At 45.5% G+C, this 134,423-nt stretch overlaps 3 protein-coding genes and 3 pseudogenes across 4 annotated transcripts in view; 5 read left to right on the top strand and 1 right to left on the bottom strand.

Annotated features, from left to right (window-relative positions):
* Positions 1–30,672: 30,672 nt before the first annotated feature.
* LOC100277650 (uncharacterized) lies at positions 30,673–59,975 on the bottom strand. 2 transcript variants are annotated; one of them, XM_008669484.3, is made up of 12 exons: positions 59,631–59,975; positions 57,305–57,409; positions 54,058–54,141; positions 53,182–53,235; positions 52,916–53,061; positions 52,680–52,806; positions 52,412–52,549; positions 33,046–33,117; positions 32,902–32,975; positions 32,596–32,737; positions 31,934–32,012; positions 30,673–31,353 (listed from the first exon to the last, which is right to left on the bottom strand). In XM_008669484.3, the coding sequence occupies exons 1-12, from the start codon at positions 59,880–59,882 to the stop codon at positions 31,238–31,240; spliced, it is 1,389 nt and encodes a 462-aa protein (XP_008667706.1). In that variant the 5' UTR covers positions 59,883–59,975; the 3' UTR covers positions 30,673–31,237.
* LOC111590955 (uncharacterized) lies at positions 56,953–57,097 on the top strand (annotated as a pseudogene).
* Positions 59,976–73,767: 13,792 nt separating the features above from the next.
* On the top strand, positions 73,768–74,519 carry LOC109944423 (uncharacterized; annotated as a pseudogene).
* A 9,271-nt stretch (positions 74,520–83,790) lies between these two features.
* LOC109944422 (uncharacterized) lies at positions 83,791–84,542 on the top strand (annotated as a pseudogene).
* A 33,409-nt stretch (positions 84,543–117,951) lies between these two features.
* Positions 117,952–120,129, top strand: LOC103647971 (probable carboxylesterase 18). The gene has a single exon (XM_008672479.2). It carries the CDS (start codon positions 118,853–118,855, stop codon positions 119,912–119,914), a length of 1,062 nt encoding a protein of 353 aa, XP_008670701.1. The 5' UTR covers positions 117,952–118,852; the 3' UTR covers positions 119,915–120,129.
* Positions 120,130–133,100: 12,971 nt separating this feature from the next.
* Positions 133,101–134,423, top strand: part of LOC100284722 (gibberellin receptor GID1L2) — a 1,380-nt gene continuing 57 nt past the window's right edge. Inside the window, exon 1 of the mRNA NM_001397421.1 lies at positions 133,101–134,423. This exon is cut by the window's right edge and continues 57 nt beyond it. Coding sequence (NP_001384350.1) covers positions 133,191–134,231 — 1,041 coding nt within the window. The 5' untranslated portion in view covers positions 133,101–133,190 and the 3' untranslated portion in view covers positions 134,232–134,423.

The following is a 134,423-nucleotide window of genomic DNA, read 5'->3' as shown; positions in this document are numbered from 1 at the left end:
TGAAGGGCACCAAGCTGCCCCAACGGCCCAAGAAACAGGCCAAGAACGTGGACAAGACCCTCCAAGTATTAAACACCTGGCCTGAGATCGATTTGATCCTTTATTTCTAACCTGATCCAAATCGATCAGTTGCTCTAGCGGAGAAGTCTCACGCTGAGGCTGTGAAGAAATCTGCTGTGCTTACGCAATTGATAGATTTGCCAGCATATACCGAATGAAGGTTGTATCCAGGGTTGAACTGTATTTTGTGTTTGGTAGATTTAGAACTGCTTTGTAGAACAGGCATATGGCTTTTGTGTTGTGAACCTGGGCATCTATGTTATGATCAGGCCTATGGCTTTTGTGTTGTCACTGATGAAACAATTCCGTCTCCTGTGTTTGCAATATGAAATGTGAAAAATATCAGCAGTTCTCTTTAGTGAACTTCACCCACCAGAAGGTGTTTTTTGTCATATTTCTGAATTGCAGCTACTATTATTCACATGCAAACTTGTGTTCTGTTCTGTGAACTACAGCTACCATTATCCACATTCTTCAACCTTTTCGTTGTTCATATGGGTTACATTATCCTGCTGCTCTGTTTGATCATCTGCGAAATTGGGTAATCAGTATACTAGCATTTTTTTATGGAATTCAGAGCTATGAATTGATCCAAAAACATGCTAACCAAAATACTGTCGACAAACAGGTGTTCAATTGAAATTACAAATCATGATTACAGCATGACAATTGAAACACCATGATATCATAATAATGTGGTTTTTAAAAACTATGTTCCCAAACAGGGCCTGAATATGCCCCTCGTTCCAAGGTGTAGTTAGACAGTACTAACAGTCTGTGTCATAAATCTATTTGGTACATGGATATCAAAAATCGCAAATCTTTCACATACCATCTCCATGCTTTCAAAGTACAAGTCGGAATAGAAGGCATGTCTGGATAACCAGACTAGAAACAAGGCATGAGCGGCGGTGCCTTCCGCAGTGCACCAGCCCACAGGAATACAGAAGTCAGAAGTCCATATTGAGAATCTGTTAGTTTACGATGCATCTTTATAGGCTCTGGTGGAAAGCAAAGGTTCTTCAACCAAGTTCGAGAACCAAACACTTCCATCCAAGTATGATCTGATGTGCAGGCAAAGGATCTGAGAGACATGGAACCAAGTTCATACAGCTCGGTACTCAATAAACAGAATCAACTTCTGAACCAACACGGCTTGTGAACTATATACAGGCTTTCTCCCTTCACTGATCCAGTTCTTCTCTAAGCTGGATGGTTTTGCATTAGCTTGCAGGTCATCAATGAATGCTGAAAGTATCTGATAAACAGAAGTCCGAAGAACATCTGTCATGATATAAGCTTTCTTGTGCAGACCACTTTTTTGTGTGCTTGCAATTGCAACTCCATTGCCTTTTCGTCGAGGTTAGTCCACCTAATGTTTTCAGGTCCCAGTGAGTGCGCAGGCTGTGGGTTTGTTTTCTTTTCTAAACATTATAACACATTTGTAACCTTTTCATATAATATTATAACATATTTGTACATGAGTTATCGTGGTATTTTATCTTCCCGTTGCAACGCACGGGCATCCACCTAGTTAAAACAAGAATTAGCACATGCAGGAGCAGGACAGACGATTGTTTGGCACGATTAAAAAAGAATCCTAAACGAATTAGCGGCCTCTAGATGATTTCACATGATTGTTCGTATTTTTCTGAAACTATTATCGAGGGATGCATATCTAACACGAGGAGGCCACATTCAACCAACCCCGAGACTTGAGGCTCGATCCAGTGTTTTTTATTTTGACTATACCACCCACTCTATCCGCTGTTATTTATCATAAAGCTTTAGTACATAGTCTTTACTATTAGTTTATAGCTACATCGCTTTATTTCATACTCTTATTTTCAATCATTCGAAAAAAATCATCAATCGCATAATTCAAAATACTAGCAAAAAAAATACTAGCAAAGTGTCAGTGCGGTTTCTATTTATGATTGAGTATAGAATATAAAATACAAAGACATATACATTTTGTTGGTTTTTCAAATGAACGACCATGTTTCAAATTCTCATTTTTGCATAATTTTAGCTTTTTTACCAACTAAATGTGGTGGAACATGACCACGATGGAAACCGTGAAAACTAGTGCTTTATATAGTATAGGTACAAAATTACATAATTCAAACAAAGTAAATAAAATACAAAAATTAAAATTACACAGTTCGTAAAAAAATAAAACGCATTCTCCTCCTCCATCTCTTCCTCATTTTCTTCATCATCTAGCTTTGCATGTTTGGTCATTTTTTAGTAAACCTATGGACCCTATTTATATCATTATTTATATCTTTGATTGACTAATTTAGTAACTTGGTGAAGTGTTCGTATAATTTTGATTGATTCATCTTATTGTTGGCCTTGTAGAGATTGTTCACCATAATCTTCTTCTCGGCTGGAGACTAAATGCTACTTGTTGCTCACCCCTTACCTTTATGTTGTGCTCTTGCTCCATCACAGCCCATAAAGCGTATGGATTCGACACTTTTCAAAATTGTGGAGCTATAATCGACCTTCATATTGAGATGAGATCATTTGCTCGCATTGCTGGAGTCATTGTCAAAGTGTCACGTGCACCATTTGGGTGATGATGAAGAGCAAACCACATGTGCTCTAGCTTGAGGTTCGTTTCACCAGGACTATTGCAGAAGCTCTCCTTTGCTGATTAAAGCATCATAGCTTCATCTGATTTGCTCATGTAGGCCACAGAAAATGGGTTATAGAAGTCGTTTAAGAGGGTCATCTTTCGATTGCTCGTGGACCACCAATCCTTGAGCTGCTTGGTGGCACGGTGGCAATGAAAGTTTAGGGGTAGAGTTGTATATAGTTGTTATTTGGCTCCCAAAAGGCCGATCCTTTTTTTTTTGCCATCGCCCTGAACGGGGTTAACAGAGTGCAATAGCCATGCACATGCACCTATAAATTTATGATTGTTCTTGACTTAAAAAGTGTGGAACTTATAAAGGTTTAAGTGTACTTACAATTCGTTCATCATTCGTCTTAGTCTAGTTCTGTCGTCGTTGGAACTACGATCAACCAAATTACACGACCTAGTTGGAGGCTACATCATTGTGGTTGTTTGGTGACACTACCGGGCCTAGGGAAAGACAAAAAGGAGCATGAGCACCATATGTGGGAGGACCACCATACTAGGGAGGGAATGCATGAGGAGCCGCATAAGAAGAAGCATATGTGTTGAGGAATTTTCGGCAGTGAATTTATATGGCAGATCACAAGATGGAGAACTGAAGGTGAATGAATAAGGAACATAAGGATTTAGACATGTTCAGGATCTCAGTTTGAGATAATACCCTATTTCTGTGTATTGTGGTGTCTAATGCTGCAGTATGATTGAATGATCTTCCCTGGATGGGTGATACCCCCCTTTTATAGTCAAAGTATGTGTGGTTGGTTACAAAAAGCCTATCCAGCTGCTAGCTAGATAAGGATAGAGATCGACCTAACTAACTCCCTTCTAAAAACAGGGAGACTTATCTCTACCTTTACATGTGGATTCCCTTATAAGTCAAAATATCCTACGTTTTACAAAGACATAACCCTTATCGTGAATCATCATTTTCCCTTATCTATACCATGTATGCAGATCTTGTTCTACCATGTGGGCCAAGTCCTTCGGTGTTCAAGTCCAAATCCCTTAGTCCAAGTCCGAGTTCATTGGTCCCATAGATCAGTGTCTTCTTTGTTGAAACGTCTTGGAATATCCATGGTGTTGGTCACCTGTTAAAGCTCCTGCAAGGAACCAAAACAAGGCAAGATAATTAAATAGTTATCACCTTCTCCCCATGCCATTAAAGATGAGAAGGCAAGAGGAGAAGGATAAAAAGGATCAAAGAACAAACATGTAACAACAACACATGAGAAAATAGACAACGAGATAAAATATTGTCAATCCTTTCATTTCATTCATTAGAATCCTCTAAGACACTGTTACGTGTATCAAAATAGTTGTAAAATGTTGAATTACAAGATACTTTCAGAACATGTGCAGAGTGTTCTAAGGTATGAACAATGTTGAAGCTTCGTAGGCAAAGCCCTTCGAAGAATGTGTGAGCACGAGAGTTCTCCAAGGAGTCGTACGCTTGAGAACTATTCACATATTTATAGGGACACAATTGTGTGAAACACCACGTCCACTCCCGGACCGGTGGTACTAACTCCTGGCGGCCCTCTAGGATCATAAATCATCCCCACAGACCAATACAAGTCTTTTGTGCGCACTTTGTTGTCACTCCATCACTCGTGCGCACCCGAGAAGACTTCTCGGTCGGTCACACATCCCAAGACTTCTCCAGGACAAGCATGCTTAACTTGGAGGTTCTTTTGATACAGGTTTCCGAAAAAGAAGATGCACCTTGTTGATATGAGTACTCTATTAATTCTATTAAGCCTTGTACCAGGATATCACACAATCCACCTAGGCTAGGATATCAAAATCCTCCCCCCTAGAAGACCGACATCCTTGTCGGTCAACCCCAAGCCAGGAACCTCCCCTCTTGGTCGCATATGTGTGTATAGTGTTGTCATATGCTATGTCATGTGACCACTCCAGACCCACATGCTCCATACACCATATACTCGAATCCCTAGCCCACATACGCCCGTGAAACCGCGAGTGCTGGCTCTAATACCATTTGTAACACCTTGTTCACTCCCGGACTAACTCCTGGCAGCTCTCTAGAATCATAGACCATCCCCACAGACCAAGGGTTTTGCCAGAAAGAGGTTATTCATTATGAGGAGACCTTTGTCCCTTTTGCCTGATTAGAGACCAATAGGATCCTTTTAGCCTTTGCTGCTTCAAAGGGTTTTAAGCTTTTTGAAATGGATGTGAAGTGTGTCTTTTTGGATGGGTATATAGAGGAAGAGGTCTATGTGAGACAGCCGCCTAATTTTGATACTCCTAAGTTTCCAAACCATGTTCTTAAACTCCAAAAAGCCTTGTTTGGTTCGAAACAAGCCCTAGAGCCTGATACGATCATTTGAAATCTTTTTTGCTTTCAAAGGGTTTTAAAATGGGCTCTGCAGACAAAACTGTTTTTCTCCTCAAGTATGGTAGCGATACCCTTTTAGTCTAGATATACGTGGATGATATAATATTTGGTGGATCTTCTCATGCTCTTGTGTCCAAGTTTTCAAATCTTATGAGCAGGCAGTTTGAGATGAGCATGATGGGCGAGCTGAACTTCTTTCTTGGTATGCAAATCAAGCAGACATAAGATAGGACCTTTATGCATCAAGGCAAGTATACAAAGGATGTCCTGAAGAAGTTCAACATGGGTGAGGCCAAGCCTCTTTCGATGCCCATGTCCACCACGATGGCGCTTCATGCCGATGAGGACGGTGAGCTCGTGGATCAGAAGGAGTACATGAGCATGATTGGCTCCCTCATGTACTTGACTGCGATGAGGCCAGATACACTTTGCAGTGTGTCTATGCGCTCGCTTCCAAGCTTCCCCATGCACTTCTCACAAATAGGATGTGAAACATATTATGAGATACATGCGCTTCAGTGCTGAGTTTGGTTTGTGGTACTCTTCTTCTTCTGTTCTGTCTTTGTGCGGTTATTGTGATTTTGCAAGATGTCAGTTGGAGTGCAAGTCTACTTCTAGGACTTGTCAGTTTTTTTTGGGTATTTCATTGGTTTCATGGTCTTCGCACAAATAATCTAGCATGGCTCAGTCTACCACAGAGGCTGAGTATGTTGCTGCCGCTAGCTGTTGCTCGCAATTGTTATGAATGATGTCTACTTTGTGGGATTTTGGCTTGGATTTTCATCATGTGCCTCTTCTTTGTGATAGCACAAGTGCCATAAGTGTTGCCAAGAATCTTGTGCTGCATTCGAGGACCAAGCACATTGATGTTCACTTTCATTTTTTTTGTGACCATTCTGAGAAAGCCAACATCGATTAGTGTCATGTTGATACCCATCGTCAGTTGGCTGACATTTTCACCAAACCCATTGATTAGTCTACTTTTACACATTTGGGAGGGGAATTGGGGGTTTCCTTCCCTTTTTGATCGAGGGCTCCCGTTTGGTTTCGATTTCTCTGTTCTGCATTTTCATGTAGATTTTAGTCTTTTCTTCATTGATTCATGTATTCTATCAGCATCTCATGTAGCCTTTTGAGCTTTAGTTGTATAATTGCTAGATTGTGATTATGCTCCTAGTAGTATGTTCTGTGTGTACATGATGATGCAATGGCAGGCTTAGACTCCTTTTGCTCATATTGATACAATTTTGTTGAGTGAAGCTTGTTTTCATAATTGTGAACTTCACTACTACTTGCTGAATTCAAAACATGTTCACCATTTGAGATTGGCACCTAGCATGTGTAGAATGTGTCTGAAATCATTGATGCTGCCACTCGTATGCTAGGTGGCTATGTCTCATGCTCTGAGTCATTCACTATCTTGAATCATAAATTATGTGCTTAAAATCAAAATCAAGGTAAGTAAAAAAATCAGAAAGATTGAGATGGGTTTGCATTTGTCCCCACGTTTCTATATCGAGACTGCTTCCATTTGCACCTTCGAATGAACTTGAGCAGGATAGTAGATGACCGAAACTGGTGTCTTTAGCTTGTGATTGCTTTTCTGCATAGGCTACACCCGGTTGAAAAGTTAGAAAATGACAATGCTTACAACCTCTCACACTCACATGCTTTTCTTTAAAACTTGTAATCCGCTGTAAAATTCGATAAATCTTGAGAATTTATCTCGTACCATTTTCATATATGTTTCTAGCATGATGAGTGACCGTTGTTTGGGCTAGTTCACTTGGTTTACCTTGACTGGCACTTAGTTGATTTCTTGCTTACTATATGCCTAGTGTTGTCTTTAGTTGTGAACTTATTTTATTGAACTGCTTAAAACTAAATCAAGTTGCTTATACTTCACATATCATGTGCATGTGATCAATTTGAGCATTTTCTAGCACACGCATTTATTGCTGCACACATAGTGCAACACCACTTAGAGCATTTTTACACTCTCATAGGTATACTCCTGAAGCTCTTGCATCTGCATTTTCTCAGGGGGGGGAGTTCTCGTGTCAGGGGGGGTTTCTGTTTCTACCCTTGTTTGTGCTTGATGAGTCCATTTATCAAAAAGGGGAGAGACTGAGATTTTTGGCCTCCTAACAATGGGGGAGATTTTTGCTTTGGGAGAGTAAGGGGAGAGATTCTCAGGGGGGAGAGACTCTAGATTATGGAGCTTTTGCTAGCTGTGTTGAGCCATTTGCCTCTGGATTATGGAGCTTTTGCTAGTTGTGTTAAGCCATTTTCCTCTTTCTAGAGGAACTAGCTTTGATTTCAGCTTTTGCGCTGATTTTGTGCTTGGGTCTGGTTTCGTCTGCTGGTTAGTGGTGTTGAGCCCTACTTTTGCCTCTTCTTGAGGACTAGCCATTTTATACTTCGTTGTGTTGAGCCATTGCCCATTTCTTTGGGACCAAGTTTTACTTGCCTTGGACGACTTGTTTGGCCTTTTTTGGTCGTTCAAGTGAGTTTCTCTTCTTCTTTCTCTTTCTGCTTATACATGTTCATGTGGTGGTGTTGATAGTACACTCATCAAGGGGAGATTGCGAACACAAGGTTGACTTGTCCCTTGTGGTTCGAGATGATGATGAGTGATTGTCAACGGGTTGCACTTTGGCGTAGTCGGTGGACTGACCAGAGTGTGAGATTATGTATGTGCAACCATGTCGGTCGGCTTGTGGTGTGCAGGTGTGGAGCACAGGGACGATGGTCGATGGCTGAGGTGAAGGTCATGCGGGCTCATGCTGATGGACCAGGAGCGGTGAAGAACGAGTGCTGTCTTGGCTGACGGACCGGAGCAGCTAGGTGACCAGCCGTGGTGGCTGACACCTGGGACACGCACTCGCACGAGGACATGGTGGAGTGGACTGTGTTGCTGGAACAGTCGAGGACTGGTGGGACACGCATCTGGTCATGGAGGACGCACATGTGGTGTGGTACTCACGACAGGTTTGGTGGTTTTGGCCTCAAAACCACCCTGTGCTATGAATGTCGGGTTTTGCTGATTTTGGGCCTCAAAACTCGGTGGTGGCAGTTCCAAAGGGAACCGGTGGTGGCACATGGCATAATTGTGAGGGTGTGTCAAGGCAAAGCAACTCCATGTGAAGGACATGGTCGTCGGATCGAAAACTTAGGAGTTGGTCCATTTCGCCCCCGCTCTATGTAAATAAGGCTAGTTTAGGAAATGTAAATAACCGTATACAAATAGAGGGGTAGCCTGCTTAGTTTAGTATCACTTGGCTGCCATTTGTTTTGGCTTAGGGTTTTAGCACTCTTATTTTCCATCTCTAGATGGCTCTAGTTTTAGCCAAGGATCCACATCAATTTTGTACTTTGACTTTGTCTGTGTTCTTCAAGTTTAATCTAAGGAAGGGTCGCCTGTATGGCCCATAGGTTTTGGTCACTTCTCAATCTCAGTTTTGCATCCTTGCTAAAATTCAGAAGTTTTGTGTTCTTGGTTTCTCCCTTCCCCTTCTCTTGTGGATTTGTGGAGAACCCTTGAGTTCTTGTAACATGGGTAGTGTTGTGGTTTGATTTGGGTGGAAATAGACTCTTTGGATCATTACATATGTCGTTACGGTGCAGTTCTTGGTCGTGATCCGAGTTGATTCTCATTTGAGTTTGTTTTGAGAAAACCCCAACAAAACCCCATCTCTCTCGGGTTTTCTGATCCGCACTTCGATTTTAGGTTTTTTTGGGTTCATACTTCACTAGTAAACATATTCTACCCCGCGCAAACTTTTTCTAAAGTTTGAGAATTCTCTAGCATTTTTCCTTGCCTGGCACTGCCGCCCGTGTGCGATGCATTTCCAGACCTCAGGTCAGCATTGCTGCTCGGACTTCCTTGCGTTTCTTGCTCTGATTTTTTACAGGAAGTTGGGTTTGCTGTTTTGAAGGATTTTTGTTCAGTCAAACTACACTGGTTTGCACTAAACTCTGATCTGCTGCTTTGAGTCCCTAGAGGAGTTCCAAGTTTAACTTTGGGTTCAAAAGTCACGTGCTCGCAAGTCAAGAATGTTTAGTGGCTCCCATTCACCCCCTCAGGTCGCCTCACCGGTCCTACACATTTGCCAGCCTTCAAGAGTCGTTTAAATTTCTCAGAAATTGCATGTTTCTATCACCCTTGGGAGAAACACGGCACTGAGGCTCAGTAAATCAACCGCCAAGACACATCATTACGCCCCATCACCTCAAGTAACTATTATGTCGACAAGACGGCATACACACCCATTGGGCTCACAGATCGAATTTTCCTGAAAACACAATATGTGAAATGTCCACGATACAATGACAGTCCTGTAAAATGACAAACTCAAGATCTAGCAGAAGATGATTGGTCAGAATTGAAGTCAATTGGATCTCTATCGGTTGAATATAGTCGGCAGCTTTAGCAAACCTTGGTCAAATGCGCCTTGACTGAATTTTAGTCGGCCAAACTTTAGTCGACCGAACCTTAGTCAGACCAAACCTCCCTTAGTCGAAACTAGTCAGCTAGACATCGTCAGGCCAGAAGCTTGGTTTACTCATAACTGGGAAAGAAAAATAAATCCTGCAAAGATAAGATCTTGGGGACCTTCGAGTCGATTGATACTCAAATTAGCTTGAAGCTCGGGGGTGCACCCAATGGATTAGAACATAAAAAAGTAGCCTTCAATGAAATTTGATCAAGTAGCATAGTTCATTCTTGGACTCTCGAGCCAATTACCCTCAGAAATTGGCTTGAGCCTGAGGGGCTTATGGGAGATATATATCCCATGGGTCATCGTTACATGGATACGTTCCATGGGTCGCCTAAACGAACCCCAATAAGTCATCCACCTGGGTGTACCATTAGGGCGACCTTCAGGAGAAACAGATACTATCGTAGGGATAACACACTCAGTGGGAAGGATTTCGAAGAGTATGGCACAAGTACGCTATCCATGTGCATATATCACAGAGGGGCCAACAGAATTCCGAATTCATACCCCGCATGTGATAGGATGGCGGATCGTTCAAAACAAAACTCAGAGGGAAGCAACCACCGGAAGAGTCTACGCGCAAGAATAGCAAAAGTAGATAGGTTTAGATAAGTTTTCACCTATAAAGGGATATCTCCCTAGCCTGCTATATAAGGCTGTGGAGGTACACCTACCACAATAATCCCTCTCTTTTGCCATCACGTCCACCAGTAGATTAATAGGAGATCTCATCCACCGCCACCCACGAACCATCTATAATCTGTGAATTCCAAGTAAGCTCAATACTCAACACCACACAGGACGCAGGGTATTACACATTCAGGTGGCATAAACATGTATGATTCTCTTATGTTGCAACGAGCTCCTGCACGTACCATCAAGTTGCAATCGATGTCGCCATCCTCCCAAAAGCACTGTGTGGGTTACCCCATAGTGCGCAGTTGGTACTAAACACCGACAACAACATTATACACATTCATATGAAATTACGTCAATGCCATAGACCTTACATAAAGAATCTATAAAACCTTCCTAAAATAGTAGCAACTTGCCTAAGATAGCAGGTTTTATTGTTTGAGTACCTTCGATAAAGCCTTCCCCCAATAGTAGCAACTCACTGGATTAGTTTGTTTTATACAATGAGCTAAAACCACAAAACTCAGACAAAAAGGGCTTCGCACCGAAGGTTCAAAATTACATTTCATTGAGTCATTTATTGAAAATGGAAAACTGCAGAATATGTTATGAGCTTTGAAAACATGAGTGGACCCACCACACAGCAAATACAAGCATCGTGACTCCTCATTTCCTATGTCACTTTAGTTATGTAAGGTGTTGCCCCCCATCTAGATACACAACATTCATTGCCAATTATCCATCCTGCTGCTTTTGTGCACTCTATCTCCAAAGGTCTCGCAAAATCTTGCCTTCATAACTCGGTGTGCTTTTCACTTTCATCCTTGGAGCTACTACAATGGCACACATCAGAATGACTGTGAAGCTCTCCACCCCTTTGTCTTCAAAAGATTTTTGAAGATATGTGGAAACTTCGAATGCTGAATTAATATATGGATCTGCAAGCAACATAACTGTTCAAGTAGTTGCAAAACACTCTCATCTAGATGAAGATCAGCCAGAGAAAACCTAGGCGGCCAAAATAGAATCAGAAGATGAAGATTCTAGGTTTGAGGAGGATGCAAAGGAGGAGGAAGGGGAGCTTCGGCCGATGAAGCCAAGCCATGTAGAAATTGGGAAATCACTTATTAAGAGCAAGCATCTTAGTCAGTGGACAAAGCTATGTTTCTTTAAAAATGCCAACATGGTGGTGAGGATACAGTATTTGAAAGTGCATTCATCCCTTTTGTGAGTTTTGGTGATTTGGATAACAACACATTTAAAGGTCTAACAAGTTTGCTAAGTGTTGAACAGGAAATTCAGTATGATGAACATACTTGAATAGTGTATAATGATCAGTGAACAAGGTTCAACACAAGGTGAAATAACCAGTGAGACAATGCAAATGGATATAATATGGTCTCTATATTGGTTTGAATATATGGACAAGTCCTGAGAAATCACTATGCATAAATATGATCATAATAGAGGTTGAAGTGATTAAGAGGATTGGTCAAGCCAAAGTGAATAAGATATGAGGAATCGTGAATTGGCTTGACCATATTACTATTAGTCCATATATGAATATATGAGAATCAAACTAAAGCTTGATTAATCTTAATAGTTATATCTAGAAGACATTCAAGCAAGGTTCACAATATTGAAGAAATGATTCTCTTAATGGATGCTCAATAGGATGTGACTCAAGAATGGCTTGATAGGGTGAAGATAGCAAGGAAAGGGCTTCGAGGAACTAAGCGAAGGTGAAGGCCAAGCGACGGCTTGTAGACCGAGGTACCATGGCTAAGGTGAAGAAGAGAGTACTTGCACTAAGTCGACGAACTAATCAGCTATGAAGAGTTACAACATGTTGATGCATCAGTAAGGTGACTTGAAGCCATGATTTGAACTCATATAAGGTGATATGGTACAAGTCACAGGGTTTGATTTGAGTTTGCTTCAAAAGGTGAGACAAAGATGTTTGTGATCCTTATGAAGCAATGCCATGGAGAAATCACACATGAGACACCAATGACTCAAGGAGTTTACTTCATTTTATTTTATTTAACTTGAGTATAGGAATCGTCGTACTATAAAGGGGGATCCAAAAAGAAGGTTGGTGTTTGCCAAAGCTCAAACCTCTCTATTCAAAAGCTATTTATGAAAAGCAAAAATCTCTTTATCATTCTATGGTTGACCATGGTTAGGTTTGAGAAACCTAGAGTGTTCTTGCTGAAAAGCAGCTGAACTTGTTCAGCTGCAGCTGAGCTTTTCAGCTGAGCTGGACTTCAGCTGAGCTGAGCTCCTTCAGCTGCAGCTGAGCTTTTCAGCTGAGCTGGACTTCAGCTGAGCTGAGCTTCTTCAGCTACAGCTGAGCTTTTCAGCTGAGCTGAACTTCAGCTGAGTTGAGCTTCTTCAGCTGCAGCTGAGCTTTTCAGCTGGGCTGAACTTCAGCTGAACTCAACTTCAGCTGTGAACCTCTTTGACCATACACCAGCTGAACTTGCCTCTGGGCAGTTGAGCTGGGGTTTTCTCTCCTAAACTCTCTGGTCAAGACCGGTTGAACTGGTCCTGAGGGGCAGTTCAGCTGGTCTCTGACCCCTCTGACCTCTGATCTGCAGTCTGCCAGTCAGACTGGCAAACAGGTCACCAGGAGCTGTCAGGGGCGGTTCAACCGCCCCCCCTGGGCGGTTCAACCGGTTTTGGTCAACTTTGACCAGTCTGCGGTCAGTCTGCGCGTCAGTCTGCCAGTCAGACTGGCAGACAGGCTGCCAGGCCTGCCAGGGGAGGCTCAACCGCCCTAGGGGGAGGTTCAACCGCCCTCAAACAGAAAAATCTGCCCAACGGCTAGTTTTGAGCTCCACCTATATATACTACCTCCTACCTCTCTCCCTAAAGTAGTGAGCACGATTTGAACTCCATTTCCAACTTAAGAAACACCTCCCACTCTCTCTCACACATCTCTTGCCTCTCCCATTTCAAATCTTTGGAGAGAAATCTTTGAGTGAGCTTGAGAGCTGCGGTTTTTGTGCTTCATCTCCAAATCTCTCTTGCTCTTCTTCATTCGAGCTTTGGTACTACATTGAGTTCTTTGTGGATTCGTTACTCTTGGAGCTTCTAGCTCCTAGACGACTAGGTGTCTCTTGTGAGTCTCCAAATCTTGTGGAAGACCACAAGAAAGTTTGTATCACCCGCTCGTTTGAGCAAAGATTAGTGTGTGAGCTTGACCTTTGTGGTCGGCAAAGGGAGGATTAGGGTTGAAAGAGACTCGGCTCTTTGTGGGCGCCTCAACGAGGAAGTAGGGCACCTTGGTGGTGTGACCGAACCTCGGGATAAATCTTGTGTCTCTTGTGTTCTTGTTTATTGTGCTTATTCATGTTCTTCGTTCTCTCACCATCCCGCGAAAGAATTGTTTATATCTTTTTAGTGTGTGGATTTTGAGAAGTGCCCTTCTCAGATCTACTACTTTGAACCCTGTGGATCATTTAGAACATCTCATTTCCAAAGTTAACTGGGTGAATTTCGAGATCAATTCAGTTTTACCCAGTTTGCTTCTAGTTTTTGTTGAAAAAGTTTTAACTTGCCTATTCACCCCCCCCCCCTCTAGGCAACTTTCAATTGGTATCGGAGCCTAATCCTCGTTCTAACGCTTAACCGCGTGAGGAAAGATCATGTCGGGGGGACTAAGAAACGAAAGTGCTTCTAAGCTTGAAAAAGTTGAGGTTGCCTCGACTTTATCTTTTGGTGCAGATGTTGATCCTAGGGCAATAGATCTTGCCATGAGAATCGCCGAAAGGATGTTCCTCAAAATGAAGGAAGATGAGGCGAAGAACATTATTGAAGAAGAAGAAAATGATCGATGGAGACCAAACGATGAATCCACCTCTTCACAAGGTTCGTCTTTCAAATCCACTTCTCATATGTGCTTTGTTGCTAATGAGAGTGACAGTGAAAGCGAAAGTGAGGATGAGGAGGAGCAAGAAAGTGATAGTGAAGATGAGGACGATCTTCAACAATTCTTCGCTCAGCTAAGCAAGAAACATCGGATGAGCTTGCTCAAACTCATGAAAAGAGCGGAAGAACAAAAAGAAATGCTTCATAAGCAAGAAGACTTCCTCATCAGAAAAATCGAAGACTTAGAGAAGTTGACCAAAGAGCATGAGAAGCTAAAGTGCTCTCATGATGATTTGGTCCAAAGGTATGAAGACATTTCAATTGAGCAAATTAAAGCTATTAATCATTCATCATATATTGCTCAATTAGAAAATAAAAATGCTATGCTCAAAAACACGGTAGAAAAGCTAAACATTGAAAATATAGCTTTACAAGAAAAACATGATATGCTTGTATGCTCTCATAATAAATTTATGGATTCACATATCATGTTAGAAATGGCTCATGAGGTTGTGTTAACTAATTTGAAATCATACCAACCTCACATATGCACATGTACTCAAGTAGAAACTATATTATCATGTGCTAACAAATGTTGCTCTCAAGAAAGCCAATCTTCCATTGAGCTAGACATTTCAGGAATTAGTGATATTTCTATCACACAAGAAAATAAAGAGCTCAAGGAAGAAGTTGGAAGGCAAAGAAGGAGCTTAACTCTTTTGAAGGGAAAGTGTCATGCTCAACCTTCTCAAGATAACCGTGATAATATGGTGAAAAAGCTTGAGAAGGGGACAACCGTAGCATGCACAAAACCCCTTCAAAAGAATACCAAGCTTTCCAAGAAAGTCATGAGCAAACATCAAGATAAGAAATCCAAAGCTCATGACAAGTGCCTCAACCACGTCTCCACATGCTCCACACAAGGTAACAAACAAGCCACTCTTCCAAATAAGAGAAGATGCACTAGAAAGTGTTATCAATGTCATGAGAAGGGACATGAGATTAAGTCATGTCCCTACATAAAAGATAGTGGCTTAATTTTAGAAAGAAAGAGGCTCACTAACCATGTAGCAAACAAGAAGCAAGGCAAGAAGGAGTCTTGCAAAATTAAAAATCAGATTTGCTACACTTGCCGAAGAAAGGGACACCTATGCAAGGATTGTCCCATGAGTAAGTATCCTAAGCCTACCATGTCAATTCATTCATATTCGCTTAGGAGACCCAAAAATGACATTTGTGCTAGAAAGGTAATTAGTTCACCTAAAACTAGCACAAAGGCCATTTGGGTGCCTAAGTACTTGCTAGCTAACCTTGGTGGACCCATCCAAAAATGGGTACCAAAATGTACTTAATAAGTTTTGCAGGTACCCACAGATGATATGAAGCTTTGGGGTGCTTGAGCGGTTTAACTCAATTCTTATCTCAAGCTATCAATCTTACATTGTATATCCTTTAAGATTGACCCAAAGATGAATTGAGTTGTTATATCACTAACTTCATATTCATCTCTAGCAAGAACTTGTGTTGTAGGGAATAAGGATTAACCTTTGTGGGAATCAAGCAAAAGGCCTACAACCAAGTGATATCCAAAGGATGGTAACAATTAATTCTTAAGTGCACATTGCTTTTAATTGGTATATTCCTTTGTGTCTTTTGTAGCCACATAGGAAAAATGAAGCACTTGAGAATGAACTTAAAAGATTTTACCTTGCTTTGGAAAGGATCTAATTATATGGTAGATTGCAAGTTCATATTTTTATATTGTGACAATCTACATGCTTTAAATTGATTGTATGTATCTTGTGGCATATTTCAAATTAATCATCGTATTATTGCCATGACCTAGACATAAAGAGGATTATCTCATGTTCTTAAATGAATAGAGTGCTAAGTAAGAAATTCAAATTCTTAAAGCACTTACCAAAAGGGAAATTCTCTATATGACTAGAGTTGTGAGACTAATGTTTTTATCTAAGTGATTTATGTAGTTTCACAACATGAGAATGTGTTTCCCAAATGGAGTGTGACATTCAACGTTCAAAGAAGATCTAACCAATACTATGTGATGTATTCATTCTCATTTAAATTGGTTTTGAGTCTTCTACATTAATCACTCACCATGCTATGAATTAAACTTGCCATGTAAACTTAATTAAATAATCATGTTTTTTTCACCTTGTTTAATTTTGGTGTTATGCATGAGGCATGTAAGGGCAATTTAGTTCATATCATGAAGTTTCCTTATTTTAGTAACCTTCTTGTCATTCATATACTAGAGGTTTCTAAATAGGAAACTATTGTTTGTGTTTCTAATGCAATCTCTTTTAAGCCATTTCATGGAAATTCATAAGTAGAGATTGTGCTCTTTCATTTGGTAAAATCACAAGCATTAAAGGTTAATCTTCAAACAAAGAAAGATTAGGAATGCTCAAGGCAAAGGTATGGAACTAATTGTTTCATTTGGTATGTGATCAATAATAGTTCCTTTCAAGTGACATTCTTTCAATTGGTAACAATTTATTCCATGGAAAGAAATGTCAATATGAAGGTTAAATTCCTTTTGGCTTAAATTTGTAAATTGGTGCATATTGTTAATTCACTCCTTCATGTGCATTAACTTACAAGGAATTTAATTTATACCTTTATGTGTCATAGATGATGATTTGTTTGCAATTCATATCTTAAGATCACCATTCATTAAATACTTCCTTGTACTACTAATATCTCTTTCCAAAGTTCTTTTTTCAACTAGTATTAAAAGGAAAAGAGATAACAAGCTAAAGAAGGAAGTCTCCACAAATGATGAAAATAAGAATACTACGATGACACCACCACAGATAGTAAGATCTGTCAAATTGGTATAACAAATGGTTCATTCTATATGGTGGTAAGTATTCTTAGGCATAAGTTAATTCATTGCAAATTTGTATGCCTTGACCATGATATGTAATATACTCCCCATGAGACTCTTAACTGAATTGAAAGTGCATGTGGCAAGTCATTCAAATACTTGATGCACATATCTAGTGGGAGAACATTATATATCTTGTGTCATAGAGAATAAGTTTCACTTGAGTAAGCTATACTAAGACAATCCAAAATGGTAAATTTGTATCTCATTCATATGGATTGTAATCTTTGTTTTCTAAATAGCTACTCTTGATGCAGTTTAAAATTGCCTTATCGTTAAATCTAAAAGTGCATAAGAATCTTTTTGTTGATATTCATCTCATACATATGCACTAACATGGATATGATTTTTAAACTATAAAAGGTACAATTGGTGATCCATACTCTCTAAATTTTGGAAACCCATATTTTGATATCTTAGAAATCTACTTCAATCGGTATCCATATGCTTCACATTGAATTGGATCACTAAGTTGTAAATTCCATGCATAACTTGTCTTCATGATATGAATGCTTGTGCGACTAACCATGATAAGCTAGGTGCACCCAAGGTCAAGCTAGGTTCATCATCAAGAAGGCAACACAATGATGTATCAAGAAAAGGAGAAAAGGCTCCTATTCTCAACTTTAGCTTTTATCTGTGTGATTAAATATTGACTTGAAACCATGTAAGATGGTTGTCAAGTATATGTGGGTACTCAAGGCTCTTACTACTAACCTCAAAGGACCCAATTCAAATTGGGTACCAAGATATGAAGCTTAAACTTGTTTTGCAGGATCACTCCTTCAATGGATCAGTTGGGTGCTCGATAATGAATGTATAAATCATCATTGGAGATAGTAGCTAGGGTGGTAACAACTGAATCTCAAGTGCATATTATTTTCAAATCTTATCTTTTTGTGACTTGTGTAGCCACTAAGGAAAAAGAAGCACTTGAGGATATACATCAGATGTTGATTATGAAATAAAGGTCTAATTGGAAGTTGAATGAATATTATCATATGGTGAACAATCCAAATTATGTGACGTATTCTCTATCTAGTTAATTTGGATTTGATTCTTCTATATTAGACACTCACCATAATATGGATTAAGTCAGCCCTTTAAACTTCATTGAACAACCATGCATATTATCCATGTCATTCAAAAATATATTGTGCATGAGGGCTCAAGGGAAATTTAGTCCATATTATGAGGTTTCTCTATTTTAGCAACTCGTTTGCCTTTCACATATAAAGGGTTGCTAAATAAGAAACTAGTGCTTGTGCTACTAATGCCATCTCTTATGCTGAGTTTATCCATAGAAAATCTATGTTGAGAGATGGTGCTTATTATTAAATTGGATAAATCACAAGCTTAAAGGATACTATTCAACTAAAGTAAGATGAAGTTGATAAGAGGCCAAGGTATGAAAACTTCCTCTCCTTCAGTTGTTTTAGTATTTTATCCTTAGTGGGATGTACTATATTATAGGTTAATTTCCTTGCAATATAAAATGTTCAATAGTGCATATAACTTTGATATCAACTATATGTGTGCACTAATTTAAAGGAATTTAATCTATCCTTTTGGGTTTCAAGAATGATGATTCATTCTCCATCCACATATAAGGATTATCATTTGTGAAACCCTCCCTTGTGTTTCTAATGCTCTCTTTTCTAAGTGTTTCAATAAGGTCTTTCCAAGTGCTTTCAAGATGGATTCAAAATCTACGAATATAAGAGTCTTGGTTGTTTCAATCATTGAGTTTCAATGGGTCTCAAATCAAGTATGATTGAACCAAGCCAAGATGAATGAAGTTCAAGATCGCCTGGTTGGATGAAATCATAAAGAGAAAAGAAATCACAGTGATTCAAGAAGGGAGTTACATTTTTTTGTCAACCAAATAATGAAGATGTAGTGACATATTTATATGATATCCTTCATTATGAGGTTTGAGGTTCATATTAGCATGCTTTACCCTTTAGGATTTCAATTGATATACTTTCAGTTCTTAAACTTTCAATTGGTTTAATTTTCATCATCTATGTAAAGCATGTTATGTTAAACCAAGATATAGTGCAAACATCTCCTTTAACCTCGTATTGTTGATGTGCATAAGTGTACTTTGTGTACTCTTGCATGCACAAATTGAGGGAGAGTTTAGCCTATATCTTGAGAGACTAATGATTTCTTTCAAGTTCATGTTGTGTAGTCTCACACCTTGGAGAACATCAAATGAGGATGAGTGGTTCCAAGGAAATGATCAAATATTTACCACATGTCACCCCATGGATTAGTTCTATTGAGGATCGATATGTGTTCTCTAGCATAAATTCAATTGTTTCAAATATATTATGCCTTGACCAAGATATATGATGAACTCCTCTAAGAATCTTAATTGAATCAAGTGCATGTTACAAGTAATTCGAGTACTTGATGCATACATTTAGGGGGAGCTCATTCTATATCTTGTGTCCTTAAAGACTAACATTTTCTTTTAGTGAACTTGTGTAGTTCTTTGAAGAGAATGAGTTTCTCTTGATCGTTTAAAGAGGATAAGTTTCTCTTTGAAATATCAAGCCTATCAAAAGCTAAGATAGAAATTCATGATTATAATGAAGACCATATGGCATGGAACAAAGGTGTGTCACTCCATGAACTATTGTATTACATTTGTGTATCTAGGCTCTTACAAGTTAGTGTATGCATGTATATGCAATATCTTAAGTCACATCATAAGGTTGCACTTGAATCTTGGCTTAAAATATTGCATATCATGTCTATTAGTATACCGTTTGATTATGAGTAATTCCTTAAATTGGTGCAATTTCATATTTTCATACTTTATTTGTACCAAGGTTCAAATTGTAGAACTTAATCCCCTGGCCTCACAAGTCCAAGTGCATAAGCTAAACAAGTATTCATCACTTGTATGCACACATTTAGGGGGAGAATGGTCTATAATTTGAATCTTTGAGACTAACTTCATTTCCAAGTCTATTATGTGTGTAGTCTCGAATTAGAAAGGAATCTTCGGGCAAAGACAATCGCTTCCACTGCAAATTTTGATGGGTATCAAAGATTCTTTGCTCCAATAAATGTATCTTCTATACATTTCATAAGAGAATGAGTTTCTCCTGTATATGCTACTCCAACGTCATCTAAAATTGGTAAATATGTATCACATCTTTTTTGATTACAAATATCTGAAGTAGCATAACTTATAGATTCTCCTGTCTAGAACTTAATTGATTAAATAGTGCGCATGTTTCTTATGTTGTATGATTATGTTCAATTGATACTCCTTTTATGCTAATGGTACTTTAAGTTGCAAATAAGTACTCTCAACAGATATCAATTGAATTCATATATATATGTGTGCACTAAAACTTGAGGAGAACTTAGTGTAATATGCTATTAGTGATCTATTTATCTATCAAATTGTATCAATTGGTGTTTTTCAATCGATATTTTTCATACATGATCACTAGTTGCATAATCCATACTTGTGCAATTATCATGTTGCCTCTTGTTGTGATAAGAAAATGCTAGGTGACATCTAGACTCCAGGTATCAAGATTTATCTTTCAGTTAGTATGACAATCTTCATTTGATATCTTGGACCTATGTCACAATTATGCCAACAAGAGCTTGCAAATGAATTCTAAATCCAACACAAGTTTGGAACACCCCCTTGAAAAGGTAAAACGCAAAGGTACATCACTTCATGTCACTTCTACATTACTTTTTGTCATCTAAGGATCTTTTTCATGATAGTGTGTTCACATCTTGCTTAAATCATAATTTCTACCCTTTATATTCTTTGTATCCTTTTTGGAGATTTATGACAAAGGGGGAGAAATTTTGCATTAAAGCTTATCTTTATTTTAGAAAAGGGGAGAAATAATTAACAAAAGGGGGAATCATAAGAAAAACATAAGATGAAGAAAGTTGATAAGTGCATTCCATGTCATGAGCATCACGTTTATTTTATGACACACTGCACCCTATGAATAGTATGATATAAGTTGTCTATACTTTGACCTAAATATGTGCTTTTGGCATTTGAGTACAAAAGTGTTATTTTCTGAAATGCACATGTTTAGGGGGAGGAAACTATATCATAGGATTCAAAATCCTATTTATCAAATCTTATGTAAGCTTTAAATGTGTTGTCATCAATCACCAAAAAGGGGGAGATTGAAAGTGCATTCATCCCTTTTGTGAGTTTTGGTGATTTGGATAACAACACATTTAAAGGTCTAACAAGTTTGCTAAGTGTTGAACAGGAAATTCAGTATGATGAACATACTTGAATAGTGTATAATGATCAGTGAACAAGGTTCAACACAAGGTGAAATAACCAGTGAGACAATGCAAATGGATATAATATGGTCTCTATATTGGTTTGGATATATGGACAAGTCCTGAGAAATCACTATGCATAAATATGATCATAATAGAGGTTGAAGTGATTAAGAGGATTGGTCAAGCCAAAGTGAATAAGATATGAGGAATCGTGAATTGGCTTGACCATATTACTATTAGTCCATATATGAATATATGAGAATCAAACTAAAGCTTGATTAATCTTAATAGTTATATCTAGAAGACATTCAAGCAAGGTTCACAATATTGAAGAAATGATTCTCTTAATGGATGCTCAATAGGATGTGACTCAAGAATGGCTTGATAGGGTGAAGATAGCAAGGAAAGGGCTTCGAGGAACTAAGCGAAGGTGAAGGCCAAGCGACGGCTTGTAGACCGAGGTACCATGGCTAAGGTGAAGAAGAGAGTACTTGCACTAAGTCGATGAACTAATCAGCTATGAAGAGTTACAACATGTTGATGCATCAGTAAGGTGACTTGAAGCCATGATTTGAACTCATATAAGGTGATATGGTACAAGTCACAGGGTTTGATTTGAGTTTGCTTCAAAAGGTGAGACAAAGATGTTTGTGATCCTTATGAAGCAATGCCATGGAGAAATCACACATGAGACACCAATGACTCAAGGAGTTTACTTCATTTTATTTTATTTAACTTGAGTATAGGAATCGTCGTACTATAAAGGGGGATCCAAAAAGAAGGTTGGTGTTTGCCAAAGCTCAAACCTCTCTATTCAAAAGCTATTTATGAAAAGCAAAAATCTCTTTATCATTCTATGGTTGACCATGGTTAGGTTTGAGAAACCTAGAGTGTTCTTGCTGAAAAGCAGCTGAACTTGTTCAGCTGCAGCTGAGCTTTTCAGCTGAGCTGGACTTCAGCTGAGCTGAGCTCCTTCAGCTGCAGCTGAGCTTTTCAGCTGAGCTGGACTTCAGCTGAGCTGAGCTTCTTCAGCTACAGCTGAGCTTTTCAGCTGAGCTGAACTTCAGCTGAGTTGAGCTTCTTCAGCTGCAGCTGAGCTTTTCAGCTGGGCTGAACTTCAGCTGAACTCAACTTCAGCTGTGAACCTCTTTGACCATACACCAGCTGAACTTGCCTCTGGGCAGTTGAGCTGGGGTTTTCTCTCCTAAACTCTCTGGTCAAGACCGGTTGAACTGGTCCTGAGGGGCAGTTCAGCTGGTCTCTGACCCCTCTGACCTCTGATCTGCAGTCTGCCAGTCAGACTGGCAAACAGGTCACCAGGAGCTGTCAGGGGCGGTTCAACCGGTTTTGGTCAACTTTGACCAGTCTGCGGTCAGTCTGCGCGTCAGTCTGCCAGTCAGACTGGCAGACAGGCTGCCAGGCCTGCCAGGGGAGGCTCAACCGCCCTAGGGGGAGGTTCAACCGCCCTCAAACAGAAAAATCTGCCCAACGGCTAGTTTTGAGCTCCACCTATATATACTACCTCCTACCTCTCTCCCTAAAGTAGTGAGCACGATTTGAACTCCATTTCCAACTTAAGAAACATCTCCCACTCTCTCTCACACATCTCTTGCCTCTCCCATTTCAAATCTTTGGAGAGAAATCTTTGAGTGAGCTTGAGAGCTGCGGTTTTTGTGCTTCATCTCCAAATCTCTCTTGCTCTTCTTCATTCGAGCTTTGGTACTACATTGAGTTCTTTGTGGATTCGTTACTCTTGGAGCTTCTAGCTCCTAGACGACTAGGTGTCTCTTGTGAGTCTCCAAATCTTGTGGAAGACCACAAGAAAGTTTGTATCACCCGCTCGTTTGAGCAAAGATTAGTGTGTGAGCTTGACCTTTGTGGTCGGCAAAGGGAGGATTAGGGTTGAAAGAGACCCGGCTCTTTGTGGGCGCCTCAACGAGGAAGTAGGGCACCTTGGTGGTGTGACCGAACCTCGGGATAAATCTTGTGTCTCTTGTGTTCTTGTTTATTGTGCTTATTCATGTTCTTCGTTCTCTCACCATCCCGCGAAAGAATTGTTTATATCTTTTTAGTGTGTGGATTTTGAGAAGTGCCCTTCTCAGATCTACTACTTTGAACCCTGTGGATCATTTAGAACATCTCATTTCCAAAGTTAACTGGGTGAATTTCGAGATCAATTCAGTTTTACCCAGTTTGCTTCTAGTTTTTGTTGAAAAAGTTTTAACTTGCCTATTCACCCCCCCTCTAGGCAACTTTCAGTTCTGAAGCCTCACAAAGATGAGGTGGTTATTTTTAAGAGCATCTTTCGCGCTAAGCTACAATTCCTAGTGTACCAAATTGTTATCAAAGTGTGGCAAAACCGCCCAGATTATTCTAGCTTAAGAGCCCAAGTCACGCCTTGAAGGCAATAACACACTTAAATCGGAATAACCCGTCAGTTCTTCGGATCTCGTCTGATAGAGCCACTTACCAAGGATCGAGTACCATTAGCTCACGCGATGGTGAGACTCAGAGAGAATACAATAAACATGAAACCACAAATTAAAGTACTTGAGTTATTACATAAATCGGAGTTTGATAAAAGATAACAATGTTCTTAATAGTGCAGCGGATAATAAACAACGTCGATACCGAGGAATAGGGCAAGCACTACAGGAAACGCCTAAATTTTCGTGGGCCAAAAACCCACGAAAATAAGCGTAAACCGACGAAAATAGCCGCCGAAAATAAGTTCGACGAAAATAGGCAACTATTTCCGTCGGTACCGACGAAAACGACCTATTTTCGTCAGCTTTCTCAAGGCCGACGAAAATAGGTGGTCGGCTGGCTATTTACGTCGACCTCGGTGAAATAATAGACTCTCCATGTCGGTACCATACAAGGTAGTTCGGCATAAACCCACTTTTGCAAAGGTGTTTCTCCATTTCTTCCTTCTTCTGAGGCCACTTGTTCTCGCAGCGATTGCAAGGACACTTCACTAGACGACCAGTTGCATCTTTGAAAGTGTGCTCAAGAAAAGCATTTGTTACAACCATCCATTCATTTGAATGTGCCCCATCCTTTCTCCACCCGTCATACATCACCCTCTGATCACCGTCCATTTCAAAGGCTAAACAAAAGACAAAGAACATCAACGATCGTCTGTGGCTTAGGTGAACTCCCTATTAGGTAAAGGCCCTAAACTCACCCAAGAGTGTAGGCCGATGCTTGTGATTTGTGACGTGTAGCCTACGATTGCCGCGAAATTTCGGCAGCATAACCCCGCTGCTCTCCAAGCACACGTCTGAACATGGTGTGTTGGAGAACAACTGGGTTACACAACCGAAATTCCGCGTCAATCGTAAGGCACATGTCAAAAATCACAAGCATCGGCCTACACTCTCAGGCTGTCCAAAATACGTGGACAATTCCGGAACGGCGAACCTCACAAGCCAATGTGACGTTCGCCGTTCCCAAACGGGTGACGCATACGGTTCGCTACGGTTAACGATTAAAACTAAACTCTAAACATTAAAAAATATCTCGGAGACAAATATGAATTTGAATTAAAGAAATCAACAGTTAAACTCGACAAGTTAACTCAAATCATAATCACAAGATGACAAGATAACAAGATAATAATTAATGAAAATAAAAAAAGACCAAGTAAGTACCTTGTTACTGGCTATGACGCCGAAGAGGCAAGTCCTCGGCGATGGGGCCGGGCGAGGAGGCGGGCACGGCGAGGGCCGGGCGCGGCGATGGGTGACAGCGAGGAGGCGGGCACGGCGAGGAGGCGGCGATGGCGATGGGTCACGACGAGGGGCGGCGCGGCGATGGGTCACGGCGATGGGGCACGGCGAGGGGCGGCGCGGCGATGGGGCACGGTGAGGAGGCGGGTACGGAGAGGGCCGGGCGCGGCGAGGGGCGGCGCGGGGATGGGGCACGACGACGAGGCGGGCACGGCGAGGGGAGTGCGGGCGGCGCGGCGCGGCGTGCGTGCGTGCGGGCAACGCGGCGTGCGGCCGTGCGTGCGGGAGGAGAGAGAAGCTGCGGGCGGCGCGGGCGCGGGCGTGCGAGCGCGCGGCGAGGGGGGTGCGGCGGCGCGGTGATTCAAAACAGCGAAACGAGCGAGAGCGAGAGAGAAGCTGCGGGCGCGCGACCGGGACGATTTAGGGCCTCTATTTTCGTCGGCCTCACTGAGGTCGACGAAAATAGTGGTCGGTCAATGACGTATTTTCGTCGGCACGGCCCCGGCCCACAAAAATAATCCACATTTTCATCGGTTACGAGGCCGACGAAAATAACTTCCGTATTTTCGTGGGCCTGCCGACGAACATATTCCCCGGCCCACGAAAATACTCCATATTTTTGTCGGTCACGAGGCCGACGAAAATAACTTCCATATTTTCGTGGGCCGGCCGACGAAAATATCCGGGCCCACGAAAATTTATGTGTTTCTTGTAGTGAAGGCCTAGCCCACTACTCCTCCTGGTCCTCTCCTGCCGAGGTGGCATCCCACTCGACCGTCCAACCCGGTGGCAGGGTAGATGGCTAAGTCACACCATCAACCATGTCTTGCAGTGAACCTGTAAAAATGATGCCACAAGCAAGACTGAGTATATCAATACTTAGCTAGGCTTACTCGGTGTGAGGAGTCTACTCCTCTACCTCTAGACCATGAAGTTGTTTGGCTGAGGGGGGGTTAGTTTGCCAAAAGCATTAGCTGAGTCTAAAACAAGTTTTAGCTTTTCAAGTTCTAGCATATCCATTTACAGTAGGTTTGCTTCTCTCTAAGCATACATTGTAACAATCATTTAGTGCAATCAACATGTTATCTCAAAAAACCTCATTTCACTTCTTACTCGATGCAATACAAGGGGTCAAGCAGTCTCATTAGCTGCGAGAAGCAGACGATTCGAATCGAGTTTTAACCTTGAAAGGTAAACTTAAACACACGACATGTAGGGGCACTCCATCCCCACACACGTCAGCCATCCCCATCGATTCCCCGGCAACAGATTAGGGCTCACGGCCTTGGCGTACAATGCTCCAATTGTCCCCGGTCGCCGCCGTGCAACGGCCGCACTTGTACCCACCATAACTAGCATGGGAGACTCTGTCTCAGGACCAATGAGGGATAAAGTCTGCAGGCGGGTTCAATCAGGTACTAGGCTTATCGGTTACCATATTTCCTGACATGTGTCTAGTACGTTCAAACGCTTGACTCGGGTATCCACACATTAATCCTTAAGTCCATTCCCGTCTCACAGACAAGGCATCCACCCTGGATCCATGTCCATAGACCATCATAACTCCCATTATCAAGATGAATACAATCAATTTTCCTGACCTCGCGCGAGTGCTAGAGAAATCACTCGACTTCTACCAAGATCCTCAATTAGCATAGCAGTTACTCGACCTAGCATACTAGTATCCATCTCACAGGAATCCTGAGTTCATGCAACTAGAGTTTCAAGCAATTACTACACTTAAATGCACGATACAAGCCTACAAACATTAAGTGCAGTAAAATAGCAGATAACGGTTATGCATATAACCGGGCTTGCCTTCAAATGCGGGTGCGGCGGGAGGTTCTTCGGCGACGAGTTCGGGAGCTGGTTCCCGGGCTCCTTCTTGTTGTGCCTCTTGCTCTTGGATTAAGACGTACTCTCCGTCCGCGAGATTGCAATCTAATGAATGCAAATGCATGAGTATGAATGCAACACATTTATATACATTTGTACATGTCCAAGGTGCATACTAGGATTCAAGGATTTCTTTCCCCTTTTATTCTTAAGGGCTTTTATGGGGTAGGTTGAACTACGCTTCTGATTTAGACATTTCCAAAAATCCTATAAAAATTACAATGGCTTTTTGTTGGCTTACATAAGCTTCTATCAATATTTGGGGTGCAAAATGGGAGGGGTTATCTCTGTAGAAAAATGACAATGTTTAGGGCAGAGAGGGTACTTTAAACTATAACCCTTGTGTAGAAGTGACTTTTGCCCTATAACTTATTTTTGCTAATGTTTATGAGTAATATCATGCTCCTATGCCAAATTGCAGCCAAGGATACCTAATGGTTATTTAATGGTGATTTTCTAAAGTTTGGGGGCTTAGTGGGTGCTTTCTACTAACACTCTATTTGAAAAATGTCAAACAACAGATTTTCTAATTTTTCTAGTTTCTTCTTTGCGCAAGAGCAATCATTCCTAAAGTTGGTTATATTTACTTATAGGGGATAGGTTGTATGATTTCTTAGAATCTATAAACTTTCTCATGGGGCAGGGGGTGGGTGTATTCCACTGTGTTACTACCTCATTTTTATATTTTTCTCCTATAGCACATAGCTCAAGTATTTAGGGAAAATTAAGTTTGCTTACTGTTTTCTACTTTTGGTTTCTCTTTTTATTTTCTAGAAGTATTGGCAAAATTCTAGTTTTATTTGCTTAACCCACTTACTTTGATATTCTGGGGTGGTTGTTATTTTTGTAGTGGTAAAACAGTGGTCAAGGGTCTGCTAAATTTTTCTTAACATTATTTCATATGTCCCATTATTTTTAATCTTTATCTCACTTAAATACTCAATACCTAAATTAAATCCTAAATTATAGAACAATATTGTACTAGGGTTCCACATATTCTTCCCTTGAACTTTATCACTAGGAAAATAATATAGCTCTCTGGTTTCTATTTTTAGTGTCATTTTCTATTTTTCAAGTTTGGGTAAAAACAAGTCCTAGGGGATAAAATTTGCTTAATCTCGGTATTGGGGTGCTTAACATTTTTAAACATTGTAACTACTGGTCAAGTACCTCCATAAATTTTCTCAACCCCAGTCTAAAGGTTTGCCTACCATTTTCCTTATTTTCAAGGTTTAAGTGGTTTTCTTATTTAAATCAAAACCTTAAAACATGTTACTGTACAAAGGTGATTTCATATTTTTGGTTGAAAGTTCTTAGTACACAAAGTTTAACAAAATTGGTTTCATGAATTTTGGGCAAGTATTCATTAAGTATTGAATTTTTTAAGCATGGTGCAGATTTAAAAGGTATTTCCAAATAACAGGAAAAGAAACGTTGTTTTGCGCTCGGTTGCCTGGGCTTCTTTTCTCTGGTGCCTTACAAACGAGTCCTTGGTTCACTGTTTCTAGGGGTCACTGACAAAGCAAAAAAAACCTTGGGTTTTCAAGGTCTTCAACCCGCGCTCCTCCCACCCTCGCCGGAACAGTACTCAAAACAATGGCAAGAAATAGCGGCTCACCTGGTGCGGTAGCGCGTCGGGGACTAGGTCACGGAGCTTCGAGTTGGTTCGACGAACTTGGGGGCGTCGGTGATTGGCCAGCGGCGAGCTGAACAAGCGGGTCCATGGGTGCAGGCGGGTAGGGATGAAAACGGTCGGTAAACACTAAAACCATTACCGTTTTCATATTTTTATCGGAAACAAAATCGAAAACGGTAACTCCGGAAACAGAAACGATATCGGTATTTCGGAAACAAAATTTCGGTGCGGAAAATACAGCGGTAACGGTAGAGATGGCAACGAGTACAAACCCGTTGGGTTTTGCTATCCCAAACCCGTACCCGTGAAAAATATTTACACCCATTAAAAAACCCGTACCCGTGACGGGTTTGAAATTTTGCCCAAACCCGTACCCATCGGGTTAGCGAGTACCCACGGGTTACCCGCGGGTTTTATCTCCAATATACTTATTCTTTTTATAATCAATAAGTATCGTAATGATTAATGAGATCATGGTCCAAAATTTATGTAATGAACAACGAGTTCATGATTTGGTATAAAAATATTAGTAGAGAGAATTAAATACAAATAATAAGTTGTATAATCAAGTTACCTTGCACTAAGTTATACATCCACCACATATATAACGCTAGTAATAACTATAATAGCAAGCAAGCAACACTCTCACCAACTACTTATACATTCACTATTTGATAAAAAAATAGGAAGTAAATAGGTAGTTAACAAGTTTGTTGTTCGTTTATAAAATAAAATGACAATATACACTAGGTTTGGTCGGGTTTAAAAAACCCACGGGTTCACGGGTTTGGGTACTATAGGAACAAACTCGTACCCATGAACCCGTCGGGTATACATTTATGCCCATTAACAAACCCATGGGTATGAAAATTGACCCAAACTCGTACCCTAATGAGATAAAAACTCATCGGGTTTCGGGTTTCGGGTACCCATTGCCATCTCTAGGTAACGGTCGAAATCTAAAATATGATCGGTAAACATATCAAACTTCACAATAAAACAAAATTGACAAAAGATCACAAAGACCACAAATTCACAATTCATGATATAACAAGTTCACAAGGATCACAAATTTATAATATAAAAAGTTTACAAAGATCACAAGTTCACAATATAACAAGTTCACGGTATAACAAGTTCATAAAGATCACAAGTTCACAATCCACAATATCCACTCAATTTAGTTGACATGGCATGTTTACTCATGAAAACCCTAAAATCTCACTTAAAGGGTTTTTTCACTTAAAGGGTTTTTTCACAGCCTCACAGGAAAACCCTAAAATCTAGTGTGTGGAAAAGACAGACTGTCGGATCTCTATCATTATATATTACTAATATATAACATGTGCATAGAAAATGGTGGATTCGTTCGAGAGACCAAATCGTTAATCTCAACTGCCATCCAACACCGTCTAAGCCCAAAAAAATCTTAAAGCGTAAAAATAAAAAAATAAGTAATCCTTATCTAGAGACGTACAAGCGATGCGAAAAAATTATATGCTGGAAAATTCCGAGACAATTCCGGAAAATTCCGAGACACAAATCCGGTAATTTCCGACAAAAACCGATAACCGAAGGAAACGGTCGGTAAAACACCACGCCGATTCCAATACCGATTTCGATAAAAAATTTCGAAAACCGATTCCGTTTTCGAAAAATACCGTTACCGGTGAATCCGATCGAAAAATTTCGAAATCGATTTCCAGTCTTCCGAAACCGTTTTCATCCCAAGCGGTTTGTGTGCTTTGGAAATTTTGAAGGGAACACGAAAGTACTTTTGTTCTGACGGATTTTGTAGCTGTCAGGGCAAAAAACAAAAGGAAGGTAGCTAAGGAGGAAGCGTTTGAAAGACCCTGAAACGTGAAGCCAGTGATGCTTTGTCTGTGCGCAGGTTCTTCTAACCCCAGATCGGCCACGTTTGAACTGAGCAATGCAGAAGGGGATCCTTGCCATTGCCGAGAAGGCGAAGCAATAGCCTACTAGTACACATCGATATGCTGCTCTTCTGTTCCATGTGCCGGACATGACTTCATGACCCCGCCTGCCCCTGCTGCCTGCTGCGCGCCTGCGCCCTCCCGTCAGTGTCTAGGTTGATGGATGACCACTTCGGACCCAGGCCAACACATGAAGCCACTGGATACAGCCCTGCTGCCTTTCATTTTTCATACGTACTACATGATACGGTATGCCAGGCAATAGCTGTCTCACATCTGCATGATGTAACAATGAACTTCGAAATACAGGTATGACAGCCTAAATAGCAAGCAACCGTTTATGAGGCTAATGAATAAATATACCATGCCGTAGAGCAAGTATGACTGACAGTCGGATACTCTATCCCGGTTATTTCTGAGTTCACCGTACCATTCGCTCATTTCGAGCAAACCAACTACGGGGCTTGCCATTGTTGCCTACTGCACAAGAACGACAAGCCCCGTGGACACTTCCAACAGAACTAACTCTACCTCGAACCCAACCTGTCAGACCTATGGATTTGTTTCTCCTCAATGTCTTTCGGGGATGATGCAGGGGACGCAGCTTGATGATAACCAATATACCAGCAAAATCCACGCCCTACAGAGTCCAGACCTATGCAGGGTCAGCAGCTTGGAAGCAAAAGGCAGAGCCATGGATGTACACCTTGGGAATTTCTGTTCTGAGAATCCAGCGCCCAACTGATGGTGCAGCGCTCTTCATTCTAGAGATTTCAGGAGCCTGAACAACCCCACTGCCTCCCTTATTCGCGAGAAGGCGATGCAAAATGCTTGCACCTCCACGAAGAGATCTTGCACTGCACACAACCAAGCATCTAGAAATATGTCATCCTTCACACAGTATGGAGTTTGCAAGTAATACAAGTAATAATTACTTAATTATTATTTCACTGCCATACAATTCGCACAACTTAAATTTCTCACATGTAATATTACACCAGTCACCAGTTTACATTCTGTTTGAAACCTTCGGTAAGTGGCAACTACAACGAGGCACCTCCCTACTAGCGACTAAGCCACATATACAGATAAATAAGCAATTAAACGTGTTGAATTGGAACATAGGTTTTCAGCAACCATTGAGTTTACAACATATACACGACGAGAAAGGAACGAATGAAAATTAGTTGCAAAGTAAAAAAGTTAACAGATCTGCACGAAAGCTTGTTTTTATTTATCCTAGCAGGTAAATTATGATTATTTGTTAAGTGTTAATTATACTACTTTAGATTACATCCATAATAAAAGAATAAGACTGAGTGGTTTACAGAGAACATGCAACTTCTAAATACTGTACAACTACAGATATCTCTAATGATTTGGACATGCACGTGGCGTAATAATAGAAGAAATTGCACTAACAGTGCAGTATGAGAATTGCACATTGACACTCACCATCTATTATCCTGTTCCGAATGAGGCTCTGTAGAAAAACACATACTAGTCTCACTAGTCTATTTTGCATATACTTGTCCTGCAAACAATGTTAGTTAAGAAGGTTTGTCAACACTTAAACAAAGTGCCATGAGTAGCATTTAACACGCTTAGTAATATTCAGTTTTCATTCAAATAGTCATCGTAAACAAAAGTGGGCCCTCAATTTAGCATGTGCAGGAAGGAAGCAGTAAATAGGAAATAGAAACACTCCATCGTCATACATCAGGAGTAAATAGATGGATGTACTCAATAGACATTTAAACTTGAAGTTGAATATTATAGTGCGAATACAATACTTCGTAGAACATCGTTAACTCATAATTATTTATCCCAAAAAAGTTTCATGTTGATCTGGTCCCTGAATCAGAAATTGGTGCCATGATTCCACCTGGTCGTGGTTGCATTTTGTATTGAAGAACGGATGTTAGGTCCATACTATGCAATACTTTTGATTTACATATAAACAAAATTCATATTCCTGGGATAATCAGAATTTGATTGAAGACAAGTAGTGCTCAAACCCAAAAAAGAGAGAGAACTGATGTTGGAATCATGTTACCATGATTATCAAAAGATGTTGATCTACCAGAAAAGATGGAATGCATGGTTAAGAACCAGACCTTAATGTCTTCACATGATCGAATACAGTTTGAGATATAGTCATGAACAAATCCTGGTGGTAAAACTACTGCAGTAGTGAGCCGATTTACTACTTCCATTGAATGCAAGCTCATATCCATATGAACAATAGCATCAAAGTACCTGTCGAACAATAAGGCAAGTGTGAAATATGACATGCAGAAAAAAGCACAATAATTTTTTAAAATAGTCGGAATTGAAAGCTCCCGACCTTTGTCTCAAAGAGAAAAAAGCACAATAATTACAAGGATAAAGATAAAACAAATGAAAAGGCTAAGTATGCATACGCATCCATGTCCGGAGAGTTGATTAGCTTTGAAAGAACTTCAACAGCTATATGTGGATTATGTTCAACAAGATCCTGAAAACAGAAAGTGGTCACTGTCAGATCAATAGTAAAGCATGCAAAGTATTCGGCATTTTGCACATACAGGGAGCTTCTGTGGTGTCATTCCACAATGATAAACTAGCTTCCAGTCCTTCCGCAGATATTTGGTAATTTCCTGCAAGAAGTAATAAATTCATTAGACATTTAAAATGATCAAAATTTCAAAATTAGATTGGAATTTTTTTGTGTCTTCATCCATCCAGACTTCAATGGGCATATATGTGGAGTTGCGGCTTGAATTGATTTTCTTATCTTGTGCATTTGGTTGAGGTCCACGCATGGAGATTTGCCTTTTTGTTGGTAAGTAACAAAAAGTTACTATTTTGTTTACACTCGGGTAGTAGGATTGCATAAGTCATTGGTTGATGTAGCATCTACTCTACTTGATTCTATGCAACCGATCATTTCCAAATTCATTGAGTTATTCCAAGAATGGTTTGGCATCACTAAACAGTAATAACCCATCCATATGTTGGGTTGTTACTTGTTAGAGTGCTGGCCTATCCAGCCACCAACAGGCCTAGATGTGACATACCCTAACCTGTATTGCTCACAACTCATATTTGCAAGTAGCTTCACTACTGATTGCCCGTCATTGTAGCTGGTTGCCTGTCATTGGCCACAGCCTCAAACCAATGCCGAGAAAAATTGGCAGTCAATGCCACTTCATCCATCTTATATTTTCTTAAATACATGGTAACTCTCCACATTGTTTTCCTCCATCTCCCTTGTTTGGTGAAGTCAATCACTAATGTATTTGAGAAGAGTTTGGTGAAGGCTTGTACCAATCCCAGGAATACTATGATTGAATTGAAGCAAATATGCATGGCCATTCCCGACGAAGAGGCTAGCTGCAGAAGGATCTGTATTGCTAGAGCTAGGGGTGCACCCAGCTTTGTCTCAGGTTTTCTCAGGAATACCCAACATTTTTGTCACTAGAGTAGATAACTAGATATATAGCATTTATGATACATATGTACACCTTGAGTCATGTAAAAATTAATTTTCTTACTTCATCTAGCAAATTCGTGAGCTATATAAATGAGTTCATTAGAACTAGTAGAGCCAGCTTGGTGGCTCATTTAAAAAATGCTATGATTTTTCAGGGGTGCACCCAGCTTTGTCTCAGGTTTTCTCAGGAATATCCAACATTTTTCTCACTAGAGTAGATATATACTTATATAGCATTTATGATACACATGTATACCTTAAGTCATGTAAAAATTAAATTTCTTACTTCATCTAGCAAATTAATGAGCTATATAAATGAGTTCATTAGAACTAGTAGGGGCAGTTTTGTGTATTTTTGTTTTTGGCCACCGTAAGGTGATTTTTCTTTTACTTTTTGCACTGTACTCTGGTCTTCTTTAGACCATTGTTGTTCCTTCTATCTTCTTAATATATTTAATGTGTAGTTCTCCTGAGCGTTCTAGAAAAATAATGTTGTGATTGAACTCCTTTTTCTTCAAAATCAAAATCAGGTGATTTTGAATTATTTTCAACTTTTGGCTTGGCTCGGTAAGCTCGCTTTGAAGTTGGGTATCAAACGACACAAGAGACAATAATAAATAATAATATACGAGTTTCTAATAAAGCTAAAAAAAATAGTTGGCTAGTTAGCCAACCCTAAATTTAGAAGTAAAGGCCTAGAACACAATGTCTACCTGTGCTAGCTCTCTACTACAGCCAGCTCGGTAGTTACATGTGAATAATAAAAGCTTCTATGGGGAATACCCAACTACAAAATCCTAGGTCCACTACTAGCCGGAGCGTCAAGTATAGCATCCACATGTAGTATAAGAAATTTGGTATGCTTTATTAGATCTTTCTTTGGAGACATGCTGGTAAAATATGAATACTTGTTCGAGAACAAGGCAAGGATCTGGGTTGTCATGGTAGGTAAGATTAGTTTCCATATATATGTCTAGGATACCTTAATATCGAAGCCACCATGTACTATACAAACAGCACACAAAGCACAATAAAAAACATCCAATATCCATAGTATTCATATTATCACATGATACCAAAGCAGGTCCCCACTGCTCCTAAGCTATCGCCTCCACACTTCAGCATTGCACCACCAGCCCAGAGATGATCTACACAGGGCTTGCACACTATTGGTGTGTTGCCAACAGTGTGATGAATGGTGATAACATCTAGAGATGTTTTCCAAACACTTTAGATCAGGTTTTCGCTGTTTCCCCTGATCAAAGACCGGTATGCGTCCCTTGCGCCAAGCGCTGGCTCTATAGTTTCGGGGGCCCTAGCGTGAACGGGGGCACTATGGTCCTTTAGGATAAACATTCGTTACATTTGTAACATAATAAAGCAGATAATAATACTAGTAACATATGCATAATTCTTGAAAACAATGTTCATGTGCTTTTGGCCGCCGTAATGGGGGCTCTTTCCCCCTCCCTGTATTGGTCCTTATGGACCTTTTTTCAGCTCTTCTTAATATAATGATGTGCATGCCTCTTGCGCGTTCGAGAAAAAAAATATGCATAATTCTTGAAAACAATGTGTATACCTAAAATTAAAATAGTAACAAACGGACCTGTATTCCCAATTCTAGAGACTAGAGATGCAAAAGTACCCAAAATGGGACTTCTTAGAATTCAAACACGTAGACAAACAGCAAAAAAACGCAGATCAAATAACGCAAGGGTGCAACTGAAATCAAATCAAGCAATGGCGCAGAGGAAAAAACTGGTGACAATCTAAACAATCCATACCAACCTTGGAAAACTAGCTTAATGCTGGCGTTGGTGTCAATTTTATTCTCCATGGTGATGAGCAAACGAACTAGGACCGAGGGCATGCTAAGGCCGACATGCGGCATTTTCTTTTTTTTTTCTACTGTGCTTGGGCAACTGCAGATGTGGCATCTGCTATTCTGCATAGTGCACATATAGGCTGATGGGCCCCTCTCATGCCTAGGCCGTAGGCGGCTGTCCCTCCCACCTAAGCCCAGACATGTTTGCACCAATCCAAGTGCCTATCTGCCCGGTTGTCATCCAACACTAGATCATTGCTAGCTTACCGTCCACAACCATGAGGTGTCGCACTTCCGAGAACCAACATTTGAGTTAACACCATCATTGTTGAGATTGAAGGAGAGATTGTGTATAGTGTGTAGAATGTATTGCATTGAGCGTCTGGGGTGAATATATAGGAATACATGGCTTGGAGATAAGGAAGGTTATCCCTGGATTTTAATCAATCCTAAACAAACCATATCAGGAGTTGCCTAATATACTCTAACAATAAGGAAGGTTACCCCGGGATTACAATCAATTCAATCAATCCTAAACCAACCATATCAGGAATTACCTAATATACTCTAACAGAGAACACTGCCTAGCCAAGCAAAGGGTCTGCCTCATGTTACTCATTCTTTCATTGTGTGGGCTATCTTGTAAGAGTATATCTGTTAGTTTAGATATCGTGTATCGTAGACTGCCATATATATTTGTGGGTTGCCTAGCCTCTCAAGTCTTGTACTCTGTAAACTGCCCAAAGGCTCAATGCAATACATCCATCCAATTACACCACCTTTGGATTCGAAGCATCCACTCCCAAACTGCTTCATCCAGCACAACCACTCCTAGTTGGGGCCCTCTCCCTTGTACATCCGGTGTTAGTGACACTGGCGCATTATTCTTACATCCCCAACGTGTTGCTGGCTTTGGCACCGAGCATATGTCTTGATTCAGGCAGCTTGACTTCAACTTCGTGACCCTTCTATTCCCACCATGTCTGCCTCAGTTGCAGTGTTGCCTTTCTTCTATGTCCTGAAGGCCTTGACTGCATTGATCTCGGGTCTCGGCATTGCCCCCTTCCACAATGACTGCCCCAACGTATCTTTGTCATCATCACGACAGCTCTTGTGCGCATGCGGCTTCATATGGGCCACCATCTTGATATCAGCAACCTAAACCACAACTACATCGACCTCGGCTTCGCCATCACGGCTTCTTCGACCAAACGTGTGCCCTCATACTCCGCTATCTCAACATTGGCACAAAGGGCTATCATTCACATGAGCTCCTTGTTGGTTTCTACTCTGCGGGGTGATGATAGCATTTGGCTTCTCTTCTCCAGTCTAACTAATTGTGATGCTCCTGCTATGATTGTGGGGAGACATTAGAGTATATTTGGTAGTTTAGATATTGTGTATTGTAGATTGCCATATGTCTTTATGGGTTGCCTTGCCTCCCAAGTCTTGTACTCTATATAAACTTTCCAAGGGCTCAATGCAATACATCCATCCAATTACATCATTTCTATTCTCATTTATACCTATCCAAACAAACACCATCTACCGCCCTCAAAGCTACTAGTGGGGCATCCAGGGAAGATCAAGCTGATTATGTGCACGCATGTACTCAGTTGGTGCCTTAGGTCTGCAACAACACACCGCTCTCGGCAACATTGGCACATATACTTGAACAACACTAACTCGAGTCTAAGCATTCACATTGGTCATGCTATGATTGCGAGATATATGGCAAGGATCCATAGGAATCCAAGTTGTTATGGTAGGATAGGATTAGATCCCATTTCTATCTCTAGGATTGTTTAAATAACTCACGGGGTTCAATACAAATATCCAATATTCACATTCTCACAATACTATATATAATATGCTCTCTCTTATGTGGACCAATCCCACATTGTCCTATCTACAAGTACTCAACAATAATGCTAATGAAATCAAATAGTATATTAAATCTTGGAACATAGTAACGATTCAACGATGCCTATGATATTTATATTTCCAATTTTAATGCTGTTTGAAATCTTGGGTTGGCCCGCTACCATGTTTCCGGTTGCGCCTGCTGTAGACCTTGCCGAGGAATGCATCCTTAGGAGGCATAACTATGCATTTCTGTTATGGCATACAAATATTAGCATTAAAAACATGAACACCCTTTATTTCTAATAAGGACTACGTAAGATGAGCATTAGAACAATACATAGTACCAACTAAAACTGTGAATCGAGCATTTGCAACGCAACAAACTTCTAAAAGCTAAGTAGGATAAAGTGCAACAAGCACAAACACATTATGGAGTTGTTGATTTTGAATATTGTGATTAAGTTTTTAGCATAGCAGAGCATTTTTGCACCCAAATGGCACGCCTATCACTACCTGCTATCACAAAACTTTATTACCACGTTTGCTCACCAGCCTATCACTATATGTTATCACAAAACTTTATTATCACATTTGCCGATCAGCTAGTCAAAAAAACTATGTATGTAATGTACATGTAGTATTTCACTGCAAAACAATGCATCATTGTATTGTATAATATTGAATGAGAAAAAAAACAAGGTGTTCTACTCTTTATAGTCCATACATCAAGGAAAAAGAAAAAACTATTGTTTAGCCTGTTTTCCTAGAAGACCATCCTTTTGAGGGTCCATCAAGCTCCCTTCAAGTTGCTTTGTGTGAGTCCTTTTTTTATATATCTCTACTAGACCCCTTATTTCAAAATGAACTATACATCATGGTTATCACGGGGCCCCGGTGAGACAAGTCGCCTCTGGGGTGCCTAGACACCTAGGCGCCTAGGCGATAGTTAGGCGACCAAGATATATATGTATATCTTGTCATGTACGACTATCACAGTAGTCACTACTCAATACTCAACTTTAACAACAAAGGCACACGTCAGATCAGGCTACCTAGGCATGGGCGCATGGCGAGCAGCTGAGCTACCTAGGCATGGCGTGCAGCAGGCTACCTAACCGTAGCGCGTGGTGGCACCGCGAGCAGCATCGTGGCGGCGTGGCACACAGTAGCGCGCGGCGGCGTGGCCCACAGAGGCACGTGTGAAGCAGAGGCGATGCCACGGCACACAGCACGGTGGCGCGGCACACGGAGCACAGCCATGTAGGCGAAATGCAAAGGTGTGTGGAACTGCAGAGCGGACAGGGAAAGATTGGGAGCGGCGGATGTTTCTTTGTGCCTTAAATACTACCACAACTTTTACCCCCCCCCCCCCAAACCGTAGGCGCCCAACATGGTGACCCTAGACGACGCCTAGGCATCCACGCACGACGCCTGGCACTCCAGGCGCCCGCCTAGCCGGCTTTAGGCGAGGCGCTGCCCCACGGCAAATCTTGTCGGGCGCCTAGGCGACACCATGATAACAATGCTATAGATACTCAGTTTTAAGACTAATTTCAAAAGAACGGAGTTTCCTGAACTATTATTTAGTTAATTAGAATATAAAGAAGGTATAGTAAAAATAAATACATAACCCATATAAACTAAATGGTACATAATCTAATAAACAAAGCAATAGTAAACAGGATCAATCCAACAAATTAAAATTTCCATAAACCAGCCAATTTGATTCAGTTGGAATTGACAATCCCTACACCATCTTCTCTAGTCTTATAGAGAAAAGTAAGTTATTAATCCTACAGCTCTACCCTCTTGCATGGAATGATAAATTGACATTTCCGACTTAACTGCCATGGACTTCTCCTGTTGCCCCTCATCATCACAAGTCACCTCAAATTAAGACTAATCGCATTGGCCAGCCCTTTGTTGTATTAAGTGTTGGGGACCCAAGTTGCATAGCTGACACTATGCCTTGCACACCATCACATGCCATCACACACTAACATATTCCAGAATGTACTCCCTTGGACCATCCACAATCACAACTAACACTCAGTAACACATCAATACTCGATGCTTTCACTGCTTGTAGCCACCAATTACACAATCAACACTGAGTAACACCTTAATATTCTACACTTATCACTGAGGAACTCAGGATTAGAAAGTGAAGCTAGCTTTAAAAAGAACCAAGGGAGGAAAGACGCTAGTAAAGTGCATGGCCAAGGCCAAGTGACAACAAGTCTGTTGTTTCTTAGGGAAGCCTGGTCCAGTCAAGCAACAGAGAAAAGAAAAGCAGTGAGGAAGAAAATAGGATATATGGTAGACTTATTGGCGTGTGATCCTATGCTGACTGTATCTTATCCTCAAACATGTCAAAGCATTCGGTACCTCATGAGACTTCAAAATAAGGGAATGTAGGCTGAGGAATAACAATTATTTTGCATTGACACGAGTTCAGGGCGGACCCATGCAAGGTTAGTTGAAGGGCATGTTAGACTCTTGTATGCGTGTGTTATGGATCTAGAGCCCAGCCCATTATGTTAGCAGCATGGGGAAGAAGCAAGGGCGAGTAGAGGATGCAGCACAGAATTGTTCTCAGGTTTCTAATTACAATTGTCTTTTTCCTCCCTTTTTCCCAGTAAGTCTCCCTTTCTATTTATACTAGCAGTCTCCTAAGCATTCGCATAACGCGGGTTGGGCTTCGTGGGCCGAGAGCTGCTTCAAGGAGCGAAGACTGTGTTCTCTTCTTTGGTTGATGCCGTTGTCGGACTGGCCATAGTAGCAGAGCCGGTAACAATCCCTCCCCCTTTAGAACATGCTTGCCCCCAAGGATGTGCTTGAGGGAAGGCTTGGCGGACCTGATCAGCGTCTTCCCAGGTAGCGAGCTCCCGTGGCATGTATGACCATTGGACTAGGACCTGACGAGCTGAAGATCTATCACAGATGGAGAACCGTTCCTAGAGAATTTGTGACGACACCTGAAACTGAGACAATGGGTTAGGCAAAACCGGGCACACCTATGGAGGGCAGTGGTTGGTAGCCTTGGGCTACGACACATGGAACACTGAATGCATGGACAAAGACACCGTCAAGTGGAGTTTGTAAGGCACCAGACCAATCCGCTTGAGAACGATGAAGGGTCCGAAGAATTTGAATGACAGCTTTTGACAGGAGCAGTTGGAGAGGGACGATTGAATGTAGGGTTGGAGTTTGAGGTAGACTACTAGACCATATCCCCCACGGCGAACTGGCGATTCGAACGAGACTTGTCGACTTGCTTCTTCATGCGTTGTTGGGCATGAAGCAAAGGTGACAAGTAATAGCTTGCATAAGAGAACGGTCTTGGAGTCAAGTACAAAGATTCGTCGAGGACTAAATGTCATCAGCAGATAAGCCGAAGTGATGAGGTGGGTGGCATACAAAACTTCGAAGGAAGAAGTGTCGAGAGCTGAGTGGCAACTTGTATTGTACCAAAATTCTGCCAGGGAAAGCCACTTGAGCCATTTGGATGGACAAGCGTGCACGAAACAGCGGAGATAGGTTTCCAAGCACGGGTTGACATGCTTCGTCTGACCGTCAGATTGAGGGTGATAGGTGGAGCTCATGTGAAGTTGGACGTCAGCGCGAGAAAAGAGCTCCTTCCACAGACGGCTGGTGAAAATGGGATCCCAATCCGAGACGATAACCAGTGGAAGACCATGGAGCTAGTAAATGTTATCGATGAACAGTTGGGCAATGAAAGATGCTTTGTATGGGTGGTGGATCGGCAAGAAGTGGTTGTACATAGTGAACTTATCAACGACCACTAGTATACCATCAGTTGTACCTGATTTTGGAAGACCCAAAATGAAGTCCATGGAAACTGTATGTCATGCAGTCGCAGGAACAGGCAAGGGCTGGAGGAGGCCAGAATATTTAGAACGGTCCGGCTTCGCCTAAAGATAAGTGGAGCATGAGTGAACAAAGGTTATCACTCACATGTTGAGATCAGGCCACCAGAAGAGCTGCTTAATATGATGCACCGGAATACCAAAGTGTCCACCGAGAGCACTGGTATGCATAGCAGAAATGATGGACTGTTGGGTAGGAATATGTGATGCAGACGACATTCCTTGGCCGGTGATCTGTGCACAGACAGCAAAACAGAGGGACGAGGACAAGAGTGCAGCGAGTATTGGTGGGACGAGCGAGAGAGAGGACCAGCGGCGCGACGTGAACTGGGTCGCCCGGCCAACGTGTCCCCCAATAAACGTCTGGGAACTCCAGATGTATTTCTTTTTTTATAACCTACTACAAACTACTGCTGGCCTCTTACATATTGAGTCCAGGTGTAAACCAAACTCAATAGTGTAACCAACTACCTACGTAAAAGGATGCAGGATCCCCTCAACTACCTTGTCTATTATTGCAGATCAATTGTAGATACCAAAAAGAAACTGACTGACTATATAAAAAGATTCTCATGTAACTACCTTATCTAAACTTACGCATTAGACATTTGGGTTCTGCCTTGGCCGCTTCTGATATACTCGACCTACAAATGCATCCCTATCAATTCCCCACTCCCCCAAAAACAGGTCGTCCTCGACCTGTATATCAGAGAAACGATGCTTGAAATCCTTTAGTTGAACTCATGTTGCATCATCAGCAGACTGCCCCAAACATTGGACCAACAGCTCCCAAACGCCCCTGTTTTTCCTAGCTTTAGTAATCTTGTCGGGCTGAGGTAGAACCCTGCCATTAATGATTGGAGGTAACGGCACTACGGTTGTTGGTGGTTCCCCTTCATACTGCTTCAGTACAAAAATATGGAATACGTCATGTCATGGATACGAGCTTTTGCTGGTAAGGCAAGCTTGTAAGAGACCTGCCAATCACGTCCTGGCCTGATATGGCCCAAAAATCGAGGATCCAGTTTAGAATGAGATGACGGTGTAATCCCCAAAGTTGTACGCTGTTGTAGTCTAACCCATACCCAATCACCCACCTTAAACTGAACCTCCCTACGGGACCTATCTTGATAGTGTTTCATTGTACGTTGGGCTTGAACTAAGTGTTCTTCGATTTCTGCCAAAGGTGTATGCTGCTCCAGATCGATGATGGACGACTCGATGTGGGGTCATTGTGGGAAACTCTAACTCAGGGTTCGGAGTTGTATTAATAGACTCAGGTTGTTGGGTTTGGCCCATTACACAGGGGTATAACTGTAATTACAAGGGGCTAACCCTAAACGGGTACTCTAACCACCCCCCCCCCCCCCGGCAGTCTCAACTCTATCCTGTAAAGATGTTGAGACTAGATCGAAAATCGGTGAATACACTCGACGGTAATCCCTTGGTAAAGATGTCAATGAACTGCAGCGTGGTGGGGACGCTGAGAACTCGAACGTCATCGGCAGCGACACGCTCGCGGACGAAGTGCGGGTCGATCTCCACGTGCTTCGTGTGCTGATGCTACACGGGATTGGTGGAGAGGTAGACCGCGCTGACGTTGTCGCAATAGACGAGGGTGGCACGCTGAAGGGAGTTGTGGAGCTCCTAGAGAAGCTGGCGCAGCCAGGAGGCCTCTGTCATGCCGTTGGCCACAAGTCCACAACGTGGTACTCGGCCTTTGTGCTGAAGCGGGAGACGACGGCCTACTACTTGGCAGCCCAGGAGACGAGGTTGGCACCCAAGAACACGGCATAACCGAAAGTGGACCGACGTGTGTCGAGACAGCCAACCCAGTCAGCGTCGGTGTAGACCACGAGCTCCGATGTCAGGGAGGGTCAGAGTAGACCGTAGTCGAGGGAGCCACGGAGGTAGCGCAGGATCCGCTTGAGAGCGGTGAGATAGGGCACCCGCGGGGTGTGCATGTGCAGGCACACATGCTGGATGGCGTAGGTGATGTTGGGTCTGGACAAGGTCAGGTACTGAAGGGCGCTGGTCAGGGCTCAGGTAGGACGTCACGTCAACGACTCGGCGACCAGGGGCCCATCGTCCTCAGAGAGCTTCGCCTGAGTGTCGACAGGCATGGAGCAGGGCTTGCAGTCGAACGTGCTAGCCCGCTCCAAGATGTCGATTGCGTACTAGCGCTGGTGGAGGAAGAGACCCTGAGGCCGGCGCTCAGCAGTGATGCCGAGGAAGTGGTGAAGAGGCCCCAGGTCCTTCATCGCGAACTTCCGCTTAAGGGTGACGATCGTGTGCTGTAGAAGGTCAACGGTGGATTTCATGAGCACAATGTCGTCGACATAGAGCAGGAGGTAGACGGTGTTGTCGCGCGGGTAGATGAACAGAACGTGTCCGACTTGGCCTCGACGAAGCCGTTGGAGGCCAAGTAGGAGGCCAAGCGACTGTACCACGCCCGCGGCACCTGCTTGAGGTCGTACAGGGAGTGGTTCAGCCGGCATACCAGATCCAGGCGAGCGGCGTCGACGAAGCCGGTGGGCTGGCTGCAGTAGACATTATCCATCGGAGTGTCGTGGAGGAAGGCATTCTTGACATCGAGTTGATGGATCGTCCAGTCCCGGGAGAGGGTGAGGGAGAGAACGGCTCGAACGGTGGCAAACTTGACGACGGGGCTGAAGATCTCATCGTAGTCCACTCTGGGCATTGGGTGAAGCCCCAAAGGACCCAACGGGCCTTGTAGCGGTCGAGGGAGCCGTCCGAGGTCAGCTTGTGGCGAAAAATCCACTTGTCGGTTACCACGTTGGTGCCTGATGGACACGGCACCAGGTCCTAGGTGTGGTTGGCAAGCAAGGCCGCGTACTCCAAAGCGCGACGCCAGTGTGGGTCGACGAGGGCGGCACGAACGGAGGAGGGGACCAAAGAGGCATTTGGAGGAGCATCAGTCGTGTCAAGCGTTAGGATTGGCCAGTCGACGGGCGGAGAATGCCGGCTGCATGGCAAGTAACCATCGAGTGGACATGCCCGGGTCACGGTGGATGGCGACCGGGTGGTACACGGGAGACTCAGTGCGGGTCGACGGGGCGTCGAGAGCCGAGGGAGTGGCCCGCTCGCGGCGGTAGACTAGGGCAGGGTCGACGAAGCAAGCCTCGCTCGTCGACAAGGCCGAGTCAGCGGGAGCCGAGGGAGTGGCCCGCCTAGGGCGGTGGTAGACGAGGGCAGGGTCGGCGAAGCGGGCCGCGCTCGTCGACGGGGCCGTGCATGGCGCAGGAGGGGTCGAGGGGGCCGCGCGTGGCGTGGGTAGAGGCGTGAGCGGAGGCGTCGAGACCGCGCGTGGCACGGGTAGAGGCGCGAGCGGAGGTGTCGGAGCCGCGCGTGGCACGGGCAACGATGCAAGGTGGGGCGTCAGGGATGGAGGGGGAACCGGATCGGACTCAAGGAGAGTCGATATCGGTGGGTGGGGAGGAGCCAGCAAGGGGAAACACATCTTCGTCGAAAATAACATGACGAGAGATGAGTATGAGGTGGGAGACGAGGTCAAGACAGTGGTACTCCTTGTGGTCAGGGGAGTAACCGAGAAAGAGACAGCGAGTGGAGCGAGGATATAGCTTATGGGGAGCAGTGGCGGAAGTGTTGGGATAGTAGACACGGTCGAACACACGAAGGTGGTAGTAAGCGGGGGTTGTGTCGTACAGGGCGAAGTGGGGAGTGGGTGGCTCACCGCTTTCGAGGGGAGGCGGTTCAGGAGATGTGTGGAGGTGTGCAGGGGCCCTGCCCAGTAACTGGCAGGGAGAGACGCCTAGAAGAGAAGGCAAGTGGGTTGTGCAGTGAGGGCAGCGGGGAGAACACCGAGGGACTCAAGGCCGGCAATGAAGGGGCCCCCGTCCCTGGCGAGTTCGCGGGTGTGGGAGAGGAAGAGCTCACTGCCCGCGCCCAGCGGGGACAGCAGTCCAGTGCCCAAGGGGGCCAACAAGCCGAGGAAGGAGAGGAGGCTCGCTGCCACGACGACGCGCGCAGCGACGTCAGCACCCGCGGTGGCTACACAAGCAGCAGAGTCAGCGCTCGAGGAAGGTGGGTCGATGGGTTCCATGGTGGCGTATGCACAGGGAGAAGCGGCGGTCGGTGTCGGGGCGGGCCTAGGACGGTGGTGGCACGATGTCGAGCAGGGCGCGGGGGCGGGCCCTCGATAGCGGTGGCCCGAGCAGTAGTCCTAGGACGGTGGCGGCGCGAAACCAAGCAGGAGCGGGGGCGGGCCCTGGAGGACGACGCGAGTAGCAGTCGATCCAGCGGCGATAGAGAATAGGCGTCGGCGGCTAGGAGATGGCCGGCGGGAGAGGCTGGCTATCGGGGGAGAAGACGTGCTGGAGGCGGCTGTAGAAAAAGTCGGTGGCTGGGGAGGTGGGATAGGAGAGGGAAAAAAACTGGAATTGAAACCTAGCTCTATACTATGTGGGAAAACCTAACCCTAACTTAGGGTTGGGAATTGTATTTGTTAGGCCTGGCCCATTACACATGGCTGTAATTACAAGGGGATAACCCCAAAACCCTAAACAGGTACTCTAACAATCACCATCCGTCAAATGCATGGACGGTGGAGTGGTGGACACGAGGCCACTGAGGCGAGTAGCGAGTGCCCCTTCGACATGATCGATGTGTTTGTAGATAACTTCGATCAGTTGATGGAAGAGTACGTCGCGAATTCCGATTTGGCGAGCTGGTTGGTGAAATCGCCGAAGACTTGTTCGACGAATGCAGAGAAGCCAGCGTTGCAACCTGTGATTGTCTTCTCCAGAGCCCCGAAACGATGTTCCCACTTCTTGTCCAAGGCGAAGATCCGCTTGTCGAATTCGGCGGCGATTGCGGCAACAAGGTTGGGATCGACAAAAGACGTGAAAACTAGAGAGGAGGAAGCCATCGAAGATAGGATCAAGGAGTCTCTAATACCAGATGTTAGCAGCGTGAGGAAGAAGCAAGAGCGAGTGGCTGACGTAGAATAGAATTGTTCTCAGGTTTCTAATTACAATTGTTTTTTTCCTCCTTTTGTCGAGTATGTCTCCCTTTCTATTTGTAATAGGAGCCTCCTAAGCATTCGCATAACGCGGGTTGGGCTTCGTGGGCCGAGAGCTGCGTTCTCTTCTTCGTTTGATGTCGTTGTCGAACTGGCCACAGTAGTAGAGGCGGTAACACATTAGGGGTACCATATAGGTAATACTAATATTGTATCCCATGAATTGTTGGTATCAAGCCAAAGGTCTTCCCCTCTCCTCCCCTAGATGTCGCCACCCTCAGCCCAGCCCCCATGGCCGACACTCCTTCTGGCTCCCCTCCTCCCTGTTCTCTCACTCGTCGCGAGGCTTCCGTGGTCGCTGCCCTTCTATTCCCCACCGTCGGACCCAACTCCACCACGGTGCCACCGCTATCAGGCCCTAGGAAGCCATCACCGTCGTCTACCTCTCCACCTCCAGTCCTCGAGTCGCCAGCCCTTGCCCCTATGCACCGACGGCGGCCTCGGTGTCATCGATCTGGGCACGAGTGGCCTAGATGCTGCTGGTAGCCTAGGTGGGCAGCTTGGATCGCCTGGACGCAGCTCCCACCATCCCAGGCACCTCGTCCTGGCCCTCTGCGTCTTTCGCGCCTCTGTCGACCGCTCCTCCCCACTGTTATGTCGCGGCTGCCCACTCCACCCTGGACGCAGCCCTCACGACTACTAAGGTCGTTGTGGCTGCCGCACAGGAGCAGGAACAGGTCACAACCCTCACCTAGGAGCACGAACTCCTCATGGCGGATGCTCTTGCCCAACAGCTTGTTGAGGCTAAGCGCCATCTCATTGGCTCTCCCCGTCTCGAACCCCCCCCCCCCTATCGCCACCGCCGGAGTAACCGGTGGTCAACCCCCCCCCTTCGTCATACGAGGATGTCATCATCACCAACCCCCATGCTAGACGACGGGTGTTCAGAACATTCGCTTCGTGATCCCCGTCGAACTCGGCCTGGCTTCCTCCACCTACGCCTGTTGGTGCGACCTCATCACCTCACACTACATCCCTACACCCTTGACAACCACTCCTCAACGACATGGCGTCTCTCACTATTCCTTCCTAGCAAAGGATGGATAGTGTGGTCGTCTCCTGGATCCTCGGGACAATCATTATTGAGCTACAAGACATTGTTTGCGACTGTGGTGGCCCTGCTCGCCAGTCTTGTGTTGCCATCAAGAAGCAGTTCCTCGGCAACTGCTAGGCTCATACTCTCCACCTCGATGCTGCCTTCAAGACATTCATCTATAGGGGCCACTCCACCGAGTACTACCGCTAGATGAAGAGCATGGTGGCCTCCTTTATGACCTTGAGGAGCCCGTCTCCGACTGCAAGCTCGTCCTCAACCTTCTCCACGCCCTCAACGAGCGCTACGATCACCTTCGGACTTGCCCGGTCCCATTCTCTTCATTCCACAAGGTCAGCAATGGCCCCATCCTCAAGAAGCTCACCAAGGGGGTGCCTCCTCGCTCTGACACCGCCACCGCACTCTACAACTTCAAGGGCCAGGCCTCACGCGCGATTCCTCCACTCGTACTTTTGGGGGCTCATCAACGCACCCGAATATCACTCCGGTGTCCAACTCCCCACGCCCTCCTTCCTCGTCTAGCCTACGAGTGCGGAGTCTGGTAGTGGTGGCCATCGTCGGCGAAGGAGTGGCCGTGGGAGTCGAGATGGTCGGGGGGACGCTCCCTAGTCCTCTTTCTACAACTTGTGAACCAACTACATCTCCATGTGGCACGACCAACCCTTAGGTGGACTTTCACCATGCCCGCCCCAAGGTATCCTCTTGACTCGCTGCCCTTTGCGCCACCGGCACCTCAACCACCACTCCTACCTCTGCCACCATACTTGGTTCCATCCTAAAAACTCGACCTGCGGGGGGTAAGACAGCCCCCGGGTATTGTATTAAGAAGAAGACCTTCTCACACAGGTCGAGAAAACCCCTGAACCCCTGCCCCACCCATACACAGCGACATCGAAGCCCATGTGAGAACGACCACGACCGGGGCTGAGCCTTAGACCTGTGCTTTGGCGTGGGACAGACGAGGGGATTTTTTTAACCACAGCCTGAAATTCGCTCCCACGGGGAGTCGAACCCAGGACCTGAGGAGTGCTACTCAGACCACCTAACCAACTCAGCTAGAGGCCCTTTCGCTACTTGGTTCCATCCTGGTACCCGTGATCTGGTGGGTGAGATCATTAGTCTCTTGCTAGCTCATTTAGCATAATGACTCTAACTCCTCATGTCGTTGCCAACTGGGTTGCTGACTCCGACGTCTCCTACCAAACCACACCTAATGTTGGTATACTCACTTCTTCACACCCACGTCTACCATCTCATCCTTATTCTACCATGGTGGGCGACGAAAACATTCTCCCAATCACCTATGTAGGTGATTCAATCCTTTCCGAGCCCTTTCATATCTGCAATGTTCTTGTCGCCCCCATATCATTCCTAATCTTTTATTCGTTCGTCAATTTACCACTGGTAACTCTTGCTCTATTAAGTTTGACACTTTAGAATTGTTCGTGAAGAATCTTGCTACCCGAAGTCGTCTCGTCCGATGTGATAGCTCTAGGCCCCTATACACCCTACAGATGCCTGCATCCACTCCACCTACTGATTTCGCTCCATCACCGACCTCGTCCTCTCCGCAACCGCACGCACTAAATACTACCACTACATCCAGCACTTGGCATCATCAACTCGGTCATCCTAGCTCTGACATGTCCAAGTTGTGTAGTAGTTTAGTCATCTCTTGTACTAGGGGCACTTCTAAGCATCTATGCCACGCCTATCAGCTAGGTCGTCATGTTCGACTTCCTTTCCCTAGATCCTCTCGGGTTGTGCACAATTTTGATCTCATACAGTATGATTTGTGGACCTCTCCTATTCTCAGTGTTTCAGGTTATAAGTATTACCTAGTACTTCTTGATGATTGCTCTCATTATTCGTGGACTTTTCCCTTGCATTTGAAGTTCGATACGTTTTCGACTCTCCTGAACTTCTTCGCTTGGGTTTCCACTCAGTTTGGTTGCAACATTAAGGCCATCCAGTGTGACAACGGTCAGTTCGACAACTCTCGGTCGCTCTTCTCCACCTATGGTGTAAAGCTCCAAATGTCTTGCCCATACACTTCTTCCCAGAATGGCAATGTTGAGCAGCTAATTCGCACAACTAACAACATCCGCTCCTTGCTCTTCTAGGACTCCATTCTTTCTCGCTACTAGCCTAAGAGCCTCCACGCCGCCACATACTTCATTAGTCGCCTTCCTACATCTTCGCGTCTTTGGGGGTGCGTGCTACCCTAACCTTTCTGCAACTGCTCCCCATAAGCTTTCCCCCCGCTCCTCATGTTGTGTCTTCCTTGGGTACTCCCTGAGCACAAGGGAAACCGATGCCTGACCTCGCCACTCATCACATCTTGATCTCCCATCATGTTTTCGTCGACACAGACTTCCCCTTCTCATCCCCCTACAGCACCACCACCAACTCCACCGCTGAGTTTGGCTTTCTTTGTAGCTCGACCTACATTGCTCCCGCATGCAACACCAATGCCCCTAGGGCCCCTATGCACCAAGACCCCCCTGTTGTCCTCCCGCCCTCGATCGACCGGTGTGCCTCCCCGACGGCCCAGCCCATGGCAGTCCTAGCGACCCCAACTTTGTTTGTGGCTTCCCTAATCCATCACTGTTTATCACCTCCCCAATGCCCTCACCGAGTCTAGCCCCTCCCCGCTATGCCAACCTTGTGCTTGTCTATCAGTGACATGCACGAGCGGGTACCTCACTTGCTCTCGGGCTAAGTCAGGTGATGTACCATCCTCTTCTTCTTCATCGAGACCCTCGCCACATCCATCCAACGGTGACTCGACAAGCTGCTAGGGTTCTTTGCCCTGTCAACCGTCTTTTCCTCTTCGTAAAAACCTCTCTGTCGGTCTCCATCATGCCATCTTCCGTTCATAGGCCCTTGTCGATTCTCACTAGCATCGCGCTATGGAGGAAGGGTGGCAGGCCCTCCTTGCCAACCACACCTGGGACTTGGTGTCCCGTTGCCCAGGCGACAATGTGATGACTAGCAAGTGAGTCTGAGCACATAATCCAAAGGCGAATGGTTCTTTGAACCGATACAAGTCTCACTGGGTTCTCCAGGGCTTCACTCAGCGCCCTAGAGTTGACTGATAAGACATTCAGTCCAATGGTGAAGCTTGCTACCGTTCGTGACATTCCCTCACTGGCCCTCTCTCGCTCTTGGACCGTTCATCAACTGGATGTCAAGAATGTGTTCCTCCATAGACTCTTACATAGACCATCTATTGCAGCCAGCCAATCGACTTTGATGACCCTGCACACCCTTCCCTGGTCTGCAAACTCAACAAGTCCCTCTATGGCCTGAAGCAAGTTTACCACTTATTTGCTCTCGCTAGGTTTTGCTGAAGCTAAGTCAAACACCTCTCTGTTCATCTACCGGCATGATAGTGACATCGTGTTCCTTCTCCTATATGTTGATGACATTGTGCTCATTGCTTCTTCTTCAGGCCTCCTACACCAGATCATTACAACCCTTCAGCATGAGTTCACAATGAAGGATTTGGATCCTCTTCACCACTTTCTAGGAATTGTTGTTGAACGTCGTCCGGATGGCCTATTTCTCCAGCAGCGTCCCTAGATATCCTGGAGCGCACTAGCATGCTAGACTGCAAGCTATATGCGACCCCGGTGGACACGTAGATAAAGCTCTCTGTTGATGGTGCCCATGTCACCAACCTCACTGCCTACCAGAGCCTTGTCGGCGCTTTTCAGTATCTCACCTTCACCAGGCCCGACATTGCAAATGTCGTCCAACATGTCTATCTCTACATGCACGATCACTGGGAGCCACACCTGAGCGTGGTCAAGTGGATCCTCCGGTACCTTCAAGGTATTTTCAATTATGGGCTTCTTCAGTGATCTTCCATACATGAGCTGGTTGTCTACACCGATGCAAACTGGGTCAGGTATCCAGACACCCACCGGTTTACCTCTAGCTATGCGGTGTTCTTTGGGGACAACCTCATCTCTTGGTCCTCCAAGCGTCAGGCGTCAGCTCGTGGTCTCCTGCTCCAGTGCTGAGGCTGAGTATAGGGGTTGTTGCTAATGGGGTGGCTAAAGCGAGCTAGCTATGCCAGCTCCTCCAGGAGCTCCATAATCTCCTCTACAGGAGTACGCTTGTCTACTGCGACAACGTCAACGCCATATGCCTCTCCGTCAACCACGTCCAGCACCATCGCACGAAGCATGTTGGGATCGAACTTCAGTTCGTCCGTGAGCGTGTGGCTGTCGAGGACATTCGTGTTCATCACGTTCCGACAAGCTCACAGTTTGGCAACATCTTTATTGGGGGTCTTCACGCTTCGTTGTTCTCAGACTTTCGGTCCAGTCTCAATATCTATCGTGGCTAGGGTTTCGACTGCGAAAGTGTTAGAATCTTGTATGTGTGTATTATGGACCTAGAGCCCAGCCCATTAGGAGTACCATATATGTAGTACTAAAACTGCAGTCCATGAATTATTAGGGTTTCATTCTTCCAACAGGGCACAAATAGGACCTTTCCCAAATTAACAAGGACTGACTAAATAAATAGCATGAAGGGCTTAGACAATTAATTCTATTATTTTATAGTAGAAAATATTTAAATAAATCATAGACGTAACAATGCAATGAGTAAAAACAAATGGACAAACATTCAAAGCGCTAACAAACCCGCGTTTCTTTAAATGACGCAAAATCCTACTGATCAGGTACTATTTTAGTAAACTAAATTATCAGCATATCCATTTGAGAACAAGGTTGCAGAAAAAACCTCATGCTGGGCCAATGCAAGTGGAGCTTTACAAGCTTGTTCGACCAGATCTCGAATCACAGCACCTCGGCTAGTGTCTGCACACATGGTACTGTCCCATAGTAGCTCATGGTTATTGTCTATGTTCAGCCACTGTAACTGTACATAAGTACATTCACAGATAAATACATATGTTCAGAAATAAAACTTGTGTATGAATAGACAATTCTTCTTAATACAATGATGCGCAGAACTCCCGTCGAGAAAAAAATCTTAAATTTGAACTTACTTCCCCTTCAAAAATTTCAAGTCTTGGTGGAGAGGGTCGTATCCATTGAGGAGGCAATCCTTTAAGTGATGTTTGTTGAAGTAAAGTAGCAACCATGTCATCTCTATTTGGTATTATTGAGGACAGCCTGTGAATAATGAAAGAACTTGGTTCATAATCAAACCAGTAGAAGTAAAATGAATTCCAAAGTATGGATGCCCAATCAGTCATTGCAAGCAGGTAGTAATTATACATACTCTGATGAACTACCAAAGCTTTGGAGAACATCTGGGTCAGGAATAGTACTTCTGACAGTGGCATCTCTGAAATTACTAGAGAAGGGCAGAGGTCGTGCAGCATCATAGGAACATTGTTTCTCAAGCTGTTCTCTTGGCAAAAAGACCTAAAAAATAGATGTCCATCTTAACAATTAATCTTGCATATACTGGACATAATTTGTCCTACCAAGTGTATCAACTAAGTTTCATAATTGTATGAAGGTACAATCATCACAATCATCTACCTGAGATGCATAATCAGATCCGTTCAAGTAAGCGACAGCAGACTGCTTTAGAACCTGAACAATGAAAAGCAAAGTTAGCATAAAACGCCAAGTATATCTTTTATGAAGATGTACAAACTGAGATCTACTACAGCCTTGTGAAGTATATCTTGAGAACTGCCTCAGCAGATCTACCATTTTCTGATGCATGTAAGGAAGGTGACAAGAAACTAATGGTGAACTTTAGTAACTTATGTCCAGTTACAATACCCTAAACATAGAAACCAAATATCTCACCCCCTAATCTTTCTCAAGCTAGAACACCTAAATTCCAAACATATATTTCAAGGTAGTCTTGCCACCTTGGACTGTGATGTTATCTGGTTTTTTTTTATACAGGTGATAAAATGTAGAGAATTAGAGGATAAGCTAGCAGAGTAGTAGAAAACAACATCTCCCAGTGCAGTAACCACTCACTAATTGCCAGCTGCAACTGCAAGTCATCCAATACAGAATGTTGGCATTGTCATCTAATGGCAAACAAACGCTTTTATTCCTTGCTATTTCCAGATCATCTACACCACTTCATCCAACATTATACGGTGTGTGTATTTTAATAATTAAACTTTGCAGGTTTCAACTAGATAAAAGTGGTATCACCGGAATTGTAAGGTCATAGTTTTAAATTGGTACCAACTTGTAGCAAGAATAAATGATCAAAGTTCACCTTAAAACATGCCTTATATTTTCAGATGTAATTCATCTTTATATTTTAGGGAAGGAAAGTATATAGCCATGTTTCATCACTATGTTGTGCAATATGTCAACACTCATGCAGCCTGAATTCATGTAATGTTTCCAAAATAATCATCATATGTAGTTGGACAACTACATAACCTCAATGTTGTCCCCATTAGTCGAACTTAACAGAAGTTGGAGAAATGCTTGTTCTGCTTCCTCAGAAGTTTCATCACATGCAGCCTGCAAGAAACAAACAAATCATGAAAGACTCCAAAGCCCAAACATTTACATGATTTGTTGTACTTCAAAAGGCACAACATCTTCAAAACATTGGATTATGCTATTGGTGTGGTACAGAAGAACAATAGCAACAATAACTTGTCTTCTTATGGGCAAAAAGCAACACAGTTAAGCACGATGATAAACAAAAGGATGATAGAGCCAATTTCTGAATTGGGGTAACATTTTATGCAGATTGGTAATAACATTACATCACACCTCTAAACTTAAGACACTTTGCAACAGGTTCCATTTGCAAGGTAACAAGTTTCATACATGGCTCTATAAGAAGGAAGCCACAATAAGTAAATCGCAGGACAATATTCATGTAGGGCTAACCATTTACTAGGTGTGTACACTTCAACCCTTTGAATAGTGATAACAATCAACAAAACATAGAAAAATGTACATATGAAGCAAAGTTTTTACGCATAACTTATTTTGCTAATGGCAGAACTGGATGGCATTCGCTTGCAGCCATGTCACTTTAGTATATAGGATAGTGAGACTACAGCTTAGACCTGGGGTTTGCTGAAGCTGCAGCTCAATTACCAACGGCAATTGGCAAAATCATAATTTACTTAAAAGAAAAATAACTGAATGTAGTTACTCTTTGGCAATTTTAATTGAAACGACAAAATGGACAGCTCAGCATGTCTCTACTCCTTTAAAGCACCAGTTTTGTGCGTCATGCGTCACATGTGAAGCGTGTAGGTCTGTTCCTCCAATTGTTTTCAGATCGTACGACTAATCGTGATTAGTCGGGCTGATCGGTACTCTTAGCTCGATCAAGGCGTTCGATTCGATCATATAAGTTGATCGTATGTATCGTCTGATTAGTCGACGATATGGAACGATTAATCAGCTGGTTAGCGATCAGTCGCGATACTCAGGGTAGTCCAACAGTCTGTTCTCCAAAGACGTGTTTGGCTAGCCCATAATTAATATAGCTAGCCGCCCCCCAAGATCCCACGTCTCTTCTTCCCTACAAACCTGTACCCCGGAGACCAGGACAGCTGTTCTTCTTCCAGGATTGGCAGCTCCCTTCTTCACCCTTCTCTCTCCCTTTGACACCCTTCTCTCTACACTGGCGGCTCGAACACACAGGGACTGGAGATGAGCACCTCGTCTGAAGGTATATGTCTCCCAATCTTTTCTCATTTTTTTGTTCAGTTCAGTCTACACTCCACATAACTCTTGTCTTCGGAGTTCAGACTTCAAAGCTCATGTCTTCACTTCAGAGCTCTTGTCTTGACACTCGTTTTGACATGTTGGCTTGTTGGTCATGGTCTAGTAAGTTGTAGACTTGCAGTTTCATATATAGATCTCGCCCGTGGGCCTCTCTTGCTATCCAGGTCCCTAAAAAGGTAAAAGATTTCTTCTCCATGGCTATGCAAACTGAGCTTGGTAATGGGGCTACAACCTTTTTCTGGACTGATAGGTGGTTATCGGGTCACAGAATTGCAGAGTTAGTCCCTCGATTATTTGGGATCATTCCTAAGAGACGGGTTAGCAAGAGAACAGTGGTGGATGCTATCTCTAATCAGAGCTGGATTTCTGACATTCAAGGAGCTCTTTCGGTTGGAATTATCAATGAATTTCTCATTTTGTGGGATTTAATTGACTCAATTGTTTTAAGACCTCAAGTTGAAGACAAACATTTCTTCCGTCTAGCTGCAAACGGAAAGTTCTCCTCAAAGGAAGCATATAGGGGTTTCTTTTTGGGATCTTCTGAGTTTGAGCCTTTTCATAGAATATGGAAAACTTGGGCTCCTCCAAAAACCAAGTTTTTTATGTGGTTGGTCGCACACAGGAAGGTTTGGACAGCAGACAGGCTGCAGAAAAGAGGTATGGACCATCCAGAGAGATGTCCACTATGTGACCAGGATCAAGAAACCTTGGACCATATGTTGATCGGATGTGTCTTTGCTCGAGAATTCTGGTTTAAATTGCTTCTTCAAGTGAACCTGCAGTTTCTTGCCCCCCAATCTGAGGATAGTGCTTTTCTTGAATGGTGGAGAACGTTATGTACCAAAGTCTCTGGAATTGCAAGGGACGGCCTCAATTCTCTAGTCATTCTGGGAGTTTGGACCTTATGGAAGCAACGCAATGGCTGTGTTTTTGACAATAAGAGCCCCAGTATTGCTGATGCTATTAGAAGAGTTGAGTTGGAGGTTCACCTATGGGAGATGGCTGGTGCAAAGAAGTTGTCTTTGCTCACCGCCCCCATTCCGGGCATCCCTGCTAGTTAGCTAGCATTGTGGTAATTTGTGTTAGTTTCTTCTTTAGACATGGATGGGTTTCTGTATGCCTGTTACTGGCCGCCATAGGCGCCTCAGTTGTTTTTTTCTGTAACTGTCCTTCTTCTTTAATATAATATCGCACAGTTCTCCTACGCTTTCGAGAAAAAAAATAAATATAGTGTTATATATGTGCGTGTGTGTATGTGTGTGTGTCCTGGAAATACACAGGACGACCAGGTGGACGATTAGGGGTGACTAATCGCCCTGATCGTCGCCTAATCGCGACTAATCGGCTGATCGCCCAGTAGCATCGATCAGACGACGATCTGAAAACAATGGTTCCTCCCTCCCGCTTCTCGCCTACCAATGAACCGTTACACCAAAAATGGGCCGTGAGAAACCACCCAAGCCAAACACGACAGGAAGTCACATGCAGCGCAGCACTCCTACATAGTACCATCTCGTTAGCTAAAGGAAGACGAACAACCGAGCAAGCGATAAAAAAAGGGGTCGGACTCCTTTTCAACTCATACCTTTCTCGACCATTTGGCTAAGATAAAGTGTAATATTTGTTCTTATTAGTTTAATATCCAATATATGGACCATATGTTCATTTTGATATTAAATTTATTTTTTATGTGTATCAAATATGGTTGTGTGCCGTCGGAACGCATGAGCATTGTACTAGTATTAAGTAATCCATCGGTTAAACCAGATATTAGGCCTCAGGTCAATATCATGGAAAAATAAAATGTGGATGACATGGTCACGGTCTACAGACCTTTGTTTCTCGTTCAGTTATTGCTTTAGTTAATGCATATGCCAACAGATTTACTACTTGTAACAGAATAACAAAGGAATAGAGAAGTTTTACAGCTTACATTTATTAAAAGAGGAAGAAATGGATTTGCCAACTGTGAGGAATAACCTTGATGTAGAATTGCAAATGCAACTAAACGCTCAGCAGGTTGAAGCATCATCTTGTCCTGATTAGAGAAAAAGTAACATAATTAATGTCTGGCTTTAATACTGCCATGCTAAGATAATAAATTCAAGGAAGAATAGAATGTCAATTGGACTGTGAACTTCTGGCCTGCAAGTTTTCTATTCATTTCAGTGATAGAAGAGCACAAAGGTCCTTCAGGGTTAAAACTTAAAAGGCCCAGAAAAGTGCTTGCCTAGAACAGCACTTCCTTTAGAATCCACACATTATGCAAACAAGCCTGGTTATCAGAGCTCAAATAGCGCTCTAGGTCCTGAGTTTGACTCCTTGTGGCTGCGAATTTCATGCTGGCCTGCTGGGTTAGAAAAAAATAAAAAGGAGGGCTTGTTGGCTCAAACTCTATATCCAATAAACCCGGTAAGCTACTGGCCCCAATGAGCGGTGCCGCCAAAGGGAGATAATTCTCGCGTGTGAAAAAAAAACAACCTTCCGGGCCTTTAATGGACCAGCAAGAGTCTAGGCTCTGTGTGAAAAAAAAAAATCTCCAGGAGGTTTGTCCCTCCCATCGGTCTAGTTTTTTTTTATCAACACACTAGTTAAGCCTGAACTGTGGACTATTATATATGATTCAAAGAAATTTATGATGCTAAGCTTTGGGAATGGTGATATAAAATATGTAATCGAGCCTATATGCTCTGGAAGGCACTTGTGTCCGTGTCTTCTTATTTTCAATTCTCTAAGACAGAAAAAAATAATAATTCAAATATGAAACAGATGAGATAAATATAACATTTGCCATGGAGAACTCATAAAATTGTATAAATGAAACAAAAGCAACAAAACCTCAAGAGATATTATTACTCTATTTCAACCTTGAATTATTTTTAGTAGTTAAAAAACTTGCATTTCGCTACCCTTTATTATTATATTGAAACTACAAGACATGTGGAACAATACGCGTACTTCCCATGACCTTTGGTGGGATAAAAGAACCAAAAGCTATACTTTACAGAAAAAAATGATCAAAAGAACGTAGAAAACCTAGCTTAGCCTAATGATTATACCAACTAACAGGTAAGAAGACATCATGATGCATATAGATTTCCATGCCTGGCTGACTAGATGATTTTTATTTCTTATTCCAAGGACAGAACTCTGGATATCACGTGCATTGGCTGTTGGAGGGTTTGGTTAATCTCCACAGGCATAGAAACGCTGAGGCACTGCCCCTTCCTGTGTTGATGCCAGATTGTTGCACTGGTAACTTTCGGATCAGGATCATGGTAAGAGCACTAGAAAAAAAAAGCTAAAATAGTACAAGATTCGAACTACAATGACACCAAACAACCTCATGAGTACCTGGTACTTATTTTTTTCGAAAGTTATCAGATACTTTTCCATTTGTGCGAAGTAAATTGACCCACAGACAATCCACTGCTATTCTCCATACCAGTACTCCAACAAAAACTCAGCGGTAACCAAAGCAGCTAATTATATTGTCACTCTTTAGTCTTTATGTATGCGACTAACCACAATTCTAAAATCAACATCCACTGAAGCCTCCTCAGCCCAAACAGACTTTTAGAGTGGACGCACTAACCATTTCAACCCAAAAGCTTAAGCTATTAGGAGAAGGTAAGCAATTCACTTATACACTTCAACACCTCAGTCACGTGTGCAGCCAGAGAGAAAAGCACAAACGTGGAAATAAAGGGGTGGAGGCACAAATAAAGCCTCTACCAGGATTTGAACAAAGACCTCTGGCTCTGATACCATGTTAGAGTAAACGTACTAACAGACGCTATTAGGAGAAGGTAGGCAATTCACTTATAAACTTTAATACAGACAACTAAATGAGATATAAGAATGTTGCAGCTAATTTCTAATTTCCATAATTCTTAGATCGACCGAAGTCAAAATTCCACTGAATTTTCAACTAAAAATTAGTTCGAACAAAGCAGCTAGAATCACATACACGACTGTCATTACTGAAAAGAGTAAAGTTTCACTGAATTGCCGCTAGAACCTATCCAGAAACCACAAATTCAACAGTCAAACCAAGAGGTGAATAAGCCAGGCTCTGGCATTGCCAACCTAATCGTTCCCCCAATCAACCCGATCCCCGGACCTCCAGCAACCACCACGCCCACCAGCTTTGAACAAGCACCCCTAAAAACCTGAAAACCCAGCAATCCAACGAAACGCGGCGACTGAAACTAGACATAAGCGGCCGGGAGGGTCTCTGGTCACAAAAAGCCACGCACCTCGAGGACGAAGCTGATGGAGGTGCCGAACCGGAGGCGGCGATCGGGGGGCACGCGTGCGAGGAAATCCGCGACGGCGTCCTCGAGCGGGCGCGAGACGGTGGATACCAGGGCCAGGAGATTAGCGCACTCCTCGTCCCGCAGCGCGCCCATGGGCGCGTAGGTGGATGGCCTCGGGGCCGGGGCCGGGGCCGCCGCCGCCGCAACACTCGGCGTTGAGGTGCCGGCCTCGTCGTCCTTCTTGTCAGACATTGGGGTGCGTGGGAGGCAGGGGTTACGAGACGTCGAATACTCCAATGGATTTTGCCTCGGACGGGCGACTGATTTTTCGGACAAAAAATTAGGTATATGGTTTTGTAAACATAAATTTAGTTAATAGTAGAAAAAAATTTGTATCTAAGGACTAGTTTGGGAACACTATTTTCTAAGTGATTTCTATTGTTCGAAGAGAAAATAAACTAATTTTTCTTAGAAAAATAAAAATCTTCTAGAAAAATGGGGTTTCCAAACTAGCTCTAATAGTATCTTTAAAAGACTCTTTATTTCTGGCTCTCAATTCGATTATCTATTTATCTTTTTATAAAAATTATATTCTATATATATATATATAGTATCTCACTTTAACAGATTATCTATCTAGTTTGTCTAGTCAGGCTAGCTAAATTTGGCTAGTGAGAGACCTAATTTGGAGAGTCCGATAGCTTGCCAAGTCAATAACTAATCTGTTGGAGAGTTATTTTACTGTTAATTAGCCAAAATTTGGTTTGACGAGTCATTTAGCTAGTCTCTTGGAGGTGCTCTAATAAACCATAAAAATTTAGTGACTCTTTATGCCTCTACCTTCGCTGGATATACTGCTTCACTCTATATTCAGTTTGTAGGTTTAACGAGTATGTTGGATTAGTCTACACTTTTTCTATAAAATATATTTTAGAGAGTAGCTAAATCAGTAAATTTGGCTAGTCTTTTTAGCTAATCTCTTAGAGTTGCCATCGTTTGGACGTTTTTCTTCCTATTTTGGTTGAGATTCGCTATTTGTTGTGATTAATGATAAATCAATAATCTATCCTCTAAATCTATCGATAACAGATAGTATGAGTACCCTAATCCAGCTTCAAGATAGAGAATCCATATATATGGATCTACTAGTACGGTTCTCGTGCATTTATACAATATGTAAATTATTCGATAAAATATTAGTGTATAACAATTACATGAGAATGAACAATATATATATTATCATTGACCTCATTATCTCACACTTTTTTGTCAACAACCAATACATCCTTACCCCATTTTTACATCACCTATTCAAACCTTATTACACTATTTAATTTTAGATGATTTCTTTAGATCGGAATAATTCACTCCACCTTTATAATAAAATAGGAACAAAAAAATTCAAATTGTTCGGTCAAACCTACATCCATCCTAATTATTTGGAAAAAATCAACACGAAAAGCAGAGCAATGTGCACTTCCCAAACAAAGCAAATACTGGTGTTGCATGATGTCTGCCGACGTATCTCAATGAAGGGGGTGTTTGGTTGCTCCTGCTAAAGTTTAGCCTAGGACAAATCAAGCGTTTGACTTTTAAATAGGAGTATGAAATATAGACCCAACCAACTGGACTAGATTCGTCTCGTCTTTTAATCTTCGGCTAACAAATTAGTTTTATAATCCGACTACATTTAATACCCGGAACGGAGGTTCAAACATTCGATGGGACAGAGACTAAATTTTAGCGGGGTGTAACCAAACACCCCCGAAGATGGTATGCATGAGGCAGCCAATGATAGAGGTGATGTTGGCGGTGATGTTCTGGAGCAGAAGCTCCTCAATGGCACGACACACACGAGCAATAGAGTCACGGTCCTTGCTGCACGACATGGATGGCTACAAATTATTATATATTTTATATTAAGAACAAAAGGGGTGAACATATCTTAGTCACAGGCAACAGAAACTCGCTCTATTATGGATATTACTCCCTCCGTTTCTTTTTATTAGTCGCTGTTGCACTATCCAGCGACTAATAAAAAGAAACGGAGGGAGTACATCCTAAGCACGATGAGATATCGCAATTTCGTCCCAGTAGCTACATGAAACATCGAATTTTAAGGAATATGTTCACACACTAATAATTGTACTATTGGAAAAGAATGTTGGCCTATAAAAATAGATAGCAAAAAGAAAATGACAAACGTTGGCTTAAACAAAAGATATTCAAGAGTGTAATGTCCTGCAAAATACAAGTGGATTGGTGGTTGTGAGATATATATGGTCAACTCCTCCTAATGCAAGCAACGTCACTTTTGAGATGAAGAATACTACCTAGATGACATAAGAACAATTTTTGACAAGAGTGGTGCTGAAATTTTTATAATTGAGATGACAGATTACATAAGAGCAAACGAGGCACACCTGTGAAAATGAAAAAAAACAAAAGATATATCTTCTGAGTTCCTATGTTTATCGAATTTGTTGGCGCCGATTTTGTCACCAAACACTAGGGGTGTACCGCTTGTCGGTGCCCTCTGCGGCGACGCGGACGGTCCGTGGCTCTGGGCCGGACGATCTGTGTTGATACTTAATTTCAATTCCCCTAAAGGTATCGAAAATCAAGGCAACACAATTTAGATATAAGGACCTTCGTCCTTTGATATGACACTACTTCGGAGTGTTAGAAGGAAGGACGAAAGTTTTTAAAAGAAGCATAATAAAATATTATGAAAAGACAATGTGGAACTTTATATAAAACTCATCTCATATGCCTTGGCACTTTATTTTATCTCTCCTGGTATCAAACAAATTTACAAGCATACACTCGGCTCCTTAATACAGGATAGAAAGAACGTTCTTTGAAGGCTAAACAACATGAAGTGATGACCCTTGAAAAGGGTACCTTATGCAGAGCAATGTTCACCTATTTATAGGGAAGACGAACCGCTTTCGTACAAAATTGTAATCATGCCCTTCAAATTTTAGACACATTGTTTACAAATGACATCAGGGCAACAATTTATTTTCTCCTTTCTTGGCTATGTGGGTTTTGGCCTCCGTAGTGTGGAAGCTTCTCCGCTGGTTTGCATTCGAAGTTCTTCTTCGTTGCCGAGGCTACCGACGTCGGCTCGCACCTTCACTACTTGTGTACACAGGCTAAGCTTCTTTATATATTGCTTCGGTCGAAGGTTAGCTTCGTCCGTCAATAGAAGTGTACCTGAAACACACTTGTTTGTGCCAAAGTGAAGGTTGAATGAGGATCTTCGGCATAATAGGCCCCAACAGTAGCCCCTTGCGGGATGAGTCCGTTCCTTGGTAACGAGCTTAGATCGCAAAAAATAGAATTGAGAGGCTTATGCTGAATATCCTAAAAACACTTTCCTGAAGCTTATTATGAAGAAGTTATATCAATTTAATAAAAACAAGTGGTCTGGGAGTTAAACAAGCGGGGAGAAGCTGAAGGTAATGCGCGGGAACATTTTCAGCGACTCGCACCACTTCGTGCTCATTTCTTAGTATAAAGCGGTCGAGCGGGTGAGTGTGGATCATATTTACTGCCCTCAACTACCTGCTGCCAAAACTTATGTGCCTCTGAAGCTTCCCATCCACCGCTACTTTGGAAACCAGCTTCGGTTAAGTCATCATTTTAGATAACTTTTCAGTTCACTCATATGGCTAGGATTTGGACCATCACAAAGCTGATCACACCTACCTCTTCGGAGGCACGACAAGATACCCTGCCTATCTCTGAAGACATGAGGGCTTCGCCATCATCAAGACCTACTCCGGAATTTCCGAAGGACAAACCTTCGAAGCCAAGCTATATTGAAATTGGTCGTTCCACTTTGAGGGAAAAGGATCTGCAATCTATGAAGAGACTTGGTTATTTCAATAGTAGAGTTAATGTGCGCCTCCCTAGGGATGAGGCGACCCCGATGCCGGGAAAGGATGAGGTGTACAAGATGATTGCAAATATATTTCAGCGTTATGAGGTGTACATGCATCAATTGACTCCAAATGCCATAGTTCGCCTTAGTGTTTTCATTTGGGTTGTACGAAGCCAGGAGGGTCGTACATATGATGATGCTTTCTACAGGGTGCATGATTTGCGCTATAAAACAAAGGCCAAGGGTCAGACAGGCCTTCACAATAACTTCAGATGTTATAACTTCTCGTATCATAAGGATACAGCTTGGTCGGTTCTCGCATATCGAACCAAGTGGCATGGAGACTGGACAAAAGAGTGATTTTACGTCGAAGTTGACTCCGAACAACGCGAGGACTTCAAAGGTGTGCCCATGAGTCCTTTAAGGATTAGCTTCGGTCTAAAATGACCAAAGTGCAAACTAAACAAGGCTGCTGAAGAGTGCTATGAAGACTGTAATACGGTTGTTAAGAAAATTGGATCTCAAGATTTGATTTAGAAGGCACTTGCTTATAATAGTTATCTAACTTGGACTAGGTTGAAGACTTGAAGCTGTCAAAGGAGGTGAAGTCAAAGGATGAAGGAGTTGTTACTCTATCTTTTAGTTTTAAGGAACAATCTTCGTACAAAGCTCCTTTGGCTGAATGGCTTAGGTTTATAGGGGAAAAGTGCAATGAAATCTATGGAAACTTCTTACCAGGGAACACAAAGATATGTCCTCTATCTCTAGAGGTAGAGGGAAGCTTCGTCTTAATAGGATCATGGATGACATTGGTTTTGAGTATCCAGATTATGAATATCCTGCTATCAATACTAGAGAAGAGAAAAAAGATTACCAAGAGTGTTGGGAAGAGTTCGAAGAAAACTGCTGAAGCTGATACAAAAAATGATGAGTCAGAGGGTGACAAAGAACCATCTTTGGGCCCGGAAAAGAAGAAAGTGAAAACTTCAAAAGTTCTACTACTAGGGAAGACCAAGGAGAGAGTGCTACAATGACTTCTTAGGGTTGTACACGGATTCTCGAGGTAATGACATAACCATTGCCATTCTCCCTTCTAAGTCCCTTAGGATCGATACTGGCTCAGTTTATGCTAACTACTAAGGAAACTGACGAAGGAGACCATTCCTCGAAGATTAAAAATACTTCATCTGAGGAAGAAGTAGAGAGCCCACAAATTTTGGGTCTTAGAGGCGCTGCCTTCGTAGGCTCAACATCCTCCGAAGAAGACAAGAAAAAGACCACCAAAGGAGGCGGATCTTCAGGGCATGAAAAGGCGGAGAGAGAGACCTAAAAAGGTTGAGCCATGTTCTTGAGAAAGATGTAGACGAAGCTACTCATACTACGGGTGAAGAAGTAGATGATCTTGGTTTTTTATGCATCTTGGTGGGGGCGAACTTGTTGACAAAGAAGATTTGGAAATAGAAAACAAAGGTGAAGCTATGGGGTATGGGTCTGGGGCTTTGCTCTTCGGGTGAGGAGAACAAATGCTGATGTGCATACCTGATCCTGATGAATCAAAGATTGTAACAAATGTCACTCAAAGCATTGGATTTCAGACGTTAAAAAATGGTTGAGCCAAGTTAAAAAGAGAAAAAAATCTCATAGTTTGGCTTATACTAGCATCAAGGTAAGAGAAATTATTTTGTTCTGATGCAGCTTCGGAGAAAGTGTATTTTAACTTAGACTGTTTATCTTCGTAATGCAGGGGTTAACGTTGAGCAAAGCTCTAAGAATTCAGCAAGAAAAAGAAGATGATGAGATATTGTCGGTGTTCGGACTAAGGGTCCTAACCAACTAGTAAATAATGTCACGTGCCCAGAATCTAGATGGTGTGCGAGTTGACACAAGTAGTTTATCCTGGTTCGGGCAATGCAAAGCCCTACTTCCAGCAGGGGGATGAGACTTATATTACTCGCACCTGAGTGCCTGCAGTAGGGATTACAAGCACAACGGGAAAGGGGAAGTCCCCAGGTCCCTGGAACTGATTGAGGCAAGTGCTAATATCCTAAGACTTAGTGGGAAATGACTGAGTATTTGCATGTGTGTCCGCTTGCCATTTGGAAGAACTACACTGCCCTATTTATACACCTAGAAGATGTATGTTGTGAAGCCGTAGGTCTTCGTATTCCAAGGGGAGATGTTTTGGCGTCCTGTGATTGATATGACGATGCACTGCATTGATGACTTGCCTGCTGATTTCCTGCTAAGAACCGATGTAGAGACCGAGGGGTTGGTTGTACGTCTGAGCCCCTAGGGGAGGGTTTCCCATACCGTAGTTGTTGTAACAACACCGTGGTATGGGTAAAAGCCTGCTTACAGGGTGTGTCAGCGTCCCTGTGCTGGGTGACGTCGTTGCGTTTATCGAGGTCAGAGCCCTGCTCGGGCGAGGCGGAAGTCTTCTCGAGGCGTTGGTTTAGACATCCCTAACTTGTGCCACAGTCGACGGAGTGGCCGCCCGCGGGATTCACAGTGGAGTAGGTAGCCGAGTCCGAGCTCGGCGAGGTGGAGAAATCACCCAAGGCCAAACTTAGTATCGGGTGAGGCAGAAGTTCGCACCCGAGGACGAACTTAGCGTTGGGCGAGGCAGAAGTTTGCGCCCGAGGTCCGGACTCAGCGTCAGGCGAGGTGGAGATTTGCGCCTGAGGGCCGGTCTGCTTCTCCCATTGTATTAGATGTCCCATTGGAGGGATGGCAGGCGGCGTGCATGTACTGTAGCGGGGTGTAATCATGCTGTTGTGCCCGGACGCGGCTGCTGTCTTGTTAGCCACTATGCTCCTGTACCGCGGCGTGGGGTAGGCGTGTACATTAAATGTGAGTGTTCCCCACCAGTTTTTGGGCGCCTTTGTCTTATCTCCCTGGGATCAGCTCAGGAGAGACATACGGAGCAGTGGTGGCTTCGGGCGGGGCGTAGATTTGCCTGAGGTTGGAGACCCTCGGGGAGATGCCTCGGGTTAGGAGGTATCTCGGTTGCTTCCCTTCGGGGGTTTATGTTTTGTATCTTTTGCGAAAGATATAAATCCGAAAGATATAAAATTCGTATCTTTTGCGTTTTAACTCCAATTTTAGTCGTTTTCGAACCTACGGTCTCATAGCTTTTGATCACTCGTTTTCAATTGGTGTGACTTAAAAACAAGGCAACACAATGATAAGCATTAAGGACCTTCGTCCTTGAAAGCATTATCTTTTTTAAAGATAATGATTCCTAGACGAAGGTGAATGGAGATGTTTAACTTCAATCATAAGACAATCCTCCTTTGAAGGTTGTTTATGATCGAAGATTAATGATAGGACAATAGTATTCATATTTAATAAATAAATAATAAGGGATGAACCCTTCTTTTCATCACTTTTTATGTTGATAAAATCATACTTCGGACAATATAACAACATTTGTACCTTCGGCTCCGCGCGAAGGGAAATACAAGGATGACCTTCGAAAAGTGGACAACCGAGGTAGTGTCTCAAGCTCTCTTGAATAACTCTTTCCAATGTTCAGGTGAACAGTACATTGGTACTGTTCATCTATTTATAGGTTTGGGACACCGCCCAGGTGAAATTACAATTGTACCATCCATCTCTATACATTTGTTTTAATACAAGTATTAAGGATAAACTTGTCTTTCTACTCTTGAACTGGTTTGTTGTGATAGCTTCGAAACTAGCTTAAGCCGAAGCTGTGATTACGATAATTGCCAAAGTTTTGTTGTGTCCCTCGCGTTCCTCGCTTCGTTATTCTATCTTTGGCATTTGGTCTTGCAACATTCATGTTAGATGAATCGAAGCAGTTAGTTCATTTTGAGGACCTTGGGCAAAGAGAGGGACCCCAATAGTAGCCCTTCATGGTGCTAGATCGTTTTTTCATAACGAGCTCAATCTGCGAAACATACAAAGGCATCTGAGTACTAAAGGTCCGAAAAACACCTTATCTGAGCTTGTTATTAAAAAAACGAATAAAAAAGTTGTAGACTTCATTGGTCCACCGATCAGGCGGTGTGACTGGCACGATGGTTCGCCTTCTCCGCCTGCAAGGCTATAAAAACAAATTGGTTGGTGTTAGGTTTTTACAGCCGCATCATTGTGCTGCCAAAAAAATTTACTGCAGCCGAAGGTGTTTTCATTCTTCTCAGTTTTTGACTGTGCTTCGTCTTTAGTGACTTTCAAATTCTCAGTTCAGCTTCGACTCAAGGCTGCAATGGCTAGATTTAAAGCCACTGCCAGGTTGACGAATGAAGGCAGGGAAATAGATACAGCTGATACGGCTCCTATGTCAGAAATCATGAAGGATTCTGGGATGATTTCTCAGAGGAAAGAGAAGGATGCTCCAAAGAAGAACATTTCTGATGTCGAAGGTAATACCGATGGAGACGACGCCGAAGATGATGCAGGTATCTTAAGTCCAAGCAAACCCAGTCACATTGAATTTGGCAAATCCACTGTGAAACCTGATGATTTGGTTTTAATGAATCAGCTTGGTTATGTTGGAAAGAACGATGATGACTTGGTGAGATTCGCAGGTGATGAAATTATTCTAGAGTCGAAAGATGATGAGGTAGTGTGTTCAAGAGCTTCTTCCGCGCAGGGCTTCGATTCCCATTGTATGAGATGATTGCTGAAGTATTAAAAAGGTTTGAGATATATCTTCATCATCTGATGCCAAATGCGATAGTGAGACTTAGTGCTTATATTTGGGCTCTCCAAAGCCAGGGCATGAGCGCAAATGTCGAAGGCCTCTGTCGAGTCCACGAGCTACATTATCAAACAAAGGCTAGGGCAGATGAGCTTCACAAGAACTTTGGGTGTTACAAGTTTGCATATCGGAAAGATACTAAGGCTACTGTAATCGGATATCGTACAAAATGGCCTATTGGCTGGACAAGCGAATGGTTCTATATGAAGGCTAATAGCAAAGGGAGGGAGAAGGTCAAGAACATGGTGATGAGTCCTATGTGGCTAAGCTTAGGCATGAAGAGGCATTTATGTTTTATGAAGATAGACTCCCCATGCCAACATGCCAACTAGTTGAAGTTCACTTTAGAGTTGTGGCAGAGCAGATCAGCACTTGAGACTTGGTCCAAGAATATTTAGCCAATAGGGTTTTCCCAATGCTGAGTGGGCAGGGAATGCCGAAGCTTAAAGGCAAAGGAAACAAGTTTGAACTTGTGAGACTACCGTACCGCTTTAGACTCCAAGATACCTTCAGCGGTCCCTATGCCGAGTGGCTGGAAGTGATTGAAACAATGTGCAACGAAATTCTTGGCAATTATACAAAGAAAGAAGACCAATTGATGACTGTCGCCTTCGGCACCCGAGAAAACCGAAGGTTGAATCAGGTTATGGACGCATTGGGCTTTGGGTACCCAGATTATAAAAAAAAATTAGGAAGAAGATGGTGGGATGAAGAGGAAAAGGGTTGTAAGCATCTTGAAAAGGCAGGCCATGAGGTCCATTCAAGAAGATAAGAAAAAGACACTTTCAAAGAAATGAAAGATTTCTAGCAAAGCTGAAACTTCTAAGTCAGGGCCAAAATCACCAACCCTTAAAAACAAAAATCTTCGGAAGTGAGCTGTATTTAGAAGAAGGTGCCTGCTCCCTCGAAGCAGGTCCCTGAAACTCCTTCGACGTCCTCCATTGATGTCACAGAGATCTTGGAGGTAATGACTCAACCCTTGCCCTTTGCTATGCTAAGACCTTTGGGATTAGACCTAACTAGTTTATTACAACAAAGGGAGAAAGATGTTAAGAAAGATGCTGAAGAAGGAACTAGAAAAGATCCTACGAGGGCTAGGGTAGAAGAAAATGTTCAGAAAAACAATGTATGATGGCTGTTATGCAGGCTGTGCACAAAACTCCCCCGCTGGGAGCAAAGAAAAAGGCCGCTCCTTTTAAAACTGATGAAGCTGCTGAAGCTGCACATGAAGTCGAGAATAGCGAAGGCCTACTCGGGACCACCCTATCGGAGATTGATAGGATTATAGATGGTGTGGTGCCCGAGAAGGGGACTGACGAAGCGGTTGCTGCCAAAACTTCGGCTTCGAAGATGAAGAATATTGAGGAAGCTTCTTCAGAGAGCAGGACCTTTGATTTAAGGCACTTGGGTGGCCAACAGTTGTCTGAAAATGATATGTCTGGGTTGAGAGAATTCGCTATAGCAGGCGGCTACTAGCCTGGATCCATCCTCTTTGGTGGCATGGACGAAGAGATACTAGGATGTATTCCTGATCGCACCGAAGCAAAAATTGTTATCACTTTGTCAGAGTATTGGATTTCCGAAGCTAGAGAGAGAACTCAGCTGGTACCAAAAGCAACATATCACCGGTAGCCTAGTGTATTCGAATTTTAAGGTACAAACTTTGTTATTCTTCCCTAATTTACTATTGCTTTTAAATTTTAGTAGACAAAATCTTATGTGTCTTCAGAATTATGATATACTTTTCTGCTGAGAAAGGCTCTGAAGCTGCAACAGGAAGGTGAAGACTGAAATAATGAATTTATAATTTATGACCTTGAGAAAAAGGTTAAAAATCTTGAAGATTTGTTGAAGGAGAAGGTTTCTAAATCGGTCGAAGCAAATCATTTTGAAGCTCGCCTGCGAAACGAGAAACAAGATATCTAGATTGTAGAACAAAACAAATAACTTGAACAATTGAGCAAAGAGTTTGAAAAAGCTAAATCAAATTTTCGAGATGATATGAACCGTCTAAACCATGAAGCCGAAGCTTTGAAAATGAAAGTCAAAACTGAACCTGAAAAGAATACTAAATTATCCGAAGCTTTGAAAATTCTTCGAGATACATGCTTCAGTTTTTAACCTGATGTTCCTCGCGGTTGCGGGAGATTTTTTAACTCTGTCGGAGCAGCTTTGGAAGAGGCTAAGCACTCACCTGACAATATTCCTAAGGCACTGGAATGGATTGAAAAGGAAGTCGAAGTTTTTGACGAAGTTATGGTAGGACACGGTGATTTTTGTGCGCTAGTCGCTTCTCGAGGCACTGCTGCTATCTTTGCAAAGGATGGGTGCAATCAATTGAAGACCATTAACAAACTGAAAGTCGCATAGAGGGGGGGTGAATAGGCGAAATCTGAAAATTATAAACTTAAGCACACACTACAAGCCGGGGTTAGCGTTAGAAATAAATCCGAGTCCGAAAAAAGGGGAAAACAAATCAACCAAGAAATAAAGCAGATGAACACGGTGATTTGTTTTATCGAGGTTCAGTTCCAAAGAACCTAGTCCCCATTGAGGTGGGCACAAAGACCGGGTCTCTTTCAACCCTTTCCCTCTCTCAAACGGTCACCTGGACCGAGTGAGCTTTCTCCTTAATCAAACGGGTCACTTAGACCCCACAAGGGCCACCACACACTTGGTGTCTCTTGCTTTGATTACAATTCACTTGGGAACAAGAATGAGGAAGGAAGAAAGCGATCCAAGAAATAATAGCACAAAGAACACGAACAAACTCTCTCTTAAGTCACTAGGTGAGTGGAATGTATTTGGGACTTAGAGAGGCTTTGATTCTATTGAAAATGTGTCTTGGAGTGAATGCACTAGCTCTTGCATTGGATGTGAAGTGCTGGAAACTTGGACGCTTGGAGTGGTGGTGGTTGGGGGTATTTATAGCCCTAAACCACCAAACAACAGTTGGGGCAGGCTGCTGTCGATGGGCGCACCGGACAGTCCGGTGCGCCAGCCACGTCACCCAATCCTTAGGGTTTGGGAGCTTCTGACCGTTGGAGGCTTTGTCCTTTAATGGCACCGGACAGTCCCGTGTCGGACCGGATAGTCACTGTTCACTGTCCGGTACGCCTTTGACGACTGCTCTGACTTCTGCGTGCACTGTTCGCGCACTGTAGAGTTGCAGGGTGCCGTTGCAGTCGACCGTTGCGATGGATAGCCGTTACTCTGCTGGTGCACCGGACAGTCCGGTGAATTATAGTGGAGCGCGTTGGCGAAAACCCGAGAGTGGCTGGTTTGGGATTGTACGGTCCTAGTGCACTAGACACTGCCCGGTGGCACACCGGACAGTCTGGTGCGCCAGACCAGGGCACACTCGGTTTCTTGCTCCTTTGTATTTGAACCCTTTCTTCAATCTTTTATTGGTTTGTGTTGAACCTTTATGCACCTGTAGATCATATACTCTAGAGCAAACTAGTTAGTCCAATATTTGTGTTGGGCATTCAACCACCAAATATAATACTAGGAAAAGATTAACCCTATTTCCCTTTCACAAACCTACCTTCAACATTTCTTCGTCTGACCTAAGCGAAATACCCAGCGAAGCCAGATGCGTGGGTAACAGATTTGTTACCCAGATTTGGACGAAGGGTGGACGCGAAGTCGTCGAAGACGAAGCACAGGCGCTACTTGACGAGGTATACTAAAAAAATTCTGCTCATTTTCTCCTACCTGCTCTCTATTTATTATTGCTCAGTATTGATGCGATGTTACTTGCAGGCTGACGTCGGTGAAGAGGGATGAGTCGAAGCTGAAGTTCATGAAGAGATTGTAACACCCAGGTGTTTATATTCCGCTCGACAACGAGTACGGATTTAAGCACGTGATCAGTGGATAAAACGGATGCTCAATTTTAATCATCTTTGCCTATTGCGATTTTAATATCGCATCTGTTCCGTCTGTCGTGAGTGCGACATCGTTTTTATTTTCATCTATTTGGGCTCGCCCTAAATTTTCGTGCTGTTTGGAACATAATTGTTCTGAAAATCGGTGCGTCCGATGATTATTTAAAATTCATCGCTCGCGCGAATACAGAATTCGGAAGCTCGACTCATTTGGATGATTTTATCTCGGACAAATTCATTTGAACTCGATGACTAAAATATTCGGGGCGAAATAATTGGGATCACGCGTCATCTGAGTGAAATCGTGCGCGCGAATATGATTCAATTTATTCGTTCGCACGCTGTTTTGACGACGAAATCGCGTATACATTAGCGGCTCAGGTTTCAGCTAATTTCGGTCGAATCACGCAGAGCAGATTAAAATAGTGAAGCCGAACTCGTGTCGATCTGGTCCGTTTACATCATGGCCGGAATAGTCACGAAAATTATCTAAACGAATTTTAGTCAGAATCGTAAACCTCGGATGTTCCGTTTCAGGATTCGTTAATGTGCGTAGTCAATTGTCGTATCACACATCGACTCTTTGTTCATCGCTAAATCAAAACCGTGACAGTCTATCCGGGAATTATAATTGAGATCCGATTACCACGCCAGTTACTCGTGACCATGGAATCATGTGTTCTGACCGCAGGTAAATTTATCAGATTTCAAATCGAACCGAACTATGTCGCAAGTATTGTCGACCATTTTGTTATCGCTAGAAATCGTGATCAAATATCGATAATTTTATTTATAAAATAAAAAAGAGAAAATATCATGTCTTCTCTATCCGGACGCCGCCCTACCCTGCTGATTTTTTTCAGCACCGCCCCTGGGATTCTTCAAATATCCTGTCGTGCTCTCTCTCTTCTCTGCTCCTCTCGCTCCCTGACGAGCTCCCATGGCGTCCTGCTGGGCTTCTCCAGCCGCGCCCCTGCTTCCCCTCCCTTCCTCCTCCAGCTCGGCGCACATCTCCCATGGCAGCCCCCTCACGGCGCTCCTCTCTGCTAAGCTTTATCCCAGCCGCGATGCCCCCTGTACGGTGCTCCTCCCTGCTCGAGCGCACGCCCAGCACCCTGGAATCCCGGATCTCGCGCGCGCCCCTGGTCCGAGCTCCCCTGCTGGCGCGCCAATCTCCCTCCTCGTCGCGCGTCTGGGTGCCTACGCGCCCCTAGAATTTCCTCACCGTGTGTCGCTGCTACATGGCCAGCTCCCTAAGCTTGATTCCTCGCTTCTTTGTTCTCTCTTGCGCGCACGCGGTCGCTCCAACTTGGATTCCCCTCTTCCATGGACGCGTGTGCCTGGCTCCTGTTTTCCTCGACCGCGCGCCCTCCTTCCTGCTCGGCTCCCATGGACGGCTCCCTCCCATGGCACTCGGTCGAGTTCCGCCACGTGCCCGGATTTCCTTCCTTCCATTCATAGCTCCCTGGCCGTCTCCCTCCCCAAGCTCCGAGTCCCTCCAGTACTCCTCTGCGCCGCGCTCTACTCGCGAAGTTCCTTCGCGGCGTTCATCTCCCTGCTCAGCTCGCTGCGCCGAACTGCCCAGCACCTCTTTGCTCCTTTCGTTCCTAGCGCGTCGACTTGAGCTTGCCGATGATGCTTTGGCTGGTCGTCCCTGCTCCCTGCTCGCCAGCATTTGGCCTCTACTCTAGCTCGCAGTCGCTGCGTTGCCGAATCCCTGACCGTCGTGCCCTGCATGCTTTCCTCTGCCGCGCGCTTGTCGGGCTATGCGTTGCTAGGATCCGAAGCGCCGTCCTTCGTTTGGACAGCAACAGCGTGCGCAAAAGCTTTGTTGATGCTGTTGGAGGCTTCTCGACGAAATATCTAGCAATGGGTTGAAGCTCCAGTGCATCGCCGTCGTTTCCCTATGTCCGACGTCGTGCCTTCTTTGTGCCGGTCGTCGTCTCCGAGCCGATTCTTGGCTGTCGCAGTATTTTTAGTTATCCGGCTGCGTCGGTAGTTGTCATGCGTGTCTGTTGCCGTGAACTCGCCCTGGTGCCCACTCTGTCCCTGGTCCGTGCTTCCTTCAGCTCGGCCAGGCGGGGCATCGTTCCATGTTGTGTTCGCGCAGTTTCCTGCTCGCCAGCGCGTCCCCTCGGCTCGCTTGGCCTTAATTCTCATCGCGTCGTCGATTCCGCCGGTTAGCGTCGTTCGTCATCGCATCGAGTGTGCAGCTCTATATATGCCACCCTCCTATATCGTCGTCGAAGCTGTCATCCCCTGCTCTACCCCCACCTCACCAGCTCGCTCCAAACACGATCTCGTCGTCGTTCCGCGTGTCAGCAAGAAATCCCAAGAATCGGGTGAAGACGGAGCCAGCAGCATGGCATTCACCAAGTGCGTGACAAAAGCTCGGACATCCTGCGCGACTCATGTTCGGTTTGTCAAAATTATTCAGTCGAGGAAAAGATCTTCAGCAATTGATTATCGAAGAAAAGAAGGCCCCTGGATGACGTCGACCGGAACCCGTAGTCGTGCTTGCGACTATCGCGTCGAATTAGTCAGGGTAAGTAAATTTGTTATTCGTGTTAGTGGATTGGTGGATGGTTTTACTAGGTTTAATATTTATTAGATTGCCTGAGTCGTTTTAGTAATTTGGTCGATGTCGTAGGATGAAAAAGATCTCAATAAGTCTCAGTGTTTGCGGGATTGTAGGTGTTAAAAATGGGAAGTTATATTAATATATATGATACACATGTTAATCTGTAAATTAAGTAATTAAGATACACAGTTTAAAGAATGAATAAAAAGCTAGGAATAAAAATAGATATTCTAGTGTTGTTATGTCAATTTGGTTAATAGATGTAGTCGATGCCCTGCTGTGATATCCATGATGCTTAATGCTTGGTTTTAAAGTGTTTTCACCCTTTTTAGTGTAGATTATCTATATTATACTCGTTATACTGGTGCTCATACATGTGCATCGTGCATCTCATGAGGTACGATAAAAAATCGCGTGATGCGGAAGATGAGCCAAGTAGACCCCAAGCGCGGGCTAATCCGTAGGATGATGCTGATGAACGAACCAGAAGATGGATAATCTGAACGAGTGCCAAGCCAAAGGATGATCGCCAAGTGGTCGCCACTTAACAACACTAACCTAGTGTTATTCAGGCAAGCCCCGGTGCATTTGCCACCTCCTTGATGTTTTAAAATATTTATCACCTTGTTTGATGCATTAGGTGATAGGAGTTGTGTGCTAAACCGTTGATGCATTTCCCTCCTTGAAAATTGATTTCCCTTCCTTGATATCCGTTTTGAAAAGAATTTTATGATGCTTAGCCTTGCTTTAGCATACAAAAATGTTTTGTTTTAAAACAAAGGTGATGCTTCAGTGGGTGGGAATGTTTTCAAAAATAAAACTTGATGGTGGATCTGTCAAAGGCCTTGATGGGTTCAACATCGGAAAATATGTACCTCTGCCAAGTACCAGACTTTGGGTTGAAAATAATAAAGCTGAGACCGGGCGGTTGACTTGCACGAGAAGGGAGTCTCGGTGTAGTGTCTCCGTCTGAGTCGATTAAGGACCGTGCCGATGTAGGCTTGATGATCGAGGACCCTTTAACTAGTCTAGAGATGGCAACGGGTACAAACCCGCTGGGTTTTGCTATCCCAAACCCGTACCCGTGAAAAATATTTACACCCATTAAAAAACCCGTACCTATGACGGGTTTAAAATTTTGCCCAAACCCATACCCATCGGGTTTGCGGGTACCCACGGGTTACCCGCGGGTTTTTATCTCCAATATGCTTATTCTTTTTATAATCAATAAGTATCGTAATGATTAATGAGATCATGGTCCAAAATTTACGTAACGAACAACGAGTTCATGATTTGGTATAAAAAATATTAGTAGAGAGAATTAAATACAAATAATAAGTTGTATAATCAATTTACCTTGCACTAACTTATACATCCACCACATATATAACGCTAGTAATAATTATAATAGCAAGCAAGCAACACTATCACCAACTACTTATACATTCACTATTTGATAAAAATTAGGAAGTAAATAGGTAGATAACAAGTTTGTTGTTCGTTTATAAAATAAAATGACAATATGCACTAGCTTTGGTCGGGTTTAAAAATCCCACGGGTTCACGGGTTTGGGTACTATAGGAACAAACCGGTACCCATGAACCCGTCGGGTATACATTTATGCCCATTTGTCGGCGTTTCGAGACCGGGGGGTCCCCAAGCCGACGAGTGAGTGTGCTGCGTGCCCCAGCCCAGATGGGTCGAGCGCGTGGGCGAGCGCGAAGGGGGGAGAGGCGAGGTGGCCGGAGACGGGCGTGAGAGAGGTGGAGATCCCGCGGCCTTCGTGTTCGTCCCGCGCCCAGGTCGGGTGCGCTTGCAGTAGGGGGGTTACAAGCGTCCATGCGGGTGAGGGAAGCGAGCGGCCCCAAGAGAGCGCCTGTCTCGTCCTCGTCCCCGCGCGGCCCACCTTCTCTAAGAAGGCCCTGGTCCTTCCTTTTATAGTCGTAAGGAGAGGATCCAGGTGTACAATGGGGGGTGTAGCAGAGTGCTACGTGTCTAGCGGAGGGAGAGCTAGCAACCTAGGTACATGCCAATGTGGCAGCCGGAGAGGTCTTGGCACCTTGCTGGCGTGATGTCGTGGCTGTCGGAGGAGCAACGGAGCCTGGCGGAGGGACAACTGTAGGAGCGGTCGAGTCCTTGCTGACGTCGCGCTGCTTCCGTAAGAGAGCTGAGAGCCGCCGTCGTCACAGAGCTTGTGGGGCGCCATCATTGCCCATCTTGCGGAGCTGGCCAGATGGGACGCCGGTCTTGTTCTCCGTGACCCGAGTCGGCTCGGGGTAGGATGATGATGGCGCTCCCTGTTGACGTGGCGGGCCTGTGCCCTAGGTCGGGCGATGTGGGGGTTCCTCCGAAGCCGAGGTCGAGTCTGTCTTCCGTGGCCGAGGTCGAGCCCGAGCCCCCGGGTCGGGCGAGGCAGAGATCGTTCGGCCGAGGCCAGGGCGGAGTCCGAGCCCTGGGGTCGGGCGAGGCGGAGTTTCGTCGTCTTCTGGGGCTGAGCCCGAGTCCGAGCCCTGGGTCGGGCGGAGCGGAGTTCGCCGTCTTCCGGGTCTTAGCCCGAGTCCGAGCCCTGGGGTCGGGCGGAGCGGAGTTCGCCGTCTTCCGGGTCTTAGCCCGAGTCCGAGCCCTGGGGTCGGGCGGAGCGGAGTTCGCCGTCTTCCGGGTCTTAGCCCGAGTCCGAGCCCTGGGGTCGGGCGGAGCGGAGTTCGCCGTCTTCCGGGTCTTAGCCCGAGTCCGAGCCCTGGGGTCGGGCGGAGCGGAGTTCCTTATGGCGCCTTTGGCAAGGCCTGACTGCCTGTCAGACTCACTCTGTCGAGTGGCACTGCAGTCGGAGTGGCGCAGGCGGCACTGTCCTTCTGTCAGACTGGTCAGTAGAGCGGTGGAGTGACGGCGGTCACTTCGGCTCTGCCGGGGGGCGCGTGTCAGGATAAAGGTGTCAGGCCACCTTTGCGTTAAATGCTCCTGCAACCTGGTCAGTCGGCACGGCGATTTAGTCAGGGTTGCTTCTAAGCGAAGCCAAGGCCTTGGGCGAGCCGGAGGTGTGTCCGCCGTTAAAAGGGGGGCCTCGGGCGAGACGGAAGTCTCTCGAGGTCGGCTGCCCTTGGCCGAGGCTAGGCTCGGGCGAAGCATGATCGAGTCACTCGTGTGGACTGATCCCTGACTTAATCGTACCCATCAGGCCTTTGCAGCTTTATGCTGATGGGGGTTACCAGCTGAGAATTAGGCGTCTTGAGGGTACCCCTAATTATGGTCCCCAACACCATTAACAAACCCATGGGTATGAAAATTGACCCAAACCCGTACCCTAATGGGGTAAAAACCCATCGGGTTTCAGGTTTCGGGTACCCATTGCCATCTCTAAACTGGTCACATGCCTCGTCATGGGTAAGCTTTGCCTCGGGCAGACTAATACCAGAATAAGATAACACACAATGGGAGTGGAGAGATGGCGAGAGTAGCGTGTACCCTCCGTGGCAAGAGGCTGGACGGTGGTGTATCTGTGCTCTCGGTTGGCGTGAACCTGATCTGGTCTTAAGAACCCCGGTGGCGAGTTGACATATGCAAGGGTTAAGTGCTACATATGTCATGTGATTGGAGATCCTCAGCTGAGTATAATCGATTCGGATCGCCGTAACTTCGCGGACATGAAGACTTGGTCACTGCCCTATACGTAGAAATCCAGTAAAGATGAAGGGTTGTTAAGAAAATGGCTAGTGCAGGTCAAGTGCTTGAACTAGGGTAGAAAGAACTCTAGATGCAGGTAACTTTACTTAACTTGACAAGTAAAATTGGATTTTAAGGATCCACTCATAGTAAGCATTTCTGCAAAACAGAGTCTTCGATTCTTGATAAGCCATAACTTGAATCCCTCTAGCCAGCATACCCTTGAGAGTCTTTTCTTTAGTCGGGTAAGTCTTGCTGAGTAATTCCATACTCAGGGTTTTATTCCCTGTTGTTTTTCAGGTTATAGTTTTGTGTTGCTGATGATGGTGTTAAGTGCCGGTGGGCTTGGCCTTCTTATAAGTCTAAGTAACCCTTCTATACTTCTTAATGAGGATGGTCTCTTGAGCTAGCATATATTTCAAACTTATACTTTTGTAATCACTCCGATAAAATAATGTAAAATTTTTGTAACTTGTAAAATTTAGTAATAAGATTTCCGCTGCAAAAATATCAGTGTGTGTGATTTGTGTTACTTAATCTTGCGGTCCTGGTTGTAAGTGGTTTATCCGGTGTCCTTGGGGCAATCGGACAGATCCTGTTAAGTTATCTAGTGCACATGCATAGTAGTTTGAGGTCTTTGAGACAAGGGCAGGTGCATGTGGGCCAAATAACTTGGGAGGTTCTGCCACAGCTGGTATCGGAGCAGGATTAAGTATATACGGTCACATACATATTTTTAAAACAAAGTTTTGGTTTCGAAAAACCTATTTTCAACTAAACACATTGTTTGGCTTTGAAAAACAGCTTTGAAAAACTATAATGCTACCGACATCCTCTGTTAAGCCCTAAGTTAAGGACTATCAGGTGGCTTAGTTAAAACCACTAACCCACAACCGGGTGGGTATTGCATACATGTGTATTGTTATTTTTAAGGCCATTCAGTCTTGAATGGATCGACGCTCAGGTAAGGTGAGATGTGAGAGCATGACCGAACAAACGTAGGTCTAGGGAAGAGCATAAAAAGCGCTTGACTATATACATGTTCCACATATGTATATATGAAAGCTGCGATGTGGAGTATTTACTTTTCTGGGAATTCAGTACCCCATGGATGTGTATGGGTATACGGACATGGGAATACTGAGAACTAGTGTAATGTACTTGTAACGACGCACCTACGCTCAGGTAAGAAGGTGAGTTACCATAATGAGTTGCCCTATGGTTAAAGTGTGGCAACAGCGCCTATGTGTGGCTCGGGGCTTAATGAAGAGCTGGCCTCCATATAGCAATATATGGAGTATAAACTATGATAAACTGTCATGTGTGACTTGCATCATTGGGAATTGGGCTGTGATAGATTTTTCTGCAGGTACACTAACCTCGAAAATGTATGTGTAGCTGACGACTAGCAAATACCGTGAGAGTCGTAAGTATGCCACCCATATAGAACGTTATTGCCACTTTAGATTGGCAAAAAATTTGTGAGGACGTATAGGACGAGCATGCATCCTGATTTTTGCATCTTGTTTGTCACCTATACACCCAAAATGCTTCTCTCATCTTTATTCCAGTAACCATTGATTGTAGATAATGTGGTGTAATGCTGAATTATGAACTTCGATGAAATAGGTGTCCTCCATTCTTTAGGTAACCTATTAAGGTCTTATATGGTGTTTGCTCTTGTGCTTGATGTGTCGATAGAAGGTTAGTGACTTGTTTGCCTAAACCCAGAATTAGGCCATGTTCTTATTTAGTGAACCATGACCCAAAACTTAATTTTTTCCGTTATCACTCCAGGACCAAACACATAAAAATAAATGCCTAGATAATTTCTTTGTTGGACCTAAAGTGTACCCAGCTTAAAACAAGAATTTCGAGTCATGTCTCCTTCTAGAACCATTCTTTTGTTCAGTTGACACAGGTTGAGGTCTCTATTGTATTTGGCCTCTCCTTGCGGATCACCATGTTGCTTTATTAACCCAACATAGGAAAGACATGTCCAACCATTTTTCTTAAGTTTGATGCCTTTGGTTTCCTCATACTTATCGAAGGCATACCAACTTAATCTTATAATAATTGTTTTCCTCTGTATCTAACCAGATACTAATCCTTGACCTGGTAATCTCCGTGATGGGCATAGAAATATGTTTGGGGCTGAATAACAGTCTCCCATCATACTCCCTTCATCAACCGATTTAGGTTATGGCCGTGTTTTGTTCATTTCATCGGGCCATGATCTGTTTGGCTCTCTACTTGTAACCGTTTTGACAGGTAGAGTCTCTTTATATATTGTCACCCTTGCCCAATCCATTGGTGTCGCGTGAGATTTCTTATTGGTTATGTCTGATAATGGTGTTATGACTAAAACCAGTGGTGTCGTGACGAAACCGAGGGCCTTCTGTGTGTGCGCACATGGTTGCGCTACTCGGCACATGCTAGTATCACAGTTAGTAGTCATAATCCATTATGAGATTATATCAATATGTTATCTTCCGTAGACCTCTTCCTTGAAGCAATTTCTATGTTGTTTGTGAAGTAATCAAGCAACATCTATCATCTTCGTTGGATCAAAAGGGCATACCACTTTCATGTGTGGTCTTATTTCTTTTGATCTTGGTAGTGACTACTCATACAAGTTCCCTTTATGTCCTTTGTGTAAAGGTGAAACCTTGGAGCTTTTTAGTGTCGAGGGACAACTGATTAGCTCTCAAAATGGAGATTGGATTTTCCCTGCTGCTGAGATGCAAGAGTTTGTTCATTCGCTCTCCTATTTAATCCATGTATTCCCTAACCAAGTGGATGATTCATCTCGCATGAGTAAACAGATGAACAATTTGACCAAATAGATTTTTGCCCACATACATAATCTCTTGTTAACAAAGAGAGCTCTCGACCGTCGGCTTACCGATGGTACTGAGAGGACTTGCTCAATGTCAAAAGTAGTTCAACAAGTTGGTTTTACTGACTTGTAACTGCATTGTGATCAAAGGTTGAGTTTAGAGATCGTTTTATCGAGTTGTCTAAACTCACTATGGTTCAACCCATCTTAAGGAAGTACTTTCAAGAATCGAGATTAAGTCGACCAGAAACCACCTAGTCATCGCTCGAGTCATGCCTCGATTGCCTCGCGTGTGTTTTTCCAGCATGTGTGATCAAGTCAAGCCATGGTTAGTGCTTGATAAAACGGATTGGTTGCGAAGGCAGCATCTACAGATCCCTCCGCTGGTGATTTGTTTTTTTCGAATTTATATCACCTTCCATGGACTTGGATTTTCTGGCTGCCACGAGTTAACTGTGATGTTCTTCGACATTCACACCCGTCTCGTGTGCTATGAACTTACAGTGACCACTTGTTGGTAAACCTCTTTCTGTGTGTTTTACCCAAGAGGTTGCATCTGATTCTGCTTGGGTAAAATCGCGTATTTGCCACTCGCTCAACAGACTCAGATAGTACAGTGTCATCAGAAAAAGCAAACTACACACATAGAACCTTATGTGTTCCTTTGGTAGACATCATCTCTATTGGTGGACATTTCTAAATTAGCCTAAGGCAATATATGTTATGTCCACTAGAGAAAAACATCCCGAGACACTCGCCTTTAATTGGAAATGTCTCACGACTATCGCTGATATGAACATGGGTTACATACTTCTCTGCCCTTAGAAGTCTTTCGCTCCGAATCTCGGGACGAGATTCTTTTAAGGGGGGAGGGCTGTAACACCCCAGGTGTTTATATTCCGCTCGACAACGAGTACGGATTTAAGCACGTGATCAGTGGATAAAACAGATGCTAGCCTATTGCGATTTTAATATCGCATCTGTTCCGTCTGTCGCGAGTGCGACATCGTTTTTATTTTCATCTATTTGGGCTCGTCCTAAATTTTCGTGCTGTTCGGAACATAATTGTTCTGAAAATTGGTGCGTTCGATGATTATTTAAAATTCATCGTTTGCGCGAATACAAAATTCGGAAGCTCGACTCATTCGGATGATTTTATCCCAGACAAATTCATTTGAACTCGATGACTAAAATATTCGGGGCGAAATAATTGGGATCGTGCGTCGTCTGAGTGAAATCGTGCGCGCGAATATGATTCAATTTATTCGTCTGCACGCTGTTTTGACAACGAAATCGCGTATACATTAGCGGCTCTGGTTTCGGCTAATTTCGGTCGAATCACGCAGAGCAGATTAAAATAGCGAAGCCGAACTCGTGTCGATCTGGTCCGTTTACATCATGGCCGGAATAGTCACGAAAATTATCTAAACGAATTTTAGTCAGAATCGTAAACCTCGGATGTTACGTTTCGGGATCCGAGAAAATAATGTGCGTAGTCATTTGCCGTATCACACATCGACTCTTTGTTCATCGCTAAATCAAAACCGTGACAGCCCGTCCGGGAATTATAATTGAGATCCGATTACCACGCCAGTTACTCGTGACCATGGAATCATGTGTTTTGACCGCAGGTAAATTTATCAGATTTCGAATCGAACCGAACTATGTCGCAAGTATTGTCGACCTTTTTGTTATCGCTAGAAATCGTGATCAAACATCGGTAATTTTATTTATAAAATAAAAAAGAGAAAATATCATGTCTTCTCTATCTGGACGCCGCCCTACCCTGCTGATTTTTTTTCAGCGCCGCCCCTGGGATTCTTCAAATATCCTGTCGTGCTCTCTCTCTCTTCGCTGCTCCTCTCGCTCCCTGACGAGCTCCCATGGTGTCCTGCTGGGCTTCTCCAGCCACGCCTCTGCTTCCCCTCCCTTCCTCCTCCAGCTCGGCGCACATCTCCCATGGCAGCCCCCTCACGGCGCTCCTCTCTGCTAAGCTTTATCCCAGCCGCGATGCCCCCTGTACGGTGCTCCTCCCTGCTCGAGCGCACGCCCAGCACCCTGGAATCCCGGATCTCGCGCGCGCCCCTGGTCCGAGCTCCCCTGCTGGCGCGCCCATCTCCCTCCGCGTCGCGCGTCTGGGTGCCTGCGCGCCCCTTGAATCTCCTCACCGTGTGCCGCTGCTCCATGGCCAGCTCCCTGAGCTCGGTTCCTGGCTTCTTTGTTCTCTGTTGCGCGCACGCGGTCGCTCCAACTCGGATTCCCCTCTTCCATGGACGCGTGTGCCTGGCTCATGTTTTCCTTGACCGCGTGCCCTCCTTCCTGGTCGGCTCCCATGGACGGCTCCCTCCCATGGCACCCGGTCGAGTTCCGCCACATGCCCGGATTTCCTTCCTTCCATTCACAGCTCCATGGACGTCTCCCTCCCCAAGCTCCGAGTCCCTCCAGTACTCCTCTGCGCCGCGCTCTGCTCGCGAAGTTCCTTCGCGGCGTTCATCTCCCTGCTCAGCTCGCTGCGCCGAACTGCCCAACACCTCTTTGCTCCTTTCGTTCCTAGCGCGTCGACTTGAGCTTGCCGATGATGCTTTGGCTGGTCGTCCCTGCTCCCTGCTCGCCAGCATTTGGCCTCTGCTCTAGCTCGCAGTCGCTGCATTGCCGAGTCCCTGACCGTCGTGCCCTGCGCGCTTTCCTCTGCCGCGCGCTTGCCGGTCTATGCGTTGCTAGGATCCGAAGCGTCGTCCTTCGTTTGGATAGCAACAGTGTGCGCAAAAGTTTGTTGCTGTTGTTGGAGGCTTCTCGACGAAATATCTAGCAATGGGTTGAAGCTCCAGTGCATCGCCGTCGTTTCGCTATGTCCGACATCGTGCCTTTTTTGTGCCGGTCGTCGTCTCCGAGCTGATTCTTGGCTGTCGCAGTATTTTTAGTTATCCGGCTGCGTCGGTAGTTGTCATGCGTGTCTCTTGCCGTGAACTCGCCCCTGGTGCCCACTCTGTCCCTGGACCGTGCTTCCTTCAGCTCGGCCAGGCGGGGCATCGTTCCGTGTTGTGCTCGCGCAGTTTCCTGCTCGCCAGTGCGTCCCCTCGGTTCGCTTGGCCTTAATTCTCATCGCGTCGTCGATTCCGCCGGTTAGCGTTGTTCGTCGTTTCGTCGCGTGTGCAGCTCTATATACGCCACCCTCCTATATCGTCGTCGAAGCTATCATCCCCTGCTCGACCCCCACCTCACCAGCTCGCTCCAAACACGATCTCGTCGTCGTTCCGTGCGTCAGCAAGAAATCCCAAGAATCAGGTGAAGACGGAGCCAGTAGCATGACATTCACCAAGTGCGTGACAAAACCTCGGACATCCTGCGCGACTCAAGTTCGGTTCGTCAAAATTATTCAATCGAGGAAAAGATCTTCAGCAATTGATTATCGAAGAAAAGAAGGCCCCTGGATGACGTCGACCGGAACCCGTAGTCGTGCTTGCGACTATCGCGTCGAATTAGTCAGGGTAAGTAAATTTGTTATTCGTGTTAGTGGATTGGTGGATGGTTTGACTAGGTTTAATATTTATTAGATTGCCTGAGTCGTTTTAGTAATTTGGTCGATGTCATAGGATGAAAAAGATCTCAATAGGTCTCAGTGTTTGCGGGATTGTAGGTGTTAAAAATGGGAAGTTATATTAATATATATGATACACAGGTTAATCGGTAAATTAAGTAATTAAGATACACGGTTTAAAGAATTAATAAAAAGCTAGGAATAAAAATAGATATTCTAGTGTTGTTATGTCAATTTGGTTAATAGATGTAGTCGATGCCCTGCTGTGATATCCATGATGCTTAATGCTTGGTTTTAAAGTGTTTCATCCTTTTTAGTGTAGATTATATATTATACTCGTTATACTTGTGCTCATACATGTGCATCGTGCATCTCATGAGGTACGATAAAAAAATCGCATGATGCGGAAGATGAGCCAAGTCGACCCCAAGCGCGGGCTAATCCGCAGGATGATGCTGATGAACGAACCAGAAGATGGATAATCTGAACGAGTGCTAAGCCAAAGGATGATCGCCAAGTGGTCGCCACTTAACAACACTAACCTAGTGTTATTCAGGCAAGCCCCGGTGCATTTGCCACCTCCTTGATGTTTTAAAATCTTTATCACCTTGTTTGATGCATTAGGTGATAGGAGTTGTGTGCTAAACTGTTGATGCATTTCTCTCCTTGAAGATTGATTTCCCTTCCTTGATATCCGTTTTGAAAAGAATTTTATGATGCTTAGCCTTGCTTTAGCATACAAAAATGTTTTGTTTTAAAACAAAGGTGATGCTTCAGTGGGTGGGAATGTTTTCAAAAATAAAACTTGATGGTGGATCTGTCAAAGGCCTTGATGGGTTCAACATCGGAAAAGATGTACCTCTGCCAGGTACCAGACTTTGGGTTGAAAATAATAAAGCTGAGACCGGCCGGTTGACTTGCACGAGAAGGGAGTCTCGGTGTAGTGTCTCCGTCTGAGTCGATTAAGGACCGTGCCGATGTAGACTTGATGATCGAGGACCCTTTAACTGGTCACATGCCTCGTCATGGGTAAGCTTTGCCTCGGGCAGACTAATACCAGAATAAGATAACACGTAATGGGAGTGGAGAGATGGCAAGAGTAGCGTGTACCCTCTGTGGCAAGAGGCTGGACGGTGGTGTATCTGTGCTCTCGGTTGGCGTGAACCTGATCTGGTCTTAAGAACCCCGGTGGCGAGTTGACATATGCAAGGGTTAAGTGCTACATATGTCATGTGATTGGAGATCCTCAGCTGAGTATAATCGATTCGGATCACCGTAACTTCGCGGACATGAAGACTTGGTCACTGCCCTATACGTAGAAATCCAGTAAAGATGAAGGGTTGTTAAGAAAATGGCTAGTGCAGGTCAAGTGCTTGAACTAGGGTAGAAAGAACTCTAGATGCAGGTAACTTTACTTAACTTGACAAGTAAAATTGGATTTTAAGGATCCACTCATAGTAAGCATTTCTGCAAAACAGAGTCTTCGATTCTTGATAAGCCATACCTTGAATCCCTCTTGTTGGGGGCCTTCGTCTTCCAAAGGTCCTCAAAAACATAATTTAACAATGTTTTCCGAGTGTAATATGTGAACAGGTGTCTTCGGTCTCGGATCAGAATCACACAGTGTGAAAAGCATGAATAATAAGAAGGTTGACGCAGCGCCGAAGCTACATGCAAGGGAGCTTCGGCATAACGGCAGAAAAGGGAACCGACTTAAAAGGGAAAAGGTTATTTAGACCTCGGTGGATTTTCTTAAAGTTATTAGCAAATGTAAAGGGCCTGGATGTAATTTTACACGGGCTGTGTCCCATGCCTATAAATAGATGAACAGTATCCCCGTACTGTTCACGCTGACTTGTACTTGCTTTTGCGTCACGCTTGTACTTTTTGCCTTCTGTCAAGCCGAAGGTACTTTTGTAATTAAATATTGTTTCTGTCTTTCCATGATAATACAATAAGAATGAATTAACAATGTTATATGATTATTTATGTTATCTCTTACATTTCATATGCTTCTTATTTTATTAATATATACTGCAATGATGAAGGTATGTCCTTCATGACCTTCGTCTGAAGATCATTATATCCTAAAGGGAATAATGCTTCGAAGGACGAAGGGCATTAACATTTAATATCTTGTGTTGCCTTGTTCTTAATTCATAGTATTTGAGAACAAGTCCCCAACATTGGCGCCCACCTCTGGTAAACCCTTTTTCGACCACCTTCGGCAAGCACCGACCTTCGTCCTGCCACCGAAGAAAGCTTCAGCGCCAGGGGCTACCGCACTACAGCCACTGGACCCGAACCAAGGGACCCTTTCTCTTCGAGAGGCCCGAAGCCAGAAGAGGAAGGCCACAAGTCCAACACTCCAGGAGGAGGAGTTGGACCAAGAAATCAGAAACATGGAGATAATCCATCAGCAAGTGCAAAGGAAGAAGGAGAAGATGGCCCGACTGGCTGATCTTCAAAGGAAGATCGACAAAGCCACTGAAGAAGTATGCCATCTTGTTCAAGACGAACAAGATCGAAGGCCCCAACACAGGGAGCTTCATCAAGAAGGCTTGATCAACGACGATGGATGGTATGATGATTTTAATCATGATACCTTTACCTTTGATGATGCTTCTCCCTTGGCAGCAGAATTGCAGGCTATCCCATGGCCCCGATCATACAAGCCACCTCAGCTTCCCATGTATGATGGGCATTCAGACCCGAAGCAGTTTTTGATGAGTTATGAAGCAACTATATCTTCATATGGAGGCAATGCAGCTGTCATGGCCAAGTCATTCATCATGGCAGTTCGGAATGTGGCCCAAACATGGTATTCTTCTCTTCGGCCAAGGACCATTACTTCGTGGCAGAAGCTCAGGGATATGCTGGTGACAAGTTTCCAGGGCTTCCAGACGAAGCCAGTCACAGCTCAGGCCTTGTTTCAATGCACGCAAGATCATGAGGAGTATCTCCAAGCATATGTCCGAAGGTTCTTGCGTCTTAGAGCACAAGCGCCTACAGTGCCCAATGAAATTGTCATTGAAGCCATGATTAAGGGGCTTCGTCCAGGACCTACTGCTCAGTATTTCGCTAGAAAGCCCCCACAGACTCTGGAGAAGCTGCTTCAGAAGATGGATGAGTACATCTGGGCTGACAATGACTTCTGCCAAAGAAGGGAGGAAGCATACAGGTTCTCTGAAATGACCAGGGGCTTCGGAGGAAGAATCCACCCGAGGCACGTCAGGTCAATTCACAACTCCACCCAGAGTGATGACAAAGGAAATCAACAGCAGAGGCCACAATATTCTTTGCAAGCTTCGGGGCAGCAACAAAGCTCTTTCCGGCCGCCAGCTCAAAGAGATAGAGGCGCTAGGGGCTTCGGAGGAAGATATGGGGACCAGCCCAGGAAGATCTACTGCCTATTTTGTGGTGAAGACAAGGGCCACAATACAAGAACGTGTCAAATCACCATCTAAAAGCAAAAGGAGATTGCAGAAGCCGAAGCCCGGCAAAGTCAACCGAAGCAAGGTCTTGCACACTGCTTTGTGTCATTCACCCTACATACCAGAATATGTGGGTAATCATCCCGCAGCTTCTGTTGCTTCGTCTAGTCAGCCGCAAGTTTCTTGCCCATAACTTCCACCTCCATCGCCACTACAACCTGCCTACTCACGAGGTCAGCAGCCAGAAGGGAGCCAGCAGACCCATCAACAACGAGATTTCAGGGAGGGGTCCGAAGCTAGCACAGTTAATAGTACTGTGCCAGAATCAAAACACATATATTGAGAGATATCCTACCTCTGGCACAATTTTACATTCACTGTCATTTACTTTTAATAAGGAACAATCAATGTAAACCTACTTTTCTTGTCATTTTTAATTTCCTGTACTAGCTTCGTTTATGTCAAAATGAAATATACATTTGTCACAGACTTACGAGAATGCTGAAGCTATAAAGAGCTATTCCTTCGGGAATGCAGAGCTAAAAATCATAGTGAAAGTTTCATCGAAGCCACAAAAAGTCGTTCTTAAAGAGCGCAGTGTAAGTTTGCCGAAGCTTCAAAAAGTCGTTCCCAAGGGAGCGCAGTGTAAGTTTTCTGCTCAAAAGTCATTCCAAAGGGAATACAGAGCCAAATACCGCCGAAATATAAGGCGAAGCGTGAAAAGTCAACGCGAATACCGCCGAAATAGAAGGCGAAGAAGTTCAAAAGACGTTCCTTAGGGGATGCATAACTTACATCGAAAAATAAGCGGTGAAGCCAAAAAATAAACGACAAAGAGATTTTTGATGGTTCCTAAGGGGACACAGATATTGTGTTTCAGCGTGGGTATGTGTCTTTGGCATTAGCATCATTCTTTGCATCATAGCATCGCATCATATCGCATAGCATCACATCATACATCATATCACATCAATGACATCAATTGAAAACGAAGCCGATCTTTGGGCAATGCTTTACAAAACGTGGAAAGATACCAAGGCACAAAGTAAGCTGATAATTACAGCTTCATCAGTTCTGATGCGAAAAAAGGGATCTATTATACACGAAGCATTGATGTTCTACAAAGTATGGATGATTTTTACGAAGCATAAAAGCTCTTCTTTACGGAGCATGAAAAGAAGGGAAGGTGTTTTTTCGCCGAAGGCTCAAAAACGGTATGTGCATAAAGTTTCATGCATCGCAAATAACTGAATTACAAGTAATTTATATATTACATTCAAATCTATAAGCACCAAATATTACAAGCATAGTTCAGCAAATGTTACATTAATATTCTACAAATGTTTTTACAATAGCTACTCTTCTTCCTTCAAAACTTTTTCTGCAGCTTCGGTTAGCAGTTTTGTAACAACTTCATCTACAATAGCTTCGGCCATATTAATAATTTCTATTGCCTTCTTTGTCTCTAGGTCGGCCAGTGGATTGAATGGCTCTGGGGGAGGAGATAGTTCGGCTGCGGTAGAAGACATAAATTAGTTCGAAGTCACAAAAATAAACAACAAAGTTAAAAGCCATTAAATAATACATATCCGTCTTTCGAGTTCCGCAGTTTTCTTAGCTGCTTTCGTTGCTTCTCGAGCGTCATGAATATCTTTTTCGCTCTTCTTCATTATTTCATGGGCCATCCCTCGGCCACCATTTTCGCAGATATCAGTGAAAAATTTTCCGCCTATTGAGCTTGCTTCGGCCGAGGGGTCCTTCGTATCGTCAATAGAGAAGGCAGCTTCGGCCTGGGCCAAGGTTTTAACATGTTCGCAACCTGCCTTCTCCAAAATGGTTGCAACTCCCCTCGCACCAGAGAATGCACAGACGTCCCCGCGGTCACTCAAAATCTCTTCAAAAGCTTCGGCTTCACCGCTGATCCACTCGATTACGCCCTCAGGGTCGCCCCGTATGAAGTTGTCTTCGCTTGAGTACGCGCCCACGTTGGCGAAGCTAGTCTTTATCTTTTTTACGCATTCCACAGATTTTTCAAAACATCTTTCTTTTGATGCGCGAAGTTCTGCAACTATTTTTTCAAAATAATTTTTCCAGTACTCACTGGCATCTCGATCAGCTTCGGCAACAACACATTTTAATTTGGCATCGGCTAACTGTTTCCGAAGGTCTTCAATTTTACTTTTCTGGGCCTCAGCTTGAGCTTTGGAACTAGCCTCGTCTTCTTTTATTTTGCTCACCAATGAAATTAATATTTTATCTTTTTCAAGGCCTTCGTTCCTTAGTTCAATTACTTCCGAACGAAGGTTGTTCAGAGCTATTGTGCATCCTTCGTCTTCGATATTTTTCTGTGCCCTGAGGGTATTGCTAAGGATCAAGCCCTGCAAACGGAGCATAGTATTAAGTATAAACAAATGAAACAATTCATTTTTAAGTACAAAAATTGATTTACACCTTTATACTATTATATGCTAAACTATCGGCCAATTCATCCTTCGACGGTACTGAAAGTCCATCTTCTAATGTTGGGAATCCGAAGCTTCTACTCATCTCCCGACAGACAGATATCTCTTTGCTGTCCGGGAGACAGTACAAAAAATCCTCTTCTCCGCTGCCGTTGAACACTAGTGCCCCCTTCGGATATTTTAGCTTATGGGCATAGTGTTGAGCTTCTCGTTCTTCTTCTTTAGAGAGTCTTTTTCCCGAAGCATGACAGATGATATATTCAATATTTTCTTTTAAAGCTTCAGGAGCAGGAGCGACAGTTTTCTCAGGCAAACTCTATTCTACAGCCTCTTCCTCTGCTGCCTTCTCTTCAATTTCCGAGGGTTGTTTATCAGCGGGATCTGAAGGCCCAGCTTCGGCGCTAGCCTAGCTCACTGTAGCTTCAACTTTGGTCGGTTTTGTTTCACCTTCGATTTGCATTTTCGAAGCCTCGGCAATTTTCCCTGAAGGAATAGAACTTGAAGCCTTTACTGACTCCAGCACATCTAGTACACTTGCCATCCTTTTTATTTTGGGAGTCGCCGCAAGACCTTTTTGTGCCTTCGACACTGTCACTTCTGCCGAAGGGCTTAATACTTCTAATGTTTTTGTTCCTTCGATTCTTGGCTCCTCAGTTTTATCAGTCTTCGGCTCAGCTAACTTAGCTGAGGGTGCCTTCGACATTGCAGCCGGCTCTTCAAACTTCTGCGTGGGAGGAGCAGGTCCTTTTGCTTCAGTAGCTGAAGAAGTTTCCCCGCTAAACTCAGGCACTGTGGCCGGTTCAATATAACGTGGTCGGTGGGTAAGGACCTTCAACTTTTTACTCTTCGGCGCAGGCTCGCTTGGAGCAGCCGAAGCGGCAACCTTTCCAGAGGTTGCACCCTTTCTTTTCTGCCCTCATGGCGGGTAGCGATAGTTAGGGTACACAAATCCAATAGCATCAAAAAGCCTATTTAATCTTTTCTTTTTTCGGCTCCCGAAGGCCGCAGATAGTGCATTATATTCGGACTTGGAATATGCTCCAAGTAGCTCATCGCTAGTATTTTCAACACACTTCAGCCAGTCATCATCTGGTTCGACAAACTGGTCTCCAAACCTGAAGGTGTATTTCAATCGAACCAGGCCGCCTTCGCTAGGGTTAGTGATGGTTTCTTTCGGTATTTCCCAGTTGTCTATCAGTGGTCATATCCTGTAGGCTACATGTTCTTGAACTAAGTCTCTTGTCCCAATAAAAGAGCAAACCGTGCTGAAGGCCCTTCGGCATGCTTTGGCTGCCTCATCAATTTCTACCTTCGGCTTTCAGAGGCCGAAGCGGGACCAGATGGGGCGCATGATGATCTCTTTAATGTCTTCTCTCTCCTTCAAATCGTTTTTCACATAAAACCACTCTTCCATCCAGGCCCTGGGCCATCTCTTCCGAAACGTTGGCACTGGGTAGCTTGCACCAGAGCAAGCAACGAAGCTATAGCAACCGAAATTGTTATGTTATTGTTCTTTACCCCAGGGCTTCGTCTCATACGAAAGCTCGTGCATACTGCAAAAACATCTTGCCCTTGGCTCTAGACCTTGACTTCTCACAGCCCAGACGAAGATCCCCATTCTAATAACTGCTTCGGGAGTGATCTGGTGAAGGAAAATCTGGTATGTCTTTAAAACTTCAACCACAAATCTGCTCAACGGGAACCGAAGTCCAGCTTTGAAGAAGCTTCAGAAGATCACAACTTCGTTTTCTTCGGGTGCAGGAACGGCTCTGTCTACGTCAGCCCTCACAATAGACATATCTCGAAAATACCTTCCTCTCATATTATCAAGATGACTCTGTTTGATAGTTGATTTCCCGAAGACTGCATGACTTGGTCGCCAGGGCCGATCTTCAGAGTCTTCGCCTCCACTCTCCACATCATAGCTGTCGCTATCATCAGTATCTTCAGACAAGCCTTCCAGTATCTCTTTAGTAATCTTCTCTGTATTTGTTTTTGCTATTGACTCAACAAATCCAGCAATCTTCTCCTCAAGAAGCTTCTCCTCTTCGGTTAGCTTCATCTCAGCAACTGTCTTCTTGTCTTGAGACATCTTCTCTTCGGAAATGACGAAAATGTGTCCTTCAAACCGAAGCTCAAAAGCTCGAGAGCTATCAAGCGCTAGAAAGCACAAGTTATAAAATTGAGAAAATAAGGCAAATGGCACAAGCAGTGTATCAAGTGCAGTCGGTGTCAGTTCCTATTTATACGCCCAGTGCGCTCCAAGTTGGAGGGTCCCGTCTGTCATTGACTGTTGCTATTCTAGCAAAGGGAATGTGTTTTTTCGGACCTTCTGCTTAGGGCCTTCGTCCATGTCGCAATCTGAATTCGTTATTCTAACAAATTAATATTGCGAGGGGCTACTGTTGGGGGCCTTCGTCTTCCGAAGGTCCTCAAAAACATAATTTAACAATGTTATCCGAGTGTAATATGTGAATAGGTGCCTTCGGTCTCGGATCAGAATCACATAGTGTGAAAAGCATGAATAATATGAAGGTTGACGCAGCGCCGAAGCTACATGCAAGGGAGCTTCGGCATAACGGGAGAAAAGGGAACTGACTTAAAAGGGAAAAGGCTATTTAGACCTCGGTGGATTACCTTAAAGTTATTAGCAAATGTAAAGGGCATGGATGTAATTTTACATGGGCTGTGTCCCGTGCCTATAAATAGATGAACAGTACCCCCGTACTGTTCACACTGACTTGTACTTGCTTTTGCGCCACGCTTGTACTTTTTGCCTTCTGTCAAGCTGAAGGTACTTTTGTAATTCAATATTGTTTCTGTCTTTCCATGATAATACAATAAGAATGAATTAACAATGTTATATGATTATTTATGTTATCTCTTACATTTCATATGCTTCTTTTATTAATATATACTGCAATGATGAAGGTATGTCCTTCATGACCTTCGTCTGAAGATCATTATATCCTAAAGGGAATAATGCTTCGAAAGGACGAAGGTCATTAACATTTAATATCTTGTGTTGCCTTGTTCTTAATTTGTAGTATTTGAGAACAAGTCCCCAACACCTCTATCCAGCATACCCTTGAGAGTCTTTTCTTTAGTCGGGTAAGTCTTGCTGAGTAACTCCATACTCAAGGTTTTATTCCCTGTTGTTTTTCAGGTTATAGTTTTGTGCTGCTGATGATGGTGTTAAGTGCCGGTGGGCTCGGCCTTCTTATAAGTCTAAGTAACCCTTCTATACTTCTTAATGAGGATGGTCTCTTGAGCTAGCATATATTTTAAACTTATACTTTTGTAATCACTCCGATAAAATAATGTAAAATTTTTGTAACTTGTAAAATTTGGTAATAGGATTTCCGCTGCAAAAATATTGGTGTGTGTGATTTGTGTTACTTAATCTTGCGGTCCTGGTTGTAAGTGGTTTATCTGGTGTCCTTGGGGCAATTGGACGGATCCTGTTAAGTTATCTGGTGCACATGCATAGCAGTCTGAGGTCTTTCAGACAAGGGCAGGTGCATGTGGGCCCAATAGCTTGGGAGGTTCTGCCACAGAGATCATGAATAATATACTTAAAGACCTTTGTTCTGTAACACATTGTTTATGATGGGAAAATAATGAAAGATGATATGTAATTTTTTGTGGATATGTAAAAATAACTTATAATATTACCTTTTGTTGTATCCATTTGCTTTGTTGTGGACGAAACCGTGATATTCTTCTTTTTGAGCTGAAAGGCGAAAAACACCTTCCATTCTTTTTGTTCACAACGAAGCATCACAAGCTTCTTGTTAGTTTTTATGTGAAATGTGATGATGTGATGAAGCTATAATGTCTATGATGAATGCTTGTATGAATGTAAATTATGATGCCATGCATTGTGCAAGAATGTATGCCTTTTCTCGAAGGTAAAAAGAAAAATAGACTCTGCATCCCCTTAGGAACGACTTTGGAGTCTCTTCAGCTTTACTTGGTGCTTTTTTGGGCTCTGCATTCCCTTAGGAACGACTTTGTAGCTTCTTCACCTTTACTAGGTTGTAGTTTGAGCTCTGTATTCCCTTAGAAACGACTTTGGAGCTTCTTCACCCATAGGACATTACTCCCAGTTACACATACTACCATTAGGATTAAAAGATATCTGAGACTGAGACATGCGGGTTTTTTCACGCCTCCTAGGACATCTATCCCTATGTCGGGTGAGGTGGCCAGTGTCACCACTAGAGAGAGCAGAATATTGCTCAGATCAATGTATGCACTTAGCTGCATACCTTACCTTCTTACCGTTCACAATTTTGAAAAGTTTCTCGAAATCTAACCAGACTGTAGAAGTAGAAGGACGACAACGCTTGGCACTGTGTTCGTCCCCTTCACCTTGACCTTCCTCACCACAGACTTGTTGTTCATCACCGACATGGATGGGATGCTCACTGCTATGGCTGAAGAGTGCTGCAGCATCCTCCCAAAGGTCATCCTCATCGTCATCTCCGGCCAACCCACACAACCATCGCTCCTCGTTGCCGTCAATCTCAACAGTTTCATCATCAGAGACGGCCATCGACCCACCTCGGAGTCCCGGTTCCTCAACGGTTACAACAGGAATACAAGATTAGGGTTGGGGTTACATAATAAAAGAGGTTAGGGTTAGGGTTACCCGTTACCTAATAAGCCGGAGCACCGGGATCTCCGCAGGCGACGACGATTGGTCGACCGTCGACGAACAACTGATCTGGCCACCTGGTTCCTCGACGAATTTGAATCCGGAGCACCGTAGCAGCCGACGGCGTATGAGCTCGAGGGAGACGAGGATGATGTTGTGCCGTGTGCCAGTGCCGGCCAGTTGGTGTAGATGACAATGGAGGGGGAGAAGAAGATAGGAGAGAGGAGAGGGAGATAGGAGCTAGGGTTACATAATAAAAGAGGTTAGGGTTACCCATTACCTAATAAGTCGAAGCACCGGGATCTCCACAGGCGACGTCGACCGTCGACGAACAACTGATCCGGTCACCCGGTTCCTCGATGGATTTGAATTTGGAGCACCGTACCAGCTGATGACGTTTGAGCTCGAGGGAGACGACAAGGTAGACAAGGATGATGTTGTGCCATGTGTTAGTGCCGGAGGGGGATAAGAAGATAGGAGAGAGGAGAGGGAGAACGGAGCTAGGGTTACGGATAGGAGTTACCCGGTTCCACAAACGCGCAAATCCGTTGAGGTCTTGAGAATGGAGCGAGGGAGAGGATCTTCGACGACCGATCTGAGCGGAGGCGGAGAGCCGGAGACCGGAGAGGGAGACCGGAGTGCTGAGCGGAGGCGGAGAGACCGAGGGAGAGGAGAGTTTGCACTTTGCAGCTTAGCGACGACCGACAGAGTTTAGGGAATAGGGTTTAGTCGTGCACTCGCGCGGGCACGACTTTGCCGCTTTGGGAGGGCCAGATGGGGGGCCGGGGAGCATATGGCTGGCTGGGCCTGGGCCGCGCTGGCGCCTAGGCCGTGCCACAGCTATGCCAGCCCACTTAATCGTGTCGGGCCTGGGCCGACACTATGGGCCGAGCTAGTGGCCTAGGCACGACACTGTGTACGGGCCGGGTCCGGCACTAGCACTATATGGACTAGGTCATGCCGTGCCTGGGCCGTGCTTTTTAGTGTCGTGCCCGGGCCGACCCACCCTGTTAGTGCCATATGGCCATCTATACACCACACCCACGCATCAGCCGCCCTCACCTCATCGTGTGTCGTCTTGACACGCAGCGCCGTGGCTCCGTGTCCCTCACCATTCCTCGCAGCGATGTGCTCACCGCCGTGTCCTGCCGTCGTCGTCGCGCGTTCGAGCACTACCGCTCGCCGGAGAAGCGTCGTCCTACGCCCAAGGTCAGACGTACCTTGTTCATCTCTCCTCTCTATTTCTCTATTTTCTATTTGCACGATTGACTGCAGCCCCACCGTAGCAGTCGTGGCGCGAGCTCGCGGCAAGGCACACAGCCCACACATGCTCCGCTGCTGCACGACTGTTGCGCCTCCTAGCCCCGGCGAGTGCATCCGTGCGCGACACCGAGCCCTAGGTAGCGCCCCAGCCCTGCCTCCTATTTCCCCATCGTGCGCTGCTACTGCATGCCCCTCTCCCTTTGGCCCCTGCTCGCCCATGGCCAGGGCATGCCGCAACATTGTGCTGCCCTTCCTACTCTCGCTGCGAGCCTCCCCTTCCCCTAGCCGAGCCTCCTTGCTGCTGCTTCCATGGTGGATGGATGGAGGTTGAAGAAAGAGAGAAACGTCTATGCGGTTACAGGAAGAATAGGGAGAAACGCCCTCCACCTCCCCAATCTTGGCCACGTGGTGGCTCTCAATTGATTGGGTTGTTGTCGTTTCCCGTTATGTGATGCGCACTAGGTCGGTGGATTTTTCTATGCCCACAATTCCGCGGCCCTTTGTGTGGCCTCGAATTAGCCAATAGAACTGTGCCACGTAGTAATGATTAGGGAATTATTATGTATTCGATATATTTTACTCCGTAAACCCGTTTCGAGTTGTTTCAGACGCGCCAACTTCATGACAACATCAATTTTGTATTAGTAACGTTATTTTGGTATGTCGCATGTCTTAAGTAATTAATTATTTATTCATTCGATAGTGATTAAAGAACGACTTTCCAATTAAAACTAATTTATAGTTCTAACTTGCGCTTTACAAATACGTGTTAATCTGATTAATGCCAACTCAAATATTTTAATTAATACTCGCTTAGTGTATACGCGACATCTATTTAAGTATTTCTCGTCTATCGCACATGTTGTTCCGTGCGCGATGGTGTGCTGGTTCATGTGTCGTTCGTGTGTTGTCGCACGTCACCACACGTTGTCTTCGCTTGTCTTGCAGGCGGACCGTGCGCATTACCACGCGTCGTCCGCGCGCTAAATCGTGTGTGGTTGTGCATCGTCCGCACATTGTTTTCGCACGCCACGTCTTGTCGTGCTTCGTTAATTTGCCTCGGTTAGAATCTCATGTGTTAATTAAGCTACTTATTTAACTGACAGTTGTTAGTGTAGCGGATTAATCGAAACTAAATAATAGTTATAATTTATATTTGATAATGTTGAATCAAATGTTATAATTAGCACTTGTTTAGTATAAACACGATATTTATTAGTGATTCTCGCGTGTCGCGAGAGCTGTCATGCACGCTTTTCGCGCGTCATCGCGCACGTTATTTCGTGTGTCATCTGCACGCTCTTTGTGCGTTGTCATCATTCATTCGCTCGTGTGTCCGCGCGTCGTTTGGACGTGCCGTTCGCGCGTTGTTCGTGTGGTGTCGTGCGCTTTGTTTTGCGTGGCGCCCGCGTTCTATTTCGTGCCTTACCGAGCATCGTTCGCTTATAATCACTCATGTGAGTTAATTAATTAATTATTTAATCATCCACAATTAAAATAGTAAGTTAGTCAAAGCTAAAGCTAAGTAGTAGTTTTGATTTATAATTAATAAATGTCAATTAATATAACCATGTTGAACTAAATGTTCTAACTAATACTTGTTTAGCTTAAACGTGATAACTTCTCGACCTTAGCTTCGACTATCGCGTTTCTTATCCTTGCGTAATCGTAGAAGCGTTCTCTATTTTTATACTGCTCATTTTTATAATATTTTATATTATATGGTGTAATGTTCTTATGCAAGTATATGTTTGCTTGTGCCTGTTTGTATTCGTTGCACGTCGCGAATAGATCGCGATCTGTCCCTAATCTTCGAGGAATCTACGATCAAGATTTGGTGATTCCGAGATCAAGCTTCTCAAGATCTACAAGGTTGAAGACCCTGAGCATCTGTTTGGTGAAGGCAAGTGTCCTCTGACCCTTATGTCTTATTTACTTTATAATTCACTATCTCGCATACCATGATCAGCCTAAGGATGGACTAGTATTCTGTTTTCCTGCCCTTGTTTACCCTTTGGGAATTGGTTACTATTATTAGTATTATGCTATTGCTTTACTTTAATCAATGGTCATGATGAGAACTTTTATGATACAATGATGCTATCTTGATTATGATTATGAGCTTGTGATACTAAAGGAGGCTCGGGCTGTTTCTCGAGTACTTCTCCATAAGGACCTGTTCGTTGGATGACCACCCGGAAAAACAGTGCAGCCATGAGGGTGGTATGGGACGCCCTTAGCTGAATAATTAGAGGAACCTGAGGCGTAGTTTGCTTCATCGTCGTGCCGTTAAGGGGGCTCGGTGTACGTGTCTCGCTATGCCGAGGGTGGTTTGCTCCTTGGGGAGGAGTGCAGTGCATTTAGGAAACCTAACAGGCGGCTATACTTTCGGGTAATCTTTGTAAAAGCTACGTAGTGAAACCCTGCCGGTTCACCTTGAAAGTGATCAATGGGGAGTCATGATCCCCGGGCAGAACGGGAATCACGGCTCATGGGTAAAGTGTGCGACCTCTGCATAGGAATGAAACTGATATTTCAGCCGTGCTCACGGTTATGAGCGGCCTTGGGAGCTCCTTTGATTAGAGTTACAGATGATTCGGGATACAATGGTTGCAGATGATGATGATGGTTCTATTAATGATGTTTCTAACTATGGATTCTGGTCTTTCCTCTATGAGGAGATACTCTTTAGGATAATAACTTGGGATTAATGATAACTTGGCTTGTATTAATGAATAAAACTTGACAAAGTAAAAGCAACCTGCTTTGATCCCAACCCCACATAAAGCTAGTCCACCTCAGCCAAACGGGACATTTGCTGAGTACGCTGATGTGTACTCAACCTTGCTTTCACAAAACTCCAGGTTGCCTTTGGTGAAACATATGCTTAGGTAAAGAAGAATAAGAAGAAAGCGTCGAGGCGGATCTCCAAGAGTTCCAGGATTTCGATGAGTTCGAGGATTAGGCTAGCGACCTCCCCTAGTCAGCTGCCTGTGATGGGTTTATTTACTTGGCTACATTTCTATTCTGTGTACTTTGATTTATATTATGTAAATGACTCTAGTATGTAATATTATTACTTACTCTTTATTGTCATTCGAAGCACTGTGCTATGATGAGTCATTTATGTAATCGTTGTGTACGTGAGTTCTGATCCTGGCACGTATATAGTTCACATTTGGTTTACCTTCCAAAACTGGGTGTGACATGCGCCCTTGGAGCCTTTCCTTGACCCCAGCCACCTCGCCTCCCTCTTCACCCCCTCCTCTCTCTTGTGGTGGAGCTCGCCGTCGACCAAAGTGCTACCGCCGTCAACCAGAGTGACACCCGCCGTCGACCAGAGCTAGAGCACCGACACCGTTGATCTCCTCTATGCTCCTGCCAAGGCCGAAGCTCCCTCCCTTGCTCGCCATCGTTTCCTGCCCAAGAACTAGGGAACAAAAGAAGCTGACTGTGTGGTAGAGGAACCAAATACGTTCGAGGACGATCCGTAGGACACTTTTTGATTAAGGCAAGTGGATTCTCCGTCTGCATTTATGTTTTGTACCCAAATAATGCATATAATAATGTTTACTTTTGGATATTTGCATAAATTTGATGGGATTTGCCTAAATAGGATTACCTAGAAATACCAACCCTATTCCTTGATTACCTTGGGATAAATACTATGCTAAGTAATTGTGCTACTGCTCAACTTATCATTATGATGTCACTCTTTAGTGGTACTAGTTCCGGAAATGAAATTTGTATTATGATGATAACCCGATGGTTAAACAAGATCATGTTGTATTAAATGGGACATGGAGTGGCCACCTAGGAAAACAGTGCAACCACGAGTGCTATCATGACTCTGGCTTTGGTAAATAGCTTTATAGACTTAGTGCTTAGCAACCCTACCTGAAATATGGGCAAGAGGGGGCGGCAGTGGTTTGGTGGCAGCTCAGGTTAACATGGGGTAGTAGTCTTGGCTAAGTTATCTCGCCCAGAGGGTCACCAATACTGACGTGAAAACCTTAGCGGGTAGCTCTGTACTAAGGATATTTTGTGAAAGCCTCATAATGGATCCCTAGCCATTCACCTCGTTAGTGTTTAAGGGTTCGTACAACCTAGGCTAGATGGAGATACATGGCTTGTGGGTAAAGTTGTGCCACCTCTGCAGAGTGTAAAACTGATATGTCAGTCGTGCTCAAGGTTAAGAGCAATCTAGACCTCACATGATAACTGAACTTAAAAATAGAGAATAAATCGTGATTCGATGATTTATAAATGGTTTGCTTAAGTGGTTTCACTTAAGTGTTTTTGAGATATGATCATATGCTTATGATTAATTAGGAATTTTGGGATACACTTATAATTAGTAAGTTATACGTTGTTAATAAAATATTGACCAACTAAAATACTTACCGCTTAACCATAGCCTACCTTGTTAACCTTGCATAATCCTCCCACTTGCTGAGCCCCCACCATAACCCTTGCTAAAAATTTTATCAGAAGCTGATGAGGAAGACTGTGACGATGGTGACGATGAGTAATGAGTCTAGCGACGCGCCTGTCATCTTCCTGTGGGAGATTACCCATGATATTTCGATGTACTTTGATGATGATATTATTTAAGACTTTTAAGTCTGGATTATGTAATAAAGTTATTATACTTTCTTTTACGCCTTTATTGTATTGTCTTTTGATATATTATACTTGTGACGTCAACATATGTGTGAAAAATGAATCCTGACACACATATATGTTATGCATTCGATTTTGCCTCTAAAACCAGGTGCGACATGTTAGATGGAGGTCAACGACGAGAGTGTAGTTCCGTTGAGTTCCGTTAGACCCTAATGCCTTGCGCCGTAAGTACTTATTGTACGTTTTCGTAATATTATATTTTGTATAACTATGATGTCACTATATATATATAGGGTACGTATAACGGGAGCCCTGGGCTTCCAATAGTTAAAGGAAGCCCAGGCCGATCACCCCCGCAACCTGGTTCAACCCAGCGCACCGACTGGACCAGGCTATCGGTTGCACCACCCGCGCCCACGTCTGTACGCGCAAAAAAGTAAATGCATGCATGAGTCAAACACGTTCCCTTGCATGTGCGTAAATTTAGGAAAGATATGTGTGGCGGTTTCTATTTTTAAATGCTTTATTTTCTCCATAAATTTAGGATCGCTCCAACAACCATGCAGCTAGACTCGTAAGGACCATTTTATGATATATACTGCTACTAAATATGCTACCCTGTGTAGATAATTATGCAATTCGGTATACTGCGTAAAAATTTGTTACCAGCTGCATGCACACGAAATTATGATGAAAATAATGTGCAATGAAAGGAAATGAATTGCACGCATAGAAACAAAAAATCGTATTTAATATTTTATTTTCATCATAAATATAAGATCCCTCCAATAGCCATGCAGCTAAATGCATTAAATCTAGTTTATGATATATACTGATACAAATTATACTACATGGTGTAGATATTTATGCAATTCGTTACACTGCGTAAAAAATCTGGCATGTTGTTCACTGGTGGACGCATCTCCGGTTTGGAGCGTAATAATCTTAAATTTTGAGTATAAAATCCCTCAATTATAAACGTATATACCGAGCCAATGTGAGAGGTTGATAGCTCTAGTAGATTGTTATTACGATCCTATTTGTATGGCAGATCCGAAAAACATGGCAGCCGCATGCATGCGGTTATACAGATCCAAAAGTTATGGCAAAATGCATGCATGAGTCAAACACGTTCCCTTCCATGCGCGTAAATTTAGGAAAGATATGTGTGACAGTTTTTTATTGTAAATGCTTTATTTCCTCTATAAATTTAGGATCGCTGGAACAGCCATGCAGCTAGACTCGTAACGACCATTTTATGATATATACTGATACTAAATATGCTACACTATGTAGATAATTATGCAATTCGGTATACTGCGTAAAAATCTGTTACGAGCTGCATGCACACGAATTTATGATGGAAAGAATATGCAATGAAAGGAAATGAATTGCATGCATAGAAACAAAAAATCGCATTTAATGTTTTATTTTCTTCATAAATATAGGATCCCTCCAACAACTATGCAGCTAAACGAATTAAAACTAGTTTATGATGTATACTGAAACAAATTATACTACACGATGTAGGTATTTATGCAATTCCTTACACTGCGTAAAAAATCTGGCATGTTGTTCACTCGTGGACGCATCTCCGGGTGGAGCGTAAAAACCTTAAGTTTTGAGTATAAAATCCCTCAATTATAAGCGTAAATACCGAGTCAATGAGAGGTTGATAGCTCTAGTAGGTTGTTATTACGATCATATCTTTATGACAGATCCAAAAAACATGACAGCCGCATGCATGCGGTTTCTATTTTTATACAGATCCAAAAATTATGGCAAAATCGTGGGAGTTTCCATTGCATGCGCGCAAATTACGAACAACATAAATCAAGGAATTGCCTTTCTAATGTGCATGCAGTAAACTGATATATGAACTCCGTATTCAAGCATAAAATCGTAAAGTTTTTAGCGTAAATAATACATGTGGTAGGCATAAAACACAATAATCGAAAAGAAAATTGCGCCGGATCGGAGGATGTCACACGCGATCATCGTTGCGCGTATCTCGCGCCTTCCGTGACGCCGCTTGCTCAAACATCGCGCCTCATGCGTCGCCGTCGCTACTCGCACGTCGACGGGCGTCGCTTGCTCGCCGGCCTTGGAAGTGTCGCCTTCTCGGGGCTTCGGGGACGCCGCCGCTTGCCCGCACAAGGGCCCCGCTGTCGCTGGCCCTCTGGATCGGGGAGCCACCGCCACCGACCTGGGAACCGCCGCCACTACTCCGGATCGAGGAACCTCCGCCACCGCGCGTCGAGGTAATGGAGTTGCGGCCACCTGTCGGTGTTTTGGGTCCGACCGCACACCCGGGGTTGCCCCTCAAGGTGTTTTTAGGAGTAGGACGACGTCGACGAATGTAGCAAAATGGTTCGTGCCAGATGCACGAAGGACAGTGGACAATGTTTACAGGTTCGGGCCGCTTAGAGACGCGTAACACCCTACGTCCTGGTGAGTATGCTTGGTGAATGAGGTTACAAGAGAGCTCTCTGAATTGAGAATGCAGAGAGTTGGAGTGGGTGGCTAAGTAGTAGGGTCGATCGTTCTGAAGGGGTGCCCCCTAGGCCTTATATACTCGACCGTGGGGCAATACACGTAGATATGATAACAACGTGTAGCTAAAAGATAGTGAACTGTTTGAGTTTATCTCCCAGTAGTTCTGCCGACCTATCCTCGCATGGCTCCGTTGCATGGGGGCTCCAGCGCGGGAAAGTCGGATCTCTGTTGTGGTCGCTCGCTCGACGTTGTGGGCCGTCCGGGTTTGCACCAATCCGGCTCCATGTCGATCTGCTTTGCTGGTTGTCCCTCCCCAGGCCCACGAAAGAATGACCTTACGATTTATCGGGCCCTTGGGCCTTTCGTGAGGTCCTTTACTCTTTTAGTGGACCCGGGGGATATCTATCCCCCACAAGCCCCCGATCTTTGGGTTAATTTAGAGGTAATCAACCCAAAGATCCCAGGTCCAGCTTGCAGGTGATTTGAAGAAAACGACTTCTTACTGTCTGCTCCTGCTTTGATCACTCGTAAACCGAAGCTTTGTTTCGTGTTTGTGCCTTAGAGGTCAGCATTTCGTTTTGTAGGACCCTGAACTTCATTGGGTGCACCGGGGGTGCACCCAATGGGTGTAGCCCCCGAGCTTCGAGTAGATTTTTAGAAAATAATCTACTCGAAGGTCTTCACTAGAAATTATTTCCCTTTTTACTCCTGCGTTTTGGTTGAGGGCCGGCCTTGTCTTTACTCTTTCCCCATGCCTTAGAAGTCGGCACCATCTTGTCTTGGAATGATGATCCATGGGGTGCACCGAAGGTGCACCCAATGGGTGTAGCCCCCGACCTTCGAGTGGATTTTTGAGGATAATCCATTCGAAGGTCTTCCTTTTGCGTCTTTTTGCTGAAGATTATCCTTTCTGCTTGTAAAAATCGGCATGATGCCATCTGCATTATGCTTTGGAGGTCAGCCTTATGTCATCAACATTATGCTTCAGAGGTCAGCATGTATTTTGTCTTTTGCAGCCGAGTTCGCAATTCGTCCATATCTTGCTAGGTAGTGTAATTTATTTGCTCTGCGACTGATTGGACATTTGATGGACGTTCTCTGTCTAGTCTTCACGTCGCTTCTGTCGGCCATATTTTGTACTTCACTGGCTATATTTGGCTTTCCTCTGATCCTTACTGATATCTCATTTTTGTCTTGAGGTATTCACTGCGTGCCCTGCACAGATGTGACCGTTTTGAAAAATATACTGATAATTCCTGGGCGTCCCCCCCCAATGGGTGTGGGCAAGGGACGGCTTGGTACACTGAGTGTTTTAGTCGGCTACTTCTGAGTAGTAATGTGATGTGACGGCGGGTGTAATCATATCTTTCGCGCTGTTGACTGGAGTCCCAATGGGTGTTGTGTTGCGTGAAACGGCGTCAGCCGCCTGACGCGTCTTCAGACGGGTTGAAGTGCTTATTGAATGCTTTGCGACTGTTCAGTGACCGCAGTTGGAGGTGAGCGGTTGCCTTCTCCTTCTATAAATAACGCCGTTGTCTCTCCGGTTTTTTCACATCTCTTGCTGTTCTCTGTTGCTTGCCTTTCTTCCCTTCCTTTCGCTTCCACCATGGGTAAGAACAATAAGCGCAAGCGTGAGCCAACTCCTCCATCGAAGGATTTTGGTGACTCGGAGTACTCAGAGGAGGAGTTCTCCTCTGAGTCTGAGGGGTCTCCGGCTCCCGTCCCCCTGCGTGAGTCGTCTGACAACTCAGACGACTCCCAAGGGCTCGCGGCGGAGGTCTGGACGTACATCCGGGCCGTCGAGCGCTCCGGGCTCGAGGGCTCGGATGAGTCGGAGTACTCCTCGGATGAGGAGGACTCGGACGGCGGCGGCGAGGATGAGGATGACGACGACGACGAGTGGCAGCGGTGACGGCGACGGCAGCGGCAGGGGCGGCGGCAGCGGCAGCAAGGACGGTGACGGCGGCGGCAGCAGCAGGGGCGGCAGCGGCGGTGGCGGCAGCAGCAGAGGCAGCACCAGGGGCGGCAGCGGCGGCGGCAGCAACAGGGCCAGTGGCTAGATGCCACTGGTCTTTTAGATATTAGTATAATATATTTAGAATAATGTAGTAGTAATTACTAGTGTAGAGTAGTATAGTGTAGTGTAGTAGTAGTAGCAGTAATGTAATGTAATGTAGTAGTAGCAATATGGAAGTATCAACTCATAAAGAGTTGATTTGTAAGCATGATATCTTCCCCTTAATGAAGTGATGATGTTGGTTTCTCTGTGGTGATTATCCTGCTCGTTTGTGAAGCTGATTTCCTTGGAGTTTGCACGTAAATAACTCTGGCATCGTTTCGACGCTTTTAGAGGTAGCTGCCGAGCGACTTGTAGATGATGTCGGAGTTTTAGAGTCAACTGCCGAGCGACTTGAGGGCGACGTCAACATTTTAGAGGTAATGCCGAGCGACTGAACACGATGTCAGAGTTCTAGAGTCAACTGCCGAGCGACTTGAGGGCGATGTCAGCATTTTAGAGGTAATGTCGAGCGACTGAACACAATTTCAGCGTTTTGGAGGTAACGCCGAGTGGCTGGAGGGCGACATTAGCGTTTTAGAGGTAACGCCGAGCGACTTGAGGGAGGCGTCAGCATTTTAGAGGTAATGCCGAGCGACTGAACACGATATCAGCGTTTTAGAGGTAACGCCGAGTGACTGGAGGACGACATCAGCGTTTTGGAGGTAACGCCGAGCGATTTGAAGGCGATGCTAGCGTTTTAGAGGTAACGCCGAGCGACTTGAATACGATGTTAGCGCTTTAGAGGTAGCGCCGAGTGACTAGAGACGATGTCAGCGTTTCAGAGGTAACGCCGAGTGACTGGAGGGCGACGTCAGCGTTTTAGAGGTAACACCGAGTGATAGCAGGCTGCGTGGGCCACTTTGAGGATGATAGCCGAGTGATGAGGTGGCGCACCGGTGTTCTGGAAATATCTGTCGGGTGATCACTTGGCACGCCGGTGTTTTGGAAATAACCGCCGGGTGCTGACAGGACACTTTTTGAAACGGTATCTGGCTCGGGAATATCCCATAAGTGCTGCGCTTTTAGCCGCCTCTGCTTTCCGTGCCCTAGTTCTTGCTTTCTTGCTTCCAAATCCTCTCTGCAATTCGCCTCCCACTCTGCTCGCCGGTAGAATCGAGATGGCGCCCAAGAGGAAAGCCTCGAGTTTGTCTGCTGTGGTGATTCCTCCAATCGACCCCAACAGTCAATTGCCTTTCGCAGGTAACCACATGTCCGTCATCTCTGAGCCCGAACTCCTCCATCTCGTGTCCATCGGGGTTCTTCCTCCGCGGGAACTCTGTTCTTGGCGGATTTGTCATGGGGTTACTGTCCCAACTGAGGATACCCATGAGTCCGTTGTTTATGCTCCTTTCCTTCTCCGCGGCCTTGGCCTTCCCATTTCTCCCTTTTTCCGCGACCTCCTTGATTTCTACCATCTTAACTTGACCCATCTGAATCCCAATTCTATCATGCAAATCTCCATTTTCGTTCATTTATGTGAAGCCTTTCTTGGCGTGCTGCCACATTTCGGTCTGTGGAAGTACTTGTATCACTGTCGCCCTGGGATGGCCGGGGGACAACATCAATTGGTTGGGGGTGCCAGCTTGGAGATGCGCCGCGGGAGGAAGACTGAGTATCTCGAGATCCCTCTCAAAGACAGTATCAAGGGATGGCGCTTGGAGTGGTTCATAGTTGAGAATTACGGAAATTCTCTCCCTCCCCGGTCGGGAAGACAACCGGATGTTCGCACCCCAAGCTGGACCGAGTCTCCCACAGATCAGGAGGTAGCTGAGGCAGGTGCGTTGCTAGCTGAGGTTGGATTGCTGAAAGAGAGGGGTCTGACTGCTGAAGCTGTGGTTGCTGATTTTGTCTTCAAAAATATTCAGCCGTTAAAAGACAGGGCATACCCAACTTATCTGTATCGAGGTCTAGCCGACTCAACTCGGGTTACCAACAGAAGAATTCCCCCTGCAGACTTGGTGAGCCGACTTGAGATGATCCTTAGAGGCAAAGTGTCAAATGTTGGTGCCCCAGTGGCATACTCGGCCTGGAACCTGCCTCCCCCTAAAGCCTTCACCCTTTTTGTGTCGAATCCACCTGTTACTGATGGCAGTTTGGGCCTTAGAGTGCGACCCTCTGCTGAAGAAGTTAGTGCCTTGGTTGCCTCGCTTGGGGAGATTCCTGATGATGAACGGCAGGTCCATTTTGAGGTGCCCCTGAACCCTAGTGATGCAGAGATAAGCGCTATGCTTGATTTGCTGGCTGAGGATTCTTCCGACGCTGCTCCTGCTGAGGCATTGGTGGTGGCGCCCCTCCCGGAGGCTGATACGACTTTGGATATTCAGAAGCCTGCCAGTACTCGCCCGAGGCGCCCTTGCCGAGCCAGTCAACCTGATCCTTCTGCTGATGAGCAGAAAAAGAAAAAGAGATGCCTCCGGCGAGTATCCAGTTTGGATCGGGATGTTGGTACCTCGGTTCCTGCTGCTGAAGAAATGCCTGTGGCTGAATTTACTGATGCTGATCCCAATGGGTGTACCCAATCTGCTGCTGATCCCAATGTGGGTGCTCCATCTGTTGTTGACCCCAATGGGGGTGCTGCTTGTGTTGCTAATGTGGACGACGAGGAGGAAGAAAATGAAGTTCCTTTGACTCGGAAAAACAGTCGGCAGTTCATTGCTAGCGGTGAAAGTAGTGGAGTTCCTTCTCCTGCTTTGTCTGCCCTCATTGGTCTGCAAGAACTGTCCCTGGCCAATTTTGATCAGACTCTTGAGGATATGGTTCCAGAGGATTTGTTATCGGAGCCAGCAGATGATGGTGTGATGGAGGTCTGTGCTGATGTGCTTGATGCTGGGTTGAGGTCATCTCGTGCCTCGTCGACCTTGGAGCGCGATCTCGAGGGTCGGGAGACTGACTTGGATCATCCTGGTCCTATGGAAGTAACTGAGGGCCCATCAGCCTTAGAGGTGGCTACCGCAGAGAACTTGGACCCCAAGGATGGTGTTGACACGTGCCCAGCCCCCGAGGATGTCGCCGGGGATGACTTGGTTCGGGTGGGAAGTGTAAGCCACTGCCCAGCCCCCGAGGGTGCTGCCGGGGATGATCCGGCTCAAGTGGGTAGTGCAAACTATGACCCAGCCCCCGAGGGTGTCCGAGCGGGGTCTCCCTCATGTACTTCCATGGATGTTCATGCGGGATCGCCTCCACACTCCGGCTGTATGGTGGTAGCCCAAGCCTTGGACCAGGGAGTCGCTTTAGAGGGCAGCGTCCCCGCTGACCGAGTGTTGGGCTCTGTTGATGGCACCGAGCTAATTCCTGCTGGTTTGTTGCAAGCTGCTTCGGGTGGTGGCCTTACGCCTGGTTATCAGTTGATCTCTCCTGATTTGGGGATCCCTTCGTTCTTTTCCAACCTCCAGGTACTGTGATGTATTTTAGTTTGATTTTTGCATTGCATGAACTGCTGTGATTACACTTAGCTGTTCTCCTCATCAGGCTTTGGTGGATGGGATGGCTAGCTAGCTGAGGTTACAGGGTGCTTCTGTCCCAGAAGTAGCTTCGTCTCTTGCATGTTGGAATCCAGTGTCACTTCAACATCGCGTCTCTGAATTGGAGGCAACCAACGCTGGTTAGTGCTTTTTTGCTTTTCTTTGCCTTCACTATGGACTGCTTTGCATTCTGACCCCTTTTGGTTTGATTGTCTCCCGCTAGGAATGACTAGGCAGATTTCCACTCTTGAGGAAAAACATTCCCGAGATCAGGCTGAATTGGTCCAGCGGTGCACAGACTTTGAGGAAAAGTACTCTCAGAGCCAGACTGAACTGGGTCAGGTCTCCGCTGCCTTAGATGACGCCAATGCACTGAGTTCTTCTCTTCACGCTCAGCTCAATTCTGAAAAGGTGATTTATGACACTGTGCTTTGCCTTGTTGTGCTCCTATTATTTGCTTGGTTTTTGAGGAAGTTGACTTTTGTTTGCAGGAAGAAAAACGTATCCTTGCTGCTTCTCGCGACAGTCTTGACAGATTGTATCGTGATTCTAGCAACTCGCTGACTATCCTGGAGAGGAGTCATCGCTTCACCATGGAAGAGTTGGACAATCAACGTTGTAAGCTGCAGGAATCTTCGGATGAGGTGACTCGGCTCAAGCAGCTGATATCAGCGAAGGACGCTACCATCAAAGAACTCCGAGCTTCCAAGAAATCCATCGCCCAAGAATTAGAAACTGCTCGACTGGCTGCCAAGGTTGCCGAAGAAACTTCTGTTACTCTTAGAGCCCAGCGCGACAGAGCCATGGACAAGGCCATTCGGGCGGGGCGAATCTTGATGATGAGACCCGGCGTGGTTGTTCCCGAAGATATAAGGGCTGATGTGAATGCCGCCCCTGATTCCTCGAGTCGTCCTTCCTCGTCGATCGCTCCTGAGAAAAATATCACCAAGTAGAGAAACATTTTGCGTGCTCTGAGCGCGCGGTTAGTATGGTCAGACTTTTGTTAGAGGACGCCATTTCAGTACTTGGATGATATTGTTATTTTCATATTGTTTCAGAATTCATGAGTTCGAAAATTTGCAGTAGTAAAATGATGCGCGATGGTTATGAAATTTGTTTGCGGGATATAGAAGTCATCCTTATATGAGTAATTGTAATCACGTCAGATCGCCTTAAGTCGCTGCTGACTTAAGTCGATTGCCTTTGTTAATAGGGCGTGGTGGTCGCCCTGAATCGCGTAGGCATGAGCATGTTGCACCGGCTTAAGTCGCCACTGACTTTAGCCGATTGCTCCGTTAGCAGGGCATAGTGGTCACCCCGAGTTAAGTAAGCGTGAGCATGTTGCACCGCCTTAAGTCGTTGCCGACTTAAGCCGATTGCTCCGTTAGCAGGGCATAGTGGTCACCCCGAGTTAAGTAAGCGTGAGCATGTTGCACCGCCTTAAGTCGTTGCCGACTTAAGCCGATTGCTCCGTTAGCAGGGCATAGTGGTCACCCCGAGTTAAGTAAGCGTGAGCATGTTGCACCGCCTTAAGTCGTTGCCGACTTAAGCCGATTGCTTCGTTAGCAGGGCATAGTGGTCACCCCGAGTTAAGTAAGCGTGAGCATGTTGCACCGCCTTAAGTCGTTGCTGACTTAAGCCGATTGCTCCGTTAGCAGGGCATAGTGGTCACCCCGAGTTAAGTAAGTGTGAGCATGTTGCACCGCCTTAAGTCGTTGCCGACTTACGCCGATTGCTCCATTAGCAGGGCATAGTGGTCACCCCGAGTTAAGTAAGAATGCAAGTCAATTGTGAACAAATTGAGTATCTTTGAAACCCCTTTTTTATTGATGACATATTTCCACTTTACAGAGTACATCGTCGTCCCAATAGCTTTTGAAATACAGCTAGGGATAAAACTTCCTGAGGTGTTCTATGTTCCAGGAGTTCCCGACTTCTGTGCCATCCATCTGAGTGAGACGATATGATCCTGGCCAAGTGACTTCTGCTACTATGAAGGGTCCTTCCCATAAGGGTGATAACTTGTGTCGTCCCTCCCCCGTTAGAATTCGGCGGAGGACGAGATCTCCTACTGAGAAGGATCGCTGTCGCACAGCCTTGTCGTGATAGCGCCTTAGAGTCTGTTGGTACCGTGCTGATTGGATTACCGCATTCAGCCGTTCTTCTTCAAGTATATCAATGTCCTCCAGCCTGGTGGCCTCGACTTCTGCTATGTTTTCGAAGATCAACCTTGGCGGCCCGAACTTGAGATCAGCGGGTAGCACTGCCTCCGACCCATAGACCATGAAGAAAGGAGTGTTTCCATGCAGAGCTCGGCTAGGTTGGGTTCTTAGGCTCCAAACGACATAGGGCAACTCCCTTATCCATTTTCCTGCGAATTTTTCATTCTTATCGAAGACCTTTTTCCTGAGTGCCTCTAGTATCATCCCGTTGGCTCGCTCAACCTGCCCGTTGGCTCTTGGATGTGCTACAGATGCATACTTGATCTGAATGCTTTTTTGCTCGCAGAAGTCGAAGAACTCTGAACTTGTGAAGTTGGATCCTAGGTCAGTTATGATGCTGTTTGGTATCTCGAATCTGAATATTATGTCTTGTATGAATTCCACGGCCTTAGCAGAGGTTAAAGAAGCGATGGGCTTGAACACTATCCATTTAGTGAATTTGTAATCACTTGAACAATCCCACTCTTTGTTTATCTGGCTAATGACTACCAGAGAGTCTCCGTACACCATCAATCTCTTGATGCCCAATGATATGGCGATGTTCAATCCGTGGATCAGAGCTTCATACTCGGCTGCATTGTTGGAGGCCGGAAACAACAACTGGAGGGCATATTTGAGGTGCTCGCCTCCAGGTGCGGTGAAGAGAATTCCTGCTCCTGCTCCCTGCAGCTTCAGCGAACCATCAAAATACATTCGCCACACTTCTGCAGTCTCTGGGTTATCTGGTACTTGCTGTTCAGTCCACTCTGATATGAAATCAACCAGTGCTTGAGTTTTGATGGCAGTGCGAGGTCGGAACTCGATGTCATGAGATCCCAGCTCGCAAGCCCACTTGGCTATTCGGCCAATGGCCTCCTTGTTGTGAAGAATATCCCCTATCGGAAAACCAGTGACTACTATGACTTTGTGGTCATCAAAGTAGTGACGTAGCTTGCGGGCAGTTAGAAGTACTGCATATAATAGCTTCTGAACTTGAGGATACTTTTTCTTTGAGGGGCCTAGAACTTCACTGATGAAGTAAACATGATGTTGCACTGGGTAGGCATGTCCTTCTTCTGCTCGCTCGACTACCAACGCGGTGCTTACCACGTGAGTCGTGCAAGAGATATATAGTAGCAGATCTTCAGCTGGTTGAGTTGACGTAGCTCGTCGGGGTGGCTTCAGTACTGGTGGTGTTGTCAAGAATTTCTTCAGTGCATCTAGAGCCTCCTGTGCCTCTGAAGTCCACTGAAACTTATCCACCTTCTTGAGTAGCTTGTAAAATAGCAAACCCCTAGCCTGGATATAAATCTGCTCAGAGCTGCCATACATCCAGTAAGTCGCTGAACCTTCTTTTGTGATCGAGGTGCTTCCATCTTCATGATAGCTTCAATCTTATCTGGATTAGCCTCAATTCCCCGGTGGCTGACAATAAACCCGAGTAACTTTCCCGCTGGTACCCCAAAAACACATTTTTCGGGATTAAGCTTCCATCTATATCGTCTCAGGCTGTTGAAAACCAGCTGTAAGTCTTCGATGAAGTTTTCCGAATTCTTCGTTTTGATTACCACATCATCTACGTAGGCCTCCACACGCTTGCCCCAGTGATCAGCTAAGCACGTTTGAATGGCTCTCTGATAAGTCGCTCCAGCGTTTTTGAGGCCGAACGGCATGGAGGTATAACAGAAAGCACCAAACAGAGTGATGAACACTGTTTTTTCCTCGTCTTCCTTCGCCAAACTAATCTGATGGTATCCGGAATAGCAATCCAAGAAAGACAGCACAGAACATCCAGCGGTGGAGTCCACCACCTGATCTATCCTTGGGAGCCCGAAGGGATCCTTCGGACAGTGTTTGTTGAGATCAGTATAGTCGACGCACATGCGCCAATCCACTTTATTCTTTTTGAGTACAAGAACAGGGTTGACTAACCACTCGGGGTGTAACACCTCTCTAATAAATCCAGCCGCGACCAAGCGAGCTAACTCGCCGTGAATGGCCTCTCTCTTGTCGGGCGTGAAACGACGTAGCTTTTGCCGAATCGGCCTTGCCTGGGGATAGACCTTCAGTTTGTGCTCGGCCAGTTCTCTTGGGACTCCCGGCATATCCGCAGGTTGCCATGCAAATACATCTCGGTTATCTTGCAGAAACTGGACGAGCGCGCTTTCCTATTTGTCGTCCAGGCTGGAGCTGATGATGGCAGTCTTGCGTTCATCAGCGAACCCTAGGTTGATCCTCTTGGTTTCCTCAGTCAGTCGCATAGAGGTCGCGGCCTGAGCTTCGTTTGCCGGTACTGCGAGGTCCTCCTCAGGCTTAGAGTTCGCCTGTGTCGGAGAAACCGTCGGCGGCTTGGTGGTGAGGGCTGCTTGGATGGCCACTCGGAAACACTCTGCGGCGCCTTGGAAGTCGGCGCACACAGTTATGATTCCTTGCGGTCCTGGCATCTTCAGTATCATGTATGTGTAATGTGGAATGACCATGAATTTGGCCAATCCCGGCCTCCCGATGATGGCGTTGTACCCGCAGCCGAAGTTCGCCACTTCGAACCTCAGGAACTCGGTTCTGTAGTTCTCCGGAGTTCCGAAGGTGACAGGCATGTAGATGTGGCCCAGCGGGTATTCCCCTTCTGTTGGCACGATGCCGAAGAAAGGAGTGTCCGACTCGTGGAGCTCTTTGAGGTGAACTCCCAAGCCTTGGAGTGTCCGGGGGAAGGTGACGTTGATGCTGCTCCCCCCGTCCACTAGCACCTTCTTCACCCGGCTCTCTTAGATCACCGGATCGACGAGGAGCGGGTATTTGCCTGGATGGTTGAAGTTGAGCCATTGATCCTCCCGAGTGAAAGTGATCGGGTGCTCCGACCACCGGTATGGGGCGGGGGGACCGGTGGTCGCCACCAGTATCTGGCGGTCGTTGAGCTTTTGTTGTCTTTTGTTCTCCTGCGACCCATGTCCGCCGAAGATGACGTTGACCTCCCTGTCAACGCGCGGGAAAGCTCCTCCTCCTCCCTCCTCCTGCTGATGGGGTTGTCGTGGTTCATCTGGTCCTCCCCTCGGCGGAGGAGGAGGTAAAGGTTGGAAGGGTCGGCCGTGCCCGACGGAGTGCTTGAAGTCCCGGCAGTTACGAAGAGTGTGGCGCATGTCCTTGTGGTATGGGCACTGGGCGTCGAGGATGTCGTCCAGTGTGCGCTCGCCTCCGCGAGGTCCTCCTCGGGCGCGAGAGGCAGGTGGTCTGGCGGCATGTACTTCCTCACGAGGCCTCTTCTCCCATCGTTTGTCGGGTTGCTGGTTCGCGTCGCGTCGTGGTGCTGCCGGTGCGGGCTTTGCTCCTCCGATGAGGTCCTGGGCCCGCTCGTCGGCGGTGATGTAGAGGTCGGCTTCCCGGAACAGCTCCTCGGAGGTAGTCGGTGCCTTCTGTAGTATGGCTCGGACGAAAGCCGAGTCATTGGATCCTCTATAGAAGTCTTCGATCACGGTCGCCTCCGTGACCTCGGGGATACGATTTCTAATGGTCTGGAACCTTTTGAGGTACGACCGGAGAGTTTCGTCCCCCCGACGCTTTATGGATTTGAGGTCCCATGGTTGCGCCGGTTTGTCGGAGAGGGACTGGAAATTGGCGGTGAAGCGTCGACTGAAGTCGCCCCAGTCGTCAATGCAATGTCGGGGTAGATGTCGCAGCCATTGCAGCGCGTCTTGCCCAAGGACAATGGGTAAGTATGCGGTCATCACGTCTTTGGACGCCTCGGCAGCTCGAGCAGCGGTGGTGTAGACGGCTAGCCAACCCCCTGGATCCTGCTTAGGTTCATATTTGTCGACATTGGATACCTTGAAGTTGGGAGGCCATTGAATGGCCCTAAGGCGCGGAGTAAGAGCAGACACTCCGCACGTGTCCTCCTGTCGTCGATGATGATGTCTGTCCCGGGGAGGGGAGTAGTTGTTGTGGTTCCTCGACCGTCCCCGGGTGGTACCGCCAGTTGAGGCTGTTGCCGACTCAGTTCTGGTGGCCTGGCTCCGAGCTGGGATGCCATGATCCCTATCGTACTCCTCCCGGCGGCGGATCTCGTTCTCATGCCGCCGTTCTCGCGAAGCATTGATGGAGCTTCGCGCGTCTCGGCGACTGTTGATGGCGTGTCGTAGATCGTTCGGCGGGTGAGCAAGCGGTAGAAGATGGTTAGCCGCCTGGGTGAACAGTCGTCGGTAGCCCTCGGCGTCGGGAGTCCGAGGGAGTCCATCAGCTATCCGAGCTAGTACTCCTCCGACTTCGCTCGGCGTGTTCATGGCTCGGGCGAAGTCGGGGTTCAGGTTGCGCCCGAAGAATGGATTCTCCCGGCGTTGCCTTGCGTCTTGCTCGGCTTGTTCCTGAGCCCGGCGGCGATCACGTCGTCGGGAGTTCCTTCGTTCTCTGAAGACGCGTTCCTCCGGAGTTTCTCCTATCTCCGAGACCTCGTCTCGCGAGACAGGTTGTTCCGGATCCCGTTCTCCGGCCGCGTGATGTCGTCGAACGTTCCTGCGCCGGTTCCTCCGTCGGCGGGATTCTCGTTGAGGTGGTTCCTCTCCGGGTGCAGTCGGCTCGTCGTCGGAGACGGTAGGCGACTCCACTCTCCCGATGAAGAGGACGTCGGGGTAGAATGGTGCTGCTGTCGTGGCGACCTTCTTCCCGTTCTCCTTTGAGGGCGGAGGAACGGAAAGAACAACTTGCTTCCCCTTGGTTTCCTTCTTCCTCGCGATCTGTGTCCATTCTTTTGTCGGGGAAGTAGACAGTGGAGTTCTCCGGGTCAGCGGGCCCTCGGCCCCTGACTTTCCGGAGACGATCTTTTTCCGTAGAGCTGGAGGTTGCGCTTCTCCGACATTTTCGGAGTTTGTTGGAGGAGACTTCTTTTCCAGAGGATCCGCAATGCGGTGTAGAGTTCCCTCTTCATCTGCTACGGATGAGATTGTTCCGAAGCAGAATACGGATCCGGGACGGAGGGTGATCTTGCTGTGGAAGGTGACGACCATTGAGCTATCTTGGATCGTCGACACACCCCCTACCTGGCGCGCCAGCTGTCGTTGTTTTGGGTCCGACCGCACACCCGGGGTTGCCCCTCAAGGTGTTTTTAGGAGTAGGACGGCGTCGACGACTGTAGAAAAATGGTTCGTGCCAGATGCACGAAGGACAGTGGACAATGCTTACAGGTTCGGGCCGCTTAGAGACGCGTAACACCCTACGTCCTGGTGAGTATGCTTGGTGAATGAGGTTACAAGAGAGCTCTCTGAATTGAGAATGCAGAGAGTTGGAGTGGGTGGCTAAGTAGTAGGGTCGATCGTTCTGAAGGGGTGCCCCCTAGGCCTTATATACTCGACCGTGGGGCAATACACGTAGATATGATAACAACGTGTAGCTAAAAGATAGTGAACTGTTTAAGTTTATCTCCCAGTAGTTCTGCCGACCTATCCTCGCATGGCTCCGTTGCATGGGGGCTCCAGCGCGGGAAAGTCGGATCTCTGTTGTGGTCGCTCGCTCGACGTTGTGGGCCGTCCGGGTTTGCACCAATCCGGCTCCATGTCGATCTGCTTTGCTGGTTGTCCCTCCCCAGGCCCACGAAAGAATGACCTTACGATTTATCGAGCCCTTGGGCCTTTCGTGAGGTCCTTTACTCTTTTAGTGGACCCGGGGGATATCTATCCCCCACACCACCGGCCTGGGAACCGCCGCCACCGCACAAGGGCACTGCCGTCGCTCGCCCTCTGGATCGGGAGTCGTCGCCGGCGGCCTGGGAACCACCGCCTCTACTTCGGATCGAGGAACCGCGGCCACCGCATGTCGAGGTCGGGGAGCCGCGGCCACCGTAGCTACTGGCCGGGGGTCCACCGCCACGCGCGCTATCGAGCAACCGCCGTCGCTAATGAATCGAGATGAGGCGTGAAAAACTGATCCCTAGCACTACGGATTTTGTTTTATAGACGTCTGGATCTGGTCCGGCTCGACCGGATTGTACTGTCTGGCCTGGGCTTCCTCTAGTTATTGAAAGCCCAGAGCTTCTAATATACAATATATATATGAATTCTGGTCCTGAGCATGCGTATAGTTTACATTCAGTTTTATTTATAAAACTTGGTGTCACACATTGTTTGCGTATAGTTTACATTCAGTTTTATTTACCAAAATCTGCCGATCATCCTATTTATGTCATCACACAGGCATTTGGTTAGATCAAAGTAGGACATAGCGTAAGATGAAATCGCTTGTGGTATTAGCTTTGATGAAAGTCTACTTCATTTCCATCTTTTAATAGCAACTTCTCCTTCCAACCATGCATGAATCCGCTACCGTAGCCTTTCTTTAAGTTACGAAAGTAAGCTTGCTTTTTGATTTTCTCCATGTAAACTAGCAAACCCAAGCACTTGGCATACATAGCTTATTCATGGCTTCGTGTGTCAGCTGTAGAACATGTATAGAATCCTTTATATGTCCCCGGCCCGTGTGTCTGTGTTCTTACTGAACAAAAGAAGGTTTCCCCTTGTTTATCATTTCCCCGAACAAGACTACAGTATAACCGTACGACATGCCGCAGATGAATTGCATTCAGGAGAAACAAGGAATCAGACCCCAACAATAGATGCGAGTTATACTCGGAGCTGTTGCACATGGTGGAAAATAAAAACCGGACAACTACAAACCTGCAGTAGTAACTGTTTTTTAGGGAGGATTTACGTTTTCTTTTTGACGTTTCCTTTTCTGGCCCGTTTGTGATGCAGTGGAAAACTGGGCCGAAAACAAAACTCGTTGTCGGACCCGAAACAAAGCTCAGCATAAACCTGCCCGAACTGAGCTACCACGCTGCACGCCCAGTACCACCAAATCGATGGCCCATATTGGATCCATATTGTTTCCTTTTCTGGTTCTGGACTTCTGGAACACGGGAAGCGGGAAGCGGGAACCGGAGAACTCGCCGAGAGGACGGCAATGCTCCCAACACGGGTCCCTTCCCTGCTCGCCCATGCCGTGCGGTGCGGTTGCAGAGTTAACTTGCCGGCGACAGACTCCGCGCCCCTCCAGCTCGGCGCCGTGCGCGGCCAGGACGGCGCATTCGATGCTGCAGTGCTGGGCCGCCGTGGTGGTTGCGGTGCCTTATTTGCCGTATCCGTACCTGCAAACACAAGCTGCGAGCAGCTGAACCGTCCGCCTGTTTATATTAACAACCGTGTGGTTAACAACCGTCACATAGATGTGATTTAACACACAAACCCACACAATCCCATCGTCATGACGCCAAGATCGTGTCCGAGTGCGACTGTGCGCGCGTCTCCGTCTCGCTTGTTTTAAGCACGGCAAGGGAAGAGGACGACGGGTGGACGCTTGGACAAACAGCCTTGTCGTGTACTCTCTCTTTCTCTCCTCCCACAGTTCCGCTCGATTCCAAGAGTCCAGCGCCACACGACATCCTCCGCGCGGCCGGCCATGGGGGAAGCTGCGGATCCGGCGACGGGGAGGGTGGCACCGCCGATGTCGTGGCGTACGCGGCTCTCCGTGCTCGCCGCGGGGTACCTCACCGACGCCACGTGCCGCGCCGACGGCACAGTCAACCGCCGCCTGCTCGGCATGCTCGACAAGGGCGTAGCGGCGTCCGCGGCCCCGCGCAACGGCGTCGCCTCGCGGGACGTGACCATCGACCCGGCCGTGCCCCTCCGCGCGCGCCTCTTCTACCCCTGCGCTCCCGCCGCCGCCGAGGACGACGACGCGGAGGCGGAGCGTCCGGCGGTGCCCGTCGTCGTGTTCTTCCACGGCGGCGGCTTCGCGTACCTCTCCGCGGCGTCCCCCGCCTACGACGCTGCGTGCCGCCGCATCGCCAGGTACGCCGGCGCGGCGGTGCTGTCCGTCGACTACCGCCGCTCGCCCGAGCACCGGTTCCCCGCCGCCTACGACGACGGCTTCGCGGCGCTCCGCTTCCTCGACGGCGGGCCCGGGCCCGACCCCGACCCCGGCGCGATCGCGGGCGCCCCGCCGATCGACGCCGCGCGCTGCTTCCTCGCGGGGGACAGCGCCGGCGGTAACATCGCGCACCACGTCGCCCGCCGCTACGCGCTGGACCCTTCCGCCTTCACGAACCTCCGCCTCGCCGGCCTCATCGCCATCCAGCCCTTCTTCGGCGGCCAGGAGCGCACGCCCGCCGAGCTGCGGCTCGTCGGCGCGCCCATCGTCTCCGTTCCGCGCACCGACTGGATGTGGCGCGCGTTCCTTCCCCACGGCGCGGACCGCACCCACGAGGCGTCATCCCCCGACGTCGCCACCGCGGGCATCGACGGCGCCCCTGATTTCCCGCCTGCCACGGTCGTCATCGGCGGGTACGACCCGCTGCAGGACTGGCAGCGCCGGTACTGCGACGCGTTGCGCGGTAAGGGGAAGGAGGTGCGGGTGCTGGAGTACCCCGACGCCATCCACGCCTTCTACGTCTTCCCGGAGTTCGCGGAGTCCAAGGACCTCATGCTACGGATCAAGGAGATCGTCGCCAGCAGCGAGTGATGGGGGACGGACGGCGTGGGCGCGCGCAGCTGTCGCTCAGATGCGTGGTGGATGTATCTGCGACTGTGCTAAGTGGCTAGGGTCAGTGTTGTGGACTGGACGGTGCTGTCTAGTGTGTGACGTGGTTCGTCGTGTGGGACGCGCCACAATTAAACTAGTGTTAAATAATGATGACGATCGGCAATGATAATTCTAATTTTCTTGTTTGATGATTAGTATCTCCATTGCATTGACAAAAAAAAATGGAAACGAGGAGAAAATATATTACGTAATTCATGGAAATTGAATCGAACATACAATGTTGTCCAAAACGACTATACTGCTGATATTACGTGAAATGAAACTATTTCGTACCTCTATTTATTTATTTTTATAGCTTATCTATCCGTAATATAATACTCCCTTTGCCACAAAATAAAATATGTATTACCTTTTCAATTGATTCATATAATAATTTATATATTCGTAATATAATACTCCCTTTGTCACAAAATAAAATATGTATTACCTTTTCAATTGATTCATATAATAATTTATATATTCGTTTTATATATTTGTCTAGTTTTATTATCATCTATTTGAATATAAATATAAAAATATAGAGCTAAAACGACTAATATTTTGAGACGGGGGCACTACAGAAAAAATGACAAAGGTCCGACTGTTGCCTTATATCTGACGGCCTCCAATGCAGCACTCGGACAAGGATTAAATCCGACGGCTATATCGGGTCGTTGGACAGAGAAAAGAAGAAAACAAAAGAGATGCAAAAAGACTTGGCTCGGAGTAGCCGAAGTCCTCCTCAGTCTGGCATACCGGACTGTCCGGTGGTGCATCAGACAGTGTCCGGTGGTGCACCGGACAGTGTCCGGTGCGCCAGGCTGGCTTCCGGTGAACTCGCCACTCTCAGGAAAAACTAGCGACGTACGGCTATAATTCACCGGACTGTCCGGTGGTGCACCGGACTGTCCGGTGAGCCAACGGCCGCCAGCGCAACGGTCGGTCGCGCAATCCGCGGGCGACACGTGGTCCGCGCCAACGGTCGGCAGGGGGCACCGAACTGTCCGGTGCGCCAACTGTCACGAATCTGCAACGGTCGACTGCGCCAAAATAGGAAGGAGATCCGCACCGGACTGTCCGGTGCACCACCCGACAGAAGGCAACTTTGGCCTTCCTTGTTGGCCTCCAACGGCTCCTAGCTGACTTGGGGCTATAAAAGAGACCCTAGGCGCATGGAGGAGTCACCCAAGCACACTCTAAGCATTCCAAGACTTATAGTCCTCACTTTCACGCAATCGTTCATCGTTCTTGAGATTGGAGCACTTTTCGAGTTGTAAACTCCCCGCGCGTGTTTTGTATGCTCATCTTCTCACTTGTGTGCGTGTTTGTGGTGTGGATTTAATTCTAGTGTGCGTTGCTCTTCCCAACCTTACTCTATGCTTTCATTGTGATCTTTGTTGTAAGGGCGAGAGACTCCAACTTGTGGAGATTCCTCGCAAACGGGAAAAAGAGATAAGCAAAAAAAAAGACATGGTATTCAAGTTGATCATTGGATCACTTGAAAGGGGTTGAGTGCAACCCTCGTCCATTGGGACACCACAATGTGGAAGTAGGCAAGTGTTACTTGCCCGAACCACGGGATACAATCACATGTCTCTTGTGTTGATCTATTTGTGATTGTCTTGCCCACAAGAACTCGCTTCGCAACTACTTAGTCGCACTAACATTTCTATAACCAAGTTTTGTGGCTATTAGTTGTTGAATTTTTACAGGATCACCTATTCACCCCCTCTAGGTGCTCTTAATTGGTATCAGAGTCGTTCTCTTCACGTAAGGGACTAATCGCCCGAAGAGATGGATCCTAAGGGGAAGGAGATGGTGGTCAACGATAAGGAGAAGGAGTCCATCTTCAATGAGCCAAGAGATGACAAGCCCACTAACTCTGGCTCGAGTCACAAGAAAAAAGGACGGGAAGAAGAAGAGGCGCATCAAGAAGATCGTCTACTACGACAGCGACGAATCTTCCTCTTCACCAAGAGACGACGACGACGAGAAAAAGAAACCGATCAATTCAAATTATTCTCATATTCCTTTTAATTCCAATGCTCATTTGATTTCAATTCCTCTTGGTAAACCTCCACACTTTGATGGAGAGGACTACGCTTTTTGGAGTCACAAGATGCGTAGTCACCTATTTTCTCTCCATCCTAGTATATGGGAGATAATTGAAAATGGAATGCAATTTGATAGTACGGATAACCCTGTGTTTATTAACGAGCAAATTCATAAAAATGCACAAGCTACCACTGTTTTGCTAGCATCTTTGTGCAGGGATGAGTACAACAAGGTGAGCGGCTTAGACAACGCCAAGCAAATCTGGAACACCCTAAAAATATCACATGAGGGAAACGACGCCACCATGATCACCAAAATGGAGTTGGTGGAAGGCGAGTTGGGAAGGTTCGCTATGATCAGGGGAGAGGAGCCAACACAGACGTACAACAGGCTCAAGACCCTGGTCAACAAGATTAGGAGCTATAAGAGCACGAGATGGACGGACCACGACGTCGTCTGACTTATGCTTAGGTCCTTTACTGTTATTGACACTCATCTTGTGAACCTCATCCGTGAAAATCCCAGGTACACAAAGATGACGCCCAAGGAGATACTCGGAAAATTTGTGAGCGGGCGCATGATGGTCAAGGAGGCAAGGTATGTTGATGATGCATTAAACAGCCCCATGCCCATCTATGAGCTGCAGCCCGTTGCGCTCAAGGCAACAAGCAGCAGGGAGGCGCTACCAAGCAAGGTGGCACAAGTTGAGGCTGCCGGGCTAAACGAAGATGAGATGGCTCTAATCATCAAGTGTTTCAAGACCGCGCTAAAAGAACGCAAGGAGTATCCCAACAAGAGCAAAGCAAAGGGAAAGCGCTCCTGCTTCAAATGCGGTAAGACTGGTCACTTTATTGCAAACTGTCCCGATAATGATAGTGACCAGGGACAAGAAAAGAGTGGGAAGAGGGAGAAGAAGAAGACCTACAAGAAGGCGAAGGGCGAGGCACATCTTGGCAAAGAATGGGATTCGGACTGCTCTTCCTCCGACTCCGACGACGAAGGACTTGCTGCCTCAACCTTCAACAAGTCCTCTCTCTTCCCCAACGAACACCATACTTGCCTCATGGCAAAAGAGAAAAAGGTAAGCGTTCGAGAAACCTCTAAGTATACTACTTCAAGCGATGATGATTCTAGTGATGATGAAGTAGATTATACCGATTTATTTAAGGGTTTAGATAGAGCAAAAGTAGATAAAATTAATGAGTTAATTGATGCTTTAAATGAAAAGGATAGACTTTTAGAAAAGCAAGAGGATATTTTGTATGAAGAGCATGATAAGTTTGTTAGTGTGCAAAAATCTCTTGCTTTAGAGGTTAAAAGGAATGAAATGCTATCTTCTAAATTATCTGCTTGTCATGAAACTGTGTCTAGCTTAAAGAGTGTTAATGATGATTTAAATGCTAAGCTAGAAGTAGCTAATAAATCTAGTTCATGTGTGGAACATGTTGTAATTTTCAATAGATGCAAGGATTTTGATATTAATGCTTGTAATGAACATCTTGCATCCATTACTAAATTAAATGATGAAGTGGCAAGTCTTAATGCTCAACTTAAGACTTGCAAGATAGATTTTGATGAATTAAAGTTTTCTAGGGATGCCTACACAATTGGTAGACACCCCTCAATTAAGGATGGACTTGGCTTTCGAAAGGAAGCCAAGAACTTAACAAGCCAAAGGGCTCCCATTCCCAACAAGGAGAAAGAGAAGGCCCCTATGGCTAGTAGTAATCAAAAGAATCATGCTTTCATGTATAATAGGAAAATTGCTAGTCACAATAGGAGATATGATCATGATGCTTGTGATTCACATGCTATGTTTGCTTCAAGTTCTAATTTTAATGGTAGGCCTAGGAGAAACTTTGTGTCTCATGCTCCTAAGAAAATGTGTAATAAACCTACCACTGTCTTTCATGCTTGCAACACTACGTTTGTACTTTCATGTAAAAATGAAAAGTGGTTGCTAGAAAATTGGGATCCAAATGCAAAGGAGACAAGGCTTGCATTTGGGCACCAATAGCTATTGTGACTAACCTTGTAGGACCCAACAAGAGTTGGGTACCTAAAACCCATGCCTAATTTGCCTTGCAGGTTTATGCATCCGGGGGCTCAAGCTGGATTATCGACAGCGGATGCACAAACCACATGACGGGGGAGAAGAAGATGTTCACCACCTACGTCAAGAACAAGGGTTCCCAGGATACGATTATTTTTGGAGATGGGAATCAAGGCAAGGTCAAAGGTTTGGGAAAAATAGCCATCACAAGCGAGCACTCTATTTCCAATGTATTTTTGGTAGAGTCGCTAGGCTAAAATCTTCTGTCTGTAAGTCAATTGTGCCACATGGGCTACAATTGTTTGTTTACAAATGTTGATGTATCTATCTTTAGAAGGAGTGATGGTTCATTAGCGTTTAAGGGTGTACTAGATGGAAAACTCTACTTAGTTGATTTTTCGAATGAGGAGGCCGATCTAGATGCATGCTTAATAGCTAAGACTAGCATGGGCTGGCTGTGGCATCGCCGTCTAGCACATGTTGGGATGAAGAACGTTCATAAACTTCTAAAGGGAGAACATGTGTTAGGACTAACCAATGTCTGCTTCGAAAAAGAAAGACCTTATGCAGCTTGTCAGGCAGGAAAACAGGTGGGAAGCACTCATCACAACAAGAATGTGATGACAACATCAAGACCACTGGAGCTACTACATATGGACCTCTTTGGACTCGTCGCCTACCTTAGCATCGGGGAAAGTAAGTATGGTCTTGTTATTGTTGATGATTTTCCCCGCTTCACTTGGGTGTTCTTTTTGCAAGATAAATCAGAAACCCAAGGGACCCTTAAGCGCTTTCTAAGGCAGGCTCAAAACGAATTTGAGCTCAACGTGAAAAAGATAAGAAGCGACAATGGGTCCGAGTTCAAGAATCTGCAAGTGGAGGAGTACCTTGAGGAGGAAGGCATCAAGCACGAGTTCTTCGCTCCCAACACACCACAGCAAAATGGTGTGGTAGAGAGGAAGAACAAGACGCTTATCGACATGGCGAGGACGATGCTTGGAGAGTTCAAAACGCCTGGGCGGTTTTGGTCGGAAGCTGTGAACACAGCTTGCCACGCCATAAACCGGCTCTACCTTCATCGCCTCCTCAAGAAGACCTTGTATGAACTTCTTACCGGTAACAAACCCAACGTCTCATACTTTCGTGTATTTGGGAGCAAATGTTACATTCTAGTGAAGAAAGGTAGAAATTCTAAATTTGCTCCCAAAGCTGTAGAAGGGTTTTTACTAGGGTATGACTCAAATACAAGGGCGTATAGAGTCTTCAACAAATCATCTGGTTTGGTTGAAGTCTCTAGCGACGTTGTATTTGATGAGACTAATGGCTCTCCAAGAGAGCAAGTTGATCTTGATGGTGTAGATGAAGATGATGTTCCAACGGCCGCAATACGCACCATGGCGATTGGAGATGTGCGACCACAAGAACAACAAGAGCAAGATCAACCTTATTCCTCAACAATGGTGCATCCCCCAACTCAAGATGATGAACAGGTCCCTCAAGAAGAGGCGTGTGATCAAGGGGGAGCACAAGAAGAACAAGTTATGGAGGAAGAAGCACAACGGGCCCCTCCAACTCAAGTCCGAGCGACGATTCAAAGGAATCACCCCGTTGACCATATTCTGGGTGACATAAGCAAGGGAGTAACTACTCGCTTAAGATTAGCTAATTTTTGTGAGCATTACTCGTTTGTCTCTTCTATTGAGCCTTTCAGGGTAGAAGAGGCCTTGCAAGATCCGGACTAGGTGTTGGCCATGCAGGAAGAGCTCAACAACCTCAAGCGAAATGAAGTTTGGAGCCTGATGCCACGTCCAAAGCAAAACGTTGTGGGAACCAAGTGGGTGTTCCGCAACAAGCAAGACGAGCACGGGGTGGTGACAAGAAACAAGGCTCGACTTGTGGCAAAAGGTTATGCCCAAGTCGCAGGTTTGGATTTTGAGGAGACGTTTGCTCCTGTGGCTAGACTAGAGTCTATTCGCATTTTGTTAGCCTATGCCGCTCACCATTCTTTCAGGTTGTTACAAATGGATGTGAAGAGCGCTTTCCTCAACGGGCCAATAAAGGAGGAGGTGTACGTGGAACAACCCCCTAGCTTTGAGGAAGACAGGTATCCCGACCATGTGTGTAAGCTCTCTAAGGCGCTCTATGGACTTAAGCAAGCCCCAAGAGCATGGTATGAATGCCTTAGAGATTTATTAATTGCTAATGCTTTCAAGGTTGGGAAAGCCGATCCCACTCTTTTCACTAAGACTTGTGACGATGACCTTTTTGTGTGCCAAATTTATGTCGATGACATAATATTTGGTTCTACTAATCAAAAGTCTTGTGAGGAGTTTAGCAGGGTGATGACACAAAAATTTGAGATGTCGATGATGGGCGAGTTGAACTACTTCCTTGGGTTCCAAGTGAAGCAACTCAAGGACGACACCTTCATCTCCCAAACGAAGTACACACAAGATCTTCTCAAATGGTTTGGGACGAAGGACGCCAAGCCCGCGAAGACATCAATGGGAACCGACGGACATGTCGACCTCAACAAATGTAACACCTCGTCCAATCCCTGGACCAACGGTACTTACTCCTGGCAGCTCTCTAGGATCATATATCATCCCCACAGACCAACACGAGTCTTTTGTGCGCACTTTGTCCTCACTCATGCGCACCCGAGAAAACTTCCCGGTCGGTCACCCATCCCAAATTGCTCCAAGCCAAGCACGCTTAACTTGGAGGTTCTTTCGAGATAGGCTTCCGAAAAAGGAGATGCACCTTGTTGATATGATTACTCTATTAATTCTATTAAGCCTTGGGCCAGGATATCCCATCCCAGGGGCCAGGATATCACAATCCACCCCCCTTAGAAGACTGACGTCCTCGTCGGTCAACCCCAATCCAGGAACCTCCCATCTTGGCCACGTCTGTATGTCTAGTGTCGTCATATGCCATGCCATGTGACCACTCCGGGCCCACAAGCACAATGCGCCATATACCCGAACCCCCTAGCCCACACACGCCCGTGAAACCTCGAGGGTCGGCTCTGATACCACGTGTAACACCCCATCCAATCCCTGGACCAGCGGTACTTACTCCTATCAGCTCTCTAGGATCATATATCGTCCCCACAGACCAACACGAGTCTTTTGTGCGCACTTTGTCCTCACTCATGCGCACCCGAGAAAACTTCCCGGTCGGTCACCCATCCCAAATTGCTCCAAGCCAAGCACGCTTAACTTGGAGGTTCTTTCGAGATAGGCTTTCGAAAAAGGAGATGCACCTTGTTGATATGATTACTCTATTAATTCTATTAAGCCTTGGGCCAGGATATCCCATCCCAGGGGCCAGGATATCACAATCCACCCCCTTAGAAGACCGACGTCCTCGTCGGTCAACCCTAATCCAGTAACCTCCCATCTTGGCCACGTCTGTATGTCTAGTGTCGTCATATGCCATGCCATGTGACCACTCCGGGCCCACATGCACCATGCGCCATATACCCGAACCCCCTAGCCCACACACGCCCGTGAAACCTCGAGGGTCGGCTCTGATACCACGTGTAACACCCCATCCAATCCCTGGACCAGCAGTACTTACTCCTAGCAGCTCTCTAGGATCATATATCGTCCCCACAGACCAACACGAGTCTTTTGTGCGCACTTTGTCCTCACTCATGCGCACCCGAGAAAACTTCCCGGTCGGTCACCCATCCCAAATTGCTCCAAGCCAAGCACGCTTAACTTGGAGGTTCTTTCGAGATAGGCTTTCGAAAAAGGAGATGCACCTTGTTGATATGATTACTCTATTAATTCTATTAAGCCTTGGGCCAGGATATCCCATCCCAGGGGCCAGGATATCACAATCCACCCCCCTTAGAAGACCGACGTCCTCGTCGGTCAACCCTAATCCAGTAACCTCCCATCTTGGCCACGTCTGTATGTCTAGTGTCGTCATATGCCATGCCATGTGACCACTCTGGGCCCACATGCACCATGCGCCATATACCCGAACCCCCTAGCCCACACACGCCCGTGAAACCTCGAGAGTCGGCTCTGATACCACTTGTAACACCCCGTCCAATCCCTGGACCAGCGGTACTTACTCCTGGCAGCTCTCTAGGATCATATATCGTCCCCACAGACCAACACGAGTCTTTTGTGCGCACTTTGTCCTCACTCATGCGCACCCGAGAAAACTTCCCGGTCGGTCACCCATCCCAAATTGCTCCAAGCCAAGCACACTTAACTTGGAGGTTCTTTCGAGATAGGCTTCCGAAAAAAGGAGATGCACCTAGTTGATATGATTACTCTATTAATTCTATTAAGCCTTGGGCCAGGATATCCCATCCTAGGGGCCAGGATATCACAATCCACCCCCCTTAGAAGACCGACGTCCTCGTCGGTCAACCCCAATCCAGGAACCTCCCATCTTGGCCACGTCTGTATGTCTAGTGTCGTCATATGCCATGCCATGTGACCACTCCGGGCCCACATGCACCATGCGCCATATACCCGAACCCCCTAGCCCACACACGCCCGTGAAACCTCGAGGATCGGCTCTGATACCACTTGTAACACCCCGTCCAATCCCTGGACCAGCGGTACTTACTCCTGGCAGCTCTCTAGGATCATATATCGTCCCCACAGACCAACACGAGTCTTTTGTGCGCACTTTGTCCTCACTCATGCGCACCCGAGAAAACTTCCCGATTGGTCACCCATCCCAAATTGCTCCAAGCCAAGCACGCTTAACTTGGAGGTTCTTTTGAGATAGGCTTCCGAAAAAGGAGATGCACCTTGTTTATATGATTACTCTATTAATTCTATTAAGCCTTGGGCCAGGATATCCCATCCCAGGGGCCAGGATATCACAATCCACCCCCTTAGAAGACCGACGTCCTCGTCGGTCAACCCCAATCCAGGAACCTCCCATCTTGGCCACGTTTGTATGTCTAGTATCGTCATATGCCATGCCATGTGACCACTCCGGGCCCACATGCACCATGCGCCATATACCCGAACCCCCTAGCCCACACACGCCCGTGAAACCTCGAGGGTCGGCTCTGATACCACTTGTAACACCCCGTCCAATCCCTGGACCAGCGGTACTTACTCCTGGCAGCTCTCTAGGATCATATATCGTCCCCACAGACCAACACGAGTCTTTTGTGCGCACTTTGTCCTCACTCATGCGCACCCGAGAAAACTTCCCGGTCGATCACCCATCCCAAATTGCTCCAAGCCAAGCACGCTTAACTTGGAGGTTCTTTCGAGATAGGCTTCCGAAAAAGGAGATGCACCTTGTTGATATGATTACTCTATTAATTCTATTAAACCTTGGGCCAGGATATCCCATCCCAGGGGCCAGGATATCACAACAAAGGAGGTAATTCCGTTGATCAAAAGGCATACCGGTCTATGATAGGTTCCTTGCTTTATTTATGTGCTAGTAGACCGGATATTATGCTTAGCGTATGCATGTGTGCTAGATTTCAATCCGACCCAAGGGAATGTCACCTTGTGACCATTAAGCGAATTCTTAGATATTTAGCTGCTACGCCTTGCTTCGGGATCTGTTATCCGAAGGGGTCTACCTTTGACTTGATTGGATACTCAGACTCTGATTATGCTGGATGCAAGGTTGATAGGAAGAGTACATCAGGGACGTGCCAATTCCTAGGAAGGTCCCTGGTGTCTTGGAGTTCAAAGAAACAAACATCCGTTGCCCTATCCACCGCTGAGGCCGAGTATGTTGCCGCAGGACAGTGTTGCGCGTAACTACTTTGGATGAGGCAAACCCTCCGGGACTTTGACTACAATCTGAGCAAAGTCCCACTCCTATATGACAATGAGAGTGCAATCCGCATGGCGGATAATCCTGTTGAACACAGCCGCACTAAGCACATAGACATCCGACATCACTTTTTGAGAGACCACCAGCAAAAGGGAGATATCGAAGTGTTCTATATTAGCACCGAGAACCAGCTAGCTGATATCTTTACCAAACCATTAGATGAGAAGACCTTTTGCAGGTTGCGTAGTGAGCTAAATGTCTTAGATTCACGTAACTTGGATTGATTTATAGCATACATGTGTTTTATGCCTTTGATCATGTTACATTTATGTAATTTGTTTCTTACTCTTGGTGCTCAAGTTGTGCAAGGAATCCCCGGACCTCACAAGTCCATGTGTAAATGATGCACATATCTAGGGGGAGAAGTGTTACAACTTGACCCTTTGAAGACTAACCTTTGTGTTTAAGTGTATTTGATATAGTCTCAAAGGTGGATTGAAAGGGAAAGGTGAACTTGGACCATGCAAAGACTTCCACTGCACTCCGGTATTAGTGTACTCACCTCCAAGTTCATTCTTAAGCTCCTATTGCCTTTTTGCTCTTAATTGACATTTTTGGTGAGGCAATAGGGTTAAAGGGCCAATAATGATCCCGTTTTGGTGCTTAATGCCAAATTGGGAGAAATTAAGGCCAAAGCAAATGGATCAGCTACCACTTGAGAAATTTTGAAAATAGTAGAGTTAGAACTTTTAATTTGTCCAAAATACTTTTATTGCAAAATTTGGCCTCTTGTGGGGGGAAATTTATGATTAAGAGAAAAAGGGGGAGTTTTTGGCACTCGATCAATTTTTCCATTGGAATATCTCTCTTTGTGCCTAAACAAGTGAGTTTGACTTAGAGATAGAAAAATAAATTTGATTTGCAAAAACAAACCAAGTGGTGGCAAAGAATGATCTAAATATGCCAAATTAGAGTCAAAAACAATTTGGTCTTCAATTTGAATAAATGTTGCATGTGTTGCATTGCTTTTTGATGTGTTGGCATAAATCACAAAAAAGGGGGAGATTGAAAGGGAAATGTGCCTTTGGGCCATTTCTACAATATTTTGGTGATTAAGTGTCCAACACATAGTGAGTGAGATATTATGTGTCAAACAACCAAAAGGTGCAAATCATGCAACAAGGTATGTTTCTAGACTTAGTACATTGTTTTGAGTACTAAAATGTTTTGTCTAAGTACTGGAAACAGAGAAAAGAAGAAAATAAAAGAGATGCAAAAAGACTTGGCTGGGAGCAGCCGAAGTCCTGCTCAGTCTGGCACACCGGACTGTCCGGTGGTGCACCGGACAGTGCCCAGTGCGCCAGGCTGGCTTCCGATGAACTGGCCACTCTCGGGAAAAACCGGCGGCGTACGGCTATAATTCACCGGACTGTCCGGTGGTGCACCGGACTGTCCGGTGAGCCAACGGCCGCCAGCGCAACGGTCGGCCGTGCAATCCGCGGGCGACACGTGGCCCGCGCCAACGGTCGGCAGGGGGCACCGGACTGTCCGGTGTGCACCGGACAGTGTCCGGTGCGCCAACTGCCACGAATCTGCAACGGTTAGGAAGGAGATCCGCACCGGACTGTCTACAGTGACTGTCCGGTGCACCACCCGACAGAAGACAACTTTGGCCTTCCTTGTTGGCCTCCAACGGCTCCTAGCTGCCTTGGGGCTATAAAAGGGACCCCTAGGCGCATGGAGGAGTCACCCAAGCACACTCTAAGCATTCCAAGACTTCTAGTCCTCACTTTCACGCAATCGTTCATCGTTCTTGAGATTGAAGCACTTTTCGAGTTGTAAACTCCCCGCGCGTGTTTTGTATGCTCATCTTCTCACTTGTGTGCATGTTTGCAGTGTGCGTTGCTCTTCCCAACCTTACTCCGTGCTTTCATTGTGATCTTTGTTGTAAGGGCGAGAGACTCCAACTTGTGGAGATTCCTCGCAAACGGGAAAAAGAGATAAGCAAAGAAAAGACGTGGTATTCAAGTTGATCATTGGATCACTTGAAAGGGATTGAGTGCAACCCTCGTCCATTGGGACGCCACAACGTGGAAGTAGGCAAGTGTTACTTGGCCGAACCACGGGGTAAAATCACGTGTCTCTTGTGTTGATCTATTTGTGATTGTCTTGCCCACAAGAACTCGCTTCGCAACTACTTAGTCACACTAACATTTCTATAGCCAAGTTTTGTGGCTATTAATTGTTGAATTTTTACAGGATCACCTATTCACCCCCTCTAGGTGCTCTCAATCTTACCACCACAAACAACCTTATTTTGAAGTAGGACAGCTAGGGCAGAGACGTCCTCTGGCGTACTCTCTTGTCCGTTCAACTTTGAGCGATAACTGTGGACAACACTGAGGTAGTCCTATCCCAACCCTTAACCCTGAACCAAACAACCTTCTTTGGGGATCGTTCCATCCAGTTCCATCCTGTCATTGCAACCAAACACACCCTAAATAACCACATGTTGACACTTCTTGTCGGTAGAGATTTTTAAACACGGACCACCAGTACGACATAGACGCTCTATATAAAGTAAATCATCCTTCCCGAACATAAGTAAGGATTATAACCTTAGTTATTTGGCTATATCCATGCTCATCTAACTATCGGAAATATTTTTTTTGGATTTAATTAAAGCAAAATCTGGCCTATGATATATAAACTGTAGCAAAGCATAGACCTTCGAGTATATGTATATAAGAGTATAAAGCCCGTTTGATTAGAGGGACTAATCTTTAGTCTCTAGTTTTTAGTCTCACTTAGTCCATATTTTGCCAAACGGAATGACTAAGTAGAGAAAATTGGCTTTAATTTCTAGTCCCTCGCATGGATGCTAAAAGAGAGTAAAGGACAACGTTTACTTCAATTATCTTTACCTAGAAAACTGACGTGAAACAAGAAAAAAGATATTTTAGTCTTTATGTGTTGTATTTAATATATTTAGGATTTATTTAATTCCTACTACCAAAAAAATAGTGACTAAACTTTAGTTCTAAATGGGACCAAACGGGGCTAAGACAGGTTGGTGTTGGTGTTGGTGTTGGTGTTGGTGTGACGTTTTTCTGCCTAGCTCTTCTAGAAGACCCGAAGTTTACCAAAACTAGGAAGCTAATTATTCGCTGCGGAAAGAAGTAGAGCTCACACATCTGAAACTTGAAAACCACGCTCGCGGCCCGGCCCGGTACATACATTAACAAAGCTGCAGCTTCGAGGCCTCAGCTCCCGACTCCCGAGCCGGCAGCGATTCATAGCATCAGCTATTCATCCGCGCGTGGTGCAATGGCGGAGGCTCCCACGACGCCGCCGCGGAAGGCGAAGCCGCCGATGTCGCGCCTCATGCGGCTTTCCATCAAGGTCGTGGACAGGGTCACCGACGCCACCCGCCGGGCAGACGGGACGCTGAATCGTTTTGCGCTCTCGCTGCTGGACCCGCGTGTCCCGGCCATCTCCTCCCCTTGCCGTGGCGTCGCCTCCCGGGACGTCATCCTCGACGGCGCCCTCCGCCTCCGCGCGCGCCTATTCCACCCGGCCACGACGTCAAAATCCACGGCCCCTCTCCCCGTGATCGTCTTTTTCCATGGCGGCGGGTTCGCGTACCTCTCCGCGGCGTCCCCGGCCTACGACGCCGCGTGCCGCCGCATCGCGCGGTACGCCTCCGCGGCAGTGCTCTCGGTCGACTACCGCCGTGCTCCCGAGCACCGGTTCCCGGCGCCCTACGATGACGGTATCGCGGCGCTGCGCTTCCTCGACGATCCAAAGAACCACGGCCACCCCACCCCGCTCGACGTGTCCCGCTGCTTCGTCGCGGGCGACAGCGCTGGCGGCAACATCGCCCACCACGTGGCCCGCCGCTACGCGTCCGACGTCGCCTCGTTCAGGAACATCCGTGTCGCCGGCCTGATCGCCATCCAGCCCTTCTTCGGCGGCGAGGAGCGGACAGCCTCCGAGCTCCGCCTGGACGGCGCCGCGCCCATCGTGTCCATCGACCGCACCGACTGGATGTGGCGGGCGTTCCTGCCGCCCGGCTGCGACCGTACCCACGAGGGTGCCAACTTCGCATCCCCAGCAGCCGCCGCCGGCCTCGACTCCCAGGCGTTCCCTCCCGTCCTGCTCGTCATCGGTGGCTTCGACCCGCTGCAGGACTGGCAGCGCCGGTACGGCGAGATGCTGAAGAGCATGGGCAAGGATGTGCGGGTGGTTGAGTACCCTGATGCCATCCACGCCTTCTACGTCTTCCCCGGGTTCGACGACGCGCGAGACTTCATGATACGCATCGCCAAGTTCGTCGCCGAAAGCGCCAGCGGCGGAAGTAGCAGCTAGCGAGTTGTCGGAGCTGGAGATACAGTCTGCACACTGTGCAGTGGTCAGGTGTTTGGTGCAAGTGGCGTGTCGTGCGTCGCAATTTGCAGCCTTGGCTGTGGCGTTTTGGAGGATGCGGCGGTATGGTTGCGTGGTTGAGTGAGAGTAGAAGATGTGTCTGGTTGTTATTGTTAACTTTCGTAAAAGTTTGGT

The sequence above is a fragment of the Zea mays genome, chromosome 2, assembly GCF_902167145.1.
Source record: "Zea mays cultivar B73 chromosome 2, Zm-B73-REFERENCE-NAM-5.0, whole genome shotgun sequence".
In the NCBI taxonomy this organism is placed as follows: Eukaryota; Viridiplantae; Streptophyta; class Magnoliopsida; order Poales; family Poaceae; genus Zea; species Zea mays.
The sequence above is the reverse complement of the archived record's forward strand: the minus strand, read 5'-3'. Positions and strand labels throughout refer to the sequence as shown.

Bases quoted from the DNA above. Each gene is read 5' to 3' on its own strand.
- LOC100277650 (XM_008669484.3), bottom strand. From the start codon at position 59,882: ATGTCTGACAAGAAGGACGACGAGGCCGGCACCTCAACGCCGAGTGTT. The intron at 54,142-57,304 runs GTAAGCTGTAAA...TGTTTCTTGCAG, and splicing joins TTCTTCCTCTTTTAATAAAT to GCTGCATGTGATGAAACTTC. The intron at 32,738-32,901 runs GTATGCATACTT...ATTGTTCGACAG, and splicing joins AACTCTCCGGACATGGATGC to GTACTTTGATGCTATTGTTC.
- LOC103647971 (XM_008672479.2), top strand. From the start codon at position 118,853: ATGGGGGAAGCTGCGGATCCGGCGACGGGGAGGGTGGCACCGCCGATG.